The 144,179-nt window shown below is 40.0% G+C and overlaps 23 non-coding genes and 3 pseudogenes across 23 annotated transcripts; 16 read left to right on the top strand and 10 right to left on the bottom strand.

Moving 5' to 3' along the window:
• Positions 1-24,185: 24,185 nt before the first annotated feature.
• On the top strand, positions 24,186-24,349 carry LOC135034601 (U1 spliceosomal RNA). The gene has a single exon (XR_010229762.1). It is a non-coding gene; the product is annotated as a U1 spliceosomal RNA (small nuclear RNA).
• Positions 24,350-24,501: 152 nt separating this feature from the next.
• On the top strand, positions 24,502-24,664 carry LOC135034536 (U1 spliceosomal RNA). The gene has a single exon (XR_010229713.1). It is a non-coding gene; the product is annotated as a U1 spliceosomal RNA (small nuclear RNA).
• A 20,214-nt stretch (positions 24,665-44,878) lies between these two features.
• Positions 44,879-45,057, top strand: LOC135034554 (U1 spliceosomal RNA; annotated as a pseudogene).
• Positions 45,058-48,309: 3,252 nt separating this feature from the next.
• On the bottom strand, positions 48,310-48,472 carry LOC135034540 (U1 spliceosomal RNA). The gene has a single exon (XR_010229715.1). It is a non-coding gene; the product is annotated as a U1 spliceosomal RNA (small nuclear RNA).
• A 35,515-nt stretch (positions 48,473-83,987) lies between these two features.
• On the top strand, positions 83,988-84,151 carry LOC135034620 (U1 spliceosomal RNA). The gene has a single exon (XR_010229781.1). It is a non-coding gene; the product is annotated as a U1 spliceosomal RNA (small nuclear RNA).
• Positions 84,152-84,303: 152 nt separating this feature from the next.
• On the top strand, positions 84,304-84,466 carry LOC135034510 (U1 spliceosomal RNA). The gene has a single exon (XR_010229689.1). It is a non-coding gene; the product is annotated as a U1 spliceosomal RNA (small nuclear RNA).
• Positions 84,467-85,121: 655 nt separating this feature from the next.
• LOC135034605 (U1 spliceosomal RNA) lies at positions 85,122-85,285 on the top strand. The gene has a single exon (XR_010229766.1). It is a non-coding gene; the product is annotated as a U1 spliceosomal RNA (small nuclear RNA).
• Positions 85,286-92,017: 6,732 nt separating this feature from the next.
• LOC135034613 (U1 spliceosomal RNA) lies at positions 92,018-92,181 on the top strand. The gene has a single exon (XR_010229774.1). It is a non-coding gene; the product is annotated as a U1 spliceosomal RNA (small nuclear RNA).
• A 152-nt stretch (positions 92,182-92,333) lies between these two features.
• LOC135034548 (U1 spliceosomal RNA) lies at positions 92,334-92,468 on the top strand (annotated as a pseudogene).
• Positions 92,469-93,170: 702 nt separating this feature from the next.
• Positions 93,171-93,334, top strand: LOC135034599 (U1 spliceosomal RNA). The gene has a single exon (XR_010229760.1). It is a non-coding gene; the product is annotated as a U1 spliceosomal RNA (small nuclear RNA).
• Positions 93,335-93,486: 152 nt separating this feature from the next.
• On the top strand, positions 93,487-93,649 carry LOC135034515 (U1 spliceosomal RNA). The gene has a single exon (XR_010229693.1). It is a non-coding gene; the product is annotated as a U1 spliceosomal RNA (small nuclear RNA).
• Positions 93,650-94,320: 671 nt separating this feature from the next.
• Positions 94,321-94,484, top strand: LOC135034602 (U1 spliceosomal RNA). The gene has a single exon (XR_010229763.1). It is a non-coding gene; the product is annotated as a U1 spliceosomal RNA (small nuclear RNA).
• Positions 94,485-94,636: 152 nt separating this feature from the next.
• Positions 94,637-94,799, top strand: LOC135034551 (U1 spliceosomal RNA). The gene has a single exon (XR_010229720.1). It is a non-coding gene; the product is annotated as a U1 spliceosomal RNA (small nuclear RNA).
• Positions 94,800-95,470: 671 nt separating this feature from the next.
• LOC135034502 (U1 spliceosomal RNA) lies at positions 95,471-95,634 on the top strand. Its single transcript, XR_010229681.1, has one exon. It is a non-coding gene; the product is annotated as a U1 spliceosomal RNA (small nuclear RNA).
• A 6,633-nt stretch (positions 95,635-102,267) lies between these two features.
• LOC135034564 (U5 spliceosomal RNA) lies at positions 102,268-102,383 on the bottom strand. Its single transcript, XR_010229727.1, has one exon. It is a non-coding gene; the product is annotated as a U5 spliceosomal RNA (small nuclear RNA).
• Positions 102,384-102,669: 286 nt separating this feature from the next.
• LOC135034587 (U5 spliceosomal RNA) lies at positions 102,670-102,786 on the bottom strand. The gene has a single exon (XR_010229749.1). It is a non-coding gene; the product is annotated as a U5 spliceosomal RNA (small nuclear RNA).
• Positions 102,787-103,056: 270 nt separating this feature from the next.
• LOC135034560 (U5 spliceosomal RNA) lies at positions 103,057-103,172 on the bottom strand. Its single transcript, XR_010229724.1, has one exon. It is a non-coding gene; the product is annotated as a U5 spliceosomal RNA (small nuclear RNA).
• A 144-nt stretch (positions 103,173-103,316) lies between these two features.
• LOC135034532 (U1 spliceosomal RNA) lies at positions 103,317-103,480 on the top strand. The gene has a single exon (XR_010229709.1). It is a non-coding gene; the product is annotated as a U1 spliceosomal RNA (small nuclear RNA).
• Positions 103,481-107,321: 3,841 nt separating this feature from the next.
• LOC135034589 (U5 spliceosomal RNA) lies at positions 107,322-107,434 on the bottom strand. Its single transcript, XR_010229751.1, has one exon. It is a non-coding gene; the product is annotated as a U5 spliceosomal RNA (small nuclear RNA).
• Positions 107,435-107,709: 275 nt separating this feature from the next.
• LOC135034575 (U5 spliceosomal RNA) lies at positions 107,710-107,825 on the bottom strand. Its single transcript, XR_010229738.1, has one exon. It is a non-coding gene; the product is annotated as a U5 spliceosomal RNA (small nuclear RNA).
• Positions 107,826-108,100: 275 nt separating this feature from the next.
• LOC135034578 (U5 spliceosomal RNA) lies at positions 108,101-108,216 on the bottom strand. Its single transcript, XR_010229740.1, has one exon. It is a non-coding gene; the product is annotated as a U5 spliceosomal RNA (small nuclear RNA).
• A 2,437-nt stretch (positions 108,217-110,653) lies between these two features.
• Positions 110,654-110,769, bottom strand: LOC135034585 (U5 spliceosomal RNA). The gene has a single exon (XR_010229747.1). It is a non-coding gene; the product is annotated as a U5 spliceosomal RNA (small nuclear RNA).
• A 270-nt stretch (positions 110,770-111,039) lies between these two features.
• On the bottom strand, positions 111,040-111,155 carry LOC135034559 (U5 spliceosomal RNA). The gene has a single exon (XR_010229723.1). It is a non-coding gene; the product is annotated as a U5 spliceosomal RNA (small nuclear RNA).
• Positions 111,156-111,299: 144 nt separating this feature from the next.
• LOC135034520 (U1 spliceosomal RNA) lies at positions 111,300-111,463 on the top strand. Its single transcript, XR_010229698.1, has one exon. It is a non-coding gene; the product is annotated as a U1 spliceosomal RNA (small nuclear RNA).
• Positions 111,464-136,470: 25,007 nt separating this feature from the next.
• LOC135034512 (U1 spliceosomal RNA) lies at positions 136,471-136,631 on the top strand. The gene has a single exon (XR_010229691.1). It is a non-coding gene; the product is annotated as a U1 spliceosomal RNA (small nuclear RNA).
• A 3,252-nt stretch (positions 136,632-139,883) lies between these two features.
• LOC135034553 (U1 spliceosomal RNA) lies at positions 139,884-140,062 on the bottom strand (annotated as a pseudogene).
• Positions 140,063-144,179: the final 4,117 nt, after the last annotated feature.

Genomic DNA, 144,179 nt, shown 5'->3' with positions numbered 1-144,179 from the left:
CCGATTGCGCCACAGAGACACTTTGCAAAAAGAATATACTGACAAAGACTAATAAGCATTCATCTAGAACGTTTCCTAGAAAAACTTTAAAAAGTCAATAATCTGGAGAGTTTTTGTAAGATGTTTTTTCTAGCAACCAATGAAGAAACACATTGGTACTTTCGCATGATGAGTGAGGGCTTCAGGATCTCTTGCACTTACATGTGCAGCAGAGTACTGCAATGGAAGCATGCTGGGCCCATAACCCAGAGGTAGGCAGATTGAAACTATCCTTTGCTATATGCATTTTTTTTTTGTTCATTAAAGTAATCCAAAACTGGGATTGATATTTTAGCTTTTATTTTTACTTAAAGTACAATAACTTTTACCATTTTAATTTGTTTTAATAGTATATTGACAGTATTGTTTTCTTTCAAAAATCCAATTAATTTTCTTTACCCTATTATTAAAATGGTAATTGACAAAAACAAACTACATTGTCACCAGAAGAGCAATACAAAATGTACAAGTGATATATTAAAATCATCTTTCCAGCTTGAATTTCAATGATGCATTGGGGCAATGATTTTGTGAGAAACATCTTCACCCTTAAATAAAGATTTTCTTAATTCCTTACCTGTGTGCTAATTAGATATCACCTTGTTTTCACATTAAACAGACTTCCACATGAGAAAGCAGCAAGGATGCAGTGGCGTTAATGTTTCCTGGTGTCAACCTGTATTATTTCAGTAGATATTGAAATGAGGATGCATCTTGCTGCCTTTCCAATGAAGCAAGTTTAATTTAGTAATAGGTGAAAAACCATCCCTACAAATATGTTAATCAGATACTTGGCTTTGTGGACACTTTTCAGAGAACAAATTAGTTAGCATAAAAATAAAGCCAGAAAATGAAGAGCTGTTTAATCACTCAATTGGATTTTTCTGCCAGCATATTTCTTTTTCTCTGCAACCCACTGCTAAATTGTGCTTCCTAGCTGTTTTTATAAAATCACTGAATCAAATCTAACTCTGATTACATCAGAGAAGGCCAGGTACCCTACACCATAACAGGGGGTTTGAAATTTTGACTTGTCTGCTTAAAGATCACCAAAATCTGATAACAAGGTCAATTAAGTCCCTGGGTGGGATTGAACCACCAACCTTTTGGTTAATAGCCTTACACACTAACTGATTGCGCCACAGCGACACTTTGCAAAAGTACTTACTGACAAAGGCTAATAAGCATTCATCTAGAACGATTCCTAGAAACATTTTAAAAAGTCAATAATGTGGAGAGTTTTTGTAAGATGTTTCTTCCATCAACCAATGAAGAAACACATTGGTACTTTCCCATGATGAGTGAGTGCTTCAGGATCTCTTGCACTTACATGTGCAGCAGAGTACTGTAATGGAAGCATGCTGGGTCCATAACCCAGAGGTAGGCAGATTGAAACTATCCTCTGCTATATGCATTTTTTTTTGTTCATTAAAGTAATCCAAAACTGGGATTGATATTTTAGCTTTTATTTTTACTTAAAGTACAATAACTTTTACCATTTTAATTTGTTTTAATAGTATATTGACAGTATTGTTTTCTTTCAAAAATCCAATTAATTTTCTTTACCCGATTATTAAAATGGTAACTGACAAAAACAAACTACATTGTCACCAGAAGAGCAATACAAAATGTACAAGTGATATATTAAAATCATCTTTCCAGCTTGAATTTCAATGATGCATTGGGGCAACGATTTTGTGAGAAACATCTTCACCCTTAAATAAATATTTTCTTAATTCCTTACCTGTGTGCTAATTAGATATCACCTTGTTTTCACATTAAACAGACTTCCACATGAGAAAGCAGCAAGGATGCAGTGGCGTTAATGTTTCCTGGTGTCAACCTTTATTATTTCAGTAGATATTGAAATGAGGATGCATCTTGCTGCCTTTCCAATGAAGCAAGTTTAATTTAGTAATAGGTGAAAAACCATCCCTACAAAGGTGTTAATCAGAGACTTGGCTTTGTGGACACTTTTCAGAGAACAAATTTGTTAGCATAAAAATAAAGCCAGAAAATGAAGAGCTGTTTAATCACTCAATTGGATTTTTTTGATAGCATATTTCTTTTTCTCTGCAACCCACTGCTAAATTGTGCTTCCTAGCTGTTTTTATAAAATCACTGAATCAAATCTAACTCTGATTACATCAGAGAAGGCCAGGTACCCTACACCATAACAGGGGTTTTCGAAATTTTGACTTGTCTACTTAAAGATCAACAAAATCTGATAACAAGGTCAATTATGTCCCTGGGTGGGATTGAACCACCAACCTTTTGGTTAATAGCTGTACACACTAACTGATTGCGCCACAGCGACACTTTGCAAAAGTGCATACTGACAAAGGCTAATAAGCATTCATCTAGAACGTTTCCTATAAAAACTTTAAATAGTCAATAATCTGGAGAGTTTTTGTAAGATGTTTCTTCCATCAACCAATGAAGAAACACATTGGTACTTTCCCATGATGAGTGAGTGCTTCAGGATCTCTTTCACTTACATGTGCAGCAGAGTACTGTTATGAAAGCATGCTGGGTCCATAACCCAGAGGTAGGCAGATTGAAACTATCCTCTGCTATATGCATTTTTTTTTGTTAATTAAAGTAATCCAAAACTGGGATTGATATTTTTGCTCTTTTATTTTTACTTAAAGTACAATAACTTTTACCATTTTAATTTGTTTTAATAGTATATTGACAGTATTGTTTTCTTTCAAAAATCCAATTACTTTTCTTTACCCGATTATTAAAATGGTAATTGACAAAAACAAACTACATTGTCACCAGAAGAGCAATACAAAATGTACAAGTGATATATTAAAATCATCTTTCCAGCTTGAATTTCAATGATGCATTGGGGCAACGATTTTGTGAGAAACATCTTCACCCTTAAATAAAGATTTTCTTAATTCCTTACCTGTGTGCTAATTAGATATCACTTTGTTTTCACATTAAACAGACTTCCACATGAGAAAACAGCAAAGATGCAGTGGCGTTAATGTTTCCTGGTGTCAACCTGTATTATTTCCGTAGATATTGAAATGAGGATGCATCTTGCTGCCTTTCCAATGAAGCAAGTTTAATTTAGTAATAGGTGAAAAACCATCCCTACAAAGATGTTAATCAGATACTTGGCTTTGTGGACACTTTTCAGAGAACAAATTTGTTATCATAAAAATAAAGCCAGAAAATGAAGAGCTGTTTAATCACTCAATTGGATTTTTCTGCCAGCATTTTTCTTTTTCTCTGCAACCCACTGCTAAATTGTGCTTCCTAGCTGTTTTTTTTATAAAATCACTTAATCAAATCTAACTCTGATTACATCAGAGAAGGCCAGGTACCCTACACCATAAGAGGGGTTTTGCAATTTTGACTTGTCTACTTAAATATTACCAAAATCTGATCACAAGGTCAATTACGTCCCTGGGTGGGATTGAACCACCAACCTTCTGATTAATAGCTGAACACACTAACCGATTGCGCCACAGAGACACTTTGCAAAAAGTACATACTGACAAAGACTAATAAGCATTCATCTAGAACGTTTCCTAGAAAAACTTTAAAAAGTCAATAATCTGGAGAGTTTTTGTAAGATGTTTCTTCCAGCAACCAATGAAGAAACACATTGGTACTTTCGCATGATGAGTGAGTGCTTCAGGATCTCTTGCACTTACATGTGCAGCAGAGTACTGCACTGGAAGCATGCTGGGCCCATAACCCAGAGGTAGGCAGATTGAAACTATCCTTTGCTATATGCATTTTTTTTTTGTTCATTAAAGTAATCCAAAACTGGGATTGATATTTTAGCTTTTATTTTTACTTAAAGTACAATAACTTTTACCATTTTAATTTGTTTTAATAGTATATTGACAGTATTGTTTTCTTTCAAAAATCCAATTAATTTTCTTTACCCGATTTTTAAAATGGTAATTGACAAAAACAAACTACATTGTCACCAGAAGAGCAATACAAAATGTACAAGTGATATATTAAAATCATCTTTCCAGCTTGAATTTCAATGATGCATTGGGGCAACGATTTTGTGAGAAACATCTTCACCCTTAAATAAAGATTTTCTTAATTCCTTACCTGTGTGCTAATTAGATATCACCTTGTTTTCACATTAAACAGACTTCCACATGAGAAAGCAGCAAGGATGCAGTGGCGTTAATGTTTCCTGGTGTCAACCTGTATTATTTCAGTAGATATTGAAATGAGGATGCATCTTGCTGCCTTTCCAATGAAGCAAGTTTAATTTAGTAATAGGTGAAAAACCATCCCTACAAATATGTTAATCAGATACTTGGCTTTGTGGACACTTTTCAGAGAACAAATTAGTTAGCATAAAAATAAAGCCAGAAAATGAAGAGCTGTTTAATCACTCAATTGGATTTTTCTGCCAGCATATTTCTTTTTCTCTGCAACCCACTGCTAAATTGTGCTTCCTAGCTGTTTTTATAAAATCACTGAATCAAATCTAACTCTGATTACATCAGAGAAGGCCAGGTACCCTACACCATAACAGGGGGTTTGAAATTTTGACTTGTCTGCTTAAAGATCACCAAAATCTGATAACAAGGTCAATTAAGTCCCTGGGTGGGATTGAACCACCAACCTTTTGGTTAATAGCCTTACACACTAACTGATTGCGCCACAGCGACACTTTGCAAAAGTACTTACTGACAAAGGCTAATAAGCATTCATCTAGAACGATTCCTAGAAACATTTTAAAAAGTCAATAATGTGGAGAGTTTTTGTAAGATGTTTCTTCCATCAACCAATGAAGAAACACATTGGTACTTTCCCATGATGAGTGAGTGCTTCAGGATCTCTTGCACTTACATGTGCAGCAGAGTACTGTAATGGAAGCATGCTGGGTCCATAACCCAGAGGTAGGCAGATTGAAACTATCCTCTGCTATATGCATTTTTTTTTGTTCATTAAAGTAATCCAAAACTGGGATTGATATTTTAGCTTTTATTTTTACTTAAAGTACAATAACTTTTACCATTTTAATTTGTTTTAATAGTATATTGACAGTATTGTTTTCTTTCAAAAATCCAATTAATTTTCTTTACCCGATTATTAAAATGGTAACTGACAAAAACAAACTACATTGTCACCAGAAGAGCAATACAAAATGTACAAGTGATATATTAAAATCATCTTTCCAGCTTGAATTTCAATGATGCATTGGGGCAACGATTTTGTGAGAAACATCTTCACCCTTAAATAAATATTTTCTTAATTCCTTACCTGTGTGCTAATTAGATATCACCTTGTTTTCACATTAAACAGACTTCCACATGAGAAAGCAGCAAGGATGCAGTGGCGTTAATGTTTCCTGGTGTCAACCTTTATTATTTCAGTAGATATTGAAATGAGGATGCATCTTGCTGCCTTTCCAATGAAGCAAGTTTAATTTAGTAATAGGTGAAAAACCATCCCTACAAAGGTGTTAATCAGAGACTTGGCTTTGTGGACACTTTTCAGAGAACAAATTTGTTAGCATAAAAATAAAGCCAGAAAATGAAGAGCTGTTTAATCACTCAATTGGATTTTTTTGATAGCATATTTCTTTTTCTCTGCAACCCACTGCTAAATTGTGCTTCCTAGCTGTTTTTATAAAATCACTGAATCAAATCTAACTCTGATTACATCAGAGAAGGCCAGGTACCCTACACCATAACAGGGGTTTTCGAAATTTTGACTTGTCTACTTAAAGATCAACAAAATCTGATAACAAGGTCAATTATGTCCCTGGGTGGGATTGAACCACCAACCTTTTGGTTAATAGCTGTACACACTAACTGATTGCGCCACAGCGACACTTTGCAAAAGTGCATACTGACAAAGGCTAATAAGCATTCATCTAGAACGTTTCCTATAAAAACTTTAAATAGTCAATAATCTGGAGAGTTTTTGTAAGATGTTTCTTCCATCAACCAATGAAGAAACACATTGGTACTTTCCCATGATGAGTGAGTGCTTCAGGATCTCTTTCACTTACATGTGCAGCAGAGTACTGTTATGAAAGCATGCTGGGTCCATAACCCAGAGGTAGGCAGATTGAAACTATCCTCTGCTATATGCATTTTTTTTTGTTAATTAAAGTAATCCAAAACTGGGATTGATATTTTTGCTCTTTTATTTTTACTTAAAGTACAATAACTTTTACCATTTTAATTTGTTTTAATAGTATATTGACAGTATTGTTTTCTTTCAAAAATCCAATTACTTTTCTTTACCCGATTATTAAAATGGTAATTGACAAAAACAAACTACATTGTCACCAGAAGAGCAATACAAAATGTACAAGTGATATATTAAAATCATCTTTCCAGCTTGAATTTCAATGATGCATTGGGGCAACGATTTTGTGAGAAACATCTTCACCCTTAAATAAAGATTTTCTTAATTCCTTACCTGTGTGCTAATTAGATATCACTTTGTTTTCACATTAAACAGACTTCCACATGAGAAAACAGCAAAGATGCAGTGGCGTTAATGTTTCCTGGTGTCAACCTGTATTATTTCCGTAGATATTGAAATGAGGATGCATCTTGCTGCCTTTCCAATGAAGCAAGTTTAATTTAGTAATAGGTGAAAAACCATCCCTACAAAGATGTTAATCAGATACTTGGCTTTGTGGACACTTTTCAGAGAACAAATTTGTTATCATAAAAATAAAGCCAGAAAATGAAGAGCTGTTTAATCACTCAATTGGATTTTTCTGCCAGCATTTTTCTTTTTCTCTGCAACCCACTGCTAAATTGTGCTTCCTAGCTGTTTTTTTTATAAAATCACTTAATCAAATCTAACTCTGATTACATCAGAGAAGGCCAGGTACCCTACACCATAAGAGGGGTTTTGCAATTTTGACTTGTCTACTTAAATATTACCAAAATCTGATCACAAGGTCAATTACGTCCCTGGGTGGGATTGAACCACCAACCTTCTGATTAATAGCTGAACACACTAACCGATTGCGCCACAGAGACACTTTGCAAAAAGTACATACTGACAAAGACTAATAAGCATTCATCTAGAACGTTTCCTAGAAAAACTTTAAAAAGTCAATAATCTGGAGAGTTTTTGTAAGATGTTTCTTCCAGCAACCAATGAAGAAACACATTGGTACTTTCGCATGATGAGTGAGTGCTTCAGGATCTCTTGCACTTACATGTGCAGCAGAGTACTGCACTGGAAGCATGCTGGGCCCATAACCCAGAGGTAGGCAGATTGAAACTATCCTTTGCTATATGCATTTTTTTTTTGTTCATTAAAGTAATCCAAAACTGGGATTGATATTTTAGCTTTTATTTTTACTTAAAGTACAATAACTTTTACCATTTTAATTTGTTTTAATAGTATATTGACAGTATTGTTTTCTTTCAAAAATCCAATTAATTTTCTTTACCCGATTTTTAAAATGGTAATTGACAAAAACAAACTACATTGTCACCAGAAGAGCAATACAAAATGTACAAGTGATATATTAAAATCATCTTTCCAGCTTGAATTTCAATGATGCATTGGGGCAACGATTTTGTGAGAAACATCTTCACCCTTAAATAAAGATTTTCTTAATTCCTTACCTGTGTGCTAATTAGATATCACCTTGTTTTCACATTAAACAGACTTCCACATGAGAAAACAGCAAAGATGCAGTGGCGTTAATGTTTCCTGGTGTCAACCTGTATTATTTCCGTAGATATTGAAATGAGGATGCATCTTGCTGCCTTTCCAATGAAGCAAGTTTAATTTAGTAATAGGTGAAAAACCATCCCTACAAAAATGTTAATCAGATACTTGGCTTTGTGGACACTTTTCAGAGAACAAATTTGTTATCATAAAAATAAAGCCAGAAAATGAAGAGCTGTTTAATCACTCAATTGGATTTTTCTGCCAGCATTTTTCTTTTTCTCTGCAACCCACTGCTAAATTGTGCTTCCTAGCTGTTTTTTTTATAAAATCACTTAATCAAATCTAACTCTGATTACATCAGAGAAGGCCAGGTACCCTACACCATAAGAGGGGGTTTGCAATTTTGACTTGTCTACTTAAATATCACCAAAATCTGATCACAAGGTCAATTATGTCCCTGGGTGGGATTGAACCACCAACTTTTTGATTAATAGCTGAACACACTAACCAATTGCGCCACAGAGACACTTTGCAAAAAGTACATACTGACAAAGACTAATAAGCATTCATCTAGAACGTTTCCTAAAAAAACTTTAAAAAGTCAATAATCTGGAGAGTTTTTGTAAGATGTTTCTTCCAGCAACCAACGAAGAAACACATTGGTACTTTCGCATGATGAGTGAGTGCTTCAGGATCTCTTGCACTTACATGTGCAGCAGAGTACTGCAATGGAAGCATGCTGGGCCCATAACCCAGAGGTAGGCAGATTGAAACTATCCTTTGCTATATGCATTTTTTTTTGTTCATAAAAGTAATCCAAAACTGGGATTGATATTTTAGCTTTTATTTTTACTTAAAGTACAATAACTTTTACCATTTTAATTTGTTTTAATAGTATATTGACAGTATTGTTTTCTTTAAAAAATCCAATTAATTTTCTTTACCCGATTATTAAAATGGTAATTGACAAAAACAAACTACATTGTCACCAGAAGAGCAATACAAAATGTACAAGTGATACATTAAAATCATCTTTCCAGCTTGAATTTCAATGATGCATTGGGGCAACGATTATGTGAGAAACATCTTCACCCTTAAATAAAGATTTTCTTAATTCCTTACCTGTGTGCTAATTAGATATCACCTTGTTTTCACATTAAACAGACTTCCACAAGAGAAAGCAGCAAGGATGCAGTGGCGTTAATGTTTCCTGGTGTCAACCTGTACTATTTCAGTAGATATTGAAATGAGGATGCATCTTGCTGCCTTTCCAATGAAGCAAGTTTAATTTAGTAATAGGTGAAAAACCATCCCTACAAATATGTTAATCAGATACTTGGCTTTGTGGACACTTTTCAGAGAACAAATTAGTTAGCATAAAAATAAAGCCAGAAAATGAAGAGCTGTTTAATCACTCAATTGGATTTTTTTGCCAGCATATTTCTTTTTCTCTGCAACCCACTGCTAAATTGTGCTTCCTAGCTGTTTTTATAAAATCACTGAATCAAATCTAACTCTGATTACATCAGAGAAGGCCAGGTACCCTACACCATAACAGGGGTTTTCGAAATTTTGACTTGTCTACTTAAAGATCAACAAAATCTGATAACAAGGTCAATTACGTCCCTGGGTGGGATTGAACCACCAACCTTTTGGTTAATAGCCGTACACACTAACTGATTGCGCCACAGCGACACTTTGCAAAAGTCCTTACTGACAAAGGCTAATAAGCATTCATCTAGAATGTTTCCTAGAAAAACTTTAAAAAGTCAATAATCTGGAGAGTTTTTGTAAGATGTTTCTTCCATCAACCAACGAAGAAACACATTGGTACTTTCCCATGATGAGTGAGTGCTTCAGGATCTCTTGCACTTACATGTGCAGCAGAGTACTGCATTGGAAACATGCTGGGCCCATAACCCAGAGGTAGGCAGAATGAAACTATCCTCTGCTATATGCATTTTTTATTGTTAATTAAAGTAATCCAAAACTGGGATTGATATTTTTGCTCTTTTATTTTTACTTAAAGTACAATAACTTTTACCATTTTAATTTGTTTTAATAGTATATTGACAGTATTGTTTTCTTTCAAAAATCCACTTAATTTTCTTTACCCTATTATTATAATGGTAATTGACAAAAACAAACTACATTGTCACCAGAAGAGCAATACAAAATGTACAAGTGATATATTAAAATCATCTTTCCAGCTTGAATTTCAATGATGCATTGGGGCAACGATTTTGTGAGAAACATCTTCACCCTTAAATAAAGATTTTCTTAATTCCTTACCTGTGTGCTAATTAGATATCACCTTGTTTTCACATTAAACAGACTTCCACATGAGAAAACAGCAAAGATGCAGTGGCGTTAATGTTTCCTGGTGTCAACCTGTATTATTTCCGTAGATATTGAAATGAGGATGCATCTTGCTGCCTTTCCAATGAAGCAAGTTTAATTTAGTAATAGGTTAAAAACCATCCCTACAAAGATGTTAATCAGACACTTGGCTTTGTGGACACTTTTCAGAGAACAAATTAGTTAGCATAAAAATAAAGCCAGAAAATGAAGAGCTGTTTAATCACTCAATTGGATTTTTCTGCCAGCATATTTCTTTTTCTCTGCAACCCACTGCTAAATTGTGCTTCCTAGCTGTTTTTTTATAAAATCACTTAATCAAATCTAACTCTGATTACATCAGAGAAGGCCAGGTACCCTACACCATAAGAGGGGGTTTGAAATTTTGACTTGTCTACTTAAAGATCACCAAAATCTGATAACAAGGTCAATTACATCCCTGGGTGGTATTGAACCACCAACCCTTTGATTAATAACCAAACACACTAACCGATTGCGCCACAGAGACACTTTGCAAACTTACATACTGACAAAGGCTAATAAGCATTCATCTAGAACGTTTCCTAGAAAAACTTTAAAAAGTCAATAATCTGGAGAGTTTTTGTAAGATGTTTCTTCCATCAACCAACGAAGAAACACATTGGTACTTTCCCATGATGAGTGAGTGCTTCAGGATCTCTTGCACTTACATGTTCAGCAGAGTACTGCATTGGAAACATGCTGGGCCCATAACCCAGAGGTAGGCAGATTGAAACTATCCTCTGCTATATGCATTTTTTATTGTTAATTAAAGTAATCCAAAACTGGGATTGATATTTTTGCTCTTTTATTTTTACTTAAAGTACAATAACTTTTACCATTTTAATTTGTTTTAATAGTATATTGACAGTATTGTTTTCTTTCAAAAATCCACTTAATTTTCTTTACCCTATTATTATAATGGTAATTGACAAAAACAAACTACATTGTCACCAGAAGAGCAATACAAAATGTACAAGTGATATATTAAAATCATCTTTCCAGCTTGAATTTCAATGATGCATTGGGGCAACGATTTTGTGAGAAACACCTTCACCCTTAAATAAAGATTTTCTTAATTCCTTACCTGTGTGCTAATTAGATATCACCTTGTTTTCACATTAAACAGACTTCCACATGCGAAAGCAGCAAGGATGCAGTGGCGTTAATGTTTCCTGGTGTCAACCTGTATTATTTCAGTAGACATTGAAATGAGGATGCATCTTGCTGCCTTTCCAATGAAGCAAGTTTAATTTAGTAATAGGTGAAAAACCATCCCTACAAAGATGTTAATCAGAGACTTGGCTTTGTGGACACTTTTCAGAGAACAAATTTGTTAGCATAAAAATAAAGCCAGAAAATGAAGAGCTGTTTAATCACTCAATTGGATTTTTTTGCCAGCATATTTCTTTTTCTCTGCAACTCACTGCTAAATTGTGCTTCCTAGCTGTTTTTATAAAATCACTAAATCAAATCTAACTCTGATTACATCAGAGAAGGCCAGGTACCCTACACCATAACAGGGGGTTTGAAATTTTGACTTGTCTACTTAAAGATCACCAAAATCTGATAACAAGGTCAATTAAGTCCCTGGGTGGGATTGAACCACCAACCTTTTGGTTAATAGCCTCACACACTAACTGATTGCGCCACAGCGACACTTTGCAAAAGTACTTACTGACAAAGACTAATACGCATTCATCTAGAACGATTTCTAGAAACATTTTAAAAAGTCAATAATGTGGAGAGTTTTTGTAAGATGTTTCTTCCATCAACCAATGAAGAAACACATTGGTACTTTCCCATGATGAGTGAGTGCTTCAGGATCTCTTGCACTTACATGTGCAGCAGAGTACTGTAATGGAAGCATGCTGGGTCCATAACCCAGAGGTAGGCAGATTGAAACTATCCTCTGCTATATGCATTTTTTTTGTTAATTAAAGTAATCCAAAACTGGGATTGATATTTTTGCTCTTTTATTTTTACTTAAAGTACAATAACTTTTACCATTTTAATTTGTTTTAATAGTATATTGACAGTATTGTTTTCTTTCAAAAATCCAATTAATTTTCTTTTCCCGATTATTAAAATGGTAATTGACAAAAGCAAACTACATTGTCACCAGAAGAGCAATACAAAATGTACAAGTGATATATTAAAATCATCTTTCCAGCTTGAATTTCAATGATGCATTGGGGCAACGATTTTGTGAGAAAAATCTTCACCCTTAAATAAAGATTTTCTTAATTCCTTACCTGTGTGCTAATTAGATATCACCTTGTTTTCACATTAAACAGACTTCCACATGAGATCGCAGCAAGGATGCAGTGGCGTTAATGTTTCCTGGTGTCAACCTGTATTATTTCAGTAGATATTGAAATGAGGATGCATCTTGCTGCCTTTCCAATGAAGCAAGTTTAATTTAGTAATAGGTGAAAAACCATCCCTACAAAGATGTTAATCAGATACTTGGCTTTGTGGACACTTTTCAGAGAACAAATTTGTTAGCATAAAAATAAAGCCAGAAAATGAAGAGCTGTTTAATCACTCAATTGGATTTTTTTGCCAGCATATTTCTTTTTCTCTGCAACCCACTGCTAAATTGTGCTTCCTAGCTGTTTTTATAAAATCACTGAATCAAATCTAACTCTGATTACATCAGAGAAGGCCAGGTACCCTACACCATAACAGGGGTTTTCGAAATTTTGACTTGTCTACTTAAAGATCAACAAAATCTGATAACAAGGTCAATTATGTCCCTGGGTGGGGTTGAACCACCAACCTTTTGGTTAATAGCCATACACACTAACTGATTGAGCCACAGCGACACTTTGCAAAAGTACTTACTGACAAAGGCTAATAAGCATTCATCTAGAACGTTTCCTATAAAAACTTTAAATAGTCAATAATCTGGAGAGTTTTTGTAAGATGTTTCTTCCATCAACCAATGAAGAAACACATTGGTACTTTCCCATGATGAGTGAGTGCTTCAGGATCTCTTGCACTTACATGTGCAGCAGAGTACTGTAATGGAAGCATGCTGGGTCCATAACCCAGAGGTAGGCAGATTGAAACTATCCTCTGCTATATGCATTTTTTTTGTTAATTAAAGTAATCCAAAACTGGGATTGATATTTGTGCTCTTTTATTTTTACTTAAAGTACAATAACTTTTACCATTTTAATTTGTTTTAATAGTATATTGACAGTATTGTTTTCTTTCAAAAATCCAATTAATTTTCTTTACCCGATTATTAAAATGGTAATTGACAAAAACAAACTACATTGTCACCAGAAGAGCAATACAAAATGTACAAGTGATATATTAAAATCATCTTTCCAGCTTGAATTTCAATGATGCATTGGGGCAACGATTTTGTGAGAAACATCTTCACCCTTAAATAAAGATTTTCTTAATTCCTTACCTGTGTGCTAATTAGATATCACCTTGTTTTCACATTAAACAGACTTCCACATGAGAAAACAGCAAAGATGCAGTGGCGTTAATGTTTCCTGGTGTCAACCTGTATTATTTCCGTAGATATTGAAATGAGGATGCATCTTGCTGCCTTTCCAATGAAGCAAGTTTAATTTAGTAATAGGTGAAAAACCATCCCTACAAAGATGTTAATCAGACACTTGGCTTTGTGGACACTTTTCAGAGAACAAATTAGTTAGCATAAAAATAAAGCCAGAAAATGAAGAGCAGTTTAATCACTCAATTGGATTTTTCTGCCAGCATATTTCTTTTTCTCTGCAACCCACTGCTAAATTGTGCTTCCTAGCTGTTTTTTTATAAAATCACTTAATCAAATCTAACTCTGATTACATCAGAGAAGGCCAGGTACCCTACACCATAAGAGGGGGTTTGAAATTTTGACTAGTCTACTTAAAGATCACCAAAATCTGATAACAAGGTCAATTACATCCCTGGGTGGGATTGAACCACCAACCCTTTGATTAATAACCAAACACACTAACCGATTGCGCCACAGAGACACTTTGCAAAAGTACATACTGACAAAGGTTAATAAGCATTCATCTAGAACGTTTCCTAGAAAAACTTTAAAAAGTCAATAATCTGGAGAGTTTTTGTAAGATGTTTCTTCCATCAACCAATGAAGAAACGCATTGGTACTTTCCCATGATGAGTGAGTGCTTCAGGATCTCTTGCACTTACATGTGCAGCAGAGTACTGCAATGGAAGCATGCTGGGCCCCTTAACCCAGAGGTAGGCAGATTGAAACTATCCTCTGCTATATGCATTTTTTTTTGTTAATTAAAGTAATCCAAAACTGGGATTGATATTTTTGCTCTTTTATTTTTACTTAAAGTACAATAACTTTTACCATTTTAATTTGTTTTAATAGTATATTGACAGTATTGTTTTCTTTCAAAAATCCACTTAATTTTCTTTACCCTATTTTTAAAATGGTAATTGACAAAAACAAACTACATTGTCACCAGAAGAGCAATACAAAATGTACAAGTGATATATTAAAATCATCTTTCCAGCTTGAATTTCAATGATGCATTGGGGCAACGATTTTGTGAGAAACATCTTCACCCTTAAATAAAGATTTTCTTAATTCCTTACCTGTGTGCTAATTAGATATCACCTTGTTTTCACATTAAACAGACTTCCACATGAGAAAGCAGCAAGGATGCAGTGGCGTTAATGTTTCCTGGTGTCAACCTGTATTATTTCAGTAGATATTGAAATGAGGATGCATCTTGCTGCCTTTCCAATGAAGCAAGTTTAATTTAGTAATAGGTGAAAAACCATCCCTACAAAGATGTTAATCAGATACTTGGCTTTGTGGACACTTTTCAGAGAACAAATTTGTTAGCATAAAAATAAAGCCAGAAAATGAAGAGCTGTTTAATCACTCAATTTGATTTTTTTGCCAGCATATTTCTTTTTCTCTGCAAACCACTGCTAAATTGTGCTTCCTAGCTGTTTTTATAAAATCACTGAATCAAATCTAACTCTGATTACATCAGAGAAGGCCAGGTACCCTACACCATAACAGGGGTTTTTGAAATTTTGACTTGTCTACTTAAAGATCACCAAAATCTGATAACAAGGTCAATTACATCCCTGGGTGGGATTGAACCACCAACCTTTTGGTTAATAGCTGTACACACTAACTGATTGCGCCACAGCGACACTTTGCAAAAGTACATACTGACAAAGGCTAATAAGCATTCATCTAGAACGTTTCCTAGAAAAACTTTAAATAGTCAATAATCTGGAGAGTTTTTGTAAGATGTTTCTTCCATCAACCAATGAAGAAACACATTGGTACTTTCCCATGATGAGTGAGTGCTTCAGGATCTCTTGCAATTACATGTGCAGCAGAGTACTGTAATGGAAGCATGCTGGGTCCATAGCCCAGAGGTAGGCAGATTGAAACTATCCTCTGCTATATGCGTTTTTTTTTTGTTAATTAAAGTAATCCAAAACTGGGATTGATATTTTTGCTCTTTTATTTTTACTTAAAGTACAATAACTTTTACCATTTTCATTTGTTTTAATAGTATATTGACAGTATTGTTTTCTTTCAAAAATCCACTTAATTTTCTTTACCCGATTATTAAAATGGTAATTGACAAAAACAAACTACATTGTCACCAGAAGAGCAATACAAAATGTACAAGTGATATATTAAAATCATCTTTCCAGCTTGAATTTCAATGATGCATTGGGGCAACGATTTTGTGAGAAACATCTTCACCCTTAAATAAAGATTTTCTTAATTCCTTACCTGTGTGCTAATTAGATATCACCTTGTTTTCACATTAAACAGACTTCCACATGAGAAAGCACAAAGGATGCAGTGGCGTTAATGTTTCCTGGTGTCAACCTGTATTATTTCAGTAGATATTGAAATGAGGATGCATCTTGCTGCCTTTCCAATGAAGCAAGTTTAATTTAGTAATAGGTTAAAAACCATCCCTACAAATGTGTTAATCAGAAACTTGGCTTTGTGGACACTTTTCAGAGAACAAATTTGTTAGCATAAAAATAAAGCCAGAAAATGAAAAGCTGTTTAATCACTCAATTGGATTTTTTTGCCAGCATATTTCTTTTTCTCTGCAACCCACTGCTAAATTGTGCTTCCTAGCTGTTTTTATAAAATCACTGAATCAAATCTAACTCTGATTACATCAGAGAAGGCCAGGTACCCTACACCATAAGAGGGGGTTTGAAATTTTCACTTGTCTACATAAAGATCACCAAAATCTGATAACAAGGTCAATTACGTCCCTGGGTGGGATTGAACCACCAACCTTTTGGTTAATAGCCTTACACAGTAACTGATTGCGCCACAGCAACACTTTGTAAAAGTCCATACTGACAAAGGCTAATAAGCATTCATCTAGAACGATTCCTAGAAACATTTTAAAAAGTCAATAATGTGGAGAGTTTTTGTAAGATGTTTCTTCCATCAACCAATGAAGAAACACATTGGTACTTTCCCATGATGAGTGAGTGCTTCAGGATCTCTTGCACTTACATGTGCAGCAGAGTACTGTAATGGAAGCATGCTGGGTCCATAACCCAGAGGTAGGCAGATTGAAACTATCCTTTGCTATATGCATTTTTTTTTTGTTCATTAAAGTAATCCAAAACTGGGATTGATATTTTAGCTTTTATTTTTACTTAAAGTACAATAACTTTTACCATTTTAATTTGTTTTAGTGCAAATGGCATATCAGCAGTCAGCACTAACTGGTGACATGCCATTTGTACAAGTAAGCCATGTGTGACTAATATATAAACATACTTTATTAAATAACACCTCAAACTATCATACCCAGGATTCAAACCTATAACCTGTTGAATTCTAATCAAACACCCTACCCATGGAGCTACTTGATCCTGCATCTTTTCTAACCTCCAAAAACAGATTCAGTTGCATTTTCCAGCGTGTTTTGTTTGCGCCTTTGCAAATGTCTTACATCGACAAACTTATTTAGTACTATTTTGCAAATAGGGTTACATTGTCGCAACATTGTGTTCCCTAATTGCTTGATTTTTTAAATGCAACAATTGATAAAGACACCTGATAATTGCTCTGTGGAGTCTTATTTTGTGTTTTGTGTTTAGTCTTTAGATCTGAATTTGAATGTACTTGTGAACTAACTTAATTTCCTACTTCTAAATTCATTCCTAAATTCACTACTTACATGAATCCTGTAGTTGGGCATTTTGGGACTTCGATTGTGGGCATTGTTTTGTGTCCAGACCAGCAGCAGGTGGTGTGCATTTGCTGGAAAGGCATCGAAGACCTCCGATATGCTGCATCTCCTGATGTGTGTCTCCCTCAAGTGGCTGTCAGCAAATGCCTGCTAGACACCCCATTCCAAGCTGATTGTGACATCATGGAACATGCATCATAGAACAGGCATGCTAAAACATGGGTCTTCAACCTGCGACCCTCCAGCTGCTGTGGAACTACACATCCCAGCATGCCCTGCCTCAGTTTTAGCATACCTTAATAGCAAAACTGTGGCAGGGCATGCTGGGATGTGTAGTTTCACAGCAGCTGGAGGGCCACAGGATGAAGACCCATGTGCTAGAGCCAAGCCGCAGGTACATTGAATGCTAGCAAGCTGAATATTTAAATCCTTTTTGTTCCGCAGCATTCCAATGCGGAAGATTCCATGGAACCAGAGATCCTTCCATTGAGAAGGACATGCTGCCTGGATGACTACACTGTGCAAATTAAATCACGGAGCCAGTTGGCTTGTGGGTGGCTCTGGTGACTGGGTGGTTGGGTGGGTGGTGTGTCGGAAGTGGAGCGCATGCAAATGATTGTGTATCATCCAGCTAGTGAGAGAGAAAACTCATGCAGGAGTGTTCCTGCTTGTCAGTGGGTTATGCACCTTGCCAGACGTTAAATCTACATAGAGCAGCTGGAGGGGACAAGAGCAGGTTTGCAAAATATAGATAGAAGAGCATATATGCTGGCGCATTCTCCATGATTGTGTCAGCTTATGTTTTGGTGCACTGCACTTTCCTCCACTAAGTTTTAGCCATTTTTGTTAAGCTCAAGTGTAGTTGCTTCTCGGCCTTTTGGCTGTGATCTTGTATCGTGGTTGAAGGGTCTGCTGGAGGGAGGGATTGTTTTCTTCATTGGCGAAAGACCAAAGATATTCCAGGATGGAAGGCTTGGGAACACTATCTGTTTTTCAGTTGTGGAAGAGCACAGAGGTCGGATTGGACTACATTCTATAGTAAAGGATATCTTTCTATTTATTGACCCTCCCCTTATATGTGTCTGTGTTACAATAAAGCTTCGGTTTTGTGAATCCCTCACCCTCTTACACTCCACACCCATAGCCTTATTAACTGTTGTATTATTGTATACTTTAAATGTATAGTGCAGTTCATGATTTATAGTGTAGACTGGCCTGTGCTGTAGTTCTTGAACTGTACTATACCGTCAGCATTTGTATTGTGTTTTGGCTGTGCTGCAACACTGTATTTATGTGTGCAATGTTTATGTATGTTTTTTTTTAATGTCAATAAAGACTGCTTTTTCAAGCCAATATCTGAAAACAATCAATGTTTATCTTTGATGGCAATAAAAGTGGTATGATATTTGATGCTTTTGAAATCCAATATCTGATATGTCCCCTATCTGGGAACCATATATTAAATGGCTTTTCAGAAAAGGGAGATGGGAGAAGAGCTTTCATTACTTGTAGGACCGATGCACATAAAGAAGCAAAAAAACATACATAAACATTACACACATAAGTACCGCGTTGCGGCACAGCCAAAACACAATAGAAATGCTGATGGTATAGTACAGTTCAAGAACTACAGCACAGGCCAGCCTACACTATAAATCATGAACTGCACTATACATTTAAACTGTACAATAATACAACAGTTAATAAGGCTATGGGTGTGGAGTGTAAGAGGGTGAGGGAATCACAAGCCCGAAGCTTTATTGAAAGACTGACACATATAAGGGGAGGTTTAATAAATAGAAAGACATCCTTTACTATAGAATGTAGTCCAATCCGACCTCTGTGCTCTTCCACAACTGAAAAACAGATAGTGTTCCCAAGCCTTCCATCCTGGAATATCTTTGGTCTTTCGCCAATGAAGAAAGCAATCCCTCCCTCCAGCAGACCCTTCAACCACAATACAAGATCACAGCCAAAAGGCCGAGAAGCAACTACACTTGAGCTTAACAAAAATGGCTAAAACTTAGTGGAGGAAAGTGCAGTGCACCAAAACATAAGCTGACACAATCATGGAGAATGCGCCAGCATATATGCTCTTCTATCTATATTTTGCAAACATGCTCTTGTCCCCTCCAGCTGCTCTATGTAGATTTAACGTCTGGCAAGGTGCATAACCCACTGACAAGCAGGCACACTCCTGCATGAGTTTTCACTCTCACTAGCTGGATGATACACAATCATTTGCATGTGCTCCACCTCCGACACACCACCCACCCAACCACCCAGTCACCAGAGCCACCCACAAACCAACTGGCTCCGTGATTTAATTTGCACAGTGTAGTCATCCAGGCAGCATGTCCTTCTCAATGGAAGGATCTCTGGTTCCATGGAATCTTCCGCATTGGAATGCTGCGGAACAAAAAGGATTTAAATATTCAGCTTGCTAGCATTCAATGTACCTGCGGCTTGGCTCTAGCACATGGGTCTTCATCCTGTGGCCCTCCAGCTGCTGTGAAACTACACATCCCAGCACGCCCTGCCACAGTTTTGCTATAAGGTATGCTAAAACTGAGGCAGGGCATGCTGGGATGTGTAGTTCCACAGCAGCTGGAGGGTCGCAGGTTGAAGACCCATGTTTTAGCATGCCTGTTCTATGATGCATGTTCCGTGATGTCACAATCAGCTTGGAATGGGGTGTCTAGCAGGCATTTGCTGACAGCCACTTGAGGGAGACACACATCAGGAGATGCAGCATATCGGAGGTCTTCGATGCCTTTCCAGCAAATGCACACCACCTGCTGCTGGTCTGGACACAAAACAATGCCCACAATCGAAGTCCCAAAATGCCCAACTACAGGATTCATGTAAGTAGTGAATTTAGGAATGAATTTAGAAGTAGGAAATTAAGTTAGTTCACAAGTACATTCAAATTCAGATCTAAAGTCTAGATAGGCCTCACGTCCTGGCAGCCGCCAGCATTTAAAAATGCCTTGATTAGAGGTACGGAATTAAATGTAGATAAGAAGTAGACACAAAATAAGACTCCGCAGAGCAGTTATCAGGTGTTTTTATCAATTGTTGCATTTAAAAAATCAAGCAATTAGGGAACACAATGTTGCAACAATGTAACCCTATTTGCAAAATAGTACTAAATAAGTTTGTCGATGTAAGACATTTGCAAAGGCGCATCCAAAACACGCTGGAAAATGCAACTGAATCTGTTTTTGGAGGCTAGAATAGGAAATGTGCATCGGTCCTACAAGTACTGAAAGCTCTTCTCCCATCTCCCTTTTCTGAAAAGCCATTTAATATATGGTTCCCAGATAGGGGACATATCAGATATTGCCTTTCAAAAGCAGCAAATATCATACCACTTCTATTGCCATCAAAGATAAACATTGATTGTTTTCAGATATTGGATTGAAAAAGCAGTCTTTATTGACATAAAGAAGCAAAAAAACATACATAAACATTACACACATAAGTACTGTGTTGCAGCACAGCCAAAACACAATACAAATGCTGTCGGTATAGTACAGTTCAAGAACTACAGTACAGGTCAGCCTACACTATAAATCATGAACTGCACTATACATTTAAACAATACAATAGTTAATAAGGCTATGGGTGTGGAGTGTAAGAGGGTGACGGAATCACAAGCCCAAAGCTTTATTGAAAGACAGACACATATAAAGGGAGGATTAATAAATACAAAGATACCCTTTACTATAGAATGTAGTCCAATCCGGTCTTTCAACTCTTCCACAACTGAAAAACGGATAGTGTTCCCAAGCCTTCCATCCTGGAATATCTTCAGTCTCTCGCCAATGAAGAAACAATCCCTCCAGCAGACTCTTCAACCACAATACAATATCACAGCCAAAAAAGCGAGAAGCAACTACACTTGCGTTTAAACAAAATGGCTAAAACTTAGTGGAGGAAAGTGCAGTGCACCAAAACATAAGCTGACACAATCATGGAGAATGCGCCAGCATATATGCTCTTCTGTGTATATTTTCCAAACCTGCTCTTGTCCCCTCCAGTTGCTCCATGTAGATTTGACGTCTGGCAAGGTGCATAACTCACTGACAAGCAGGCACACTCCTGCATGAGTTTTCTCTCTCACTAGCTGGATGATACACATTCATTTGCATGTGCTCCACCTCCGACACACCGCCCACCCAACCACCCAGTCACCAGAGCCACCCACAAGCCAACTGGCTCCGTGATTTAATTTGCACAGTGCAGTCATCCAGGCAGCATGTCCTTCTCAATGGAATAATCTCTGGTTCCATGGAATCTTCCGCATTGGAATGCTGCGGAACAAAAAGGATTTAAACATTCAGCTTGCTAGCATTCAATGTACCTGCGGTTTGGTTCTAGCACATGGGTCTTCATCCTGTGGCCCTCCAGCTGCTGTGAAACTACACATCCCAGCATGCCCTGCCACAGTTTTGCTATTAAGGTATGCTAAAACTGAGGCAGGGCATGCTGGGATATGTAGTTCCACAGCAGCTGGAGGGTCGCAGGTTGAAGACCCATGTTCTAGCATGCCTGTTCTATGATGCATGTTCCGTGATGTCACAATCAGCTTGGAATGGGGTGTCTAGCATGCATTTGCTGACAGCCACTTGAGGCAGACACACATCAGGAGATGCAGCATATCGGAGGTCTTCGATGCCTTTCCAGCAAATGCACACCACCAGCTGCTGGTCTGGACACAAAACAATGCCCACAATTGAAGGCTCAAAATGCCCAACTACAGGATTAATGTAAGTAGTGAATTTAGGAATGAGTTTAGAAGTAGGAAATTAAGTTAGTTCACAAGTACATTCAAATTCAGATCTAAAGACTAGGTAGGCCTCACGTCCTGGCAGCACCCAGCATTTAAAAATGCCTTGATTATAGGTAGGGAATTAAATGTAGATAAGAAGTAGACACAAAAGAAGACTCCACAGAGCAATTATCAGGTGTCTTTATCAATTTTTGCATTTAAAAAATCAAACAATTAGGGAACACAATGTTGCGACAATGTAACCCTATTTGCAAAATAGTACTAAATAAGTTTGTCGATGTAAGACATTTGCAAAGGCGCAAACAAAACACGCTGGAAAATGCAACTGAATCTGTTTTTGGAGGTTAGAATAGATGCAGGATCAAGTAGCTCAATGGGTAGGGTGTTTGATTAGAATTTAACAGGTTATAGGTTTGAATCCTGGGTATGATAGTTTGAGGTGTTATTTAATAAAGTATGTTTATATATTAGTCACACATGGCTTACTTGTACAAATGGCATGTCACCAGTTAGTGCTGACTGCTGATATGCCATTTACACAAACATGCCATGTGTGACTGTATATGCATTTAAGGAGGGCACCCCTGCAATACCACAAACCATTGAGTGTCAAGTATACTAGATATATCTTCATATCTCATGTGCTTTCTCTGAGACCAATCTTGTTATGCCCCTTCCCCACAAGGCATGCGCCTTTTGTCCATATTGCAAAAATGGGGGGGAGGGCATATAATTCTCTGTCACAGGGCACCAAAAAGTCTAGTTATGGCTCTGGTATGCATTATGTAATCTGGCAGACCATCTCTCCAACACTGGCTGGTTGGAATAGAAATCCGGTTATCTATGTGAGCAAATGACCATCAACGATTTACTCTCAAACACTAAAAAATTGACAAAAATGGTCCCCTAAACAAATTGGTTAAATTTTGGGTTTAACCAATTTGTGTAATGACCATTTTTGACCACTTTTCTAGTGTTTGGGAGCAAATGGTTAATTGACATTTGCTCCTATACATTACCAGATTTTCATTCCATCCATCCAGACTGGATAGATAGCCTGACAGATAATTGTGTAGTGTACGCCCAGGATAACTGTTAGTCATGCTTTATTTTATGGCGGCACATAAATGGGTGGACAGATCCAGGGCAAGCACTGCCCACTCATGCATAGTTGTCAACTGATGTGAAGTTCCAGGGGGCAATCTCAGTTATAAAGAGAAGTATCTGGAAATTGTCCCTAGTTAAAAAAAAAATAATAATTTTTATCAACTCCATTTATTTAGTATGATATCCCAGGTGATAGGATGCCGGCAGTCAGAACAACATACTTTATTAAATAACACATCTCAAACTACCATACCCAGGATTCAAACCTATAACCTGTTGAATTCTAATCAAACACCCTACCTATTGAGCTATTTGATCCTGCATAAAAATTGTGAACATTATATGAAGCTATTGGTACTTTGCAAAAAAAAAGAATCAGCATTACAACGCAGCAGATCCATGCAGTTTGCAGCCACACACTACATGTATCTGCTCAGCCACAATGCTGATTATTTCTTCACAAAGTACAAGGTGAGCTCCAAACAGAATTCTCAAGCTTAGAATTATACCTTTCTTTGCCAAACCTTGAAGTCGGGCCCCCCACCCTGGGATCCCCCAGAGGGAGGCCTGCACCGTCATGCGGCAGGCTTGTCCGTTTTGGAAGCAGGCTGATGGGCAGCCCAGGATTGCTTCAGTCTGGGCTTGGCAGGTCTGGAAACATGAGCTTGCTTTGGGTATGCCTGACCTTGGGTACGCTTTACCTGGAGGATGAAAGGGCCAAGAAAAGTACTTTTAGCCTTCTGCGTGGTAGGAGTCATACTAGGTAGGCAAGCTGTTTTAGCAGTAGCCAGATCAGCTACAATCTTATTGAGGTCTTCTCCAAAAGGAGATTCAACTGAGGCAGCACAAGGGAACTCTCATCTGGGGACAACAACTGCAGGGAGAACACATATTTTCAGATGAACATGGTAGGGCAGAAGGCTGCCTAATACTGAAGCACCCCCAAACAACAAATCAAATGCAACTTACTTGACAGAGATGTGCCTGAGCAACGGCCCTCCCCAGCCCTATCCCAAATCATACTTATTTTGCATAGGAGATACCATGGTCATGAAGATTGTTCTCCCAGGGTTAGGTTCATTCATTGCATTCTGGGTATGCTGACCCCTGTGATTTCCCCAAATGTGGGAAACTCGACTGCATTATTTGTGGTAGTGGGGGACTGTGTTTGTGCTTTCCTCTGGTCAGCTCTGGTAAAAGTCAGATTTCTTTGTCTCAGATCTTCCTCTAGCCTTGTTCTTCTTTCGAGAGTTCCCTTGTGCTGCCTCAGTTGGATCTCCTTCACTTGACAGGGGGGTGCCCGAGCAGCGACCCTCCCCAGCTCTAGCCCAACTCCTACTTACCTGCCAGGTGAGATACTATGATCATGAAGTTGCTTCTCCCAGGGCAAGGCTCACCCATTGCACTCTGGGTGTGCTGCCCCTGCGATTTCCCCAAATGTGGGAAACTTGACTGCATAATTTGAGTTTTCCCTGGTCGGCTCTCATGTAATTCAGATCTCTTTGTCTCAGGTCTCTCTCCAGCCTAGTTTGCTGTCTGGTTCCACTTCTTTTTTCTTGAGCCCCTCCCTTCTATACCCTTGTGCACTATCCTGACTTCTCCTCCCGTCTGCTTACTTTGTGCCTCCCAATGCACAATGCAAACTACGGGTAGTGCTGCAGGGCCCACACCCTTTTACTTGCTTTACAGAGCAGCTCTGGAGCTGTTACAGTGCCCAGCTGCTGCAAGAAATCAGCTTGAATGCTTCAGGGGCTGGGGAATGGCCAACATGAGCCCCACACCGAAGGAGGGTGGGGGTGCTTAATGCGAACTAGGGGTCATCCAAGCACCACAAAAGGCTTCCATGCCCTGCACGCTCCTTTTCTCTTTTCATATGCAGACGAGGGTTGAAGCCAACTTTGACCCACTGCTTGGATGACATCACCATATTCAAATCCATCTGCTGCAGGCCATCCCCCAGGAATGCTTGCACTAGTTGTTGCATTTGGTTTGTTGTTTGGGGGTGCTTCAGTATTAGGCAGCCTTCTGCCACCCCATGTTCATCTGAAAATATGTGTTCTCCCTGCAGTTGTTGTCCCCAGATGAGAGTTCCCTTGTGCTGCCTCAGTTGAATCTCCTTTACTTGACAGAAATGTGCCTGAGCAGCGGCCCTCCCCAGCCCTATCCCAAATCATACTTATTTTGCATAGGAGATACTATTGTCATGAAGATTGTTCTCCCAGATTTTATTAAGTGATTTTATAAAAAACAGCTAGGAAGCACAATTTAGCAGTGGGTTGCAGAGAAAAAAATAACATTTTAAACCTACCGGTAAATTTTTTTTCTCGTAGTCCGTAGAGGATGATGGGGACTCCGTAAGGACCATGGGGGATAGACGGGCTCCGCAGCAGACATGGGCACTTTAAGAAAGACTTTAGATCTGGGTGTGCACTGGCTCCTCCCTCTATGCCCCTCCTCCATACCTCAGTTAGAGAAACTGTGCCCAGAGGAGACGGACAGTACGAGGAAAGGATTTTTGTTAATCCAAGGTCAAGATTCATACCAGCCACACCAATCACACCGTATAACTTGTGATATACTACCCAGTTAACAGTATGAAAACAACATAGCATCAGTCCAAGACCGATGAAAACTAACATATAACCCTTATGTAAGCAATAACTATATACAAGTCTTGCAGAAGTAGTCCGCACTTGGGACGGGCACCCAGCATCCTCTACGGACTACGAGAAAAAGATTTACCGGTAGGTTTAAAATCTTATTTTCTCTTACGTCCTAAAAGATGCTGGGGACTCCGTAAGGACCATGGGGATTATACCAAAGCTCCCAAACGGGCTCCTGCGGATGACTCTGCAGCACCGATTGAGCAAACAGGAGGTCCTCCTCAGCCAGGGTATCAAACTTATAGAACTTTGCAAAGGTGTTTGAACCCGACCAAGTAGCAGCTCGGCACAGCTGTAGTGCCGAGACCCCCGGGCAGCTGCCCAAGAAGAGCCCACCTTCCTAGTGGAATGGGCCTTGACTGAATTAGGCAACGGCAATCCCGCCATAGAATGCGCCTGCTGAATCGTGTTACAGATCCAGAGAGCAATAGTCTGATTTGAAGCAGGGGTGCCAATCTTGTTGGCTGCATACAGGACAAACAGTGCTTCTGTTTTTCTGACTCTAGCCGTTCTGGCCACGTAAATTTTCAAAGCCCTGACCACATCAAGGGACTCGGAATCCTCCAAGTCACGCGTAGCCACAGGCACCACAATAGGTTGGTTCATATGAAAGGATGAGTCCACTTTTAGCAGGAATTGAGGACGGGTCTGCAATTCCGCTCTATCCATATGGAAAACCAGATAGGGGATTTTATGTGATAAAGCTGCTAATTCCGACACTCGCCTAGCGGAAGCCAAGGCTAATAACATGACCACCTTCCAAGTGAGATATTTAAACTCCACCATTTTAAGTGGTTCAAACCATAACCTTAACACCACGTTAAGGTCCCAAGGGACCACCAGAGGTACAAAAGGAGGCTGAATATGCAGTACTCCCTTCACAAAAGTTTGTACTTACTTCAGGAAGAGAGGCCAATTCCTTTTGAAAGAAAATGGATAAGGCCAAAATCTGAACCCTAATAGAGCCTAATTTTAGGCCCAAATTCACTCCAGTTTGTAGGAAGTGAAGGAAGTGGCCCAGGTGGAATTCTTACGTATGAGCATTCCTGGCCTCACACAAAGAAACATATTTTCGCCATATACAGTGATAATGTTTAGATGTCACGTCCTTCCTAGCCTTTATTAGCGTAGGAATGACCTCATCTGGAATACCCTTTTCCGCTAGGATCCGGCGTTCAACCGCCATGCCGTCAAACGCAGCCGCGGTAAGTCTTGGAACAGACAGGGCCCCTGTTGCAACAGGTCCTGTCTTAGAGGAAGTGGCCACGGATCTTCTGTGAGCATTTCCTGCAGATCTGGATACCAGGTCCTTCGCGGCCAATCTGGAACAATGAGAATTGTTCTTACTCCTCTTTTTCTTACTATTATCAACACCTTGGGTATGAGAGGTAAAGGAGGAAATACATAGACCGACCGGAACACCCACGGTGTCACTAGGGCGTCTACAGCTACTGCCCGAGGGTCTCTTGACCTGTTGCAATACCTCTGTAGCTTTTTGTTGAGGCGGGACGCCATCATGTCTATCTGGAACAGTCCCCACCGACTTGCAATCTGTGCGAAGACTTCCTGATGGAGTCCCCACTCTCCTGGATGTAGGTCGTGTCTGCTGAGGAAGTCTGCATCCCAGTTGTCCACTCCCAGAATGAACACTGCTGACAGTGCGCTTTGATAAAGCTAAATATTTATCTTATTTAAAACCCTTTGTGAGGTCTAAGAACACAGTACGCTATTTGCGTATGGAGTACCGTAAGGGTACGCTCGTTGCGTAACAATCGCTTAGCCGTGGTCGAGACGCTCAAGCGTCACGTTCGCTCACGGCCAAGAGATCACAGGCAGGCATGCTATTGGCTGCTGACTAACGTAATGGTTCGCTATAGCGTAACGGACGCTGTATCGGGAGCGGGCTGCTCGAGCGATACAGACGCTCACGAGAATACGCTGTTGGTATCGGGCACACTTATAGGTGAGCGACTACCGTAATGCTACGCTATCAGCGTAGCGGACGCTCGAGACCACGAGGAGATCACGAGCGGCGCCGACGCTCACAATGTTAAACCTTTATGTCTAAACCACAAACAATGTAATTTGCTGTAAAACCTTAGTGTAGAGATAGGGTGTAAATGCAACACTGTATAACCTTATTAACTCAAAAGCTGTTCGAGCGTCACCGACGCTCTGAGAATACTTAACACTATAAGAAATACACAAATACCGTGCTTAGGGTCCAACGCCTAATATATATATTATGAATGTTATACTTGCAAAAGAATTAATACAATACAAGTCATACACTACAATATAACATAGACTAACTAACCAGGTAACTACACAGTAAATACAATACAAGTACGTTTAAGAGAAAATGAGAGAAAGAGAAGAGAGAGAGAGAAAGATATGGCCCATAATAACAAGAAAAGACAATATGATTACGGAGAAAACTTACGCACAAAGGAAACGATCGCATGCGCCTCTGGACATCCAGCTCCCGATTTTCAGCAATGATAACCGATGAAGAGTGAGTGCTGGATGTGATCGGCCTGTCTATTTATGCCCCACACACAATACAATTCAATGGTCCCTACAATCTCATTGTTCATTGGACACAGGAATTTGTCTTCGCATTATAACAAAAGGTCATAGGTTGATTCATACAGGTGGGCTGTGACTATTTCCAACAGCTCAGGTGGGAGGGAAACTGGGTTTCCCGCCGCATGGATAAGTAAGTGCAAATACAGTAAATGTTCATAAACTTCTTATGTCCATAACTATTCGCACGAGCGATTGATCCGCTTCAAACCAACACCGGAATATTGCTAATTAAATACTCTTCCGATGGATACTAAACACCACTGTATTACTCCTGTCTGACCCTTCGTATCAAACAATGAGGGATCTCTCTGTCCAGGAACATACTACATTAACTAAACTTTCAGAATCTATCAAAGGGACCATAATCTACAAAATGCATCATATGGTGAAAATATGTAACGAAAGAGTCGCCCGCTAGACGCACACAATCTCTACCGTAAATGTGCATACCGTGCGCCTGCGGGTGCCCGCAACAGCGAGTATGCGCACGCACGGTAGAGCGCACGCATGCGCAGCAGGGACACATATGAGGTGCAAATATGGCAGTGTGCATCGTGATATTTTTCTGACTTTGACAGTCCACCCTTTGGCAGTCAACAATAACTGCCACTTCCTAAAACATTTCAAAAAGAGAAAAATATATGTCAGGGGTTAATACATTTACATGGTTGGGTAGGGGAGGAGAGGAGAAGGTAGGAAAAGGGTATGACCTAGTGAGATAGCAGAAGCATGTGTGTATGAATCCATGTTTGGGGGGTCATGTATCATCGTGCCGTACGTGTTTTAAATCAAGCTTTGAGGTATTGCGAAGTATACATTTGAATTCCTTCTTATCCCGTGGTACGGGTCTGTGGATGGGCTGTCAAACTTTACCGAGCTTTTTTCGGATTTTGGTTGTAACAAAAATGGGGAGCACATTTTAGTTGATGATACATGAATGGGGGAATATGTGATTGCTGATATCTGTGCCTGTATTCCCTATACTATGTGTGTAATTACCTGAAGGTTGTAGAGATGAAGAAAATACATAGTTACGGTAAATGCAGTGGTATTCTATGTCAGGTTAATGAACATTCGTCGATTGAGGTCTTGTTTGGTGTCTGTTGAATGCAGTCTTCTTTGTGCTTTTGCCCATAAGGTGCGAGCAAAAAGCTTTGTCAATGTCCATAGATTTACAAAAGTGTTGGGCTAGAGTAATTTTAAAATTTCTAGGGAAACTGGGGATCTATGGCATAGTTCATCAAAAATCTGTGTATAAGGTTGTCAAAACTTCTTCTTTAATCCATCTGTTGTCTGTATATCGGCTCATCAAATTCCTCGTCCAAGTGGGTCTTTTTACCTCAGAGGAAAACGGAAAAACAGGTGAAAGAAACGGACCGTAGAAATCGCATTACAATTTCCTCACTCCTTAAACTCATCACCCTGGTACTTCGTTTGCACTTCGTTAAAGCCTGACCGCATCTAAATATCAAGCCAATCGTTATGATAACACCTAAGATACATAGGAGAAACTTCCCTACATCCATTATAACTCCTTGAGCCCATTCTCCTAAACCGGAGAACCAATTTCGCGGGTTCAACCATGACACCCAACTAGTCAGCTCATTACTCACAGCAGCAAGGGTGAGATTGTGTCTCCTGCGAAATTCCCACTTCAATTGGAGAATATCGTCCATCTTTTGGTCTATGACCTCGACCGGGTCCTCGGTACTATTCGTTATATATGTGCAGCATTTCACGCCGTACTGCGTTGCCAGTGTGACACAATATCCACCTGTTACTGCTGTGAGATAATTGAGAATCATTCTATGCTGAACTAGTTCTGTTTTATAAGCTTGAAGTTCTCTTCCAGTATACCTAAACGTGTCATCATACATTTCTGTGATATTGTCTAACAAATTTGCGAGCGCAGATATGTATTTATAATTCAACACTCCTCTGGCGGTGCGAGTGAGGTCTAACGCAAGTAGAAACTGAATCCCGGTGGATTCATGGATCATGTCAGAGGCCGGGTGCTCTGTTCTTTCTATCAGGTGCCGTTTAACTACGTGCTCGTAATGGGTGTGAGTATAAGGAGTTTGGGCAACACGGTGTATGTCTTTCATTTTGGCATGTGATACAGTCATTACCTCAGGCAATACTTTTCCAATATAACACAATCCTTCAGAGTTTGGGGCAAGCCACTTATACGCCTTCCTCCCGCATATGAAATATGCATCATCGGGGAGAACATATGGGACGGAGTAGGACATAACCATATTACACATTTTCCATGTGAAATCTCCTAACCCTAATTCTCCCATCTGTCTAGTACACGTATCAGCTTGTACGATATGTGCACAGTATCCTGGTGATACCTCTCCAACTCTCGTAATCCTACTTCCTAGGGTATACCTATACCGGAAAGATTTTCCTCTACTGGCTATGTGGCGTATAAGCTCTGTATCTGTCGGCATTCTATCTGCTCTATATGAAAAGGTCATGGTTTGGTTACTCCATGACACTTCCCAATTTCCCGGCTTTCGGGGATTGGAAATGTTAAAACATATGAGGGATCTATCCACATGATATTGGTGGAGCTTCAAACTAGGAGGACTGGAGATATTAAACCTCCTGTCCACCGGTCTCCCACCACTTAGCTCAAGTACCTCCCCTATCGTTAAAGGAAATGGTACTAGTCCTGATTTGCTATGACCTTGAGGTACTTGAGAGCATACCCAACAATCTGTTTGATTTAACACGCTACCCACTAAGGAGTGATAGTCACTCAAGGGATGCCGGTCCATGTGGATATTAAAACTGGATTGGCATTTCTTAATGCACCCATCCTCGACTACGTTGTCACAGAGCCTACAGATACAGTTTTCTTCAGCTAACAATCCTTCACAATTCCTTCTATTGTCAATGCTATCGGATTGTTTTCTGATACTCGCCTTTGCTTGTTGATTATGTTGTTCTCGGAAAACTACGCCTCCATCTCTGTCATCAGAACCCATTCCAGAACCTCTCTCGACCTCCATGGTACTCTCGCCGGAACAGACTGCTCTGGTCAACATCATGGTCAACAGGAAAATCCGGATCACAGTCTCTTGGGGCAAGTCCATCTTATAGGAGGAAACGAAGAAGAATGAGAAGGGGGGGAAAATAATTTGAGGGAGAGGGGATGGGAAGTTGGAGAAAAAGAATAAAAGGGAACAGGGAATCGACAACTGCTTTTGATCTTGTGATTTTCAATGCTCAGGTGCCGCCTCAGTCCTCCTGGAACAGACACTCCAGTGATACAACGTCCTCTACCGTCTGTTCCTTATCACGGGACCTCTCTGGATCAGCAACCTTCTTACAATGGGACGAATGAACCCAAGTCTCTCTCTCGGCAACTTTCAATGCTGTAGTGCTAGTCAATAAGACTTGGTATGGTCCTTCCCATCTGTCAATAAGGCAACCTGAGCGTAGAAAATTTCGTATCATTACATACTCCCCAGGTTCAATGTCATGACAATTACTATCTGGTAAATCAGGAATCACCAACTTCAAATTATTATTTTGATTCCTTAGCTGTTTACTCATATTAACCAGGTACTTTACAGTCACTTCATTGTTACACTTCAAATCATCCTGAGGGTTAATCATAACATGCGGTTGTCGACCAAACAAGATTTCAAAAGGGGACAGATTAAGAGGGGACCTGGGAGTGGTTCTGATGCTGTACAGTACAATGGGTAAAGCTTCTGGCCATGTCAATCCTGTTTCTGCCATAACTTTGCTCAAATTATTTTTAATAGTGCTATTCACTCTTTCCACCTTCGCACTCGCCTGTGGACGGTATGGAGTGTGCAGCTTGCTATCAATTCCCATCAACTTACACATTCCTTGAAAGACATCACCTGTAAAATGGGTACCCCTATCACTTTCGATAATTCTAGGGATACCATATCTACATACAAATTCCTGCACAATTTTCTTAGCAGTAAACATAGCGGTATTTGTGGCCGCCGGGAATGCTTCAACCCAATTTGAGAACACATCTATACAAACAAGTACATATTTCAAATTTCGACAAGGGGGTAATTGAATGAAGTCAATCTGTATTGCCTGGAAAGGACCGCCTGCAGGTGGGATATGAGATGGTTCTGTTGGTATTGCCTTTCCGATATTCTTTCTCAAACAGGTAAGGCATGACATTGCTCTCTTACTTGCATGAGATGAAAATCCTGGGGCGCACCAATATGCTCTTACCAACTTGCACATTCCTTCCTTGCCCAGATGAGTCAGCCCGTGAGCTGCCTCAGCTAAACATGGAAGATATGCTCTGGGGGCCACCGGTTTACCTTGTCCATCCGTCCAGAGTCCTGAGGACTCCTGGCCATATCCCTTCGCCTTCCAGACTGCCTTTTCCTGTGTGGAACACAAATTTTGCATTTCACACAACTTCTGTGTGTTGATGGTATTAAATACCATCAGTTGTGTGGTGTCTGTCTGTCTGGGGGTACCAGCTGCTAACTTAGCTGCTTCGTCTGCTCGGCTGTTACCAAGTGATACTGGGTCCTGGCTATATGTGTGTGCTTTACACTTGATAACAGCCACTCTGTCGGGTTCCTGTATCGCTGTTAGAAGCCTTTTGATGTGAGCTGCATGCGCTACCGGTGTACCAGCTGCCGTCATGAAATTTCTGAGGCGCCATAGGGCTCCGAAATCATGGACTACCCCGAATGCGTATCTAGAGTCGGTGTAGATATTGGCTGATTTGCCCTTAGCCAATTCACATGCTCTGGTTAGGGCGACCAGTTCAGCAACCTGGGCTGAGTGAGGTGGGCCTAGCGGTTCCGCTTCTATGGTGCCTTGGTCATCTACGACTGCGTATCCAGTACACAAGTCTCCCGAGTCTGACTGTCTGTGACAACTACCGTCCGTGTAGAAAGTTAGATCTACATTTTCCAGCGGGTTGTCACTGATGTCAGGCCTTGCGGTAAAATTTTGGGTCAAATATTCCATACAATCATGTGTGTCCTCCTGTGTGTTAAATTCTCCTTCCCCACCACTCTCATCCTCCACCCTTTGTGCCTGTCCAGGCACACCTGGGAGATATGTTGCAGGATTTAATGCACTGCATCTCCTTATGGTGATGTTTACGGGGGCCATTAGTGCCAATTCCCATCTTGTAAACCGCGCTGATGAGACGTGCCTGGTTTGGGCAGAATTTAGCAAGGCTGACACTGCATGTGGTGTATGAATTGTGAGGTTGTGACCTAGCACTACATCTTCGCTTTTCGTTACTAGCAATGCTATCGCAGCGACGCTTCGCAAGCATGTGGGGAGGGATCGCGCTACCGTGTCTAGCTGAGCGCTGTAGTATGCTACTGGCCTGCTGGCATCACCGTGCTTTTGGGTTAAGACGCCTGCCGCGCAACCAGCACTTTCTGTTCCGTACAGCTCAAAGGGTTTCCCATAGTCTGGCATACCTAATGCTGGTGCCTGCGTTAGGCACTGTTTAAGTCTCTCAAATGCCATCTCGGACTCGTCTGTATGCGAAATCCGATCAGGTTTGTTTGAGGAGACCATCTCCTGCAGAGGTAACGCTAGAATGGAAAACCCTGGGATCCAGTTACGGCAATACCCACACATTCCTAAAAATGTTCTGATCTGTTGCTGGGTTTTTGGCAGAGTCATGTCTCTAATTGCTTGAATTCTATCAGTGGTCAGGTGTCTCAGTCCTTGTGTTAGACAGTGTCCCAAATATTTTACCTTAGTTTGGCATAATTGCAACTTGTCTTTGGAAACCTTGTGTCCTGTGTCTGAAAGATGAAACAGGAGCTGTTTCGTATCCTTCAGGGATGCTTCCAATGAATCAGAACACAGTAGTAGATCATCCACGTACTGTATTAATACTGATCCACTCTCTGGTTGGAAAGACTGTAAACAATCATGCAAAGCCTGGGAAAATATACTTGGACTGTCTATGAAACCTTGTGGTAATCGAGTCCATGTGTATTGGACTCCTCTGTATGTGAATGCAAACAAATATTGGCTGTCAGGGTGCAGAGGTACCGAAAAGAAAGCGGAGCAGAGGTCAATAACAGTGAAAAATTTCGCAGTGGGAGGGATTTGCATAAGGATGACAGCTGGATTTGGCACTACGGGGAACTGACTCTCAACTATTTTGTTGATCCCCCTTAGATCCTGCACTAGCCGGTAACCCCTCCCCCCACTCTTTTTCACAGGGAAGATGGGACTATTGGCAGTGCTGGACGTTCTTACCAGAATACCCTGTTGTAGCAAGCGCTCTATTACGGGATACACTCCTAACTCCACCTCTGGCTTCAGAGGGTACTGTGGGATTTTTGGAGCTATCCTACCATCTTTTACTTGTACAACTACTGGAGCTACGTTTGCCATTAATCCAGTGTCCTGTCCATCTTTAGTCCAAAGTGACTCTGGTATCTGGGATGTCATTTCTTCTACTTTGGATGGAGTCCTATTTGTCATAATGGTATGTGACATTAATTTTGATGGGGAGTCTAACATGTCTCGCACTTCCTGAGCGTGATTCTCAGGTATGTCCAAGAATACACCTTCAGGAGTACAATAAATGACGCACCCCATTTTACACAATAAGTCTCTTCCCAGGAGATTAGTCGGTGCCGATGCAGCCAGCAAAAAGGAATGCTTGGTATGTAAAGGCCCTACTGTAATCTCGGCTGGTTTGCTAACAGGGTAGTGCTGGACTACTCCCGTTACCCCTATGGCTGGAATTGTCTTACCAGTGGTTCTCATGCCCACTGTCGAATTTATCACTGATTTGGCCGCCCCTGTGTCTACAAGAAAGTTTAATGATTTACCAGCTACATTGATTGCAATTTCAGGTTCACTCCCAAGGCTTGCAATCAATTTTACTGGCTGCAGATTACAGGTATGGCTACACCCCTATTGGGTATGGTGACCTCCCTGAATCCCGCTGGCAGCAACTACTTGTGAAGGGGTTAAATGGGAACTGCCAGGAGTTTGCCAGTCTCTGTTCGGGGGGTATCTTTTTGTTTCTCCTGCATGTGGCTCATAACTCCGTCTCTGCGGACCTTGCTCCCAATGTCGTGTGTCGTGTCGTTGTCTAGGGGGTTGGTAAGATCTTTGCGAATTTTTCGCTCTACAGTCTCGTGCTATGTGTCCCTGTTTATGACAAAAATAACATGTTACCACATTTGACTTACCCACAGGGTTTGGTGATATAAACACAGGCTGTTTTGTGGTCAGGGCCTGTATACTTACTGACATTAACTTATCACCTTGCGACTCCCTGTGTCTGGTGATATTCCGGTCGTGATCAATAGCAGCCTCTCTCAAAGTAGCCACTGACAGACCTCGCCAACATGGTTGCGTGGTCTGTACCCTTGTCTTTAATGCTTCTTTTAAACCATCCATTAGCACAGATACTGCTACTTCTTGATGGTTTGCATTGGTCCTAATGTCCTCTATGCCAGTGTACTTTGCCATTTCTAATAATGCCCGGTGAAAATAATCAGCAGCTGTTTCTGTCTCTTTTTGTTTAATGGAAAAAATTCTATTCCATTTGGCTACAGCTGGGAAATACTCCTTTAACTGTAAATTTATTCTTTTTACGTTATCTTTGTTGTACACATCTGTAAGAGGTACATCCAGATCCAATCCACAGTCAGCTAAAAATTGAGCTGAGTCGACATTGGAGGGTAAACATGCCCTCAGCAATATCTGCCAGTCTTTGTTATTGGGCTCTAAAGTGTTTCCTAGGTCTCTGATGTATTTTTGGCTAGCAACTAAGTATTTTCTGGGGTCAGGGAATTCAGACACTATGGTCCTTAATTCCATTCTGGAAAATGGGATATACATGGCAATGTTCCTGATAGGAGTGACTCCTGATGTGTCAGTTTTCCCATTTGGAACAGCTATTACCCTAACAGGATTAAGTCTACTAACATCATTCTGTGTAGATTCTACAGCCTGTGGTGAAATGGTTTCAGCATAGTGTAAGGTGCCGTACTTACCCGTTGATACGACCTCACCTGTCCCTCCGCTAGGGGGCTTTGTTACTAATCTTATGGGTTGGGCCGTGCCTACTGTCGTTTCTGATATAGTGGCTGCTAGAGAGAGCGCCGATATTGTTGCCGATTCGTCCTCTTGATCACACTCCTGGGGAAAGTTCAAAACAGGGTACAACTTGCACGGGTTAATGCTTGCATTGGTTAACTTATTAACATTATCCTTAACATTTATACAGTTGCTAAGTGCCTGTTTGTTACCCCCTGATGCGTCATTCTCCGCAACCAATTTCTCTCCTGATATGTATGGTGGCGGCGGGGCCGTGGCTATCAGTTTCCTGATAGGGCCAGATCCCGCCGCCAGAGCCAATCCTCTCTGTATTTCACCCTCCTGTTGCCATAGCTGCAAATAATCATAATGTTGGATTCGTCTCTTTGTTGATTTAATGAGACATATCCTCCTCCTTAAATTCATTAACACTTCTGGGCTGAAGCTACCTACTCTTGGGAATTTCTCCCCGTCATGTACTGTCATTCTCTCCCATTCATCACATAAAATTTCTGTATGTAAACCATATTTTTCACACATTACATACCTTGCCGACCCGACTGGTCGGTTTACTGAATCAACCCGAACCGAGGTTGATCGCCCCCTTCCTGAACAACTGGCCCCCATAATTTGCAGGTGTTGCTTGCTCTACCTCTGACCTTTATCTCAGGGTCTTCTGCGAACCCTTACAAAAAACCAAAATATTAAAAGATAGGTTGACGGTGAAGTTTACCGAGCACCTCACTCACTCGCCCACGCCGACCAATACGCCCACACACTGATATAGCGCTGGCGTACTCGACCCAGGGCCCCTATGAACCTCTATTTACTGGAACATGCGAGAGATATCCGAAGAACACTTACTCTTTCCAGTAACTATTGGTTGTTGGACAATTCCTGAGTGACCAGCGAACTTCCCTTCAGAAAATAAAAAATTACACAAATAACGTCAGAATGTACAAATAGTTTTATGACCGGGTTTGTACACAAATGGTACTGGTCAGACTAACTTAATGCACACAATTACGTGCGGTACAATCGTTCAGCACATAAGCAACTAATCTTATGTACGGAGCGACCAGTGGAATCGACATTCAGCAGCTGCGAATTCCTTCAGCCTGAGCTTTTTATGGCCTATATGGGTGTCGCACCAACCCTTCTTGGTGTTGTGCCTTGTCTCTATAGCGGACTTCCTTGTCTGCTGTACTTGGACCTCCTGGTCTGTTATGCGACCTCCTGGTCTGACCTCCTGGTCTGTTACAGTATGACCTCCTGGTCTGCTACACTCTAATGCTCAAATTTTATGTTTAACCAGAGATGCCTCCCTAGCCACCACGTATGTCACTTACACGTATGTACTTCACGAGAACTCGATGATTTCTGTGGTTCAATCCCCAAAATTGTAAAAACAAACACTCACTCACCACATACACACTTTTGTTTCTATTTCTATTTCTGCGCAGAAATTTTTCTTTAGACCAGATGTGTTGTAAATTTGGAGAAGGATCTGTTAATTTAAATTTCGGATTTAAAATAGATTTGCGCTATTTATCGCCTGTTGCGCTATTTATCGCTTGTTGCGCTATTTATCGCCTGTTGCGATATTTATCGCTTATTGCGCTATTTATCGCTTATTGTGCTATTTAAAAATCAACACTATCGTGTGATTTATGTTACGAGGGCGTACCCAGACGCTCCGTTGCATAATTTACGCTGCGTGCGTCGGCCTTTGCGTACGCGAGTCTCAGCCTTTTGTTAGAGACACGTGTATACAAAACCAATGTCCACCGTAACACAACTAACACGTTTTATCAATGTAGATGATCCTCAGTCGTCTACCGTGCAACACACCAATCTCTCCTTTTACCTTTAGGTAGAGCTGCGTGTGTGCTTTACACTTTATCCCTTAACGCATTACTTTTACACTTTAACTATGAAATAGCGACAAATCTCTCTTAGCACGTTTTATCAATTATAAAATGGCAAACAGGAGAGTGATATATGAAAATACATGAATGAAAAAGAAATGCAGATATGCGTGTGTGCGTACGCAAGATAGAAATAAACAGTTTTAAAAGACACTAGTGTGTTGTTCTTACCTCCGGTTCCCGGATTCCTTCAGCACCCTTTACTAAGCGAAACAGACGCTTATCCCGTCAGCACTGCGAAGAATATGATCTCCCGCCCTTTGCTGATGGATAATGTCTGCTGAAATTACCTAGCAGAGATATGTGAAGGACAGGACGAGCCGCCAATTGATAAAGCTAAATATTTATCTTATTTAAAACCCTTTGTGAGGTCTAAGAACACTGTACGCTATTTGCGTATGGAGTACCGTAAGGGTACGCTCGTTGCGTAACAATCGCTTAGCCGTGGTCGAGACGCTCAAGCGTCACGTTCGCTCACGGCCAAGAGATCACAGGCAGGCACGCTATTGGCTGCTGACTAACGTAATGGTTCGCTATAGCGTAACGGACGCTGTATCGGGAGCGGGCTGCTCAAGCGATACAGACGCTCACGAGAATACGCTGTTGGTATCGGGCACACTTATAGGTGAGCGACTACCGTAATGCTACGCTATCAGCGTAGCGGACGCTCGAGACCACGAGGAGATCACGAGCGGCGCCGACGCTCACAATGTTAAACCTTTATGTCTAAACCACAAACAATGTAATTTGCTGTAAAACCTTAGTGTAGAGATAGGGTGTAAATGCAACACTGTATAACCTTATTAACTCAAAAGCTGTTCGAGCGTCACCGACGCTCTGAGAATACTTAACACTATAAGAAATACACAAATACCGTGCTTAGGGTCCAACGCCTAATATATATATTATGAATGTTATACTTGCAAAAGAATTAATACAATACAAGTCATACACTACAATATAACATAGACTAACTAACCAGGTAACTACACAGTAAATACAATACAAGTACGTTTAAGAGAAAATGAGAGAAAGAGAAGAGAGAGAGAGAAAGATATGGCCCATAATAACAAGAAAAGACAATATGATTACGGAGAAAACTTACGCACAAAGGAAACGATCGCATGCGCCTCTGGACATCCAGCTCCCGATTTTCAGCAATGATAACCGATGAAGAGTGAGTGCTGGATGTGATCGGCCTGTCTATTTATGCCCCACACACAATACAATTCAATGGTCCCTACAATCTCATTGTTCATTGGACACAGGAATTCGTCTTCGCATTATAACAAAAGGTCATAGGTTGATTCATACAGGTGGGCTGTGACTATTTCCAACAGCTCAGGTGGGAGGGAAACTGGGTTTCCCGCCGCATGGATAAGTAAGTGCAAATACAGTAAATGTTCATAAACTTCTTATGTCCATAACTATTCGCACGAGCGATTGATCCGCTTCAAACCAACACCGGAATATTGCTAATTAAATACTCTTCCGATGGATACTAAACACCACTGTATTACTCCTGTCTGACCCTTCGTATCAAACAATGAGGGATCTCTCTGTCCAGGAACATACTACATTAACTAAACTTTCAGAATCTATCAAAGGGACCATAATCTACAAAATGCATTATATGGTGAAAATATGTAACGAAAGAGTCGCCCGCTAGACGCACACAATCTCTACCGTAAATGCGCATACCGTGCGCCTGCGGGTGCCCGCAACAGCGAGTATGCGCACGCACGGGAGAGCGCACGCATGCGCAGCAGGGACACATATGAGGTGCAAATATGGCAGTGTGCATCGTGATATTTTTCTGACTTTGACAGCTTACATGATTCTCCGCCCAGCGAAGAATTCTGGTGGCTTCCGCCATCGCCACTCTGCTCCTTGTGCCGCCTTGGCGGTTTACATGAACTAGTGCGGTGACGTTGTCTGACTGGATCAGAACTGGTTGGTCGCGAAGTAAGGTCTCCGCTTGACATAGGGCGTTGTATATGGCCCTTAGCTCCAGGATGTTGATGTGAAGACAAGTCTCCTGACTTGACCAAAGACCTTGGAAATTTCTTCCCTGTGTGGCTGCTCCCCAACCTCGGAGGCTCGCGTTCGTGGTCACCAGGATCCAGTCCTGAATGCCGAACCTGCGGCCCTCTAGAAGGTGAGCACTCTGCAGCCACCACAGGAGAGATACCCTGGCCCTGGGGGACAGGGTGATCAACTGATGAATCTGTAGATGTGACCCGGACCACTTGTCCAGTAGGTCCCATTGCAAGATCCTCGCATGGAACCTGCCGAAGGGAATGGCCTCGTATGATGCCACCATCATTCCCAGGACTCGAGTGCAGTGATGCACTGACACCTGTTTTGGTTTCAATAGGTTCCTGACCAGAGTCATTAGTTCCTGGGCCTTTTCTATCGGAAGATAAACCCTTTTCTGGTCCGTATCCAGAATAATGCCCAAGCAAAGTCAGACGAGTCGTAGGAACCAACTGCGACTTCGGGATATTGAGAATCCAGCCGTGTTGCTGTAACACCTTCAGTGAAAGTTATACGCTGTTCAGCAACTGCTCTCTTGATCTCGCTTTTATGAGGAGATCGTTCAAGTACGGGATAATTGTGACACCTTGCTTTCGCAGGAGCACCATAATTTCCGTCATTACCTTGGTGAAAATTCTCGGAGAAAATTCTGGAGAGACCAAACGGCAACGTCTGAAATTGGTAATGACAATACTGTACCGCAAATCTTAGGTACGCCTGATGAGGTGGATAAATGAGTACATGAAGGTATGCATCCTTTATGTCCAGAGATATCATAAAATCCCCCCCTTCTAGGCTGGCGATGACCGCTCTTAGCGATTCCATCTTGAACTTGAACCTTTTCAAGTATAGGTTCAGGGATTTTAAATTTAATATGGGTCTGACCAAACCGTCCGGTTTTGGGACTACAAACAGGGTCGAATAATTTCCATTTCCTTGTTGAAGCAGGGGAACCTTGACCACCACCTGTTGAAGATACAATTTGTGAATTGCATTTAACACTATCTCCCTTTCCTGGGGAGAAGATGGTAGGGCCGATTTGAAAAACCGGCGAGGAGGCACCTCTTCGAATTTCAGCTTGTAACCCTGAGAAACAATTTCTATTGCCTAGGGATCCACCTGCGAATGAACCCAGATGTGGCTGAAAACTCGAAGACGTGCCCCCAACTGGGCGGACTCCTTTAGCGGAGCCCCAGCGTCATGCGGTGGATTTTGTAGAGGCCGGGGAGGACTTCTGTTCCTGGGAACTAGCTGTGTTGTGCAGCTTCTTCCCTCTGCCCTTACCTCTGGCAAGAAAGGACACACCTCGTACTTTCTTGTTTCTCTGTGATCGAAAGGACTGCATTTGATAATGTGGTGCTTTCTTAGGCTGTGAGGGAATATAAGGCAAAAAATTTGATTTACCAGCTGTAGCTGTGGAGACTAGGTCCGAGAGACCTTCCCCAAACAATTCCTCACCCCTGTAAGGTAAAACCTCCATATACCTTTTTGAGTCGGCATCACCTGTCCATTGCCGGGTCCATAGGACTCGTCTAGCAGAAATTGACATAGCGTTTATTCTAGAACCCAGTAGACTAATGTCACTTTGAGCATCTCTTATATATAGGACAGCATCTTTTATATGCCCTATGGTCAATAACATAGCATCCTTATCTAGGGTCTCAATCTCTGCTGATAAGGTATCTGTCCATGCTGCCACCGCGCTACAACCCCGGCCGACGCAATTGCCGGTCTGAGTAAGGTACCAGAATGTGTGTAAATGGACTTTAGGGTAACCTCCTGCTTGCGGTCAGCATGGTCCCTGATGGTAGCCGTATCCTGGGATGGCAGCGCTACCTTTTTGGATAAGCGTGTCAATGCTTTATCCACTCTAGGGGAGGATTCCCACCGTATCCTGTCCATTGGCGGGAAAGGATACGCCATAAGAATCCTTTTGGGAATCTGCAGCTTTTTGTCTGGAGATTCCCAAGCTTTTTCACATAATTCGTTCAACTCATGTGAGGGGGGAAAGGTTATCTCAGGTTTCTTTCCCTTATAGATGTGTACCCTCGTGTCAGGGACAGGGGACTCTGTGATGTGCAAAACATCTTTTATTGCAATAATCATATATCGAATACATTTAGCCAATTTTGGCTGTAACTTTGCATCATCGTAGTCGACACTGGAGTCAGAATCCGTGTCGGTATCTGTGTCAACTATTTGGGATAGTGGGCGCTTTTGAGACCCCGAAGGTCCCTGCGACATAGGGACAGGCATGGGTTGACTCCCTGACTGTTCCCTAGCTTCAGCTTTGTCTAATCTCTTGTGTAATAAGTTTACATTAGCACTTAAAACATTTCACATATCCATTCAGTCAGGTGTCGGCGTTGTCGATGGAGACACCACATTAATTTGCTCCTGCTCCTCTCTAGGAGAGCCTTCTACCTCAGACATGTCGACACACGTGTACCGACACACCATACACTCAGGGAATCCTCTTATCTGAGGACAGTTCCCCAACAAGGCCCTTTGGAGAGACAGAGAGAGAGAGTATGCCAGCACACACCCCAGCGCTATATGACCCAGGAAAAAAACACAATAATTTTATGTTTACCCAGTAGCGCTGTATTTCCATATATATATGCGCCTAATTATGTGCCCCCCTCTTCTTTAAGACCCTCTTTCTACCGTGGTATAAGCAGGGGAGAGTCCGTGGAGCTTCCCCTCAGCGGTGCTGTGGAGAAAATGGTGCTGGTGAGTGCTGAGGGAGAAGCACCACCCCCTCAGCGACGGGCTTCTGTCCCGCTCAAATATAGTAAAAAAATGGCGGGGGCTCTTATATATATATATACAGTGCCTAGCTGCATATATATTTATTTTGCCAAAGAGAGGTCTATATTGCTGCCCAGGGCGTCCCCCCTGAGCCCTTCACCCTTACACTGACTGCCGTGTGTGAGGTGTATGGGAGCAATGGAGCACAGCTTTACTGCTGTGCGTTACCTCAGTGAAGATCATGAAGTCTTCCGCCGCCTCTGAAGTCTTCTTTTCTTCTCATACTCACCCGGCTTCTATCTTCCGGCTCTGCGAGGGGGACGGCGGCGCGGCTCTGGGACGGACGGCGAGGGTGAGACCTGCGTACCGATCCCTCTGGAGCTAATGCTGTACAGTAGCCTAAGAAGCAGAGCCTATCAACTCACAGAAGTAGGTGTGCATCTCTCCCCTCCGCCCCTCGATGCAGGGAGTCTGTTGCCAGCAGGCTCCCTGAAAATAAAAAAATCTAACAAATATACTTTCTGTCAGGAAACTCAGGAGAGCTCCCTGAAAAGCACCCAGTCTCCTCTGGGCACAGTAGTAAACTGAGGTCTGGAGGAGGGGCATAGAGGGAGGAGCCAGTGCACACCCAGATCTAAAGTCTTTCTTTAAGTGCCCATGTCTCCTGCGGAGCCCGTCTATCCCCCATGGTCCTTACGGAGTCCCCAGCATCCTCTAGGACGTAAGAGAAAAATTATGCTGGCAGAAAAATCCAATTGAGTGATTAAACAGCTCCAGAGCTGCTCTGTAAGGCAAGTAAAAGGGTGTGGGCCCTGCAGCACTACCTGTAGTTTGCATTGTGCATTGGAAGCCTAGTTTGCTGTCTGTTTCCACTTCTTTTTTCTTGAGCCCCTCCCGTCTATACCCTTGTGCACTATCCTGACTTCTCCTCCCGTCTGCTTACTTTGTGCCTTCCAATGCACAATGCAAACTACAGGTAGTGCTGCAGGGCCCACACCCTTTTACTTGCCTTACAGAGCAGCTCTTGAGCTGTTACAGTGCCCAGCTGCTGCAAGAAATCAGCGTGAATGCTTCAGGGGCTGGGGCATGGCCAACATGAGCCCCACACCGAAGGAGGGTGGGGGTGTTTAATGCGAACTAGGGGTCTCGCACAATGCGAACTACAGGTAGTGCTGCAGGGCCCACACCCTTTTACTTGCCTTACAGAGCAGCTCTGGAGCTGTTACAGTGCCCAGCTGCTGCAAGAAATCAGCTTGAATGCTTCAGGGGCTGGGGCATAGCCAACATGAGCCCCACACCGACGGAGGGTGGAGGTGTTTAATGCAAACTAGGGGTCATCCAAGTGCCGCAAAAGGCCGCCATGCCCTGCACGCCCCTTTTCTCTTTTCATATGCAGACGAGGGTTGAAGCCAACTTTGACCCACTGCTTGGATGACATCGCCATATGCAAATCCATCTGCTGCAGGCCTTCCCCCAGGAATGCTTGCACTAGTTGTTGCATTTGGTTTGTTGTTTGGGGGTGCTTCAGTATTAGGCAGCCTTCTGCCCTCCCATGTTCATCTGAAAATATGTGTTCTCCCTGCAGTTGTTGTCCCCAGATGAGAGTTCCCTTGTGCTGCCTCAGTTGAATCTCCTTTACTTGACAGAGATGTGCCTGAGCAGCGGCCCTCCCCAGCCCTATCCCAAATCATACTTATTTTGCATAGGAGATACCATGGTCATGAAGACTGTTCTCCCAGGGTGCGGTTCATTCATTGCATTCTGGGTATGCTGACCCCTGTGATTTCCCCAAATGTGGGAAACTCGACTGCATTATCTAATGCGAACTAGGGGTCATCCAAGCACCGCAAAAGGCCGCCATGCCCTGCATACCCCTTTTCTCTTTTCATAAGCAGACGAGGTTTGAAGCCAACTTTGACCCACTGCTTGGATGACATCACTTGCTGCCTTTCCAATGAAGCAAGTTTAATTTAATAATAGGTGAAAAACCATCCCTACAAAGGTGTTAATCAGATACTTGGCTTTGTGGACACTTTTCAGAGCACAAATTTGTTAGCATAAAAATAAAGCCAGATAATGAAGAGCTGTTTAATCACTCAATTGGATTTTTCTGCCAGCATATTTCTTTTTCTCTGCAACCCACTGCTAAATTGTGCTTCGTGGCTGTTTTTTTTATAAAATCACTTAATCAAATCTAACTCTGATTACATCAGAGAAGGCCAGGTACCCTACACCATAAGAGGTGGTTTGAAATTTTTACTTGTCTACTTAAAGATCACCAAAATCTGATAACGAGGTCAATTACGTCCCTAGGTGGGATTGAACCACCAACCTTTTGGTTAACAACTGAACACGCTAACTGTTTGCGCCTCAGAGACACTTTGCAAAAGTACATACTGACAAAGGTTAATAAGCATTCATCTAGAACGTTTCCTAGAAAAACTTTAAAAAGTCAATAATCTGGAGAGTTTTTGTAAGATGTTCCTTCCATCAACCAATGAAGAAACACATTGGTACTTTCCCATGATGAGTGAGTGCTTCAGGATCTCTTGCACTTACATGTGCAGCAAAGGACTACAATGGAAGCATGCTGGGCCTATAACCCAGAGGTAGGCAGATTGCAACTGTCCTCTGCTATATGCATTTTTTTTGTTAATTAAAGTAATCCAAAACTGGGATTGATATTTTGGCTCTTTTATTTTTACTTAAAGTACAATAACTTTTACTGTTTTAATTTGTTTTAATAATATATTGACAGTATTGTTTTCTTTCAAAAATCCACTTAATTTTCTTTACCCTATTATTAAAATGGTAATTGACAAAAACAAACTACATTGTCACCAGAAGAGCAATACAAAATGTACAAGTGATATATTAAAATCATCTTTTCAGCTTGAATTTCAATGATGCATTGAGGTAACGATTTTGTGAGAAACATCTTCACCCTTAAATAAAGATTTTCTTAATTCCCTACCTGTGTGCTAATTAGATATCACCTTGTTTTCACATTAAACAGACTTTCACATGAGAAAGCAGCAAGGATGCAGTGGCGTTAATGTTTCCTGGTGTCAACCTGTATTATTTCAGTAGACATTGAAATGAGGATGCATCTTGCTGCCTTTCCAATGAAGCAAGTTTAATTTAGTAATAGGTTAAAAACCATCCCTACAAAGGTGTTAATCAGAGACTTGGCTTTGTGGACACTTTTCAGAGAACAAATTTGTTAGCATAAAAATAAAGCCAGAAAATGAAGAGCTGTTTAATCACTCAATTGGATTTTTCTGCCAGCATTTTTCTTTTTCTCTGCAACCCACTGCTAAATTGTGCTTCCTAGCTGTTTTTTTTATAAAATCACTTAATCAAATCTAACTCTGATTACATCAGAGAAGGCCAGGTACCCTACACCATAAGAGGGGGTTTGAAATTTTGACTTGTCTACTTAAAGATCACCGAAATCTGATAACAAGGTCAATTACGTCCCTGGGTGGGATTGAACCACCAACCTTTTGGTTAATAGCCTTATACACTAACTGATTGCGCCACAGCGACACTTTTCAAAAGTACATACTGACAAAGGCTAATAAGCATTCATCTAGAACGTTTCCTAGAAACATTTTAAAAAGTCAATAATGTGGAGAGTTTTTGTAAGATGTTTCTTCCATCAACCAATGAAGAAACACATTGGTACTTTCCTATGATATGTGAGTGCTTCAGGATCTCTTGCACTTACATGTGCAGCAGAGTACTGTAATGGAAGCATGCTGGGTCCATAACCCAGAGGTAGGCAGATTGAAACTATCCTCTGCTATATGCATTGTTTTTATTAATTAAAGTAATCCAAAACTGGGATTGATATTTTTGCTCTTTTATTTTTACTTAAAGTACAATAACTTTTACCATTTTAATTTGTTTTAATAGTATATTGACAGTATTGTTTTCTTTCAAAAATCCAATTAATTTTCTTTACCCGATTATTAAAATGGTAATTGACAAAAACAATCTACATTGTCACCAGAAGAGCAGTACAAAATGTACAAGTGATATATTAAAATCATCTTTCCAGCTTGAATTTCAATGATGCCTTGGTGCAACAATTTTGTGAGAAACATCTTCACCCATAAAGAAAGATTTTCTTAATTCCTTACCTGTGTGCTGATTAGATATCACCTTGTTTTCACATTAAACAGACTTCCCCATGAGGAAGCAGCAAGGATGCAGTGACGTTTATGTTTCCTGGTGTCAACCTGTATTATTTCAGTAGACATTGAAATGAGGATGCATCTTGCTGCCTTTCCAATGAAGCAAGTTTAATTCAGTAATAGGTGAAAAACCATTCCTACAAAGGTGTTAATCAGAGACTTGGCTTTGTGGACACTTTTCAGAGAGCAAATTTGTTAGCATAAACATAAAATCAGAAAATGAAGAGCTGTTTAATCACTCAATTGGACTTTTCTGCCAGCATAATTTTTTTTCTCTGCAACCCACTGCTAAATTGTGCTTCCTAGCTGTTTTTTATAAAATCACTTAATCAAATCTAATTCTGATTACATCAGAGAAGGCCGGGTACCCTACACCATAAGAGGGGGTTTGAAATTTTGACTTGTCTACTTAAAGATCACCAAAATCTGATAACAAGGTCTATTACGTCCCTGGGTGGGATTGAATCACCAACCTTTAGGTTAATAGCCATACACACTAACTGATTGCGCCACAGCGACACTTCGCAAAAGTACATACTGACAAAGGCTAATAAGCATTCATCTAGAACGTTTCCTAGAAAAACTTTAAAAAGTCAATAATCTGGAGAATTTTTGTAAGAAACACATTGGTACATTCCCATGATGAGTGAGTGCTTCAGGATCTCTTGCACTTACATGGGCTATTAACCAAAAGGTTCCCACCCAGTGATGTAATTGACCTTGTGATCAGATTTTGGTGATCTTTAAGTAGACAAGTCAAAATTTCAAACCCCCTCTTATGGTGTAGGGTACCTGGCCTTCTCTGACGTAATCAGAGTTAGATTTAATTAAGGTGCACAAGGGCATAGAAGGGAGCGGTTTAAGAAAAGAGAAGTGGAAACAGACAGCAAACTAGGCTGGAGAGAGACCTGAGACAAAGAGATCTGAATTATACGAGAGCCGACCAGGGGAAACACAAATTATGCAGTCAAGTTTCCCACATTTGGGGAAATCGCAGGAGCAGCACACCCAGATTGCAATGGGTGAGCCTTTCCCTGGGAGAAGCACCTTCCTGATCATAGTATCTCACCTGGCAGGTAAGTAGGAGTTGGGCTAGTGCTGGGGAGGGTCGCTGCTCGGGTACCCCCCTGTCAAGTGAAGGAGATCCAACTGAGGCAGCACAAGGGAACTCTCGAAAGAAGAACAAGGCTAGAGGAAGATCTGAGACAAAGAAATCTGACTTTTACCAGAGCTGACCAGAGGAAAGCACAAACACAGTACCCCACTACCACCAGGAAACATTAACGCCACTGCATCCTTGCTGCTTTCTCATGTGGAAGTCTATTTAATGTGAAAACAAGGTGATATCTAATTAGCACACAGAAAAGAAAATTAAGTGAATTTTTGAAAGAAAACAATACTGTCAATATACTATTAAAACAAATTAAAATGGTAAAAGTTATTGTACTTTAAGTAAAAATAAAAGAGCAAAAATATCAATCCCAGTTTTGGATTACTTTAATTAACAAAAAAAATGCATATAGCAGAGGATAGTTTCAATCTTTCTACCTCTGGGTTATGGGCCCAGCATGCTTCCATTGCAGTACTCTGCTGCACATGTAAGTGCAAGAGATCCTGAAGCACTCACTCATCATGGGAAAGTACCAATGTGTTTCTTCATTGGTTGATGGCAGAAACATCTTACAAAAACACTCCAGATTATTGACTTTTTAAAGTTTTTCTAGGAAACGTTCTAGATGATTGTTTATTAGCCTTTGTCAGTATGTAATTTTGCAAAGTGTCGCTGTGGCGCAATCAGTTAGTGTGTATGGCTATTAACCAAAAGGTTGGTGGTTCAATCCCACCCAGGGATGTAATTGACTTTGTTATCAGATTTTGGTGATCTTTAAGTAGACAAGTCAAAATTTCAAACCCCCTGTTATGGTGTTAGGTATTTAGACTTCTCTGATGTAATCAGAGTTAGATTTGATTCAGTGATTTTATAAAAACAGCTAGGAAGCACAATTTAGCAGTGGGTTGCAAAGAAAAAGAAATATGCTGGCAAAAAAAATCCAATTGAGTGATTAAACAGCTCTTGGATGGTTTTTCACCTATTACTAAATTAAACTTGCTTCATTGGAAAGGCAGCAAGATGCATCCTCATTTCAATATCTACTGAAATAATACAGGTTGACACCAGGAAACATTAACGCCACTGCATCCTTGCTGCTTTCTCATGTGGAAGTCTGTTTAATGTGAAAACAAGGTGATATCTAATTAGCACACAGGTAAGGAATTAAGAAAATCTTTATTAAAGGGTGAAGATGTTTCTCACAAAATCGTTGCCCCAATGCATCATTGAAATTCAAGCTGGAAAGATGATTTTAATATATCACTTGTACATTTTGTATTGCTCTTCTGGTGACAATGTAGTTTGTTTTTGTCAATTACCATTTTAATAATCGGGTAAAGAAAATTAATTGGATTTTTGAAAGAAAACAATACTGTCAATATACTATTAAAACAAATTAAAATGGTAAAAGTTATTGTACTTTAAGTAAAAATAAAAGAGCAAAAATATCAATCCCAGTTTTGGATTACTTTAATTAACAAAAAAAAATGCATATAGCAGAGGATAGTTTCAATCTGCCTACCTCTGGGTTATGGACCCAGCATGCTTCCATTACAGTACTCTGCTGCACATGTAAGTGCAAGAGGTCCTGAAGCACTCACTTATCATGGGAAAGTTCCAATGTGTTTCTTTATTGGTTGATGGAAGAAACATCTTACAAAAACTCTCCACATTATTGACTTTTTAAAATGTTTCTAGGAAACGTTCTAGATGAATGCTTATTAGCATTTGTCAGTATGTACTTTTGCAAAGTGTCGCTGTGGCGCAATCAGTCTGTGTGTATGGTTATTAACTAAAAGGTTGGTGGTTCAATCCCACCCAGGGACGTAATTGACCTTGTTATCAGATTTTGGTGATCTTTAAGTAGACAAGTCAAAATTTCAAACCCCCTTTTATGGTGTAGGGTACCTGGCCTTCTCTGATGTAATCAGAGTTAGATTTGATTCAGTGATTTTATAAAAACAGCTAGGAAGCACAATTTAGCAGTGAGTTGCAGAGAAAAAGAAATATGCTGGCAAAAAAATCCAATTGAGTGATTAAACAGCTCTTCATTTTCTGGCTTTATTTTTATGCTAACAAATTTGTTCTCTGAAAAGTGTCCACAAAGCCAAGTCTCTGATTAACACCTTTGTAGGGATGGTTTTTCACCTATTACTAAATTAAACTTGCTTCATTGGAAAGGCAGCAAGATGCATCCTCATTTCAATGTCTACTGAAATAATACAGGTTGACACCAGGAAACATTAACGCCACTGCATCCTTGCTGCTTTCGCATGTGGAAGTCTGTTTAATGTGAAAACAAGGTGATATCTAATTAGCACACAGGTAAGGAATTAAGAAAATCTTTATTTAAGGGTGAAGATGTTTCTCACAAAATCGTTGCCCCAATGCATCATTGAAATTCAAGCTGGAAAGATGATTTTAATATATCACTTGTACATTTTGTATTGCTCTTCTGGTGACAATGTAGTTTGTTTTTGTCAATTACCATTATAAAAATAGGGTAAAGAAAATTAAGTGGATTTTTGAAAGAAAACAATACTGTCAATATACTATTAAAACAAATTAAAATGGTAAAAGTTATTGTACTTTAAAGTAAAAATAAAAGAGCAAAAATATCAATCCCAGTTTTGGATTACTTTAATTAACAATAAAAAATGCATATAGCAGAGGATAGTTTCAATCTGCCTACCTCTGGGTTATGGGCCCAGCATGTTTCCAATGCAGTACTCTGCTGCACATGTAAGTGCAAGAGATCCTGACGCACTCACTCATCATGGGAAAGTACCAATGTGTTTCTTCGTTGGTTGATGGAAGAAACATCTTACAAAAACTCTCCAGATTATTGACTTTTTAAAGTTTTTCTAGGAATCGTTCTAGATGAATGCTTATTAGCCTTTGTCAGTATGAAAGTTTGCAAAGTGTCTCTGTGGCGCAATCGGTTAGTGTGTTTGGTTATTAATCAAAGGGTTGGTGGTTCAATCCCACCCAGGGATGTAATTGACCTTATTATCAGATTTTGGTGATCTTTAAGTAGACTAGTCAAAATTTCAAACCCCCTCTTATGGTGTAGGGTACCTGGCCTTCTCTGATGTAATCAGAGTTAGATTTGATTAAGTGATTTTATAAAAAAACAGCTAGGAAGCACAATTTAGCAGTGGGTTGCAGAGAAAAAGAAATATGCTGGCAGAAAAATCCAATTGAGTGATTAAACTGCTCTTCATTTTCTGGCTTTATTTTTATGCTAACTAATTTGTTCTCTGAAAAGTGTCCACAAAGCCAAGTGTCTGATTAACATCTTTGTAGGGATGGTTTTTCACCTATTACTAAATTAAACTTGCTTCATTGGAAAGGCAGCAAGATGCATCCTCATTTCAATATCTACGGAAATAATACAGGTTGACACCAGGAAACATTAACGCCACTGCATCTTTGCTGTTTTCTCATGTGGAAGTCTGTTTAATGTGAAAACAAGGTGATATCTAATTAGCACACAGGTAAGGAATTAAGAAAATCTTTATTTAAGGGTGAAGATGTTTCTCACAAAATCGTTGCCCCAATGCATCATTGAAATTCAAGCTGGTAAGATGATTTTAATATATCACTTGTACATTTTGTATTGCTCTTCTGGTGACAATGTAGTTTGTTTTTGTCAATTACCATTTTAATAATCGGGTAAAGAAAATTAATTGGATTTTTGAAAGAAAACAATACTGTCAATATACTATTAAAACAAATTAAAATGGTAAAAGTTATTGTACTTTAAGTAAAAATAAAAGAGCACAAATATCAATCCCAGTTTTGGATTACTTTAATTAACAAAAAAAATGCATATAGCAGAGGATAGTTTCAATCTGCCTACCTCTGGGTTATGGACCCAGCATGCTTCCATTACAGTACTCTGCTGCACATGTAAGTGCAAGAGATCCTGAAGCACTCACTCATCATGGGAAAGTACCAATGTGTTTCTTCATTGGTTGATGGAAGAAACATCTTACAAAAACTCTCCAGATTATTGACTATTTAAAGTTTTTATAGGAAACGTTCTAGATGAATGCTTATTAGCCTTTGTCAGTAAGTACTTTTGCAAAGTGTCGCTGTGGCGCAATCAGTTAGTGTGTATGGCTATTAACCAAAAGGTTGGTGGTTCAACCCCACCCAGGGACGTAATTGACCTTGTTATCAGATTTTGTTGATCTTTAAGTAGACAAGTCAAAATTTCGAAAACCCCTGTTATGGTGTAGGGCAGGCATTCCCAACCGCGGTCCTCAAGGCACACCAACAGTGCAGGTTTTAGTGATATCCAGGCTTCAGCACAGATGGTTAAATCAAAATAACTGAGGTACTAATTAAGTCACCTGTGTTCAAGCCTGGATTTCACTAAAACCAGGACTGTTAGTGTGCCTTGAGGACCGTGGTTGGGAAACACTGGTGTAGGGTACCTGGCCTTCTCTGATGTAATCAGAGTTAGATTTGATTCGGTGATTTTATAAAAACAGCTAGGAAGCACAATTTAGCAGTGGGTTGCAGAGAAAAAGAAATATGCTGGCAAAAAAATCCAATTGAGTGATTAAACAGCTCTTCATTTTCTGGCTTTATTTTTATGCTAACAAATTTGTTCTCTGAAAAGTGTCCACAAAGCCAAGTATCTGATTAACATCTTTGTAGGGATGGTTTTTCACCTATTACTAAATTAAACTTGCTTCATTGGAAAGGCAGCAAGATGCATCCTCATTTCAATATCTACTGAAATAATACAGGTTGACACCAGGAAACATTAACGCCACTGCATCCTTGCTGCTTTCTCATGTGGAAGTCTGTTTAATGTGAAAACAAGGTGATATCTAATTAGCACACAGGTAAGGAATTAAGAAAATCTTTATTTAAGGGTGAAGATTTTTCTCACAAAATCGTTGCCCCAATGCATCATTGAAATTCAAGCTGGAAAGATGATTTTAATATATCACTTGTACATTTTGTATTGCTCTTCTGGTGACAATGTAGTTTGCTTTTGTCAATTACCATTTTAATAATCGGGTAAAGAAAATTAATTGGATTTTTGAAAGAAAACAATACTGTCAATATACTATTAAAACAAATTAAAATGGTAAAAGTTATTGTACTTTAAGTAAAAATAAAAGAGCAAAAATATCAATCCCAGTTTTGGATTACTTTAATTAACAAAAAAAATGCATATAGCAGAGGATAGTTTCAATCTGCCTACCTCTGGGTTATGGACCCAGCATGCTTCCATTACAGTACTCTGCTGCACATGTAAGTGCAAGAGATCCTGAAGCACTCACTCATCATGGGAAAGTACCAATGTGTTTCTTCATTGGTTGATGGAAGAAACATCTTACAAAAACTCTCCACATTATTGACTTTTTAAAATGTTTCTAGGAATCGTTCTAGATGAATGCTTATTAGTCTTTGTCAGTATGTACTTTTGCAAAGTGTCGCTGTGGCGCAATCAGTTAGTGTGTAAGGCTATTAACCAAAAGGTTGGTGGTTCAATCCCACCCAGGGACTTAATTGACCTTGTTATCAGATTTTGGTGATCTTTAAGTAGACAAGTCAAAATTTCAAACCCCCTGTTATGGTGTAGGGTACCTGGCCTTCTCTGATGTAATCAGAGTTAGATTTGATTTAGTGATTTTATAAAAACAGCTAGGAAGCACAATTTAGCAGTGAGTTGCAGAGAAAAAGAAATATGCTGGCAAAAAAATCCAATTGAGTGATTAAACAGCTCTTCATTTTCTGGCTTTATTTTTATGCTAACAAATTTGTTCTCTGAAAAGTGTCCACAAAGCCAAGTCTCTGATTAACATCTTTGTAGGGATGGTTTTTCACCTATTACTAAATTAAACTTGCTTCATTGGAAAGGCAGCAAGATGCATCCTCATTTCAATGTCTACTGAAATAATACAGGTTGACACCAGGAAACATTAACGCCACTGCATCCTTGCTGCTTTCGCATGTGGAAGTCTGTTTAATGTGAAAACAAGGTGATATCTAATTAGCACACAGGTAAGGAATTAAGAAAATCTTTATTTAAGGGTGAAGGTGTTTCTCACAAAATCGTTGCCCCAATGCATCATTGAAATTCAAGCTGGAAAGATGATTTTAATATATCACTTGTACATTTTGTATTGCTCTTCTGGTGACAATGTAGTTTGTTTTTGTCAATTACCATTATAATAATAGGGTAAAGAAAATTAAGTGGATTTTTGAAAGAAAACAATACTGTCAATATACTATTAAAACAAATTAAAATGGTAAAAGTTATTGTACTTTAAGTAAAAATAAAAGAGCAAAAATATCAATCCCAGTTTTGGATTACTTTAATTAACAATAAAAAATGCATATAGCAGAGGATAGTTTCAATCTGCCTACCTCTGGGTTATGGGCCCAGCATGCTTTCATTGCAGTACTCTGCTGCACATGTAAGTGCAAGAGATCCTGAAGCACTCACTCATCATGCGAAAGTACCAATGTGTTTCTTCATTGGTTGCTGGAAGAAACATCTTACAAAAACTCTCCAGATTATTGATTTTTTAAAGTTTTTCTAGGAAACGTTCTAGATGAATGCTTATTAGTCTTTGTCAGTATGTACTTTTTGCAAAGTGTCTCTGTGGCGCAATCGGTTAGTGTGTTCAGCTATTAATCAAAAGGTTGGTGGTTCAATCCCTCCCAGGTACATAATTGACCTTGTGATCAGATTTTGGTGATATTTAAGTAGACAAGTCAAAATTGCAAACCCCCTGTTATGGTGTAGGGTACCTGGCCTTCTCTGATGTAATCAGGGTTAGATTTGATTAAGTGATTTTATTAAAAAACAGCTAGGAAGCACAATTTAGCAGTGGGTTGCAGAGAAAAAGAATAATGCTGGCAGAAAAATCCAATTGAGTGATTAAACAGCTCTTCATATTCTGGCTTTATTTTTATGATAACAAATTTGTTCTCTGAAAAGTGTCCACAAAGCCAAATATCTGATTAACATCTTTGTAGGGATGGTTTTTCACCTATTACTAAATTAAACTTGCTTCATTGGAAAGGCAGCAAGATGCATCCTCATTTCAATATCTACGGAAATAATACAGGTTGACACCAGGAAACATTAACGCCACTGCATCTTTACTGTTTTCTCATGTGGAAGTCTGTTTAATGTGAAAACAAGGTGATATCTAATTAGCACACAGGTAAGGAATTAAGAAAATCTTTATTTAAGGGTGAAGATGTTTCTCACAAAATCGTTGCCCCAATGCATCATTGAAATTCAAGCTGGAAAGATGATTTTAATATATCACTTGTACATTTTGTATTGCTCTTCTGGTGACAATGTAGTTTGTTTTTGTCAATTACCATTTTAATAATCGGGTAAAGAAAATTAAGTGGATTTTTGAAAGAAAACAATACTGTCAATATACTATTAAAACAAATTAAAATGGTAAAAGTTATTGTACTTTAAGTAAAAATAAAAGAGCAAAAATATCAATCCCAGTTTTGGATTACGTTAATTAACAAAAAAAAAATGCATATAGCAGAGGATAGTTTCAATCTGCCTACCTCTGGGTTATGGACCCAGCATGCTTCCATTACAGTACTCTGCTGCACATGTAAGTGCAGAAGATCCTGAAGCACTCACTCATCATGGGAAAGTACCAATGTGTTTCTTCATTGGTTGATGGAAGAAACATCTTACAAAAACTCTCCACATTATTGACTTTTTAAAATGTTTCTAGGAATCGTTCTAGATGAATGCTTATTAGCCTTTGTCAGTATGTACTTTTGCAAAGTGTCGCTGTGGCGCAATCAGTTAGTGTGTAAGGCTATTAACCAAAAGGTTGGTGGTTCAATCCCACCCAGGGACTTAATTGACCTTGTTATCAGATTTTGGTGATCTTTAAGTAGACAAGTCAAAATTTCAAACCCCCTGTTATGGTGTAGGCTACCTGGCCTTCTCTGATGTAGTTAGATTTGATTCAGTGATTTTATAAAAACAGCTAGGAAGCACAATTTAGCAGTGGGTTGCAGAGAAAAAGAAATATGCTGGCAGAAAAATCCAATTGAGTGATTAAACAGCTCTTCATTTTCTGGCTTTATTTTTATGCTAACTAATTTGTTCTCTGAAAAGTGTCCACAAAGCCAAGTATCTGATTAACATATTTGTAGGGATGGTTTTTCATCTATTACTAAATTAAACTTGCTTCATTGGAAAGGCAGCAAGATGCATCCTCATTTCAATATCTACTGAAATAATACAGGTTGACACCAGGAAACATTAACGCCACTGCATCCTTGCTGCTTTCTCATGTGGAAGTCTGTTTAATGTGAAAACAAGGTGATATCTAATTAGCACACAGGTAAGGAATTAAGAAAATCTTTATTTAAGGGTGAAGATGTTTCTCACATAATCGTTGCCCCAATGCATCATTGAAATTCAAGCTGGAAAGATGATTTTAATGTATCACTTGTACATTTTGTATTGCTCTTCTGGTGACAATGTAGTTTGTTTTTGTCAATTACCATTTTAATAATAGGGTAAAGAAAATTAAGTGGATTTTTGAAAGAAAACAATACTGTCAATATACTATTAAAACAAATTAAAATGGTAAAAGTTATTGTACTTTAAGTAAAAATAAAAGCTAAAATATCAATCCCAGTTTTGGATTACTTTAATGAACAAAAAAAAATGCATATAGCAAAGGATAGTTTCAATCTGCCTACCTCTGGGTTATGGGCCCAGCATGCTTCCATTGCAGTACTCTGCTGCACATTTAAGTGCAAGAGATCCTGAAGCACTCACTCATCATGCGAAAGTACCAATGTGTTTCTTCATTGGTTGCTGGAAGAAACATCTTACAAAAACTCTCCAGATTATTGACTTTTTAAAGTTTTTCTAGGACACGTTCTAGATGAATGCTTATTAGTCTTTGTCAGTATGGACTTTTTGCAAAGTGTCTCTGTGGCGCAATCTGTTAGTGTGTTCAGCTATTAATCAAAAGGTTGGTGGTTCAATCCCACCCAGGGACGTAATTGACCTTGTGATCAGATTTTGGTGATATTTAAGTAGACAAGTCAAAATTGCAAACCCTCTCTTATGGTGTAGGGTACCTGGCCTTCTCTGATGTAATCAGAGTTAGATTTGATTAAGTGATTTTATAAAAAAAACAGCTAGGAAGCACAATTTAGCAGTGGGTTGCAGAGAAAAAGAAAAATGCTGACAGAAAAATCCAATTGAGTGATTAAACAGCTCTTCATTTTCTGGCTTTATTTTTATGATAACAAATTTGTTCTCTGAAAAGTGTCCACAAAGCCAAGTATCTGATTAACATCTTTGTAGGGATGGTTTTTCACCTATTACTAAATTAAACTTGCTTCATTGGAAAGGCAGCAAGATGCATCCTCATTTCAATATCTACGGAAATAATACAGGTTGACACCAGGAAACATTAACGCCACTGCATCTTTGCTGTTTTCTCATGTGGAAGTCTGTTTAATGTGAAAACAAGGTGATATCTAATTAGCACACAGGTAAGGAATTAAGAAAATCTTTATTTAAGGGTGAAGATGTTTCTCACAAAATCGTTGCCCCAATGCATCATTGAAATTCAAGCTGGAAAGATGATTTTAATATATCACTTGTACATTTTGTATTGCTCTTCTGGTGACAATGTAGTTTGTTTTTGTCAATTACCATTTTAAAAATCGGGTAAAGAAAATTAATTGGATTTTTGAAAGAAAACAATACTGTCAATATACTATTAAAACAAATTAAAATGGTAAAAGTTATTGTACTTTAAGTAAAAATAAAAGCTAAAATATCAATCCCAGTTTTGGATTACTTTAATGAACAAAAAAAAAATGCATATAGCAAAGGATAGTTTCAATCTGCCTACCTCTGGGTTATGGGCCCAGCATGCTTCCAGTGCAGTACTCTGCTGCACATGTAAGTGCAAGAGATCCTGAAGCACTCACTCATCATGCGAAAGTACCAATGTGTTTCTTCATTGGTTGCTGGAAGAAACATCTTACAAAAACTCTCCAGATTATTGACTTTTTAAAGTTTTTCTAGGAAACGTTCTAGATGAATGCTTATTAGTCTTTGTCAGTATGTACTTTTTGCAAAGTGTCTCTGTGGCGCAATCGGTTAGTGTGTTCAGCTATTAATCAGAAGGTTGGTGGTTCAATCCCACCCAGGGACGTAATTGACATTGTGATCAGATTTTGGTAATATTTAAGTAGACAAGTCAAAATTGCAAAACCCCTCTTATGGTGTAGGGTACCTGGCCTTCTCTGATGTAATCAGAGTTAGATTTGATTAAGTGATTTTATAAAAAAAACAGCTAGGAAGCACAATTTAGCAGTGGGTTGCAGAGAAAAAGAAAAATGCTGGCAGAAAAATCCAATTGAGTGATTAAACAGCTCTTCATTTTCTGGCTTTATTTTTATGATAACAAATTTGTTCTCTGAAAAGTGTCCACAAAGCCAAGTATCTGATTAACATCTTTGTAGGGATGGTTTTTCACCTATTACTAAATTAAACTTGCTTCATTGGAAAGGCAGCAAGATGCATCCTCATTTCAATATCTACGGAAATAATACAGGTTGACACCAGGAAACATTAACGCCACTGCATCTTTGCTGTTTTCTCATGTGGAAGTCTGTTTAATGTGAAAACAAAGTGATATCTAATTAGCACACAGGTAAGGAATTAAGAAAATCTTTATTTAAGGGTGAAGATGTTTCTCACAAAATCGTTGCCCCAATGCATCATTGAAATTCAAGCTGGAAAGATGATTTTAATATATCACTTGTACATTTTGTATTGCTCTTCTGGTGACAATGTAGTTTGTTTTTGTCAATTACCATTTTAATAATCGGGTAAAGAAAATTAATTGGATTTTTGAAAGAAAACAATACTGTCAATATACTATTAAAACAAATTAAAATGGTAAAAGTTATTGTACTTTAAGTAAAAATAAAAGAGCAAAAATATCAATCCCAGTTTTGGATTACTTTAATTAACGAAAAAAAAATGCATATAGCAGAGGATAGTTTCAATCTGCCTACCTCTGGGTTATGGACCCAGCATGCTTTCATAACAGTACTCTGCTGCACATGTAAATGCAAGAGATCCTGAAGCACTCACTCATCATGGGAAAGTACCAATGTGTTTCTTCATTGGTTGATGGAAGAAACATCTTACAAAAACTCTCCAGATTATTGACTATTTAAAGTTTTTATAGGAAACGTTCTAGATGAATGCTTATTAGCCTTTGTCAGTATGTACTTTTGCAAAGTGTCGCTGTGGCGCAATCAGTTAGTGTGTACAGCTATTAACCAAAAGGTTGGTGGTTCAATCCCACCCAGGGACATTATTGACCTTGTTATCAGATTTTGTTGATCTTTAAGTAGACAAGTCAAAATTTCGAAAACCCCTGTTATGGTGTAGGGTACCTGGCCTTCTCTGATGTAATCAGAGTTAGATTTGATTCAGTGATTTTATAAAAACAGCTAGGAAGCACAATTTAGCAGTGGGTTGCAGAGAAAAAGAAATATGCTATCAAAAAAATCCAATTGAGTGATTAAACAGCTCTTCATTTTCTGGCTTTATTTTTATGCTAACAAATTTGTTCTCTGAAAAGTGTCCACAAAGCCAAGTCTCTGATTAACACCTTTGTAGGGATGGTTTTTCACCTATTACTAAATTAAACTTGCTTCATTGGAAAGGCAGCAAGATGCATCCTCATTTCAATATCTACTGAAATAATACAGGTTGACACCAGGAAACATTAACGCCACTGCATCCTTGCTGCTTTCTCATGTGGAAGTCTGTTTAATGTGAAAACAAGGTGATATCTAATTAGCAAACAGGTAAGGAATTAAGAAAATCTTTATTTAAGGGTGAAGATGTTTCTCACAAAATCGTTGCCCCAATGCATCATTGAAATTCAAGCTGGAAAGATGATTTTAATATATCACTTGTACATTTTGTATTGCTCTTCTGGTGACAATGTAGTTTGTTTTTGTCAGTTACCATTTTAATAATCGGGTAAAGAAAATTAATTGGATTTTTGAAAGAAAACAATACTGTCAATATACTATTAAAACAAATTAAAATGGTAAAAGTTATTGTACTTTAAGTAAAAATAAAAGCTAAAATATCAATCCCAGTTTTGGATTACTTTAATGAACAAAAAAAAATGCATATAGCAGAGGATAGTTTCAATCTGCCTACCTCTGGGTTATGGACCCAGCATGCTTCCATTACAGTACTCTGCTGCACATGTAAGTGCAAGAGATCCTGAAGCACTCACTCATCATGGGAAAGTACCAATGTGTTTCTTCATTGGTTGATGGAAGAAACATCTTACAAAAACTCTCCACATTATTGACTTTTTAAAATGTTTCTAGGAATCGTTCTAGATGAATGCTTATTAGCCTTTGTCAGTAAGTACTTTTGCAAAGTGTCGCTGTGGCGCAATCAGTTAGTGTGTAAGGCTATTAACCAAAAGGTTGGTGGTTCAATCCCACCCAGGGACTTAATTGACCTTGTTATCAGATTTTGGTGATCTTTAAGCAGACAAGTCAAAATTTCAAACCCCCTGTTATGGTGTAGGGTACCTGGCCTTCTCTGATGTAATCAGAGTTAGATTTGATTCAGTGATTTTATAAAAACAGCTAGGAAGCACAATTTAGCAGTGGGTTGCAGAGAAAAAGAAATATGCTGGCAGAAAAATCCAATTGAGTGATTAAACAGCTCTTCATTTTCTGGCTTTATTTTTATGCTAACTAATTTGTTCTCTGAAAAGTGTCCACAAAGCCAAGTATCTGATTAACATCTTTGTAGGGATGGTTTTTCACCTATTACTAAATTAAACTTGCTTCATTGGAAAGGCAGCAAGATGCATCCTCATTTCAATATCTACTGAAATAATACAGGTTGACACCAGGAAACATTAACGCCACTGCATCCTTGCTGCTTTCTCATGTGGAAGTCTGTTTAATGTGAAAACAAGGTGATATCTAATTAGCACACAGGTAAGGAATTAAGAAAATCTTTATTTAAGGGTGAAGATGTTTCTCACATAATCGTTGCCCCAATGCATCATTGAAATTCAAGCTGGAAAGATGATTTTAATGTATCACTTGTACATTTTGTATTGCTCTTCTGGTGACAATGTAGTTTGTTTTTGTCAATTACCATTTTAATAATAGGGTAAAGAAAATTAAGTGGATTTTTGAAAGAAAACAATACTGTCAATATACTATTAAAACAAATTAAAATGGTAAAAGTTATTGTACTTTAAGTAAAAATAAAAGCTAAAATATCAATCCCAGTTTTGGATTACTTTAATGAACAAAAAAAAATGCATATAGCAAAGGATAGTTTCAATCTGCCTACCTCTGGGTTATGGGCCCAGCATGCTTCCATTGCAGTACTCTGCTGCACATTTAAGTGCAAGAGATCCTGAAGCACTCACTCATCATGCGAAAGTACCAATGTGTTTCTTCATTGGTTGCTGGAAGAAACATCTTACAAAAACTCTCCAGATTATTGACTTTTTAAAGTTTTTCTAGGAAACGTTCTAGATGAATGCTTATTAGTCTTTGTCAGTATGGACTTTTTGCAAAGTGTCTCTGTGGCGCAATCTGTTAGTGTGTTCAGCTATTAATCAAAAGGTTGGTGGTTCAATCCCACCCAGGGACGTAATTGACCTTGTGATCAGATTTTGGTGATATTTAAGTAGACAAGTCAAAATTGCAAACCCTCTCTTATGGTGTAGGGTACCTGGCCTTCTCTGATGTAATCAGAGTTAGATTTGATTAAGTGATTTTATAAAAAAAACAGCTAGGAAGCACAATTTAGCAGTGGGTTGCAGAGAAAAAGAAAAATGCTGGCAGAAAAATCCAATTGAGTGATTAAACAGCTCTTCATTTTCTGGCTTTATTTTTATGATAACAAATTTGTTCTCTGAAAAGTGTCCACAAAGCCAAGTATCTGATTAACATCTTTGTAGGGATGGTTTTTCACCTATTACTAAATTAAACTTGCTTCATTGGAAAGGCAGCAAGATGCATCCTCATTTCAATATCTACGGAAATAATACAGGTTTACACCAGGAAACATTAACGCCACTGCATCTTTGCTGTTTTCTCATGTGGAAGTCTGTTTAATGTGAAAACAAGGTGATATCTAATTAGCACACAGGTAAGGAATTAAGAAAATCTTTATTTAAGGGTGAAGATGTTTCTCACAAAATCGTTGCCCCAATGCATCATTGAAATTCAAGCTGGAAAGATGATTTTAATATATCACTTGTACATGTTGTATTGCTCTTCTGGTGACAATGTAGTTTGTTTTTGTCAATTACCATTTTAAAAATCGGGTAAAGAAAATTAATTGGATTTTTGAAAGAAAACAATACTGTCAATATACTATTAAAACAAATTAAAATGGTAAAAGTTATTGTACTTTAAGTAAAAATAAAAGCTAAAATATCAATCCCAGTTTTGGATTACTTTAATGAACAAAAAAAAATGCATATAGCAAAGGATAGTTTCAATCTGCCTACCTCTGGGTTATGGGCCCAGCATGCTTCCAGTGCAGTACTCTGCTGCACATGTAAGTGCAAGAGATCCTGAAGCACTCACTCATCATGCGAAAGTACCAATGTGTTTCTTCATTGGTTGCTGGAAGAAACATCTTACAAAAACTCTCCAGATTATTGACTTTTTAAAGTTTTTCTAGGAAACGTTCTAGATGAATGCTTATTAGTCTTTGTCAGTATGGACTTTTTGCAAAGTGTCTCTGTGGCGCAATCGGTTAGTGTGTTCAGCTATTAATCAGAAGGTTGGTGGTTCAATCCCACCCAGGGACGTAATTGACATTGTGATCAGATTTTGGTAATATTTAAGTAGACAAGTCAAAATTGCAAAACCCCTCTTATGGTGTAGGGTACCTGGCCTTCTCTGATGTAATCAGAGTTAGATTTGATTAAGTGATTTTATAAAAAAAACAGCTAGGAAGCACAATTTAGCAGTGGGTTGCAGAGAAAAAGAAAAATGCTGGCAGAAAAATCCAATTGAGTGATTAAACAGCTCTTCATTTTCTGGCTTTATTTTTATGATAACAAATTTGTTCTCTGAAAAGTGTCCACAAAGCCAAGTATCTGATTAACATCTTTGTAGGGATGGTTTTTCACCTATTACTAAATTAAACTTGCTTCATTGGAAAGGCAGCAAGATGCATCCTCATTTCAATATCTACGGAAATAATACAGGTTGACACCAGGAAACATTAACGCCACTGCATCTTTGCTGTTTTCTCATGTGGAAGTCTGTTTAATGTGAAAACAAAGTGATATCTAATTAGCACACAGGTAAGGAATTAAGAAAATCTTTATTTAAGGGTGAAGATGTTTCTCACAAAATCGTTGCCCCAATGCATCATTGAAATTCAAGCTGGAAAGATGATTTTAATATATCACTTGTACATTTTGTATTGCTCTTCTGGTGACAATGTAGTTTGTTTTTGTCAATTACCATTTTAATAATCGGGTAAAGAAAATTAATTGGATTTTTGAAAGAAAACAATACTGTCAATATACTATTAAAACAAATTAAAATGGTAAAAGTTATTGTACTTTAAGTAAAAATAAAAGAGCAAAAATATCAATCCCAGTTTTGGATTACTTTAATTAACAAAAAAAAAATGCATATAGCAGAGGATAGTTTCAATCTGCCTACCTCTGGGTTATGGACCCAGCATGCTTTCATAACAGTACTCTGCTGCACATGTAAATGCAAGAGATCCTGAAGCACTCACTCATCATGGGAAAGTACCAATGTGTTTCTTCATTGGTTGATGGAAGAAACATCTTACAAAAACTCTCCAGATTATTGACTATTTAAAGTTTTTATAGGAAACGTTCTAGATGAATGCTTATTAGCCTTTGTCAGTATGTACTTTTGCAAAGTGTCGCTGTGGCGCAATCAGTTAGTGTGTACAGCTATTAACCAAAAGGTTGGTGGTTCAATCCCACCCAGGGACATTATTGACCTTGTTATCAGATTTTGTTGATCTTTAAGTAGACAAGTCAAAATTTCGAAAACCCCTGTTATGGTGTAGGGTACCTGGCCTTCTCTGATGTAATCAGAGTTAGATTTGATTCAGTGATTTTATAAAAACAGCTAGGAAGCACAATTTAGCAGTGGGTTGCAGAGAAAAAGAAATATGCTATCAAAAAAATCCAATTGAGTGATTAAACAGCTCTTCATTTTCTGGCTTTATTTTTATGCTAACAAATTTGTTCTCTGAAAAGTGTCCACAAAGCCAAGTCTCTGATTAACACCTTTGTAGGGATGGTTTTTCACCTATTACTAAATTAAACTTGCTTCATTGGAAAGGCAGCAAGATGCATCCTCATTTCAATATCTACTGAAATAATACAGGTTGACACCAGGAAACATTAACGCCACTGCATCCTTGCTGCTTTCTCATGTGGAAGTCTGTTTAATGTGAAAACAAGGTGATATCTAATTAGCAAACAGGTAAGGAATTAAGAAAATCTTTATTTAAGGGTGAAGATGTTTCTCACAAAATCGTTGCCCCAATGCATCATTGAAATTCAAGCTGGAAAGATGATTTTAATATATCACTTGTACATTTTGTATTGCTCTTCTGGTGACAATGTAGTTTGTTTTTGTCAGTTACCATTTTAATAATCGGGTAAAGAAAATTAATTGGATTTTTGAAAGAAAACAATACTGTCAATATACTATTAAAACAAATTAAAATGGTAAAAGTTATTGTACTTTAAGTAAAAATAAAAGCTAAAATATCAATCCCAGTTTTGGATTACTTTAATGAACAAAAAAAAATGCATATAGCAGAGGATAGTTTCAATCTGCCTACCTCTGGGTTATGGACCCAGCATGCTTCCATTACAGTACTCTGCTGCACATGTAAGTGCAAGAGATCCTGAAGCACTCACTCATCATGGGAAAGTACCAATGTGTTTCTTCATTGGTTGATGGAAGAAACATCTTACAAAAACTCTCCACATTATTGACTTTTTAAAATGTTTCTAGGAATCGTTCTAGATGAATGCTTATTAGCCTTTGTCAGTAAGTACTTTTGCAAAGTGTCGCTGTGGCGCAATCAGTTAGTGTGTACAGCTATTAACCAAAAGGTTGGTGGTTCAATCCCACCCAGGGACATTATTGACCTTGTTATCAGATTTTGTTGATCTTTAAGTAGACAAGTCAAAATTTCGAAAACCCCTGTTATGGTGTAGGGTACCTGGCCTTCTCTGATGTAATCAGAGTTAGATTTGATTCAGTGATTTTATAAAAACAGCTAGGAAGCACAATTTAGCAGTGGGTTGCAGAGAAAAAGAAATATGCTGGCAGAAAAATCCAATTGAGTGATTAAACAGCTCTTCATTTTCTGGCTTTATTTTTATGCTAACTAATTTGTTCTCTGAAAAGTGTCCACAAAGCCAAGTATCTGATTAACATATTTGTAGGGATGGTTTTTCACCTATTACTAAATTAAACTTGCTTCATTGGAAAGGCAGCAAGATGCATCCTCATTTCAATATCTACTGAAATAATACAGGTTGACACCAGGAAACATTAACGCCACTGCATCCTTGCTGCTTTCTCATGTGGAAGTCTGTTTAATGTGAAAACAAGGTGATATCTAATTAGCACACAGGTAAGGAATTAAGAAAATCTTTATTTAAGGGTAAAGATGTTTCTCACAAAATCATTGCCCCAATGCATCATTGAAATTCAAGCTGGAAAGATGATTTTAATATATCACTTGTACATTTTGTATTGCTCTTCTGGTGACAATGTAGTTTGTTTTTGTCAATTACCATTTTAATAATAGGGTAAAGAAAATTAAGTGGATTTTTGAAAGAAAACAATACTGTCAATATACTATTAAAACAAATTAAAATGGTAAAAGTTATTGTACTTTAAGTAAAAATAAAAGCTAAAATATCAATCCCAGTTTTGGATTACTTTAATGAACAAAAAAAAAATGCATATAGCAAAGGATAGTTTCAATCTGCCTACCTCTGGGTTATGGGCCCAGCATGCTTCCATTGCAGTACTCTGCTGCACATGTAAGTGCAAGAGATCCTGAAGCACTCACTCATCATGCGAAAGTACCAATGTGTTTCTTCATTGGTTGCTGGAAGAAACATCTTACAAAAACTCTCCAGATTATTGACTTTTTAAAGTTTTTCTAGGAAACGTTCTAGATGAATGCTTATTAGTCTTTGTCAGTATATTCTTTTTGCAAAGTGTCTCTGTGGCGCAATCGGTTAGTGTGTTCAGCTATTAATCAAAAGGTTGGTGGTTCAATCCCACCCAGGGACGTAATTGACCTTGTGATCAGATTTTGGTGATATTTAAGTAGACAAGTCAAAATTGCAAACCCCCTCTTATGGTGTAGGGTACCTGGCCTTCTCTGATGTAATCAGAGTTAGATTTGATTAAGTGATTTTATAAAAAAACAGCTAGGAAGCACAATTTAGCAGTGGGTTGCAGAGAAAAAGAAAAATGCTGGCAGAAAAATACAATTGAGTGATTAAACAGCTCTTCATTTTTTGGCTTTATTTTTATGATCACAAATTTGTTCTCTGAAAAGTGTCCACAAAGCCAAGTCTCTGATTAACACCTTTGTAGGGATGGTTTTTCACCTATTACTAAATTAAACTTGCTTCATTGGAAAGGCAGCAAGATGCATCCTCATTTCAATATCTACTGAAATAATACAGGTTGACACCAGGAAACATTAACGCCACTGCATCCTTGCTGCTTTCTCATGTGGAAGTCTGTTTAATGTGAAAACAAGGTGATATCTAATTAGCACACAGGTAAGGAATTAAGAAAATCTTTATTTAAGGGTGAAGATGTTTCTCACAAAATCGTTGCCCCAATGCATCATTGAAATTCAAGCTGGAAAGATGATTTTAATATATCACTTGTACATTTTGTATTGCTCTTCTGGTGACAATGTAGTTTGTTTTTGTCAGTTACCATTTTAATAATCGGGTAAAGAAAATTAATTGGATTTTTGAAAGAAAACAATACTGTCAATATACTATTAAAACAAATTAAAATGGTAAAAGTTATTGTACTTTAAGTAAAAATAAAAGCTAAAATATCAATACCAGTTTTGGATTACTTTAATGAACAAAAAAAAAATGCATATAGCAGAGGATAGTTTCAATCTGCCTACCTCTGGGTTATGGACCCAGCATGCTTCCATTACAGTACTCTGCTGCACATGTAAGTGCAAGAGATCCTGAAGCACTCACTCATCATGGGAAAGTACCAATGTGTTTCTTCATTGGTTGATGGAAGAAACATCTTACAAAAACTCTCCACATTATTGACTTTTTAAAATGTTTCTAGGAATCGTTCTAGATGAATGCTTATTAGCCTTTGTCAGTAAGTACTTTTGCAAAGTGTCGCTGTGGCGCAATCAGTTAGTGTGTAAGGCTATTAACCAAAAGGTTGGTGGTTCAATCCCACCCAGGGACTTAATTGACCTTGTTATCAGATTTTGGTGATCTTTAAGCAGACAAGTCAAAATTTCAAACCCCCTGTTATGGTGTAGGGTACCTGGCCTTCTCTGATGTAATCAGAGTTAGATTTGATTCAGTGATTTTATAAAAACAGCTAGGAAGCACAATTTAGCAGTGGGTTGCAGAGAAAAAGAAATATGCTGGCAGAAAAATCCAATTGAGTGATTAAACAGCTCTTCATTTTCTGGCTTTATTTTTATGCTAACTAATTTGTTCTCTGAAAAGTGTCCACAAAGCCAAGTATCTGATTAACATATTTGTAGGGATGGTTTTTCACCTATTACTAAATTAAACTTGCTTCATTGGAATGGCAGCAAGATGCATCCTCATTTCAATATCTACTGAAATAATACAGGTTGACACCAGGAAACATTAACGCCACTGCATCCTTGCTGCTTTCTCATGTGGAAGTCTGTTTAATGTGAAAACAAGGTGATATCTAATTAGCACACAGGTAAGGAATTAAGAAAATCTTTATTTAAGGGTAAAGATGTTTCTCACAAAATCATTGCCCCAATGCATCATTGAAATTCAAGCTGGAAAGATGATTTTAATATATCACTTGTACATTTTGTATTGCTCTTCTGGTGACAATGTAGTTTGTTTTTGTCAATTACCATTTTAATAATAGGGTAAAGAAAATTAAGTGGATTTTTGAAAGAAAACAATACTGTCAATATACTATTAAAACAAATTAAAATGGTAAAAGTTATTGTACTTTAAGTAAAAATAAAAGCTAAAATATCAATCCCAGTTTTGGATTACTTTAATGAACAAAAAAAAAATGCATATAGCAAAGGATAGTTTCAATCTGCCTACCTCTGGGTTATGGGCCCAGCATGCTTCCATTGCAGTACTCTGCTGCACATGTAAGTGCAAGAGATCCTGAAGCACTCACTCATCATGCGAAAGTACCAATGTGTTTCTTCATTGGTTGCTGGAAGAAACATCTTACAAAAACTCTCCAGATTATTGACTTTTTAAAGTTTTTCTAGGAAACGTTCTAGATGAATGCTTATTAGTCTTTGTCAGTATATTCTTTTTGCAAAGTGTCTCTGTGGCGCAATCGGTTAGTGTGTTCAGCTATTAATCAAAAGGTTGGTGGTTCAATCCCACCCAGGGATGTAATTGACCTTGTGATCAGATTTTGGTGATATTTAAGTAGACAAGTCAAAATTGCAAACCCCCTCTTATGGTGTAGGGTACCTGGCCTTCTCTGATGTAATCAGAGTTAGATTTGATTAAGTGATTTTATAAAAAAACAGCTAGGAAGCACAATTTAGCAGTGGGTTGCAGAGAAAAAGAAAAATGCTGGCAGAAAAATACAATTGAGTGATTAAACAGCTCTTCATTTTCTGGCTTTATTTTTATGATAACAAATTTGTTCTCTGAAAAGTGTCCACAAAGCCAAGTATCTGATTAACATATTTGTAGGGATGGTTTTTCACCTATTACTAAATTAAACTTGCTTCATTGGAAAGGCAGCAAGATGCATCCTCATTTCAATATCTACTGAAATAATACAGGTTGACACCAGGAAACATTAACGCCACTGCATCCTTGCTGCTTTCTCATGTGGAAGTCTGTTTAATGTGAAAACAAGGTGATATCTAATTAGCACACAGGTAAGGAATTAAGAAAATCTTTATTTAAGGGTAAAGATGTTTCTCACAAAATCATTGCCCCAATGCATCATTGAAATTCAAGCTGGAAAGATGATTTTAATATATCACTTGTACATTTTGTATTGCTCTTCTGGTGACAATGTAGTTTATTTTTGTCAATTACCATTTTAATAATAGGGTAAAGAAAATTAAGTGGATTTTTGAAAGAAAACAATACTGTCAATATACTATTAAAACAAATTAAAATGGTAAAAGTTATTGTACTTTAAGTAAAAATAAAAGCTAAAATATCAATCCCAGTTTTGGATTACTTTAATGAACAAAAAAAAAATGCATATAGCAAAGGATAGTTTCAATCTGCCTACCTCTGGGTTATGGGCCCAGCATGCTTCCATTGCAGTACTCTGCTGCACATGTAAGTGCAAGAGATCCTGAAGCACTCACTCATCATGCGGAAGTACCAATGTGTTTCTTCATTGGTTGCTGGAAGAAACATCTTACAAAAACTCTCCAGATTATTGACTTTTTAAAGTTTTTCTAGGAAACGTTCTAGATGAATGCTTATTAGTCTTTGTCAGTATATTCTTTTTGCAAAGTGTCTCTGTGGCGCAATCGGTTAGTGTGTTCAGCTATTAATCAAAAGGTTGGTGGTTCAATCCCACCCAGGGATGTAATTGACCTTGTGATCAGATTTTGGTGATATTTAAGTAGACAAGTCAAAATTGCAAACCCCCTCTTATGGTGTAGGGTACCTGGCCTTCTCTGATGTAATCAGAGTTAGATTTGATTAAGTGATTTTATAAAAAAACAGCTAGGAAGCACAATTTAGCAGTGGGTTGCAGAGAAAAAGAAAAATGCTGGCAGAAAAATACAATTGAGTGATTAAACAGCTCTTCATTTTCTGGCTTTATTTTTATGATAACAAATTTGTTCTCTGAAAAGTGTCCACAAAGCCAAGTATCTGATTAACATATTTGTAGGGATGGTTTTTCACCTATTACTAAATTAAACTTGCTTCATTGGAAAGGCAGCAAGATGCATCCTCATTTCAATATCTACTGAAATAATACAGGTTGACACCAGGAAACATTAACGCCACTGCATCCTTGCTGCTTTCTCATGTGGAAGTCTGTTTAATGTGAAAACAAGGTGATATCTAATTAGCACACAGGTAAGGAATTAAGAAAATCTTTATTTAAGGGTAAAGATGTTTCTCACAAAATCATTGCCCCAATGCATCATTGAAATTCAAGCTGGAAAGATGATTTTAATATATCACTTGTACATTTTGTATTGCTCTTCTGGTGACAATGTAGTTTATTTTTGTCAATTACCATTTTAATAATAGGGTAAAGAAAATTAAGTGGATTTTTGAAAGAAAACAATACTGTCAATATACTATTAAAACAAATTAAAATGGTAAAAGTTATTGTACTTTAAGTAAAAATAAAAGCTAAAATATCAATCCCAGTTTTGGATTACTTTAATGAACAAAAAAAAAATGCATATAGCAAAGGATAGTTTCAATCTGCCTACCTCTGGGTTATGGGCCCAGCATGCTTCCATTGCAGTACTCTGCTGCACATGTAAGTGCAAGAGATCCTGAAGCACTCACTCATCATGCGGAAGTACCAATGTGTTTCTTCATTGGTTGCTGGAAGAAACATCTTACAAAAACTCTCCAGATTATTGACTTTTTAAAGTTTTTCTAGGAAACGTTCTAGATGAATGCTTATTAGTCTTTGTCAGTATATTCTTTTTGCAAAGTGTCTCTGTGGCGCAATCGGTTAGTGTGTTCAGCTATTAATCAAAAGGTTGGTGGTTCAATCCCACCCAGGGACGTAATTGACCTTGTGATCAGATTTTGGTGATATTTAAGTAGACAAGTCAAAATTGCAAACCCCCTCTTATGGTGTAGGGTACCTGGCCTTCTCTGATGTAATCAGAGTTAGATTTGATTAAGTGATTTTATAAAAAAACAGCTAGGAAGCACAATTTAGCAGTGGGTTGCAGAGAAAAAGAAAAATGCTGGCAGAAAAATACAATTGAGTGATTAAACAGCTCTTCATTTTCTGGCTTTATTTTTATGATAACAAATTTGTTCTCTGAAAAGTGTCCACAAAGCCAAGTATCTGATTAACATCTTTGTAGGGATGGTTTTTCACCTATTACTAAATTAAACTTGCTTCATTGGAAAGGCAGCAAGATGCATCCTCATTTCAATATCTACGGAAATAATACAGGTTGACACCATGAAACATTAACGCCACTGCATCTTTGCTGTTTTCTCATGTGGAAGTCTGTTTAATGTGAAAACAAGGTGATATCTAATTAGCACACATGTAAGGAATTAAGAAAATATTTATTTAAGGGTGAAGATGTTTCTCACAAAATCGTTGCCCCAATGCATCATTGAAATCCAAGCTGGAAAGATGATTTTAATATATCACTTGTACATTTTGTATTGCTCTTCTGGTGACAATGTAGTTTGTTTTTGTCAATTACCATTTTAATAATCGGGTAAAGAAAATTAAGTGGATTTTTGAAAGAAAACAATACTGTCAATATACTATTAAAACAAATTAAAATGGTAAAAGTTATTGTACTTTAAGTAAAAATAAAAGAGCAAAAATATCAATCCCAGTTTTGGTTTACTTTAATTAACAAAAAAAAATGCATATAGCAGAGGATAGTTTCAATCTGCCTACCTCTGGGTTATGGACCCAGCGAGCTTCCATTACAGTACTCTGCTGCACATGTAATTGCAAGAGATCCTGAAGCACTCACTCATCATGGGAAAGTACCAATGTGTTTCTTCATTGGTTGATGGAAGAAACATCTTACAAAAACTCTCCAGATTATTGACTATTTAAAGTTTTTCTAGGAAACGTTCTAGATGAATGCTTATTAGCCTTTGTCAGTATGTACTTTTGCAAAGTGTCGCTGTGGCGCAATCAGTTAGTGTGTATGGCTATTAACCAAAAGGTTGGTGGTTCAATCCCACCCAGGGACGTAATTGACCTTGTTATCAGATTTTGGTGATCTTTAAGTAGACAAGTAAAAATTTCAAAAACCCCTGTTATGGTGTAGGGTACCTGGCCTTCTCTGATGTAATCAGAGTTAGATTTGATTCAGTGATTTTATAAAAACAGCTAGGAAGCACAATTTAGCAGTGGTTTGCAGAGAAAAAGAAATATGCTGGCAAAAAAATCCAATTGAGTGATTAAACAGCTCTTCATTTTCTGGCTTTATTTTTATGCTAACAAATTTGTTCTCTGAAAAGTGTCCACAAAGCCAAGTATCTGATTAACATCTTTGTAGGGATGGTTTTTCACCTATTACTAAATTAAACTTGCTTCATTGGAAAGGCAGCAAGATGCATCCTCATTACAATATCTACTGAAATAATACAGGTTGACACCAGGAAACATTAACGCCACTGCATCCTTGCTGCTTTCTCATGTGGAAGTCTGTTTAATGTGAAAACAAGGTGATATCTAATTAGCACACAGGTAAGGAATTAAGAAAATCTTTATTTAAGGGTGAAGATGTTTCTCACAAAATCGTTGCCCCAATGCATCATTGAAATTCAAGCTGGAAAGATGATTTTAATATATCACTTGTACATTTTGTATTGCTCTTCTGGTGACAATGTAGTTTGTTTTTGTCAATTACCATTTTAATAATAGGGTAAAGAAAATTAAGTGGATTTTTGAAAGAAAACAATACTGTCAATATACTATTAAAACAAATTAAAATGGTAAAAGTTATTGTACTTTAAGTAAAAATAAAAGAGCAAAAATATCAATCCCAGTTTTGGATTACTTTAATTAACAAAAAAAAATGCATATAGCAGAGGATAGTTTCAATCTGCCTACCTCTGGGTTATGGGCCCAGCATGCTTCCATTGCAGTACTCTGCTGCACATGTAAGTGCAAGAGATCCTGAAGCACTCACTCATCATGGGAAAGTACCAATGCGTTTCTTCATTGGTTGATGGAAGAAACATCTTACAAAATCTCTCCAGATTATTGACTTTTTAAAGTTTTCTAGGAAACGTTCTAGATGAATGCTTATTAGCCTTTGTCAGTAAGTACTTTTGCAAAGTGTCGCTGTGGCGCAATCAGTTAGTGTGTAAGGCTATTAACCAAAAGGTTGGTGGTTCAATCCCACCCAGGGACTTAATTGAACTTGTTATCAGATTTTGGTGATCTTTAAGCAGACAAGTCAAAATTTCAAACCCCCTGTTATGGTGTAGGGTACCTGGCCTTCTCTGATGTAATCAGAGTTAGATTTGATTCAGTGATTTTATAAAAACAGCTAGGAAGCACAATTTAGCAGTGGGTTGCAGAGAAAAAGAAATATGCTGGCAGAAAAATCCAATTGAGTGATTAAACAGCTCTTCATTTTCTGGCTTTATTTTTATGCTAACTAATTTGTTCTCTGAAAAGTGTCCACAAAGCCAAGTATCTGATTAACATATTTGTAGGGATGGTTTTTCACCTATTACTAAATTAAACTTGCTTCATTGGAAAGGCAGCAAGATGCATCCTCATTTCAATATCTACTGAAATAATACAGGTTGACACCAGGAAACATTAACGCCACTGCATCCTTGCTGCTTTCTCATGTGGAAGTCTGTTTAATGTGAAAACAAGGTGATATCTAATTAGCACACAGGTAAGGAATTAAGAAAATCTTTATTTAAGGGTAAAGATGTTTCTCACAAAATCATTGCCCCAATGCATCATTGAAATTCAAGCTGGAAAGATGATTTTAATATATCACTTGTACATTTTGTATTGCTCTTCTGGTGACAATGTAGTTTGTTTTTGTCAATTACCATTTTAATAATAGGGTAAAGAAAATTAAGTGGATTTTTGAAAGAAAACAATACTGTCAATATACTATTAAAACAAATTAAAATGGTAAAAGTTATTGTACTTTAAGTAAAAATAAAAGCTAAAATATCAATCCCAGTTTTGGATTACTTTAATGAACAAAAAAAAAATGCATATAGCAAAGGATAGTTTCAATCTGCCTACCTCTGGGTTATGGGCCCAGCATGCTTCCATTGCAGTACTCTGCTGCACATGTAAGTGCAAGAGATCCTGAAGCACTCACTCATCATGCGAAAGTACCAATGTGTTTCTTCATTGGTTGCTGGAAGAAACATCTTACAAAAACTCTCCAGATTATTGACTTTTTAAAGTTTTTCTAGGAAACGTTCTAGATGAATGCTTATTAGTCTTTGTCAGTATATTCTTTTTGCAAAGTGTCTCTGTGGCGCAATCGGTTAGTGTGTTCAGCTATTAATCAAAAGGTTGGTGGTTCAATCCCACCCAGGGACGTAATTGACCTTGTGATCAGATTTTGGTGATATTTAAGTAGACAAGTCAAAATTGCAAACCCCCTCTTATGGTGTAGGGTACCTGGCCTTCTCTGATGTAATCAGAGTTAGATTTGATTAAGTGATTTTATAAAAAAACAGCTAGGAAGCACAATTTAGCAGTGGGTTGCAGAGAAAAAGAAAAATGCTGGCAGAAAAATACAATTGAGTGATTAAACAGCTCTTCATTTTCTGGCTTTATTTTTATGATCACAAATTTGTTCTCTGAAAAGTGTCCACAAAGCCAAGTCTCTGATTAACACCTTTGTAGGGATGGTTTTTCACCTATTACTAAATTAAACTTGCTTCATTGGAAAGGCAGCAAGATGCATCCTCATTTCAATATCTACTGAAATAATACAGGTTGACACCAGGAAACATTAACGCCACTGCATCCTTGCTGCTTTCTCATGTGGAAGTCTGTTTAATGTGAAAACAAGGTGATATCTAATTAGCACACAGGTAAGGAATTAAGAAAATCTTTATTTAAGGGTGAAGATGTTTCTCACAAAATCGTTGCCCCAATGCATCATTGAAATTCAAGCTGGAAAGATGATTTTAATATATCACTTGTACATTTTGTATTGCTCTTCTGGTGACAATGTAGTTTGTTTTTGTCAGTTACCATTTTAATAATCGGGTAAAGAAAATTAATTGGATTTTTGAAAGAAAACAATACTGTCAATATACTATTAAAACAAATTAAAATGGTAAAAGTTATTGTACTTTAAGTAAAAATAAAAGCTAAAATATCAATACCAGTTTTGGATTACTTTAATGAACAAAAAAAAAATGCATATAGCAGAGGATAGTTTCAATCTGCCTACCTCTGGGTTATGGACCCAGCATGCTTCCATTACAGTACTCTGCTGCACATGTAAGTGCAAGAGATCCTGAAGCACTCACTCATCATGGGAAAGTACCAATGTGTTTCTTCATTGGTTGATGGAAGAAACATCTTACAAAAACTCTCCACATTATTGACTTTTTAAAATGTTTCTAGGAATCGTTCTAGATGAATGCTTATTAGCCTTTGTCAGTAAGTACTTTTGCAAAGTGTCGCTGTGGCGCAATCAGTTAGTGTGTAAGGCTATTAACCAAAAGGTTGGTGGTTCAATCCCACCCAGGGACTTAATTGACCTTGTTATCAGATTTTGGTGATCTTTAAGCAGACAAGTCAAAATTTCAAACCCCCTGTTATGGTGTAGGGTACCTGGCCTTCTCTGATGTAATCAGAGTTAGATTTGATTCAGTGATTTTATAAAAACAGCTAGGAAGCACAATTTAGCAGTGGGTTGCAGAGAAAAAGAAATATGCTGGCAGAAAAATCCAATTGAGTGATTAAACAGCTCTTCATTTTCTGGCTTTATTTTTATGCTAACTAATTTGTTCTCTGAAAAGTGTCCACAAAGCCAAGTATCTGATTAACATATTTGTAGGGATGGTTTTTCACCTATTACTAAATTAAACTTGCTTCATTGGAATGGCAGCAAGATGCATCCTCATTTCAATATCTACTGAAATAATACAGGTTGACACCAGGAAACATTAACGCCACTGCATCCTTGCTGCTTTCTCATGTGGAAGTCTGTTTAATGTGAAAACAAGGTGATATCTAATTAGCACACAGGTAAGGAATTAAGAAAATCTTTATTTAAGGGTAAAGATGTTTCTCACAAAATCATTGCCCCAATGCATCATTGAAATTCAAGCTGGAAAGATGATTTTAATATATCACTTGTACATTTTGTATTGCTCTTCTGGTGACAATGTAGTTTGTTTTTGTCAATTACCATTTTAATAATAGGGTAAAGAAAATTAAGTGGATTTTTGAAAGAAAACAATACTGTCAATATACTATTAAAACAAATTAAAATGGTAAAAGTTATTGTACTTTAAGTAAAAATAAAAGCTAAAATATCAATCCCAGTTTTGGATTACTTTAATGAACAAAAAAAAAATGCATATAGCAAAGGATAGTTTCAATCTGCCTACCTCTGGGTTATGGGCCCAGCATGCTTCCATTGCAGTACTCTGCTGCACATGTAAGTGCAAGAGATCCTGAAGCACTCACTCATCATGCGAAAGTACCAATGTGTTTCTTCATTGGTTGCTGGAAGAAACATCTTACAAAAACTCTCCAGATTATTGACTTTTTAAAGTTTTTCTAGGAAACGTTCTAGATGAATGCTTATTAGTCTTTGTCAGTATATTCTTTTTGCAAAGTGTCTCTGTGGCGCAATCGGTTAGTGTGTTCAGCTATTAATCAAAAGGTTGGTGGTTCAATCCCACCCAGGGATGTAATTGACCTTGTGATCAGATTTTGGTGATATTTAAGTAGACAAGTCAAAATTGCAAACCCCCTCTTATGGTGTAGGGTACCTGGCCTTCTCTGATGTAATCAGAGTTAGATTTGATTAAGTGATTTTATAAAAAAACAGCTAGGAAGCACAATTTAGCAGTGGGTTGCAGAGAAAAAGAAAAATGCTGGCAGAAAAATACAATTGAGTGATTAAACAGCTCTTCATTTTCTGGCTTTATTTTTATGATAACAAATTTGTTCTCTGAAAAGTGTCCACAAAGCCAAGTATCTGATTAACATATTTGTAGGGATGGTTTTTCACCTATTACTAAATTAAACTTGCTTCATTGGAAAGGCAGCAAGATGCATCCTCATTTCAATATCTACTGAAATAATACAGGTTGACACCAGGAAACATTAACGCCACTGCATCCTTGCTGCTTTCTCATGTGGAAGTCTGTTTAATGTGAAAACAAGGTGATATCTAATTAGCACACAGGTAAGGAATTAAGAAAATCTTTATTTAAGGGTAAAGATGTTTCTCACAAAATCATTGCCCCAATGCATCATTGAAATTCAAGCTGGAAAGATGATTTTAATATATCACTTGTACATTTTGTATTGCTCTTCTGGTGACAATGTAGTTTATTTTTGTCAATTACCATTTTAATAATAGGGTAAAGAAAATTAAGTGGATTTTTGAAAGAAAACAATACTGTCAATATACTATTAAAACAAATTAAAATGGTAAAAGTTATTGTACTTTAAGTAAAAATAAAAGCTAAAATATCAATCCCAGTTTTGGATTACTTTAATGAACAAAAAAAAAATGCATATAGCAAAGGATAGTTTCAATCTGCCTACCTCTGGGTTATGGGCCCAGCATGCTTCCATTGCAGTACTCTGCTGCACATGTAAGTGCAAGAGATCCTGAAGCACTCACTCATCATGCGGAAGTACCAATGTGTTTCTTCATTGGTTGCTGGAAGAAACATCTTACAAAAACTCTCCAGATTATTGACTTTTTAAAGTTTTTCTAGGAAACGTTCTAGATGAATGCTTATTAGTCTTTGTCAGTATATTCTTTTTGCAAAGTGTCTCTGTGGCGCAATCGGTTAGTGTGTTCAGCTATTAATCAAAAGGTTGGTGGTTCAATCCCACCCAGGGATGTAATTGACCTTGTGATCAGATTTTGGTGATATTTAAGTAGACAAGTCAAAATTGCAAACCCCCTCTTATGGTGTAGGGTACCTGGCCTTCTCTGATGTAATCAGAGTTAGATTTGATTAAGTGATTTTATAAAAAAACAGCTAGGAAGCACAATTTAGCAGTGGGTTGCAGAGAAAAAGAAAAATGCTGGCAGAAAAATACAATTGAGTGATTAAACAGCTCTTCATTTTCTGGCTTTATTTTTATGATAACAAATTTGTTCTCTGAAAAGTGTCCACAAAGCCAAGTATCTGATTAACATATTTGTAGGGATGGTTTTTCACCTATTACTAAATTAAACTTGCTTCATTGGAAAGGCAGCAAGATGCATCCTCATTTCAATATCTACTGAAATAATACAGGTTGACACCAGGAAACATTAACGCCACTGCATCCTTGCTGCTTTCTCATGTGGAAGTCTGTTTAATGTGAAAACAAGGTGATATCTAATTAGCACACAGGTAAGGAATTAAGAAAATCTTTATTTAAGGGTAAAGATGTTTCTCACAAAATCATTGCCCCAATGCATCATTGAAATTCAAGCTGGAAAGATGATTTTAATATATCACTTGTACATTTTGTATTGCTCTTCTGGTGACAATGTAGTTTATTTTTGTCAATTACCATTTTAATAATAGGGTAAAGAAAATTAAGTGGATTTTTGAAAGAAAACAATACTGTCAATATACTATTAAAACAAATTAAAATGGTAAAAGTTATTGTACTTTAAGTAAAAATAAAAGCTAAAATATCAATCCCAGTTTTGGATTACTTTAATGAACAAAAAAAAAATGCATATAGCAAAGGATAGTTTCAATCTGCCTACCTCTGGGTTATGGGCCCAGCATGCTTCCATTGCAGTACTCTGCTGCACATGTAAGTGCAAGAGATCCTGAAGCACTCACTCATCATGCGGAAGTACCAATGTGTTTCTTCATTGGTTGCTGGAAGAAACATCTTACAAAAACTCTCCAGATTATTGACTTTTTAAAGTTTTTCTAGGAAACGTTCTAGATGAATGCTTATTAGTCTTTGTCAGTATATTCTTTTTGCAAAGTGTCTCTGTGGCGCAATCGGTTAGTGTGTTCAGCTATTAATCAAAAGGTTGGTGGTTCAATCCCACCCAGGGACGTAATTGACCTTGTGATCAGATTTTGGTGATATTTAAGTAGACAAGTCAAAATTGCAAACCCCCTCTTATGGTGTAGGGTACCTGGCCTTCTCTGATGTAATCAGAGTTAGATTTGATTAAGTGATTTTATAAAAAAACAGCTAGGAAGCACAATTTAGCAGTGGGTTGCAGAGAAAAAGAAAAATGCTGGCAGAAAAATACAATTGAGTGATTAAACAGCTCTTCATTTTCTGGCTTTATTTTTATGATAACAAATTTGTTCTCTGAAAAGTGTCCACAAAGCCAAGTATCTGATTAACATCTTTGTAGGGATGGTTTTTCACCTATTACTAAATTAAACTTGCTTCATTGGAAAGGCAGCAAGATGCATCCTCATTTCAATATCTACGGAAATAATACAGGTTGACACCATGAAACATTAACGCCACTGCATCTTTGCTGTTTTCTCATGTGGAAGTCTGTTTAATGTGAAAACAAGGTGATATCTAATTAGCACACATGTAAGGAATTAAGAAAATCTTTATTTAAGGGTGAAGATGTTTCTCACAAAATCGTTGCCCCAATGCATCATTGAAATCCAAGCTGGAAAGATGATTTTAATATATCACTTGTACATTTTGTATTGCTCTTCTGGTGACAATGTAGTTTGTTTTTGTCAGTTACCATTTTAATAATCGGGTAAAGAAAATTAATTGGATTTTTGAAAGAAAACAATACTGTCAATATACTATTAAAACAAATTAAAATGGTAAAAGTTATTGTACTTTAAGTAAAAATAAAAGAGCAAAAATATCAATCCCAGTTTTGGTTTACTTTAATTAACAAAAAAAAATGCATATAGCAGAGGATAGTTTCAATCTGCCTACCTCTGGGTTATGGACCCAGCGAGCTTCCATTACAGTACTCTGCTGCACATGTAATTGCAAGAGATCCTGAAGCACTCACTCATCATGGGAAAGTACCAATGTGTTTCTTCATTGGTTGATGGAAGAAACATCTTACAAAAACTCTCCAGATTATTGACTATTTAAAGTTTTTCTAGGAAACGTTCTAGATGAATGCTTATTAGCCTTTGTCAGTATGTACTTTTGCAAAGTGTCGCTGTGGCGCAATCAGTTAGTGTGTACGGCTATTAACCAAAAGGTTGGTGGTTCAATCCCACCCAGGGACGTAATTGACCTTGTTATCAGATTTTGGTGATCTTTAAGTAGACAAGTAAAAATTTCAAAAACCCCTGTTATGGTGTAGGGTACCTGGCCTTCTCTGATGTAATCAGAGTTAGATTTGATTCAGTGATTTTATAAAAACAGCTAGGAAGCACAATTTAGCAGTGGTTTGCAGAGAAAAAGAAATATGCTGGCAAAAAAATCCAATTGAGTGATTAAACAGCTCTTCATTTTCTGGCTTTATTTTTATGCTAACAAATTTGTTCTCTGAAAAGTGTCCACAAAGCCAAGTATCTGATTAACATCTTTGTAGGGATGGTTTTTCACCTATTACTAAATTAAACTTGCTTCATTGGAAAGGCAGCAAGATGCATCCTCATTTCAATATCTACTGAAATAATACAGGTTGACACCAGGAAACATTAACGCCACTGCATCCTTGCTGCTTTCTCATGTGGAAGTCTGTTTAATGTGAAAACAAGGTGATATCTAATTAGCACACAGGTAAGGAATTAAGAAAATCTTTATTTAAGGGTGAAGATGTTTCTCACAAAATCGTTGCCCCAATGCATCATTGAAATTCAAGCTGGAAAGATGATTTTAATATATCACTTGTACATTTTGTATTGCTCTTCTGGTGACAATGTAGTTTGTTTTTGTCAATTACCATTTTAATAATAGGGTAAAGAAAATTAAGTAGATTTTTGAAAGAAAACAATACTGTCAATATACTATTAAAACAAATTAAAATGGTAAAAGTTATTGTACTTTAAGTAAAAATAAAAGAGCAAAAATATCAATCCCAGTTTTGGATTACTTTAATTAACAAAAAAAAATGCATATAGCAGAGGATAGTTTCAATCTGCCTACCTCTGGGTTATGGGCCCAGCATGCTTCCATTGCAGTACTCTGCTGCACATGTAAGTGCAAGAGATCCTGAAGCACTCACTCATCATGGGAAAGTACCAATGCGTTTCTTCATTGGTTGATGGAAGAAACATCTTACAAAATCTCTCCAGATTATTGACTTTTTAAAGTTTTCTAGGAAACGTTCTAGATGAATGCTTATTAGCCTTTGTCAGTATGTACTTTTGCAAAGTGTCTCTGTGGTGCAATCGGTTAGTGTGTTTGGTTATTAACCAAAGGGTTGGTGGTTCAATCCCACCCAGGGATGTTATTGACCTTGTCATCAGATTTTGGTGATCTTTAAGTAGACAAGTCAAAATTTCAAACCCCCTCTTATGGTGTAGGGTACCTGGCCTACTCTGATGTAATCAGAGTTAGATTTGATTAAGTGATTTTATCAAAAAACAGCTAGGAAGCACAATTTAGCAGTGGGTTGCAGAGAAAATGAAATATGCTGGCAGAAAAATCCAATTGAGTGATTAAACAGCTCTTCATTTTCTGGCTTTATTTTTATGCTAACAAATTTGTTCTCTGAAAAGTGTCCACAAAGCCAAGTATCGGATTAACATCTTTGTAGGGATGGTTTTTCACCTATTACTAAATTAAACTTGCTTCATTGGAAAGGCAGCAAGATGCATCCTCATTTCAATATCTACTGAAATAATACAGGTTGACACCAGGAAACATTAACGCCACTGCATCCTTGCTGCTTTCTCATGTGGAAGTCTGTTTAATGTGAAAACAAGGTGATATCTAATTAGCACACAGGTAAGGAATTAAGAAAATCTTTATTTAAGGGTGAAGATGTTTCTCACAAAATCGTTGCCCCAATGCATCATTGAAATTCAAGCTGGAAAGATGATTTTAATATATCACTTGTACATTTTGTATTGCTCTTCTGGTGACAATGTAGTTTGTTTTTGTCAATTACCATTTTAATAATCGGGTAAAGAAAATTAAGTGGATTTTTGAAAGAAAACAATACTGTCAATATACTATTAAAACATATTAAAATGGTAAAAGTTATTGTACTTTAAGTAAAAATAAAAGAGAAAAAATATCAATCCCAGTTTTGGATTACTTTAATTAACAAAAAAAAAATGCATATAGCAGAGGATAGTTTCAATCTGCCTACCTCTGGGTTATGAACCCAGCATGCTTTCATTACAGTACTCTGCTGCACATGTAAGTGCAAGAGATCTTGAAGCACTCACTCATCATGGGAAAGTAACAATGTGTTTCTTCGTTGGTTGATGGAAGAAACATCTTACAAAAACTCTCCAGATTATTGACTTTTTAAAGTTTTTCTAGGAAACGTTCTAGATGAATGCTTATTAGCCTTTGTCAGTATGGACTTTTGCAAAGTGTCTCTGTGGCGCAATTGGTTAGTGTGATTGGTTATTAACCAAAGGGTTGGTGGTTTAATCCCACCCAGGGATGTAATTGACCTTGTTATCAGATTTTGGTGATCTTTAAGTAGACAAGTCAAAATTTCAAAAACCCCTGTTATGGTGTAGGGTACCTGGCCTTCTCTGATGTAATCAGAGTTAGATTTGATTCAGTGATTTTATAAAAACAGCTAGGAAGCACAATTTAGCAGTGGTTTGCAGAGAAAAAGAAATATGCTGGCAAAAAAATCCAATTGAGTGATTAAACAGCTCTTCATTTTCTGGCTTTATTTTTATGCTAACAAATTTGTTCTCTGAAAAGTGTCCACAAAGCCAAGTATCTGATTAACATCTTTGTAGGGATGGTTTTTCACCTATTACTAAATTAAACTTGCTTCATTGGAAAGGCAGCAAGATGCATCCTCATTTCAATATCTACTGAAATAATACAGGTTGACACCAGGAAACATTAACGCCACTGCATCCTTGCCGATGATAACCTCAAGTTGGGTCATTCGGTGCTGCAGAGTCGTACGCACTCTTCCACCCGTTCAAGAGCTTTGGTATAACCCCATGGTTCTTAATGTGACCCCAGCATCCTCTAGGTCGTATGAGAAAATAGGATTTTAATACCTACCGGTAAATCCTTTTCTCTTAGTCTGTAGAGGATGCTGGAGTTCCCTTGTGCTGCCTCAGTTGAATCTCCTTTACTTGACAGAGATGTGCCTGAGCAGCGGCCCTCCCCAGCCCTATCCCAAATCATACTTATTTTGCATAGGAGATACCATGGTCATGAAGATTATTCTCCCAGGGTGAGGTTCATTCATTGCATTCTGGGTATGCTGACCCCTGTGATTTCCCCAAATGTGGGTAACTCGACTGCATTATTTGTGGTAGTGGGGGACTGTGTTTGTGTTTTCCTCTGGTCAGCTCTGGTAAAAGTCAGATTTCTTTGTTTCAGATCTTCCTCTAGCCTTGTTCTTCTTTCGAGAGTTCCCTTGTGCTGCCTCAGTTGGATCTCCTTCACTTGACAGGGGGGTGCCCGAGCAGCGACCCTCCCCAGCTCAAGCCCAACTCCTACTTACCTGCCAGGTGAGATACTATGATCATGAAGGTGCTTCTCCCAGGGCAAGGCTCACCCATTGCACTCTGGGTGTGCTGCCCCTGCGATTTCCCCAAATGTGGGAAACTTGACTGCATAATTTGTGTTTCCCCTGGTCGGCTCTCGTATAATTCAGATCTCTTTGTCTCAGGTCTCTCTCCAGCCTAGTTTGCTGTCTGTTTCCACTTCTTTTTTCTTGAGCCCCTCCCTTTTATACCCTTGTGCACTATCCTGACTTCTCCTCCTGTCTGCTTACTTTGTGCCTTCCAATGCACAATGCAAACTACACACCCTTTTACTTGCCTTACAGAGCAGCTCTGGAGCTGTTACAGTGCCAAGCTGCTGTAAGAAATCAGCTTGAATGCTTCAGGGGCTGGGGCATTGTCAACATGAGCCCCACACCGAAGGAGGGTGGGGGTGTTTAATGCGAACTAAGGGTCATCCAAGCGCCGCAAAAGGCCGCCATGCCCTGCATACCCCTTTTCTCTTTTCATATGCAGATGAGGGTTCCAGCCAACTTTGGCCCACTGCTTGGATGACATCACCGTATGCAAATCCATCTTCTGCAGAACTTCCCCCAGGAATGCTTGTACTAGTTGTTGCATTTGGTTTGTTGTTTGGGGGTGCTTCAGTATTAGGCAGCCTTCTGCCCTCCCATGTTCATCTGAAAATATGTGTTCTCCCTGCAGTTGTTGTCTCCAGATGAGAGTTCCCTTGTGCTGCCTCAGTTGAATCTCCTTTACTTGACAGAGATGTGCCTGAGCAGCGGCCCTCCCCAGCCCTATCCCAAATCATACTTATTTTGCATAGGCGATACCATGGTCATGAAGATTGTTCTCCCAGGGTGAGGTTCATTCATTGCATTCTGGGTATGCTGACCCCTGTGATTTCCCCAAATGTGGGAAACTCGACTGCATTATTTGTGGTAGTGGGGGACTGTGTTTGTGCTTTCCTCTGGTCAGCTCTGGTAAAAGTCAGATTTCTTTGTCTCAGATCTTCCTCTAGCCTTGTTCTTCTTTCGAGAGTTCCCTTGTGCTGCCTCAGTTGGATCTCCTTCACTTGACAGGGGGTGCCCGAGCAGCAATCCTCCACAGCTCTGGCCCAACTCCTACTTACCTGCCAGGAGAGATACTATGATCTTCACTGTTAGGGCAATCAGGATGTGGAATTCCCTGCCAGGGAAGGTGGTAATGGCGGACTCTGTAATTGGATTTAAAAAAGGAATGGATACATTTCTGAATGAAAAAGCTATCCAAGGTTATAATACTTAAAATATCAACATGGTTAATCCGGGGGTAACATGAGTTGTAGTAGCTAACTAGTCATAAAACATTATTCAGCAAGTATGTAGAATCATCACAACTTAAAACAGGTTGAACACGATGGGCAATTTGCCTCTATTCAACCTCAAAAACTATGTTACTATATGTTACTATATTACTATGTTACTGTAGTATACAGAACACCACAATGCAATGAGCAGTGATAGTGAGCACTGATGAGGATACTAGAACTGACACTGAGCAGCAAGATGCAGCACTGGACTATTAGTAATGTACTGTAGTATGCTGAGCACAACAATGCAGCACAAGACAATGAGCAGTGATACTGAGCACTGATGAGGATACTACTGAGAACTGACACTGAGCAGGAGAGACACACTACTAGTATTACTGAGCAGCAATAAGTATCCACTGATACTGAGCACTGATATTGAGATTTCCACTGAGAGAACATAGCCACGTCCTCTCCGCTCTCTCTTCAATGCACGAGTAAAAATGGCGGCAACGCGCAGCTCTTTATATGGAATCCGAATCTCGCGAGAATCCGACAGCGGGATGATGACATTTTCCCTTGTTCAGGTTTTCCGAGTCAGGCGGGAACAACCGAGCCTGCCTCATACCAGTGTAAACCACGTGGAGTTCGTGGGGAATTCGGTTCTCGGAGAACCGAACCCGCTCCTCTCTACCTTATACCCATCAATTTTTTTTATTTTCAATCTAAGCCCCTGCAGTTTTCTGTAAGCATCTGCTTTGCTATGATGATCAACAAGTCACAAGGGCAAACACTCAGGGCTTGAGGCGTAGATCTTAGGACCAGCTGCTACAAGCATGGCAGAGGTGTCACTATCACTGGTGACACCCAGAGAGGTGGCGAGGGAGATTGTAATGCAGTGCGCGCAGATAAGCAGCGCAATGGTAAAAAGGAGGCATGGTTTCATAGGTAGGGGCGTGGCCTGGTGGCCTGAATCTACATTTTGTTGCTCCGGGTGTCCCGGGGGTTGGGGGCTGCACCGGGGACTAGTGTGTGAGCGGTGCTGGCTCCTGCACAGTGACATGGCATGGCCACTAGAGATGTGCACCGGAAATTTTTCGGGTTTTGTGTTTTGGTTTTGGGTTCGGTTCCGCGGCCGTGTTTTGGGTTCGAACGCGTTTTGGCTAAACCTCACCGAATTTTTTTTGTCGGATTCGGGTGTGTTTTGGATTCGGGTGTTTTTTTCAAAAAACCCTAAAAAACAGCTTAAATCATAGAATTTGGGAGTCATTTTGATCCCAAAGTATTATTAACCTCAATAACCATAATTTCCACTCATTTTCAGTCTATTCTTAACACCTCACACCTCACAATATTATTTTTAGTCCTAAAATTTGCACCGAGGTCGCTGGATGACTAAGCTCAGTGACCCAAGTGGCCGACACAAACACCTGGCCCATCTAGGAGTGGCACTGCAGTGTCACGCATGATGGCCCTTCCAAAAAACACTCCCCAAACAGCACATGACGCAAAGAAAAAAAGAGGCGCAATGAGGTAGCTGTGTGACTAAGCTCAGCGACCCAAGTGGCCGACACAAACACCTGGCCCATCTAGGAGTGTCACTGCAGTGTCACGCAGGATGGCCCTTCCAAAAAACACTCCCCAAACAGCACATGACGCAAAGAAAAAAAGAGGCGCAATGAGGTAGCTGTGTGACTAAGCTCAGCGACCCAAGTGGACGACACAAACACCTGGCCCATCTAGGAGTGTCACTGCAGTGTCACGCAGGATGGCCCTTCCAAAAAACACTCCCCAAACAGCACATGACGCAAAGAAAAAAAGAGGCGCAATGAGGTAGCTGTGTGACTAAGCTCAGCGACCCAAGTGGCCGACACAAACACCTGGCCCATCTAGGAGTGGCACTGCAGTGTCACGCAGGATGGCCCTTCCAAAAAACACTCCCCAAACAGCACATGACGCAAAGAAAAATAAAAGAAAAAAGAGGTGCAAGGTGGAATTGCCTTGGGCCCTCCCACCCACCCTTATGTTGTATAAACAGGACATGCACACTTTAACCAACCCATCATTTCAGTGACAGGGTCTGCCACACGACTGTGACTGAAATGACGGGTTGGTTTGGACCCCCACCAAAAAAGAAGCAATTAATCTCTCCTTGCACAAACTGGCTCTATAGAGGCAAGATGTCCACCTCATCATCCTCCGATTCATCACCGTGTACATCCCCCTCCTTACAGATTATCAATTCGTCCCCACTGGAATCCACCATCTCAGCTCCCTGTATACTTTGTGGAGGCAATTGCTGCTGGTCAATGTCTCCACGGAGAAATTGATTATAATTCATTTTAATGAACATCATCTTCTCCACATTTTCTGGAAGTAACCTCGTACGCCGATTGCTGACAAGGTGAGCGGCGGCACTAAACACTCTTTCGGAGTACACACTTGTGGGAGGGCAACTTAGGTAGAATAAAGCCAGTTTGTGCAAGGGCCTCCAAATTGCCTCTTTTTCCTGCCAGTATACGTACGGACTGTCTGACGTGCCTACTTGGATGCGGTCACTCATATAATCCTCCACCATTCTTTCAATGGTGAGAGAATCATATGCAGTGACAGTAGACGACATGTCCGTAATCGTTGGCAGGTCCTTCAGTCCGGACCAGATGTCAGCATCAGCAGTCGCTCCAGACTGCCCTGCATCACCGCCAGCGGGTGGGCTCGGAATTCTGAGCCTTTTCCTCGCACCCCCAATTGCGGGAGAATGTGAAGGAGGAGCTGTTGACCGATCAAGTTCCGCTTGACTTGATAATTTTCTCACCAGCAGGTCTTTGAACCCCTGCAGACTTGTGTCTGCCGGAAAGAGAGATACAACGTAGGTTTTAAATCTAGGATCGAGCACGGTGGCCAAAATGTAGTGCTCTGATTTCAACAGATTGACCACCCGTGAATCCTGGTTAAGCGAATGAAGGGCTCCATCCACAAGTCCCACATGCCTAGCGGAATCGCTCTGTCTTAGCTCCTCCTTCAATGTCTCCAGCTTCTTCTGCAAAAGCCTGATGACGGGAATGACCTGACTCAGGCTGGCAGTGTCTGAACTGACTTCACGTGTGGCAAGTTCAAAAGGTTGCAGAACCTTGCACAACGTTGAAATCATTCTCCACTGCGCTTGAGACAGGTGCATTCCACCTCCTATATCGTGGTCAGATGTATAGGCTTGAATGGCCTTTTGCTGCTCCTCCATCCTCTGAAGCATATAGAGGGTTGAATTCCACCTCGTTACCACTTCTTGCTTCAGATGATGGCAGGGCAGGTTCAGGCGTTTTTGGTGTTGCTCCAGTCTTCTGTACGTGGTGCCTGTACGCCGAAAGTGTCCCGCAATTCTTGTGGCCACCGACAGCATCTCTTGCACGCCCCTGTCGTTTTTTAAATAATTCTGCACCACCAAATTCAAGGTATGTGCAAAACATGGGACGTGCTGGAATTTGCCCAGATATAATGCACGCACAATATTGCTGGCGTTGTCCGATGCCACAAATCCACAGGAGAGTCCAATTGGGGTAAGCCATTCTGTGATGATCTTCCTTAGTTGCCGTAAGAGGTTTTCAGCTGTGTGCGTATTCTGGAAAGCGGTGATACAAAGCGTAGCCTGCCTAGGAAAGAGTTGGCGTTTGCGAGATGCTGCTACTGGTGCCGCCGCTGCTGTTCTTGCGGCGGGAGTCAATACATCTACCCAGTGGGCTGTCACAGTCATATAGTCCTGAGTCTGCCCTGCTCCACTTGTCCACATGTCCGTGGTTAAGTGGACATTGGGTACAACTGCATTTTTTAGGACACTGGTGAGTCTTTTTCTGAGGTCTGTGTACATTTTCGGTATCGCCTGCCTAGAGAAATGGAACCTAGATGGTATTTGGTACCGGGGACACAGTACCTCAATCAAGTCTATAGTTGGCTCTGAAGTAATGATGGATACCGGAACCACGTTTCTCACTGCCCAGGATGCCAAGGCCTCAGTTATCCGCTTTGCAGCAGGATGACTGCTGTGATATTTCATCTTCCTTGCAAAAGACTGTTGGACAGTCAATTGCTTGGTGGAAGTAGTAAAAGTGGTCTTACGACTTCCCCTCTGGGATGACCATCGACTCCCAGCAGCAACAACAGCAGCGCCAGCAGCAGTAGGCGTTACACTCAAGGATGCATCGGAGGAATCCCAGGCAGGAGAGAACTCGTCAGAATTGTCAGTGACATGGCCTGCAGGACTATTGGCATTCCTGGGGAAGGAGGAAATTGACACTGAGGGAGTTGGTGGGGTGGTTTGCGTGAGCTTGGTTACAAGAGGAAGGGATTTACTGGTCAGTGGACTGCTTCCGCTGTCGCCCAAAGTTTTTGAACTTGTCACTGACTTATGATGAATGCGCTGCAGGTGACGTATAAGGGAGGATGTTCCGAGGTGGTTAACGTCCTTACCCCTACTTATTACAGCTTGACAAAGGCAACACACGGCTTGACACCTGTTGTCCGCATTTCTGTTGAAATACTTCCACACCGAAGAGCTGATTTTTTTGGTATTTTCACCAGGCATGTCAATGGCCATATTCCTCCCACGGACAACAGGTGTCTCGCCGGGTGCCTGACTTAAACAAACCACCTCACCATCAGAATCCTCCTTGTCAATTTCCTCCCCAGCGCCAGCAACACCCATATCCTCCTCATCCTGGTGTACTTCAACACTGACATCTTCAATCTGACTATCAGGAACTGGACTGCGGGTGCTCCTTCCAGCACTTGCAGGGGGCGTGCAAATGGTGGAAGGTGCATGCTCTTCACGTCCAGTGTTGGGAAGGTCAGGCATCGCAACCGACACAATTGGACTCTCCTTGTGGATTTGTGATTTTGAAGAACGCACAGTTCTTTGCTGTGCTTTTGCCAGCTTAAGTCTTTTCATTTTTCTAGCGAGAGGCTGAGTGCTTCCATCCTCATGTGAAGCTGAACCACTAGCCATGAACATAGGCCAGGGCCTCAGCCGTTCCTTGCCACTCCGTGTGGTAAATGGCATATTGGCAAGTTTACGCTTCTCCTCTGACGATTTTTATTTAGATTTTTGAGTCCTTTTTTTACTGATCTTTTGTGTTTTGGATTTTACATGCTCTGTACTATGACATTGGGCATCGGCCTTGGCAGACGACGTTGATGGAATTTCATCGTCTCGGCCATGACTAGTGGCAGCAGCTTCAGCACGAGGTGGAAGTGGATCTTGATCTTTCCCTATTTTTGGAACCTCAACATTTTTGTTCTCCATATTTTAATAGGCACAACTAAAAGGCACCTCAGGTAAACAATGGAGATGGATGGATACTAGTATACTTATGGATGACGAGTGACTGACGACACAGAGGTAGCTACAGCCGTGGACTACCGTACTGCGTCTGCTAGTATAGAGATGATAATTAATGATATAAAAAAAAAATATATATAACTACTGTAGGTATATATAATATAATGACGGACCTGGTGGACACTGTCAGCAGACTGCTAAACTACTAGTATGAAGAAGATAGAAAAAAACTTCCACCACAGGTAGGTAGGTATACAATTATGGACGAGCACTGACGACACAGAGATAGCCACAGCCGTGGACTACCGTACTGCGTCTGCTAGTATAGAGATGATAATTAATGATATAAAAAAAAATATATATAACTACTGTTGGTATATATAATATAATGACGGACCTGGTGTAATTCAGATCTCTTTGTCTCAGGTCTCTCTCCAGCCTAGTTTGCTGTCTGTTTCCACTTCTCTTTTCTTGAGCCGCTGCCTTCTATGCCCTTGTGCACTCTCCTGACTTCTCCTGTCTGCTTACTTTGTGCCTTCCAACGCACAATGCAAACTACAGGTAGTGCTGCAGGGCCCACACCCTTTTACCTTGCCTTACAGAGCAGCTCTGGAGCTGTTACAGTGCCCAGCTGCAGCAAGAAATCAGCTTGAATGCTTCAGGTGCTGGGGCATAGCCAACAAGAGCCCCACACCGACGGAGGGTGGAGGTGTTTAATGCAAACTAGGGGTCAGCCAAGCGCCGCAAAAGGCCGCCATGCCCTGCATGCCCCTTTTCTCTTTTCATATGCAGACGAGGGTTGAAGCCAACTTTGACCCACTGCTTGGATGACATCACCATATGCAAATCCATCTGCGGCAGGCCTTCCCCCAGGAATGCTTGCACTAGTTGTTGCATTTGGTTTGTTGTTTGGGGGTGCTTCAGTATTAGGCAGCCTTCTGCCCTCCCATGTTCATCTGAAAATATGTGTTCTCCCTGCAGTTGTTGTCCCCAGATGAGAGTTCCCTTGTGCTGCCTCAGTTGAATCTCCTTTACTTGACAGAGATGTGCCTGAGCAGCGGCCCTCCCCAGCCCTATCCCAAATCATACTTATTTTGCATAGGAGATAACATGGTCATGAAGATTGTTCTCCCAGGGTTAGGTTCATTCATTGCATTCTGGGTATGCTGACCTCTGTGATTTCCCCAAATGTGGGAAACTCAACTGCATTATTTGTGGTAGTGGGGGACTGTGTTTGTGCTTTCCTCTGGTCAGCTCTGGTAAAAGTCAGATTTCTTTGTCTCAGATCTTCCTCTAGCCTTGTTCTTCTTTCAAGAGTTCCCTTGTGCTGCCTCAGTTGGATCTCCTTCACTTGACAGGGGGGTGCCCGAGCAGCGACCCTCCCCAGCTCTAGCCCAACTCCTACTTACCTGCCAGGTTAGATACTATGATCATGAAGTTGCTTCTCCCAGGGCAAGGCTCACCCATTGCACTCTGGGTGTGCTGCCCCTGCGATTTCCCCAAATGTGGGAAACTTGACTGCATAATTTGTGTTTCCCCTAGTCGGCTCTCATATAATTCAGATCTCTTTGTCTCAGGTCTCTCTCCAGCCTAGTTTGCTGTCTGTTTCCACTTCTTTTTTCTTGAGCCCCTCCCTTCTACACCCTTGTGCACTATCCTGACTTCTCCTCCTGTCTGCTTACTTTGTGCCTTCCGATGCACAATGCAAACTACAGGTAGTGCTGCAGGGCCCACACCCTTTTACTTGCCTTACAGAGCAGCTCTGGAGCTGTTACAGTGCCAAGCTGCTGAAAGAAATCAGCTTGAATGCTTCAGGGGCTGGGGCATGGCCAACATGAGCCCCACACCGAAGGAGGGTGGGGGTGTTTAATGCGAACTAAGGGTCATCCAAGCGCCGCAAAAGGCCGCCCTGCCCTGCATACCCCTTTTCTCTTTTCATATGCAGATGAGGGTTCCAGCCAACTTTGGCCCACTGCTTGGATGACATCACTGTATGCAAATCCGTCTTCTGCAGACCTTCCCCCAGGAATGCTTGAACTAGTTGTTGCATTTGGTTTGTTGTTTGGGGGTGCTTCAGTATTAGGCAGCCTTCTGCCCTCCCATGTTCATCTGAAAATATGTGTTCTCCCGGCAGTTGTTGTCCCCAGATGAGAGTTCCTTTGTGCTGCCTCAGTTGAATCTCCTTTACTTGACAGAGATGTGCCTGAGCAGCGGCCCTCCCCAGCCCTTTCCCAAATCATACTTATTTTGCATAGGAGATACCATGGTCATAAAGATTGTTCTCCCAGGGTGAGGTTCATTCATTGCATTCTGGGTATGCTGACCCCTGTGATTTCCCCAAATGTGGGAAACTCAACTGCATTATTTGTGGTAGTGGGGGACTGTGTTTGTGTTTTCCTCTGGTCAGCTCTGGTAAAAGTCAGATTTCTTTGTCTCAGATCTTCCTCTAGCCTTGTTCTTCTTTCGAGAGTTCCCTTGTGCTGCCTCAGTTGGATCTCTTTCACTTGACAGGGGGGTGCCCGAACAGCGACTTTCCCCAGCTCTAGCCCAACTCCTACTTACCTGCCAGGTGAGATACTATGATCATGAAGGTGCTTCTCCCAGGGCAAGGCTCACCCATTGCACTCTGGGTGTGCTGCTCCTGCGATTTCCCCAAATGTGGGAAACTTGACTGCATAATTTGTGTTTCCCCTGGTCGGCTCTCGTATAATTCAGATCTCTTTGTCTCAGGTCTCTCTCCAGCCTAGTTTGCTGTCTGTTTCCACTTCTCTTTTCTTGAGCCGCTGCCTTCTATGCCCTTGTGCACTCTCCTGACTTCTCCTGTCTGCTTACTTTGTGCCTTCCAACGCACAATGCATACTACAGGTAGTGCTGCAGGGCCCACACCCTTTTACTTGCCTTTCAGAGCAGCTCTGGAGCTGTTACAGTGCCCAGCTGCTGCAAGAAATCAGCTTGAATGCTTCAGGGGCTGGGGCATAGCCAACATGAGCCCCACACCGACGGAGGGTGGAGGTGTTTAATGCGAACTAAGGGTCATCCAAGCGCCGCAAAAGGCCGCCATGCCCTGCATACCCCTTTTCTCTTTTCATATGCAGATGAGGGTTCCAGCCAACTTTGGCCCACTGCTTGGATGACATCACCGTATGCAAATCCGTCTTCTGCAGACCTTTTCCCAGGAATGCTTGTACTAGTTGTTGCATTTGGTTTGTTGTTTGGGGGTGCTTCAGTATTAGGCAGCCTTCTGCTCTCCCATGTTCATCTGAAAATATGTGTTCTCCCTGCAGTTGTTGTCCCCAGATGAGAGTTCCCTTGTGCTGCCTCAGTTGAATCTCCTTTACTTGACAGAGATGTGCCTGAGCAGCGGCCCTCCCCAGCCCTATCCCAAATCATACTTATTTTGCATAGGAGATACCATTGTCATGAAGATTGTTCTCCCAGGGTGAGGTTCATTCATTGCATTCTGGGTATGCTGACCCCTGTGATTTCCCCAAATGTGGGAAACTCGACTGCATTATTTGTGGTAGTGGGGGACTGTGTTTGTGCTTTCCTCTGGTCAGCTCTGGTAAAAGTCAGATTTCTTTGTCTCAGATCTTCCTCTAGCCTTGTTCTTTTTTCGAGAGTTTCCTTGTGCTGCCTCAGTTGGAGCTCCTTCACTTGACAGGGGGGTGCCCGAACAGCGACCCTCCCCAGCTCTAGCCCAACTCCTACTTACCTGCCAGGTGAGATACTATGATCAGGAAGGTGCTTCTCCCAGGGCAAGGCTCACCCAATGCACTCTGGGTGTGCTGCTCCTACGATTTCCCCAAATGTGGGACACTTGATTACATAATTTGTGTTTCCTCTGGTCGGCTCTCGTATAATTCAGATCTCTTTGTCTCAGGTCTCTCTCCAGCCTAGTTTGCTGTCTGTTTCCACTTCTCTTTTCTTGAGCCGCTCCCTTCTATGCCCTTGTGCACTATCCTGACTTCTCCCGTCTGCTTACTTTGTGCCTTCCAAAGCACAATGCAAACTACAGGTAGTGCTGCAGGGCCCACACCCTTTTACTTGCTTTACAGAGCAGCTCTGGAGCTGTTACAGTGCCCAGCTGCTGCAAGAAATCAGCTTGAATGCTTCAGGGGCTGGGGCATAGCCAACATGAGCCCCACACCGAAGGAAGGTGGAGGTGTTTAATGCGAACTAGGGGTCATCCAAGCGCCGCAAAAGGCCGCCATGCCCTGCACACCCCATTTTTATTTTCATATGCAGACGAGGGTTGAAGCCAACTTTGACCCACTGCTTGGATGACATCACCATATGCAAATCCATCTGCTGCAGGCCTTCCCCCAGGAATGCTTGCACTAGTAGTTGCATTTGGTTTGTTGTTTGGGGGTGCTTCAGTATTAGGCAGCCTTCTGCCCTCCCATGTTCATCTGAAAATATGTGTTCTCCCTGCAGTTGTTGTCCCCAGATGAGAGTTCCCTTGTGTTGCCTCAGTTGAATCTCCTTTACTTGACAGAGATGTGCCTGAGCAGCGGCCCTCCCCAGCCCTATCCCAAATCATACTTATTTTGCATAGGAGATACCATGGTCATGAAGATTGTTCTCCCAGGGTGAGGTTCATTCATTGCACTCTGGGTATGCTGACCCCTGTGATTTCCCCAAATGTGGGAAACTCGACTGCATTATTTGTGGTAGTGGGGGACTGTGTTTGTGCTTTCCTCTGGTCAGCTCTGGTAAAAGTCAGATTTCTTTGTCTCAGATCTTCCTCTAGCCTTGTTCTTCTTTCGAGAGTTCCCTTGTGCTGCCTCAGTTGGATCTCCTTCACTTGACAGGGGGTGCCCGAGCAGCAATCCTCCACAGCTCTAGCCCAACTCCTACTTACTTGCCAGGTGAGATACTATGATCTTCACTGTTAGGGCAATCAGGATGTGGAATTCCCTGCCAGGGAAGGTGGTAATGGCGGACTCTGTAATTGGATTTAAAAAAGGAATGGATACATTTCTGAATGAAAAAGCTATCCAAGGTTATAATACTTAAAATATCAACATGGTTATTCCGGGGGTAACATGAGTTATAGTAGTTAACTAGTCATAAAACATTATTCAGCAAGTATGTAGAATCATCACAACTTAAAACAGGTTGAACACGATGGGCAATTTGCCTCTATTCAACCTCAAAAACTATGTTACTATATGTTACTATATTACTATGTTACTGTAGTATACAGAACACCACAATGTAATGAGCAGTGATAGTGAGCACTGATGAGGATACTAGAACTGACACTGAGCAGCAAGATGCAGCACTGGACTATTAGTAATGTACTGTAGTATGCTGAGCACCACAATGCAGCACAAGACAATGAGCAGTGATACTGAGCACTGATGAGGATACTACTGAGAACTGACACTGAGCAGGAGAGACACACTACTAGTATTACTGAGCAGCAATAAGTAACCACTGATACTGAGCACTGATATTGAGATTTCCACTGAGAGAACATAGCCACGTCCTCTCCGCTCTCTCTTCAATGCACGAGTAAAAATGGCGGCAACGCGCAGCTCTTTATATGGAATCCGAATCTCGCGAGAATCCGACAGCGGGATGATGACATTTTCCCTTGTTCAGGTTTTCCGAGTCAGGCGGGAACAACCGAGCCTGCCTCGGACCAGTGTAAACCACGTGGAGTTCGTCGGGAATTCGGTTCTCGGAGAACCGAACCCGCTCCTCTCTACCTTATACCCATCAATTTTTTTATTTTCAATCTAAGCCCCTGCAGTTTTCTGTAAGCATCTGCTTCGCTATGATGATCAACAAGTCACAAGGGCAAACACTCAGGGCTTGAGGCGTAGATCTTAGGACCAGCTGCTACAAGCATGGCAGAGGTGTCACTATCACTGGTGACACCCAGAGAGGTGGCGAGGGAGATTGTAATGCAGTGCGCGCAGATAAGCAGTGCAATGGTAAAAAGGAGGCATGGTTTCATAGGTAGGGACGTGGCCTGGTGGCCTGAATCTACATTTTGTTGCTCCGGGTGTCCCGGGGGTTGGGGGCTGCACCCGGGGACTAGTGTGTGTGCGGTGCTGGCTCCTGCACAGTGACAGTGCATGGCCACCGAGCATGACGCCTCCATTCTTGACCATGCTGTAATTGCAGTCGCACTGCAGTTCAGCGTGATCATATAAAATGGTGTAGCCTCCTGCTGGTGCAGACTGTATGTGCGCGCAGGAAGCCGCCACCATTTTTGTGATCACAGCGGCTGAATGTGATGTCATACAGCCGCTGTGACCACGCCCCCTGTGTCTCCTCCGTTGCAGACCCCATTTTGAAGCCTTGCCCCCGCACCGCTCCATCCCTGACTTGGAAATGGAGTGTTGCTGACCCCCCTCTCCCCCCCCCCCCCGCCCCGATTGACAGGCAGAGGCGATCGCATTCTCTGCGGGGTGCCGCAGAAAATGTAGGCACATGCGTATGCTCTTAGCAATTTTTGCAGTTGGATCGCTTATTGTGATTGCAATCCAACCTGAATCAGGCCCTATTACCTATCACAATGCGCTGCGGGCAGTACAAAATTGGGTTAATATAGGAGTAAAACTCCCAGACCTGTGCTCCTTAACTGTACCTGGTGGCTAGTGGAGCGGCTGCCCAGTAATCAGTGTCCACGCCAGTGCGCACACGGTCCACCCCCTACGGCCACGCTCCCCTTCATCAGCGGCCTCGTGATCCGGAAGGGCGGTGTGTGTGTGACTGACCTTAGGAAGAAACTGGAGCCTCCGCTGCAGTGACCCAGCAACCAGGGCACGGGAGTATACAGCGCCGCTGGGAGTGATGAAGCTGCAGTAAAGATGTCTATTAGACCTAGCCTGCTGCAGCCCTTGTAGATTCTCATAAAACAAGTTCTTCTTTTCTTGTCAAAATTAATAGCTAAGAATAGGCTGCTTGAGGCAGGCCCCTGTTAAGAGGCCTGCTACTGAAGGCACCAACTACAAACTGAGCTCCCTGTTCATGGAAGCGGGGTTATAGAGGAGAATGCACTGAGCATCTTGGGAACAGTCAAAAGCTTTGAGCCGGTTGGTGCCTCAGATCAAGATCCTACTCTACACCCCAATGTGAATCCTTGTGGAGTCCAGTGTACCCCACAGAAGAAATTAATGTGTCACACCCATTGGCAGCAACCTTAGAATAGCTGCTGACGGGCACAATTGAGAAAGGAAGGGGGGGGGGGGGGACATTTGAATCCAGCACATAGATGCAATTCAAATATGTAATTTGTACCTTCCTATTTTAAAATATAATGGATGAACCTCACCCTGTGAGAACAATCTTCATGATCAAGAGATCTCATATGCAAAATAAGTATGAGTTGGGATAGGGCTGGGGAGGGTGGCTGCTCGGGCAGCCCCTCCCCCGTCAAGTTAAGGAGATTCAACTGAGGACGCACAAGGGAACTCTCGTCTGGGGACAACAACTGCAGGGAGACCACATCTGTTCAGATGAACATGGGAGGGTGGAAGGCTGCCTAATATTGAAGCACCATCAAATATCAAACCATATGCAACAACTAGTACAAGCATTCCAGGGGGAAGGTCTGCAGAAGACGGATTTGCATACGGTGATGTCATCCAAGCAGTGGACCAAAGTTGGCTGGAACCCTCATCTGCATATGAAAAGAGAAAAGGGGCATGCAGGGCATGGCGGCCTTTTGCGGTGCTTGGATGACCCCTAGTTCGCATTAAACACCCCCACCCTCCTTTGGTGTGGGGCTCATGTTGGCCATGCCCCATCCCCTGAAGCATTCAAGCTGATTTCTTGCAGCAGCTGGGCACTGTAACAGCTCCAGAGCTGTTCTGTAAGGCAAGTAAAAGGGTGTGGGCCCTGCAGCACCACCTGTAGTTCGCATTGTGCGTTGGAAGGCACAAAGTAAGCAGACGGGAGGAGAAGTCAGGATAGTGCGCAAGGGCATCCTTTTCTCTTAGTCCGTAGAGGATGCTGGGGTCACATTAAGAACCATGGGGTATAGACGGGATCCGCAAGAGACATGGGCACTTTAAGACTTTCAAAGGGTGTGAACTGGCTCCTCCCTCTATGCCCCTCCTCCAGACTCCAGTTATAGGAACTGAGCCCAGGGAGACGGACATTTCGAGGAAAGGATTTATTGTTAAACTAAGGTGAGCATCTTACCAGCTCACACCTTAAGCATGCCGCAGAATGTGGCATTCAACAGAACACAAGCCAACGGCATGAACAATTGCAGCAAAAAGCTGACCAGAACCATAACACAACATGTGTATAACCACAAGTAATAACTGCAGACACAGTATGGACTGGGACGGGTGCCCAGCATCCTCTACGGACTAAGAGAAAAGGATTTACCGGTAGGTATTAAAATCCTATTTTCTCATACGACCTAGAGGATGCTGGGGTCACATTAAGAACCATGGGGTTATACCAAAGCTCTTGAACGGGTGGGAGAGTGCGTACGACTCTGCAGCACCGAATGACCCAACTTGAGGTTATCATCAGCCAAGGTATCAAACTTGTAAAACTTAGCAAAAGTGTTTACTAAATAGCTGCTCGGCAAAATTGCAATGCCGAGACTCCCCGACCAGCTGCCCAGGATGAACCCACCTTTCTAGTAGAATGGGTCTTCACCTATTTCAGTAACGGCAATCCTGCCGTGGAATGAGCATGCTGAATCTTACCACAGATCCAGCGCATAATGGTCTACATGGAAGCAGGACACCCAATCCTGTTGGGAGCATACAGGACAAACAGAGCCTCTGTTTTCCTAATCTGAACCGTTCTGGTGACATAAATTTTCAAAGTTCTGACCACAGCCAGAGACTTTGACTCAACGAAGGTGTCAGTGGCCAAAGGCACCATGTGGAAAGATGAACCACCTTCGGCAGAAATTGTTGACGTGTCCTCAATTCTGCTCTATCTTCATGAAAGATCAAATAAAGGATCTTGTGATACTGCATGGTTTGTACTGTTTTCCATGTGCTCCCAGATCTTTCAAGCAAGTAGCATGGTCAAGAAAGTTCTGTTTGAAAAGTAACAACATTTACTGTCATTGTTATAGAATTTGGGAGAAAAAACAAGAAGAAATCTGCACTGTTGACGCACTGGACAGAATGAATGAATCATAAAATATAACCTTTATTAAGTATGTATTAAAATTGGATAAATATTAATATTATTATCCCAAACTGCAGTGAAACATAAAGGTTAAAATCACAGAACTAACATACATGTGCATAAGAAGAATAAAGAGATGTGAAAAAAAGGTTTAAAAAGCGTGTCCGTGTGTGATTATTTTTGAAGGCACAACCCTGGCGGGGTTGTTTATATAGATATATATGTTGCTAATAATCACTTTCTAGCGTAATGTTATTAAATAGCTGTTAGTATCTATGTCGTCAGGTACCACTGGGTCGTATCCTATATACTCCCTTCACTCAATAGGGGTTACCTCCCGGGAAGCCATCCCCATTGGCGAATTTGTGGGGGTGATTGAGTATAACCGGTAAGCTAACCTCCAATTTGTGGGGTGCTTAGGTAGATGGGGATCACTTATTTCTCTGTGTCCCCTAAGACTATATTCCTAAATTCAATACCATAGGGGGATAGCTTTCTATATCGGATAAGGAATCACTTGATAGGGAAATCTCTATGCATCATGGAAAGATCATATTTATTAATATCCAAACTAAAAAAATGATGAATAGCTTTAATTTAGCTGTTTAGATATAGTTAATTGGCGAGATATACCAACAGGTGCGGTTGCCTTAAGGAATATGGCAATTCCAATATAAATAGCAGCCCTCCTTCATATAATCAGCCAGATCTTATTAAATCTGGTCCAGATATAGCCGTTCAGATATACTTAATTGACAACATATATCAATCGGTGGGGTTGCCTTAAGGAATATAGCAATTCCAATTCTCATATAAATAGCAACCTTCCTTCATATATTCAGCCAGATCTTATTTAATCTGATCTAGGCGTAGGCAATAATGCTTTCCTTAGAGGTATAGCCACCTCAATTCTTATTAGGAAGCAAAGTGTCTGTCATAATGGTTTATCCAATTCATCTAAGAAATAATATATTCCATGTGTCAGAGATTCATTACTCTCTATTTACACTGTTAAAGAGTTAATTCTTATTATGTTACAGTGTAATGAAATTATCATATAGGGAGATGTGGCAATTCCATGTGCTATATATATAATAACCCTTAGTGGTCCAGATTCCACAATGAGGAATTTTCTTATAAACCGCTGAAACACACAGCTGTTTGACTGACTTCCAAATATATCTATCTCACTTTGTAACAGTCTTATGATAGAGAAACTGTTACATATTCGGTCACTTAGTTATCTAAAGGTAAACAGACTCAGTGTGAGGGTAATATAATATATCAAATGCGCTGTCAATAATCGTGGTAACTGGTGTAATAATGTGGTATATTGAGTATGCTAGTAAGGCATATAACTGCTCTCCAGCCTTTAAGTGTTACCAATCAATTTGTTACACTGTAAAGGATTTATGGTGTCCTGTTAGGACATGCAGCTGCTAGGCTGACTCAAAGATTTATCCATTTGTAACAATTATGTAACAGTTATATACATGTTACTGGTATTACATAGAAATAGTATGACACAGGCCAGCAGTCCCATGTGTCTAGATTCCACAATAGGAGATTTTCTTTGTCTTATAAACTGCTGGAACACACAGCTGCTAGACTGACTTCAAATATATATATTACTTTGTAACAGTCTTATAGTAAAGAGACTGTTACACACTGTCATTTAGTTATCTCAAGGTTAGCAGATTCTGTGTGAGGATAGTGTTCTGTTAGAACATGCAGCTGCTAGGCTGACTCATAGAAAATGTATCCATTTGTAACAAATGACACATACAGCATTAAATTAATATCTATAGCAGCCCATGTGACATCTCTACTCTTATCATAATTGTCTGGTTATTGCCAATCTGGACAGCAGGAGTGATATATATTCACTAGTCCCAATATCCCATCATATAAATATACCCACACTGATATACTTTCTTATCAAGAGTTATTAGTAGCTATCTGTATGCACTTTAGACATTGTAATTGCTAAGTGACATCATATCTAGTGTATTCCTTTCTTATAGCTCAGCTTCTATTCCCTATTAGTGGAGACTAACAGCTAACATCATAATCATATATTTTTGTTTTATAACATTTCACATGAGTCAAATACACGAGGACACGCCGTGCCCTACACGCGTGTTTCACTGCATCTATGGCAACTTACATTAAAGCTAACAAGAAAGCACACTCGTTCTGTCTTTAAACAGATAAAAGAAACCCCAATAATATGGGGCATGCAAAAATTTAGATAAAACTCAGTTTTGCTCCTCTCCACGGAAATCTTTAGTAAAAGGCGAAAGATTTGTTCGTTCTGAAGAGAAACCAGAGCATGACCAAGATTCCACCTGTCGCCTGAGTGCCATGCCAGCAGTCCTCATTCAGCTCAAAGTGAGCACCCAATATGAAAGAAAGAAAGCAGATTTCTCACCAGGCTTCCCCTTGCTATAAGCATGGTTTGTACTCTTTTCCATGTGCTCCCAGATCTTTCAAGCAATTAGTATGGTCAAGAAAGTTCTGCTTGAAAAGAAACAGACATTTACTGTCATTGTTATACAAATAAACTTACATTAAAGCCAACAAGAAAGCTCACTCGTTCTGTCTTTAAACTGATAAAAGAAACCCCAATAATATGGGGCATGCAAAAATTGAGATAAAACTCAGTTTTGCTCCTCTCCACGGATAATCTTTAATAAAAGGCGAAAGATTTGTTCATTCTGAAGAGAAACCAGAGCATGACCAAGATTCCACCTGTCGCCTGAGTGCCATGCCAGCAGTCCTCATTCAGATCAAAGTGAGCGCCCAATTTGAAAGAAAGCAGATTTCTCACCTGGCTTCTCCTTGCTATAAGCATGGTTTGTACTGTATTCCATGTGCTCCCAGATCTTTCAAGTAAGTAGCATGGTCAAGAAAGTTCTGTTTGAAAAGAAACAAACATTTACTGTAATTTCTATGCAAATGAGCTTTCATTAAAGCACACTCATTCTATCTTTAAACCGATAAAAGAAACCCCAAAAAGATGGGGCATGCAAAAATTGAGGTAAAACTCAGTTTTGCTCCTCTCCACGGAAATCTTTAGTAAAAGGCGAAAGATTTGTTCGTTCTGAAGAGAAACCAGAGCATGACCAAGATTTTCATCTGAAAATATGTGTTCTCCCTGCAGTTGTTGTCCCCAGATGAGAGTTCCCTTGTGCTGCCTCAGTTGAATCTCCTTTACTTGACAGAGATGTGCCTGAGCAGCGGCCCTCCCCAGCCCTATCCCAAATCATACTTATTTTGCATAGGAGATACCATGGTCATGAAGATTGTTCTCCCAGGGTGAGGTTCATTCATTGCATTCTGGGTATGCTGACCCCTGTGATTTCCCCAAATGTGGGAAACTCGACTGCATTATTTGTGGTAGTGGGGGACTGTGTTTGTGCTTTCCTCTGGTCAGCTCTGGTAAAAGTCAGATTTCTTTGTCTCAGATCTTCCTCTAGCCTTGTTCTTCTTTCGAGAGTTCCCTTGTGCTGCCTCAGTTGGATCTCCTTCACTTGACAGGGGGTGCCCGAGCAGCAATCCTCCACAGCTCTAGCCCAACTCCTACTTACCTGCCAGGTGAGATACTATGATCTTCACTGTTAGGGCAATCAGGATGTGGAATTCCCTGCCAGGGAAGGTGGTAATGGCGGACTCTGTAATTGGATTTAAAAAAGGAATGGATACATTTCTGAATGAAAAAGCTATCCAAGGTTATAATACTTAAAATATCAACATGGTTAATCCGGGGGTAACATGAGTAATAGTAGCTAACTAGTCATAAAACATTATTCAGCAAGTATGTAGAATCATCACAACTTAAAACAGGTTGAACACGATGGGCAATTTGCCTCTATTCAACCTCAAAAACTATGTTACTATATGTTACTATATTACTATGTTACTGTAGTATACAGAAAACCAAAATGCAATGAACAGTGATAGTGAGCACTGATGAGGATACTAGAACTGACACTGAGCAGCAAGATGCAGCACTGGACTATTAGTAATGTACTGTAGTATGCTGAGCACCACAATGCAGCACAAGACAATGAGCAGTGATCTGAGCACTGATGAGGATACTACTGAGAACTGACACTGAGCAGGAGAGACACACTACTAGTATTACTGAGCAGCAATAAGTAACCACTGATACTGAGCACTGCTATTGAGATTTCCACTGAGAGAACATAGCCACGTCCATTCCGCTCTCTCTTCAATGCACGAGTAAAAATGGCGGCAACGCGCAGCTCTTTATATGGAATCCGAATCTCGCGAGAATCCGACAGCGGGATGATGACATTTTCCCTTGTTCAGGTTTTCCGAGTCAGGCGGGAACAACCGAGCCTGCCTCGGACCAGTGTAAACCACGTGGAGTTCGTGGGGAATTCGGTTCTCGGAGAACCGAACCCGCTCCTCTCTACCTTATACCCATCAATTTTTTTATTTTCAATCTAAGCCCCTGCAGTTTTCTGTAAGCATCTGCTTCGCTATGATGATCAACAAGTCACAAGGGCAAACACTCAGGGCTTGAGGCGTAGATCTTAGGACCAGCTGCTACAAGCATGGCAGAGGTGTCACTATTACTGGTGACACCCAGAGAGGTGGCGAGGGAGATTGTAATGCAGTGCGCGCAGATAAGCAGCGCAATGGTAAAAAGGAGGCATGGTTTCATAGGTAGGGACGTGGCCTGGTGGCCTGAATCTACATTTTGTTGCTCCGGGTGTCCCGGGGGTTGGGGACTGCACCCGGGGACTAGTGTGTGAGCGGTGCTGGCTCCTGCACAGTGAAAAGGCATGGCCACCCAGCATGACGCCTCCCTTCTTGACCATGCTGTAATTGCAGTCGCACTGCAGTTCAGCGTGATCATAAAAAATGGTGTAGCCTCCTGCTGGTGCAGACTGTATGTGCGCGCAGGAAGCCGCCACCATTTTTGTGATCACAGCGGCTGAATGTGATGTCATACAGCCGCTGTGACCACGCCCCCTGTGTCTCCTCCATTGCAGACCCCATTTTGAAGCCTTGCACCCGCACCGCTCCATCCCTCACTTGGAAATGGAGTGTTGCTGACCCACCTATCCCCCCCCCCCCCCGCCCCGATTGACAGGCAGAGGCGATCGCATTCTCTGCGGGGTGCCGCAGAAAATGCAGGCACATGCGTATGCTCTTAGCAATTTTTGCAGTTGGATCGCTTATTGTGATTGCAATCCAACCTGAATCAGGCCCTATTACCTATCACAATGCGCTGCGGGCAGTACAAAATTGGGTTAATATAGGAGAAAAACCCCCAGACCTGTGCTCCTTAACTGTACCTGGTGGCTAGTGGAGCGGCTGCCCAGTAATCAGTGTCCACGCCAGTGCGCACACGGTCCACCCCCTACGGCCACGCTCCCCTTCAACAGCGGCCTCGTGATCCGGAAGGGTGGTGTGTGTGTGACTGACCTTAGGATGAAACCGGAGCCTCCGCTGCAGTGACCCAGCAACCAGGGCACGGGAGTATACAGCGTCGCTGGGAGTGATGAAGCTGCAGTAAAGATGTCTATTAGACCTAGCCTGCTGCAGCCCTTGTAGATTCTCATAAAACAAGTTCTTCTTTTCTTGTCAAAATTTATAGCTAAGAATAGGCTGCCTGAGGCAGGCCCCTGTTAAGTGGCCTGCTACTGAAGGCACCAACTACAAACTGAGCTCCCTGTTCATGGAAGCGGGGTTATAGAGGAGAATGCACTGAGCATCTTGGGAACAGTCAAAAGCTTTGAGCCGGTTGGTGCCTCAGATCAAGATCCTACTCTACACCCCAATGTGAATCCTTGTGGAGTCCAGTGTACCCCACAGAAGAAATTAATGTGTCACACCCATTGGCAGCAACCTTAGAATAGCTGCTGACGGGCACAATTGAGAATGGAAGGGGGGGGGGGACATTTGAATCCAGCACATAAATGCAATTCAAATATGTAATTTGTACCTTCCTATTTTAAAATATAATGGATGAACCTCACCCTGTGAGAACAATCTTCATGATCAAGAAATCTCATATGCAAAATAAGTATGAGTTGGGATAGGGCTGGGGAGGGTGTCTGCTCTGGCAGCCCCTCCCCCGTCAAGTTAAGGAGATTCAACTGAGGAAGCACAAGGGAACTCTCGTCTGGGGACAACAACTGCAGGGAGACCACATCTTTTCAGATGAACATGGGAGGGCGGAAGGCTGCCTAATACTGAAGCACCATCAAATATCAAACCATATGCAACATCTAGTACAAGCATTCCTGGGGGAAGGTCTGCAGCAGACGGATTTGCATACAGTGATGTTATCCAAGCAGTGGGCCAAAGTTGGCTGGAACCCTCATCTGCATATGAAAAGAGAAAAGGGGCGTGCAGGGCATGGCGGCCTTTTGCAGTGCTTGGATGACCCCTAGTTCTCATTAAACACCCCCACCCTCCTTTGGTGTGGGGCTCATGTTGGCCATGCCCCATCCCCTGAAGCATTCAAGCTGATTTCTTGCAGCAGCTGGGCACTGTAACAGCTCCAGAGCTGTTCTGTAAGGCAAGTAAAAGGGTGTGGGCCCTGCAGCACCACCTGTAGTTCGCATTGTGCGTTGGAAGGCACAAAGTAAGCAGACGGGAGGAGAAGTCAGGATAGTGCGCAAGGGCATCCTTTTCTCTTAGTCCGTAGAGGATGCTGGGGTCACATTAAGAACCATGGGGTATAGACGGGATCCGCAAGAGACATGGGCACTTTAAGACTATCAAAGGGTGTGAACTGGCTCCTCCCTCTATGCCCCTCCTCCAGACTCCAGTTATAGGAACTGTGCCCAGGGAGACGGACATTTCGAGGAAAGGATTTATTGTTAAACTAAGGTGAGCATCTTACCAGCTCACACCTTAAGCATGCCGCAGAACGTGGCATTCAACAGAACACAAGCCAACGGCATGAACAATTGCAGCGTGGCCTAAGTTAAAGGGGGTGTGACTTCGCGGGAGGACCCGCGATCGCGAGTCACGCCCCCGTTTTCGGCACTGAGGGGGCATGCCCAGCGCTCTGTGAGCCGCTGGCATGCCACCTCTCCCTCTGACTTCAGTGAATAGACGCTGTGCGCATGCGCACAGCGTCTATTCACCGCTGCTCTGCTAAGCAGGGCAGCGACAGACAGAGCCTCCCAACTGTCCTCCCCACCGCGGGACACTGCGGCCCGCAGGTGGGACAGCGGGACAGTCCCCAAAAAACGGGACTGTCCCGCGAAAATCGGGACAGTTGGGAGGTATGATATGGGGCATGCAAAAATTGAGATAAAACTCAGTTTTGCTCCTCTCCACGGAAATCTTTAATAAAAGGCGAAATATTTGTTAGTTCTGAAGAGAATCCAGAGCATGACCAAGATTCCACCTGTCGCCTGAGTGCCATGCCAGCAGTTCTCATTCAGCTGAAAGTGAGCACCCAATTTGAATGAAAGAAAGCAGATTTCTCACCAGGCTTACCCTTGCTATAAACATGGTTTGTACTCTTTTCCATGTGCTCCCAGATCTTTCAAGCAATTAGTGTGGTCAAGAAAGTTCTGTTTGAAAAGAAACAAACATTTACTGTAATTTCTATGCAAATGAGCTTACATTAAAGCACACTCGTTCTATCTTTAAACAGATAAAATAAAACCCCAATAAGATGGGGCAAGGAAAAAATGAGATAAAACTCAGTTTTGCTCCTCTCCACGGAAATCTTTAGTAAAAGGCGAAAGATTTGTTCGTTCTGAAGAGAAACCAGAGCATGACCAAGATTCCACCTGTCGCCTGAGTGCCATGCCAGCAGTTCTTATTCAGCTCAAAGTGAGCACCCAATTTGAAAGAAAGAAAGCAGATTTCTCACCAGGCTTCCCCTAGCTATAAACATGGTTTGTATTTTTTTCCATGTGTTCCCAGATCTTTCAAGCAATTAGTATAGTCAAGAAAGTTCTGTTTGAAAAGAAACAAACATTTACTGTCATTTCTATGCAAATGAGCTTACATTAAAGCACACTCGTTCTATCTTTAAACCGATAAAATAAAACCCCAATAAGATGGGGCATGCAAAATTTGAGATAAAACTCAGTTTTGCTCCTCTCCATGGAAATCTTTAGTAAAAGGCGAAAGATTTGTTCGTTCTGAAGAGAAACCAGAGCATGACCAAGATTCCACCTGTCGCCTGAGTGCCATGCCAGCCAGGGCCGGCTCCAGGCCTACTAGCACCCTGAGCGAGAAAATGTAAAAGTGCCCCCCCCCCATGCGCGCGCCGAAGGCGCGCGCGCCCTTGGAAAAGTGGGTGTGGCCTCTTGAAAAAGTGGGCGTGGTCTCGTCCCCCAGCAGTGCCAGCTACACATGACATGCCCTCCAGCAGTGCCAGCTACACGTGCTAGTGTTCACTTTTTAGGGCAGGTTGCTGATCACAGGGAGGGCACATTTTTAAGTTAGGTGGGCAAAATGATGTACATACTGTAATGCTTGTTGTTCCCATTTCCACACGCTAAAGCATGGACAGTGCGCGCCGAAGGCGCGCAGCAAAAATTTAGGGGAGTTACTTCGTGGGGAAGGTGCGTAGCCACATTATAGTGGCAATTCACATTACACCACACAGTAGTGCAGCTAATACACATTGCACCAGGTAGAACCTCCTATAAGAGCACGTTAGACACATTGCGCCAGGTAGAGCACTGAGACACACTGCCCAGCCACAGACGCCTAGCGGGAACACTACATGATATGCCCCCCAGCAGTGCCAGCTACACATGACATGCCCCCCAGCAGTGCCAGCTACACGTGACATGCCCCCCAGCAGTGCCAGCTACATAAATGGCCACACAGTTCCAGATGGATAAATGCCCCCACAGCGCAGATATGCCCCCACAGTGCCACATACATTAATGCCCTCACAGTGCAAGATATGCCCCCACAGTGCAAGAAATGTCCCCACAGTGCAAGAAATGCCCCCACAGTGCAAGAAATGCCCCCACGGTGCCAGATACATAAATGCCCCCACGGTGCCAGATACATAAATGCCCCCACGGTGCCAGATACATAAATGCCCCCACGGTGCCTGATACATAAATGCCCCCACGGTGCCAGATACATAAATGCCCCCACGGTGCCAGATACATAAATGCCCCCACGGTGCCAGATACATAAATGTCCCCACGGTGCCTGATACATAAATGCCCCCACGGTGCATGATACATAAATGCCCCCACGGTGCATGATACATAAATGCCCCCACGGTGCCTGATACATAAATGCCCCCACGGTGCCTGATACATAAATGCCCCCACAGAGCCAGATAAATGCCCCCACAGTGCCAGATATGTCCCCACAGTGCCAGATATGCCCCCACAGTGCCAGATATGCCCCCACGGTGCCAGAAATGCCCCCACAGTGCCAGATAAATGCCCCCAGTGCCAGATAAATGCCCCCACAGTGCCAGATAAATGCCCCCACAGAGCCAGATAAATGCCCCCACAGTGCCAGAAATGCCCCCACAGTGCCAGAAATGCCCCCACAGTGCCAGATATGCCCCCACAGTGCCAGATATGCCCCCACAGTGCCAGATATGCCCCCACAGTGCCTGATATGTCCCCACAGTGCCAGAAATGCCCCCACAGTGCCAGAAATGCCCCCACAGTGCCAGATAAATGCCCCCACAGAGCCAGATAAATGCCCCCACAGAGCCAGATAAATGCCCCCACAGTGCCAGAAATGCCCCCACAGTGCCAGAAATGCCCACACAGTGCCAGAAATGCCCCCACAGTGCCAGAAATGTCCCCACAGTGCCTGATATGTCCCCACAGTGCCAAATATGCCCCCACAGAGCCAGATATGCAATGCCCCCACAGTGCCAGAAATGCCCCCACAGTGCCAGAAATGCCCCCCACAGAGCCAGAAATGCCCCCACAATGCCAGAAATGCCCCCACATAACCAAAAATGCCCCCTGTGTGCCAGAAATGCCCCCACAGTGCGGATCTCCCCCCCCCAAAAAAAAAAAAATACCTGCGGCGCTGGGGAGGAGTACTGCTGTCCGCCTGTGTGGGAGCGCTGGCGGGCGGGCGGGAGGCCGGGCGAGTGAGCCTGAGCCTGGGTCCGGGCTGGCAGGCGGGTGGGCGGCCACTTGTGCAGGCGGGCTATGCGCGGCGCCGGCGTCTGACGTTAGATACCGGCGCCGCGCAGCGCGCATACACAGCGCGACCGCCAAATGCTGCAGCAGCACACACACAGGGCCGGCTCCAGCATCGAATATGGCGGCGCCAGCGCGTGGCGCCCATTAAGGGTGGCGCCCTGCGCGGCCGCTCTATTCGAACATGCCTAGAGCCGGCCCTGATGCCAGCAGTCCTCATTCAGCTCAAAGTGAGCACCCAATTTGAAAGAAAGAAAGCAGATTTCTCACCAGGCTTCCCCTTGCTATAAGCATGGTTTGTACTCTTTTCCATGTGCTCCCAGATCTTTCAAGCAATTAGTATGGTCAAGAAAGTTCTGCTTGAAAAGAAACAGACATTTACTGTCATTGTTATACAAATAAACTTACATTAAAGCTAACAAGAAAGCACACTCGTTCTGTCTTTAAACTGATAAAAGAAACCCCAATAATATGGGGCATGCAAAAATTGAGATAAAACTCAGTTTTGCTCCTCTCCACGGAAATCTTTAATAAAAGGCGAAATATTTGTTAGTTCTGAAGAGAAACCAGAGCATGACCAAGATTCCACCTGTCGCCTGAGTGCCATGCCAGCAGTCCTCATTCAGATCAAAGTGAGCGCCCAATTTGAAAGAAAGCAGATTTCTCACCTGGCTTCTCCTTGCTATAAGCATGGTTTGTACTGTATTCCATGTGCTCCCAGATCTTTCAAGCAAGTAGCATGGTCAAGAAAGTTCTGTTTGAAAAGAAACAAACATTTACTGTCATTTCTATGCAAATGAGCTTTCATTAAAGCACACTCATTCTATCTTTAAACCGATAAAAGAAACCCCAAAAAGATGGGGCATGCAAAAATTGAGGTAAAACTCAGTTTTGCTCCTCTCCACGGAAATCTTTAGTAAAAGGCGAAAGATTTGTTCGTTCTGAAGAGAAACCAGAGCATGACCAAGATTTTCATCTGAAAATATGTGTTCTCCCTGCAGTTGTTGTCCCCAGATGAGAGTTCCCTTGTGCTGCCTCAGTTGAATCTCCTTTACTTGACAGAGATGTGCCTGAGCAGCGGCCCTCCCCAGCCCTATCCCAAATCATACTTATTTTGCATAGGAGATACCATGGTCATGAAGATTGTTCTCCCAGGGTGAGGTTCATTCATTGCATTCTGGGTATGCTGACCCCTGTGATTTCCCCAAATGTGGGAAACTCGACTGCATTATTTGTGGTAGTGGGGGACTGTGTTTGTGCTTTCCTCTGGTCAGCTCTGGTAAAAGTCAGATTTCTTTGTCTCAGATCTTCCTCTAGCCTTGTTCTTCTTTCGAGAGTTCCCTTGTGCTGCCTCAGTTGGATCTCCTTCACTTGACAGGGGGTGCCCGAGCAGCAATCCTCCACAGCTCTAGCCCAACTCCTACTTACCTGCCAGGTGAGATACTATGATCTTCACTGTTAGGGCAATCAGGATGTGGAATTCCCTGCCAGGGAAGGTGGTAATGGTGGACTCTGTAATTGGATTTAAAAAAGGAATGGATACATTTCTGAATGAAAAAGCTATCCAAGGTTATAATACTTAAAATATCAACATGGTTAATCCGGGGGTAACATGAGTTATAGTAGCTAACTAGTCATAAAACATTATTCAGCAAGTATGTAGAATCATCACAACTTAAAACAGGTTGAACACGATGGGCAATTTGCCTCTATTCAACCTCAAAAACTATGTTACTATATGTTACTATATTACTATGTTACTGTAGTATACAGAAAACCAAAATGCAATGAACAGTGATAGTGAGCACTGATGAGGATACTAGAACTGACACTGAGCAGCAAGATGCAGCACTGGACTATTAGTAATGTACTGTAGTATGCTGAGCACCACAATGCAGCACAAGACAATGAGCAGTGATACTGAGCACTGATGAGGATACTACTGAGAACTGACACTGAGCAGGAGAGACACACTACTAGTATTACTGAGCAGCAATAAGTAACCACTGATACTGAGCACTGATATTGAGATTTCCACTGAGAGAACATAGCCACGTCCATTCCGCTCTATCTTCAATGCACGAGTAAAAATGGCGGCAACGCGCAGCTCTTTATATGGAATCCGAATCTCGCGAGAATCCGACAGCGGGATGATGACATTTTCCCTTTTTCAGGTTTTCCGAGTCAGGCGGGAACAACCGAGCCTGCCTCGGACCAGTGTAAACAACGTGGAGTTCGTGGGGAATTCGGTTCTCGGAGAACCGAACCCGCTCCTCTCTACCTTATACCTATCAATTTTTTTATTTTCAATCTAAGCCCCTGCAGTTTTCTGTAAGCATCTGCTTCGCTATGATGATCAACAAGTCACAAGGGCAAACACTCAGGGCTTGAGGCGTAGATCTTAGGACCAGCTGCTACAAGCATGGCAGAGGTGTCACTATCACTGGTGACACCCAGAGAGGTGGCGAGGGAGATTGTAATGCAGTGCGCGCAGATAAGCAGCGCAATGGTAAAAAGGAGGCATGGTTTCATAGGTAGGGGCGTGGCCTGGTGGCCTGAATCTACATTTTGTTGCTCCGGGTGTCCCGGGGGTTGGGGGCTGCACCCGGGGACTAGTGTGTGAGCGGTGCTGGCTCCTGCACAGTGAAAGGGCATGGCCACCCAGCATGACGCCTCCCTTCTTGTCCATGCTGTAATTGCAGTCGCACTGCAGTTCAGCGTGATCATAAAAAATGATGTAGCCTCCTGCTGGTGCAGACTGTATGTGCGCGCAGGAAGCCGCCACCATTTTTGTGATCACAGCGGCTGAATGTGATGTCATACAGCCGCTGTGACCACGCCCCCTGTGTCTCCTCCGTTGCAGACCCCATTTTGAAGCCTTGCCCCCGCACCGCTCCATCCCTGACTTGGAAATGGAGTGTTGCTGACCCACCTATCCCCCCCCCCGCCCCGATTGACAGGCAGAGGCGATCGCATTCTCTGCGGGGTGCCACAGAAAATGCAGGCACATGCGTATGCTCTTAGCAATTTTTGCAGTTGGATCGCTTATTGTGATTGCAATCCAACCTGAATCAGGCCCTATTACCTATCACAATGCGCTGCGGGCAGTACAAAATTGGGTTAATATAGGAGAAAAACCCCCAGACCTGTGCTCCTTAACTGTACCTGGTGGCTAGTGGAGCGGCTGCCCAGTAATTAGTGTCCACGCCAGTGCGCACACGGTCCACCCCCTACGGCCACGCTCGCCTTCATCAGCGGCCTCGTGATCCGGAAGGGTGGTGTGTGTGTGACTGACCTTAGGATGAAACCGGAGCCTCCGCTGCAGTGACCCAGCAACCAGGGCATGGGAGTATACAGCGCCGCTGGGAGTGATGAAGCTGCAGTAAAGATGTCTATTAGACCTAGCCTGCTGCAGCCCTTGTAGATTCTCAAAAAACAAGTTCTTCTTTTCTTGTCAAAATTTATAGCTAAGAATAGGCTGCCTGAGGCAGGCCCCTGTTAAGTGGCCTGCTACTGAAGGCACCAACTACAAACTGAGCTCCCTGTTCATGGAAGCGGGGTTATAGAGGAGAATGCACTGAGCATCTTGGGAACAGTCAAAAGCTTTGAGCCGGTTGGTGCCTCAGATCAAGATCCTACTCTACACCCCAATGTGAATCCTTGTGGAGTCCAGTGTACCCCACAGAAGAAATTAATGTGTCACACCCATTGGCAGCAATCTTAGAATAGCTGCTGACGGGCACAATTGAGAATGGAAGGGGGGGGGGACATTTGAATCAAGCACATAAATGCAATTCAAATATGTAATTTGTACCTTCCTATTTTAAAATATAATGGATGAACCTCACCCTGTGAGAACAATCTTCATGATCAAGAGATCTCATATGCAAAATAAGTATGAGTTGGGATAGGGCTGGGGAGGGTGGCTGCTCGGGCAGCCCCTCCCCCGTCAAGTTAAGGAGATTCAACTGAGGAAGCACAAGGGAACTCTCGTCTGGGGACAACAACTGCAGGGAGACCACATCTTTTCAGATGAACATGGGAGGGCGGAAGGCTGCCTAATACTGAAGCACCATCAAATATCAAACCATATGCAACATCAAGTACAAGCATTCCTGGGGGAAGGTCTGCAGCAGACGGATTTGCATACAGTGATGTTATCCAAGCAGTGGGCCAAAGTTGGCTGGAACCCTCATCTGCATATGAAAAGAGAAAAGGGGCGTGCAGGGCATGGCGGCCTTTTGCAGTGCTTGGATGACCCCTAGTTCTCATTAAACACCCACACCCTCCTTTGGTGTGGGGCTCATGTTGGCCATGCCCCATCCCCTGAAGCATTCAAGCTGATTTCTTGCAGCAGCTGGGCACTGTAACAGCTCCAGAGCTGTTCTGTAAGGCAAGTAAAAGGGTGTGGGCCCTGCAGCACCACCTGTAGTTCGCATTGTGCGTTGGAAGGCACAAAGTAAGCAGACGGGAGGAGAAGTCAGGATAGTGCGCAAGGGCATCCTTTTCTCTTAGTCCGTAGAGGATGCTGGGGTCACATTAAGAACCATGGGGTATAGACGGGATCCGCAAGAGACATGGGCACTTTAAGACTATCAAAGGGTGTGAACTGGCTCCTCCCTCTATGCCCCTCCTCCAGACTCCAGTTATAGGAACTGTGCCCAGGGAGACGGACATTTCGAGGAAAGGATTTATTGTTAAACTAAGGTGAGCATCTTACCAGCTCACACCTTAAGCATGCCGCAGAACGTGGCATTCAACAGAACACAAGCCAACGGCATGAACAATTGCAGCAAAAAGCTGACCAGAACCATAACACAACATGTGTATAACCACAAGTAATAACTGCAGACACAGTATGGACTGGGACGGGTGCCCAGCATCCTCTACAGACTAAGAGAAAAGGATTTACCGGTAGGTATTAAAATCCTATTTTCTCATACGACCTAGAGGATGCTGGGGTCACATTAAGAACCATGGGGTTATACCAAAGCTCTTGAACGGGTGGAAGAGTGCGTACGACTCTGCAGCACCGAATGACCCAACTTGAGGTTATCATCGGCAAGGATGCAGTGGCGTTAATGTTTCCTGGTGTCAACCTGTATTATTTCAGTAGATATTGAAATGAGGATGCATCTTGCTGCCTTTCCAATGAAGCAAGTTTAATTTAGTAATAGGTGAAAAACCATCCCTACAAAGATGTTAATCAGATACTTGGCTTTGTGGACACTTTTCAGAGAACAAATTTGTTAGCATAAAAATAAAGCCAGAAAATGAAGAGCTGTTTAATCACTCAATTGGATTTTTTTGCCAGCATATTTCTTTTTCTCTGCAAACCACTGCTAAATTGTGCTTCCTAGCTGTTTTTATAAAATCACTGAATCAAATCTAACTCTGATTACATCAGAGAAGGCCAGGTACCCTACACCATAACAGGGGTTTTTGAAATTTTGACTTGTCTACTTAAAGATCACCAAAATCTGATAACAAGGTCAATTACATCCCTGGGTGGGATTGAACCACCAACCCTTTGGTTAATAACCAATCACACTAACCAATTGCGCCACAGAGACACTTTGCAAAAGTCCATACTGACAAAGGCTAATAAGCATTCATCTAGAACGTTTCCTAGAAAAACTTTTAAAAGTCAATAATCTGGAGAGTTTTTGTAAGATGTTTCTTCCATCAACCAACGAAGAAACACATTGTTACTTTCCCATGATGAGTGAGTGCTTCAAGATCTCTTGCACTTACATGTGCAGCAGAGTACTGTAATGAAAGCATGCTGGGTTCATAACCCAGAGGTAGGCAGATTGAAACTATCCTCTGCTATATGCATTTTTTTTTGTTAATTAAAGTAATCCAAAACTGGGATTGATATTTTTTCTCTTTTATTTTTACTTAAAGTACAATAACTTTTACCATTTTAATATGTTTTAATAGTATATTGACAGTATTGTTTTCTTTCAAAAATCCACTTAATTTTCTTTACCCGATTATTAAAATGGTAATTGACAAAAACAAACTACATTGTCACCAGAAGAGCAATACAAAATGTACAAGTGATATATTAAAATCATCTTTCCAGCTTGAATTTCAATGATGCATTGGGGCAACGATTTTGTGAGAAACATCTTCACCCTTAAATAAAGATTTTCTTAATTCCTTACCTGTGTGCTAATTAGATATCACCTTGTTTTCACATTAAACAGACTTCCACATGAGAAAGCAGCAAGGATGCAGTGGCGTTAATGTTTCCTGGTGTCAACCTGTATTATTTCAGTAGATATTGAAATGAGGATGCATCTTGCTGCCTTTCCAATGAAGCAAGTTTAATTTAGTAATAGGTGAAAAACCATCCCTACAAAGATGTTAATCCGATACTTGGCTTTGTGGACACTTTTCAGAGAACAAATTTGTTAGCATAAAAATAAAGCCAGAAAATGAAGAGCTGTTTAATCACTCAATTGGATTTTTCTGCCAGCATATTTCATTTTCTCTGCAACCCACTGCTAAATTGTGCTTCCTAGCTGTTTTTTGATAAAATCACTTAATCAAATCTAACTCTGATTACATCAGAGTAGGCCAGGTACCCTACACCATAAGACGGGGTTTGAAATTTTGACTTGTCTACTTAAAGATCACCAAAATCTGATGACAAGGTCAATAACATCCCTGGGTGGGATTGAACCACCAACCCTTTGGTTAATAACCAAACACACTAACCGATTGCACCACAGAGACACTTTGCAAACGTACATACTGACAAAGGCTAATAAGCATTCATCTAGAACAATTCCTAGAAAACTTTAAAAAGTCAATAATCTGGAGAGATTTTGTAAGATGTTTCTTCCATCAACCAATGAAGAAACGCATTGGTACTTTCCCATGATGAGTGAGTGCTTCAGGATCTCTTGCACTTACATGTGCAGCAGAGTACTGCAATGGAAGCATGCTGGGCCCATAACCCAGAGGTAGGCAGATTGAAACTATCCTCTGCTATATGCATTTTTTTTTGTTAATTAAAGTAATCCAAAACTGGGATTGATATTTTTGCTCTTTTATTTTTACTTAAAGTACAATAACTTTTACCATTTTAATTTGTTTTAATAGTATATTGACAGTATTGTTTTCTTTCAAAAATCCACTTAATTTTCTTTACCCTATTATTAAAATGGTAATTGACAAAAACAAACTACATTGTCACCAGAAGAGCAATACAAAATGTACAAGTGATATATTAAAATCATCTTTCCAGCTTGAATTTCAATGATGCATTGGGGCAACGATTTTGTGAGAAACATCTTCACCCTTAAATAAAGATTTTCTTAATTCCTTACCTGTGTGCTAATTAGATATCACCTTGTTTTCACATTAAACAGACTTCCACATGAGAAAGCAGCAAGGATGCAGTGGCGTTAATGTTTCCTGGTGTCAACCTGTATTATTTCAGTAGATATTGAAATGAGGATGCATCTTGCTGCCTTTCCAATGAAGCAAGTTTAATTTAGTAATAGGTGAAAAACCATCCCTACAAAGATGTTAATCAGATACTTGGCTTTGTGGACACTTTTCAGAGAACAAATTTGTTAGCATAAAAATAAAGCCAGAAAATGAAGAGCTGTTTAATCACTCAATTGGATTTTTTTGCCAGCATATTTCTTTTTCTTTGCAAACCACTGCTAAATTGTGCTTCCTAGCTGTTTTTATAAAATCACTGAATCAAATCTAACTCTGATTACATCAGAGAAGGCCAGGTACCCTACACCATAACAGGGGTTTTTGAAATTTTGACTTGTCTACTTAAATATCACCAAAATCTGATCACAAGGTCAATTACGTCCCTGGGTGGGATTGAACCACCAACCTTTTGATTAATAGCTGAACACACTAACCGATTGCGCCACAGAGACACTTTGCAAAAAGAATATACTGACAAAGACTAATAAGCATTCATCTAGAACGTTTCCTAGAAAAACTTTAAAAAGTCAATAATCTGGAGAGTTTTTGTAAGATGTTTCTTCCAGCAACCAATGAAGAAACACATTGGTACTTTCGCATGATGAGTGAGTGCTTCAGGATCTCTTGCACTTACATGTGCAGCAGAGTACTGCAATGGAAGCATGCTGGGCCCATAACCCAGAGGTAGGCAGATTGAAACTATCCTTTGCTATATGCATTTTTTTTTTGTTCATTAAAGTAATCCAAAACTGGGATTGATATTTTAGCTTTTATTTTTACTTAAAGTACAATAACTTTTACCATTTTAATTTGTTTTAATAGTATATTGACAGTATTGTTTTCTTTCAAAAATCCACTTAATTTTCTTTACCCTATTATTAAAATGGTAATTGACAAAAACAAACTACATTGTCACCAGAAGAGCAATACAAAATGTACAAGTGATATATTAAAATCATCTTTCCAGCTTGAATTTCAATGATGCATTGGGGCAATGATTTTGTGAGAAACATCTTTACCCTTAAATAAAGATTTTCTTAATTCCTTACCTGTGTGCTAATTAGATATCACCTTGTTTTCACATTAAACAGACTTCCACATGAGAAAGCAGCAAGGATGCAGTGGCGTTAATGTTTCCTGGTGTCAACCTGTATTATTTTAGTAGATATTGAAATGAGGATGCATCTTGCTGCCTTTCCAATGAAGCAAGTTTAATTTAGTAATAGGTGAAAAACCATCCCTACAAATATGTTAATCAGATACTTGGCTTTGTGGACACTTTTCAGAGAACAAATTTGTTATCATAAAAATAAAGCCAGAAAATGAAGAGCTGTTTAATCACTCAATTGTATTTTTCTGCCAGCATTTTTCTTTTTCTCTGCAACCCACTGCTAAATTGTGCTTCCTAGCTGTTTTTTTATAAAATCACTTAATCAAATCTAACTCTGATTACATCAGAGAAGGCCAGGTACCCTACACTATAAGAGGGGGTTTGCAATTTTGACTTGTCTACTTAAATATCACCAAAATCTGATCACAAGGTCAATTACGTCCCTGGGTGGGATTGAACCACCAACCTTTTGATTAATAGCTGAACACACTAACCGATTGCGCCACAGAGACACTTTGCAAAAAGAATATACTGACAAAGACTAATAAGCTTTCATCTAGAACGTTTCCTAGAAAAACTTTAAAAAGTCAATAATCTGGAGAGTTTTTGTAAGATGTTTCTTCCAGCAACCAATGAAGAAACACATTGGTACTTTCGCATGATGAGTGAGTGCTTCAGGATCTCTTGCACTTACATGTGCAGCAGAGTACTGCAATGGAAGCATGCTGGGCCCATAACCCAGAGGTAGGCAGATTGAAACTATCCTTTGCTATATGCATTTTTTTTTTGTTCATTAAAGTAATCCAAAACTGGGATTGATATTTTAGCTTTTATTTTTACTTAAAGTACAATAACTTTTACCATTTTAATTTGTTTTAATAGTATATTGACAGTATTGTTTTCTTTCAAAAATCCACTTAATTTTCTTTACCCTATTATTAAAATGGTAATTGACAAAAACAAACTACATTGTCACCAGAAGAGCAATACAAAATGTACAAGTGATATATTAAAATCATCTTTCCAGCTTGAATTTCAATGATGCATTGGGGCAATGATTTTGTGAGAAACATCTTTACCCTTAAATAAAGATTTTCTTAATTCCTTACCTGTGTGCTAATTAGATATCACCTTGTTTTCACATTAAACAGACTTCCACATGAGAAAGCAGCAAGGATGCAGTGGCGTTAATGTTTCCTGGTGTCAACCTGTATTATTTCAGTAGATATTGAAATGAGGATGCATCTTGCTGCCTTTCCAATGAAGCAAGTTTAATTTAGTAATAGGTGAAAAACCATCCCTACAAATATGTTAATCAGATACTTGGCTTTGTGGACACTTTTCAGAGAACAAATTAGTTAGCATAAAAATAAAGCCAGAAAATGAAGAGCTGTTTAATCACTCAATTGGATTTTTCTGCCAGCATATTTCTTTTTCTCTGCAACCCACTGCTAAATTGTGCTTCCTAGCTGTTTTTATAAAATCACTGAATCAAATCTAACTCTGATTACATCAGAGAAGGCCAGGTACCCTACACCATAACAGGGGGTTTGAAATTTTGACTTGTCTGCTTAGAGATCACCAAAATCTGATAACAAGGTCAATTATGTCCCTGGGTGGGATTGAACCACCAACCTTTTGGTTAATAGCCTTACACACTAACTGATTGCGCCACAGCGACACTTTGCAAAAGTACTTACTGACAAAGGCTAATAAGCATTCATCTAGAACGATTCCTAGAAACATTTTAAAAAGTCAATAATGTGGAGAGTTTTTGTAAGATGTTTCTTCCATCAACCAATGAAGAAACACATTGGTACTTTCCCATGATGAGTGAGTGCTTCAGGATCTCTTGCACTTACATGTGCAGCAGAGTACTGTAATGGAAGCATGCTGGGTCCATAACCCAGAGGTAGGCAGATTGAAACTATCCTCTGCTATATGCATTTTTTTTTGTTCATTAAAGTAATCCAAAACTGGGATTGATATTTTAGCTTTTATTTTTACTTAAAGTACAATAACTTTTACCATTTTAATTTGTTTTAATAGTATATTGACAGTATTGTTTTCTTTCAAAAATCCAATTAATTTTCTTTACCCGATTATTAAAATGGTAACTGACAAAAACAAACTACATTGTCACCAGAAGAGCAATACAAAATGTACAAGTGATATATTAAAATCATCTTTCCAGCTTGAATTTCAATGATGCATTGGGGCAACAATTTTGTGAGAAACATCTTCACCCTTAAATAAAGATTTTCTTAATTCCTTACCTGTGTGCTAATTAGATATCACCTTGTTTTCACATTAAACAGACTTCCACATGAGAAAGCAGCAAGGATGCAGTGGCGTTAATGTTTCCTGGTGTCAACCTGTATTATTTCAGTAGATATTGAAATGAGGATGCATCTTGCTGCCTTTCCAATGAAGCAAGTTTAATTTAGTAATAGGTGAAAAACCATCCCTACAAAGGTGTTAATCAGAGACTTGGCTTTGTGGACACTTTTCAGAGAACAAATTTGTTATCATAAAAATAAAGCCAGAAAATGAAGAGCTGTTTAATCACTCAATTGTATTTTTCTGCCAGCATTTTTCTTTTTCTCTGCAACCCACTGCTAAATTGTGCTTCCTAGCTGTTTTTTTATAAAATCACTTAATCAAATCTAACTCTGATTACATCAGAGAAGGCCAGGTACCCTACACCACAGGTTCTCAAACTCGGTCCTCAGGACCCCACACAGTGCATGTTTTGTAGATTACCCAGCAGGTGCACAGGTGTATTAATTACTCACTGACACATTTTAAAAGGTCCACAGGTGGAGCTAATTATTCCACTTGTGATTCTGTGAGGGGACCTGCAAAACATGCACTGTGTGGGGTCCTGAGGACCGAGTTTGAGAACCTATGCCCTACACCATAAGAGGGGGTTTGCAATTTTGACTTGTCTACTTAAATATCACCAAAATCTGATCACAAGGTCAATTACGTCCCTGGGTGGGATTGAACCACCAACCTTTTGATTAATAGCTGAACACACTAACCGATTGCGCCACAGAGACACTTTGCAAAAAGAATATACTGACAAAGACTAATAAGCATTCATCTAGAACGTTTCCTAGAAAAACTTTAAAAAGTCAATAATCTGGAGAGTTTTTGTAAGATGTTTTTTCTAGCAACCAATGAAGAAACACATTGGTACTTTCGCATGATGAGTGAGGGCTTCAGGATCTCTTGCACTTACATGTGCAGCAGAGTACTGCAATGGAAGCATGCTGGGCCCATAACCCAGAGGTAGGCAGATTGAAACTATCCTTTGCTATATGCATTTTTTTTTTGTTCATTAAAGTAATCCAAAACTGGGATTGATATTTTAGCTTTTATTTTTACTTAAAGTACAATAACTTTTACCATTTTAATTTGTTTTAATAGTATATTGACAGTATTGTTTTCTTTCAAAAATCCACTTAATTTTCTTTACCCTATTATTAAAATGGTAATTGACAAAAACAAACTACATTGTCACCAGAAGAGCAATACAAAATGTACAAGTGATATATTAAAATCATCTTTCCAGCTTGAATTTCAATGATGCATTGGGGCAATGATTTTGTGAGAAACATCTTCACCCTTAAATAAAGATTTTCTTAATTCCTTACCTGTGTGCTAATTAGATATCACCTTGTTTTCACATTAAACAGACTTCCACATGAGAAAGCAGCAAGGATGCAGTGGCGTTAATGTTTCCTGGTGTCAACCTGTATTATTTCAGTAGATATTGAAATGAGGATGCATCTTGCTGCCTTTCCAATGAAGCAAGTTTAATTTAGTAATAGGTGAAAAACCATCCCTACAAATATGTTAATCAGATACTTGGCTTTGTGGACACTTTTCAGAGAACAAATTAGTTAGCATAAAAATAAAGCCAGAAAATGAAGAGCTGTTTAATCACTCAATTGGATTTTTCTGCCAGCATATTTCTTTTTCTCTGCAACCCACTGCTAAATTGTGCTTCCTAGCTGTTTTTATAAAATCACTGAATCAAATCTAACTCTGATTACATCAGAGAAGGCCAGGTACCCTACACCATAACAGGGGGTTTGAAATTTTGACTTGTCTGCTTAAAGATCACCAAAATCTGATAACAAGGTCAATTAAGTCCCTGGGTGGGATTGAACCACCAACCTTTTGGTTAATAGCCTTACACACTAACTGATTGCGCCACAGCGACACTTTGCAAAAGTACTTACTGACAAAGGCTAATAAGCATTCATCTAGAACGATTCCTAGAAACATTTTAAAAAGTCAATAATGTGGAGAGTTTTTGTAAGATGTTTCTTCCATCAACCAATGAAGAAACACATTGGTACTTTCCCATGATGAGTGAGTGCTTCAGGATCTCTTGCACTTACATGTGCAGCAGAGTACTGTAATGGAAGCATGCTGGGTCCATAACCCAGAGGTAGGCAGATTGAAACTATCCTCTGCTATATGCATTTTTTTTTGTTCATTAAAGTAATCCAAAACTGGGATTGATATTTTAGCTTTTATTTTTACTTAAAGTACAATAACTTTTACCATTTTAATTTGTTTTAATAGTATATTGACAGTATTGTTTTCTTTCAAAAATCCAATTAATTTTCTTTACCCGATTATTAAAATGGTAACTGACAAAAACAAACTACATTGTCACCAGAAGAGCAATACAAAATGTACAAGTGATATATTAAAATCATCTTTCCAGCTTGAATTTCAATGATGCATTGGGGCAACGATTTTGTGAGAAACATCTTCACCCTTAAATAAATATTTTCTTAATTCCTTACCTGTGTGCTAATTAGATATCACCTTGTTTTCACATTAAACAGACTTCCACATGAGAAAGCAGCAAGGATGCAGTGGCGTTAATGTTTCCTGGTGTCAACCTTTATTATTTCAGTAGATATTGAAATGAGGATGCATCTTGCTGCCTTTCCAATGAAGCAAGTTTAATTTAGTAATAGGTGAAAAACCATCCCTACAAAGGTGTTAATCAGAGACTTGGCTTTGTGGACACTTTTCAGAGAACAAATTTGTTAGCATAAAAATAAAGCCAGAAAATGAAGAGCTGTTTAATCACTCAATTGGATTTTTTTTGATAGCATATTTCTTTTTCTCTGCAACCCACTGCTAAATTGTGCTTCCTAGCTGTTTTTATAAAATCACTGAATCAAATCTAACTCTGATTACATCAGAGAAGGCCAGGTACCCTACACCATAACAGGGGTTTTCGAAATTTTGACTTGTCTACTTAAAGATCAACAAAATCTGATAACAAGGTCAATTATGTCCCTGGGTGGGATTGAACCACCAACCTTTTGGTTAATAGCTGTACACACTAACTGATTGCGCCACAGCGACACTTTGCGAAAGTGCATACTGACAAAGGCTAATAAGCATTCATCTAGAACGTTTCCTATAAAAACTTTAAATAGTCAATAATCTGGAGAGTTTTTGTAAGATGTTTCTTCCATCAACCAATGAAGAAACACATTGGTACTTTCCCATGATGAGTGAGTGCTTCAGGATCTCTTGCACTTACATGTGCAGCAGAGTACTGTTATGAAAGCATGCTGGGTCCATAACCCAGAGGTAGGCAGATTGAAACTATCCTCTGCTATATGCATTTTTTTTTGTTAATTAAAGTAATCCAAAACTGGGATTGATATTTTTGCTCTTTTATTTTTACTTAAAGTACAATAACTTTTACCATTTTAATTTGTTTTAATAGTATATTGACAGTATTGTTTTCTTTCAAAAATCCAATTACTTTTCTTTACCCGATTATTAAAATGGTAATTGACAAAAACAAACTACATTGTCACCAGAAGAGCAATACAAAATGTACAAGTGATATATTAAAATCATCTTTCCAGCTTGAATTTCAATGATGCATTGGGGCAACGATTTTGTGAGAAACATCTTCACCCTTAAATAAAGATTTTCTTAATTCCTTACCTGTGTGCTAATTAGATATCACTTTGTTTTCACATTAAACAGACTTCCACATGAGAAAACAGCAAAGATGCAGTGGCGTTAATGTTTCCTGGTGTCAACCTGTATTATTTCCGTAGATATTGAAATGAGGATGCATCTTGCTGCCTTTCCAATGAAGCAAGTTTAATTTAGTAATAGGTGAAAAACCATCCCTACAAAGATGTTAATCAGATACTTGGCTTTGTGGACACTTTTCAGAGAACAAATTTGTTATCATAAAAATAAAGCCAGAAAATGAAGAGCTGTTTAATCACTCAATTGGATTTTTCTGCCAGCATTTTTCTTTTTCTCTGCAACCCACTGCTAAATTGTGCTTCCTAGCTGTTTTTTTTATAAAATCACTTAATCAAATCTAACTCTGATTACATCAGAGAAGGCCAGGTACCCTACACCATAAGAGGGGTTTTGCAATTTTGACTTGTCTACTTAAATATTACCAAAATCTGATCACAAGGTCAATTACGTCCCTGGGTGGGATTGAACCACCAACCTTCTGATTAATAGCTGAACACACTAACCGATTGCGCCACAGAGACACTTTGCAAAAAGTACATACTGACAAAGACTAATAAGCATTCATCTAGAACGTTTCCTAGAAAAACTTTAAAAAGTCAATAATCTGGAGAGTTTTTGTAAGATGTTTCTTCCAGCAACCAATGAAGAAACACATTGGTACTTTCGCATGATGAGTGAGTGCTTCAGGATCTCTTGCACTTACATGTGCAGCAGAGTACTGCACTGGAAGCATGCTGGGCCCATAACCCAGAGGTAGGCAGATTGAAACTATCCTTTGCTATATGCATTTTTTTTTTGTTCATTAAAGTAATCCAAAACTGGGATTGATATTTTAGCTTTTATTTTTACTTAAAGTACAATAACTTTTACCATTTTAATTTGTTTTAATAGTATATTGACAGTATTGTTTTCTTTCAAAAATCCAATTAATTTTCTTTACCCGATTTTTAAAATGGTAATTGACAAAAACAAACTACATTGTCACCAGAAGAGCAATACAAAATGTACAAGTGATATATTAAAATCATCTTTCCAGCTTGAATTTCAATGATGCATTGGGGCAACGATTTTGTGAGAAACATCTTCACCCTTAAATAAAGATTTTCTTAATTCCTTACCTGTGTGCTAATTAGATATCACCTTGTTTTCACATTAAACAGACTTCCACATGAGAAAACAGCAAAGATGCAGTGGCGTTAATGTTTCCTGGTGTCAACCTGTATTATTTCCGTAGATATTGAAATGAGGATGCATCTTGCTGCCTTTCCAATGAAGCAAGTTTAATTTAGTAATAGGTGAAAAACCATCCCTACAAAAATGTTAATCAGATACTTGGCTTTGTGGACACTTTTCAGAGAACAAATTTGTTATCATAAAAATAAAGCCAGAAAATGAAGAGCTGTTTAATCACTCAATTGGATTTTTCTGCCAGCATTTTTCTTTTTCTCTGCAACCCACTGCTAAATTGTGCTTCCTAGCTGTTTTTTTTATAAAATCACTTAATCAAATCTAACTCTGATTACATCAGAGAAGGCCAGGTACCCTACACCATAAGAGGGGGTTTGCAATTTTGACTTGTCTACTTAAATATCACCAAAATCTGATCACAAGGTCAATTATGTCCCTGGGTGGGATTGAACCACCAACTTTTTGATTAATAGCTGAACACACTAACCAATTGCGCCACAGAGACACTTTGCAAAAAGTACATACTGACAAAGACTAATAAGCATTCATCTAGAACGTTTCCTAAAAAAACTTTAAAAAGTCAATAATCTGGAGAGTTTTTGTAAGATGTTTCTTCCAGCAACCAACGAAGAAACACATTGGTACTTTCGCATGATGAGTGAGTGCTTCAGGATCTCTTGCACTTACATGTGCAGCAGAGTACTGCAATGGAAGCATGCTGGGCCCATAACCCAGAGGTAGGCAGATTGAAACTATCCTTTGCTATATGCATTTTTTTTTGTTCATAAAAGTAATCCAAAACTGGGATTGATATTTTAGCTTTTATTTTTACTTAAAGTACAATAACTTTTACCATTTTAATTTGTTTTAATAGTATATTGACAGTATTGTTTTCTTTAAAAAATCCAATTAATTTTCTTTACCCGATTATTAAAATGGTAATTGACAAAAACAAACTACATTGTCACCAGAAGAGCAATACAAAATGTACAAGTGATACATTAAAATCATCTTTCCAGCTTGAATTTCAATGATGCATTGGGGCAACGATTATGTGAGAAACATCTTCACCCTTAAATAAAGATTTTCTTAATTCCTTACCTGTGTGCTAATTAGATATCACCTTGTTTTCACATTAAACAGACTTCCACATGAGAAAGCAGCAAGGATGCAGTGGCGTTAATGTTTCCTGGTGTCAACCTGTACTATTTCAGTAGATATTGAAATGAGGATGCATCTTGCTGCCTTTCCAATGAAGCAAGTTTAATTTAGTAATAGATGAAAAACCATCCCTACAAATATGTTAATCAGATACTTGGCTTTGTGGACACTTTTCAGAGAACAAATTAGTTAGCATAAAAATAAAGCCAGAAAATGAAGAGCTGTTTAATCACTCAATTGGATTTTTCTGCCAGCATATTTCTTTTTCTCTGCAACCCACTGCTAAATTGCGCTTCCTAGCTGTTTTTATAAAATCACTGAATCAAATCTAACTACATCAGAGAAGGCCAGGTACCCTACACCATAACAGGGGGTTTGAAATTTTGACTTGTCTACTTAAAGATCACCAAAATCTGATAACAAGGTCAATTAAGTCCCTGGGTGGGATTGAACCACCAACCTTTTGGTTAATAGCCTTACACACTAAATGATTGCGCCACAGTGACACTTTGCAAAAGTACTTACTGACAAAGGCTAATAAGCATTCATCTAGAACGATTCCTAGAAACATTTTAAAAAGTCAATAATGTGGAGAGTTTTTGTAAGATGTTTCTTCCATCAACCAATGAAGAAACACATTGGTACTTTCCCATGATGAGTGAGTGCTTCAGGATCTCTTGCACTTACATGTGCAGCAGAGTACTGTAATGGAAGCATGCTGGGTCCATAACCCAGAGGTAGGCAGATTGAAACTATCCTCTGCTATATGCATTTTTTTTTGTTAATTAAAGTAATCCAAAACTGGGATTGATATTTTTGCTCTTTTATTTTTACTTAAAGTACATTAACTTTTACCATTTTAATTTGTTTTAATAGTATATTGACAGTATTGTTTTCTTTCAAAAATCCAATTAATTTTCTTTACCCGATTATTAAAATGGTAATTGACAAAAGCAAACTACATTGTCACCAGAAGAGCAATACAAAATGTACAAGTGATATATTAAAATCATCTTTCCAGCTTGAATTTCAATGATGCATTGGGGCAACGATTTTGTGAGAAACATCTTCACCCTTAAATAAAGATTTTCTTAATTCCTTACCTGTGTGCTAATTAGATATCACCTTGTTTTCACATTAAACAGACTTCCACATGAGAAAGCAGCAAGGATGCAGTGGCGTTAATGTTTCCTGGTGTCAACCTGTATTATTTCAGTAGATATTGAAATGAGGATGCATCTTGCTGCCTTTCCAATGAAGCAAGTTTAATTTAGTAATAGGTGAAAAACCATCCCTACAAAGATGTTAATTAGATACTTGGCTTTGTGGACACTTTTCAGAGAACAAATTTGTTAGCATAAAAATAAAGCCAGAAAATGAAGAGCTGTTTAATCACTCAATTGGATTTTTTTGCCAGCATATTTCTTTTTCTCTGCAACCCACTGCTAAATTGTGCTTCCTAGCTGTTTTTATAAAATCACTGAATCAAATCTAACTCTGATTACATCAGAGAAGGCCAGGTACCCTACACCATAACAGGGGTTTTCGAAATTTTGACTTGTCTACTTAAAGATCAACAAAATCTGATAACAAGGTCAATTACGTCCCTGGGTGGGATTGAACCACCAACCTTTTGGTTAATAGGCGTACACACTAACTGATTGCGCCACAGCGACACTTTGCAAAAGTACTTACTGACAAAGGCTAATAAGCATTCATCTAGAATGTTTCCTAGAAAAACTTTAAAAAGTCAATAATCTGGAGAGTTTTTGTAAGATGTTTCTTCCATCAACCAACGAAGAAACACATTGGTACTTTCCCATGATGAGTGAGTGCTTCAGGATCTCTTGCACTTACATGTGCAGCAGAGTACTGCATTGGAAACATGCTGGGCCCATAACCCAGAGGTAGGCAGAATGAAACTATCCTCTGCTATATGCATTTTTTATTGTTAATTAAAGTAATCCAAAACTGGGATTGATATTTTTGCTCTTTTATTTTTACTTAAAGTACAATAACTTTTACCATTTTAATTTGTTTTAATAGTATATTGACAGTATTGTTTTCTTTCAAAAATCCACTTAATTTTCTTTACCCTATTATTATAATGGTAATTGACAAAAACAAACTACATTGTCACCAGAAGAGCAATACAAAATGTACAAGTGATATATTAAAATCATCTTTCCAGCTTGAATTTCAATGATGCATTGGGGCAACGATTTTGTGAGAAACATCTTCACCCTTAAATAAAGATTTTCTTAATTCCTTACCGGTGTGCTAATTAGATATCACCTTGTTTTCACATTAAACAGACTTCCACATGAGAAAACAGCAAAGATGCAGTGGCGTTAATGTTTCCTGGTGTCAACCTGTATTATTTCCGTAGATATTGAAATGAGGATGCATCTTGCTGCCTTTCCAATGAAGCAAGTTTAATTTAGTAATAGGTTAAAAACCATCCCTACAAAGATGTTAATCAGACACTTGGCTTTGTGGACACTTTTCAGAGAACAAATTAGTTAGCATAAAAATAAAGCCAGAAAATGAAGAGCTGTTTAATCACTCAATTGGATTTTTCTGCCAGCATATTTCTTTTTCTCTGCAACCCACTGCTAAATTGTGCTTCCTAGCTGTTTTTTTATAAAATCACTTAATCAAATCTAACTCTGATTACATCAGAGAAGGCCAGGTACCCTACACCATAAGAGGGGGTTTGAAATTTTGACTTGTCTACTTAAAGATCACCAAAATCTGATAACAAGGTCAATTACATCCCTGGGTGGTATTGAACCACCAACCCTTTGATTAATAACCAAACACACTAACCGATTGCGCCACAGAGACACTTTGCAAACTTACATACTGACAAAGGCTAATAAGCATTCATCTAGAACGTTTCCTAGAAAAACTTTAAAAAGTCAATAATCTGGAGAGTTTTTGTAAGATGTTTCTTCCATCAACCAACGAAGAAACACATTGGTACTTTCCCATGATGAGTGAGTGCTTCAGGATCTCTTGCACTTACATGTTCAGCAGAGTACTGCATTGGAAACATGCTGGGCCCATAACCCAGAGGTAGGCAGATTGAAACTATCCTCTGCTATATGCATTTTTTATTGTTAATTAAAGTAATCCAAAACTGGGATTGATATTTTTGCTCTTTTATTTTTACTTAAAGTACAATAACTTTTACCATTTTAATTTGTTTTAATAGTATATTGACAGTATTGTTTTCTTTCAAAAATCCACTTAATTTTCTTTACCCTATTATTATAATGGTAATTGACAAAAACAAACTACATTGTCACCAGAAGAGCAATACAAAATGTACAAGTGATATATTAAAATCATCTTTCCAGCTTGAATTTCAATGATGCATTGGGGCAACGATTTTGTGAGAAACACCTTCACCCTTAAATAAAGATTTTCTTAATTCCTTACCTGTGTGCTAATTAGATATCACCTTGTTTTCACATTAAACAGACTTCCACATGCGAAAGCAGCAAGGATGCAGTGGCGTTAATGTTTCCTGGTGTCAACCTGTATTATTTCAGTAGACATTGAAATGAGGATGCATCTTGCTGCCTTTCCAATGAAGCAAGTTTAATTTAGTAATAGGTGAAAAACCATCCCTACAAAGATGTTAATCAGAGACTTGGCTTTGTGGACACTTTTCAGAGAACAAATTTGTTAGCATAAAAATAAAGCCAGAAAATGAAGAGCTGTTTAATCACTCAATTGGATTTTTTTGCCAGCATATTTCTTTTTCTCTGCAACTCACTGCTAAATTGTGCTTCCTAGCTGTTTTTATAAAATCACTAAATCAAATCTAACTCTGATTACATCAGAGAAGGCCAGGTACCCTACACCATAACAGGGGGTTTGAAATTTTGACTTGTCTACTTAAAGATCACCAAAATCTGATAACAAGGTCAATTAAGTCCCTGGGTGGGATTGAACCACCAACCTTTTGGTTAATAGCCTCACACACTAACTGATTGCGCCACAGCGACACTTTGCAAAAGTACTTACTGACAAAGACTAATACGCATTCATCTAGAACGATTTCTAGAAACATTTTAAAAAGTCAATAATGTGGAGAGTTTTTGTAAGATGTTTCTTCCATCAACCAATGAAGAAACACATTGGTACTTTCCCATGATGAGTGAGTGCTTCAGGATCTCTTGCACTTACATGTGCAGCAGAGTACTGTAATGGAAGCATGCTGGGTCCATAACCCAGAGGTAGGCAGATTGAAACTATCCTCTGCTATATGCATTTTTTTTGTTAATTAAAGTAATCCAAAACTGGGATTGATATTTTTGCTCTTTTATTTTTACTTAAAGTACAATAACTTTTACCATTTTAATTTGTTTTAATAGTATATTGACAGTATTGTTTTCTTTCAAAAATCCAATTAATTTTCTTTACCCGATTATTAAAATGGTAATTGACAAAAGCAAACTACATTGTCACCAGAAGAGCAATACAAAATGTACAAGTGATATATTAAAATCATCTTTCCAGCTTGAATTTCAATGATGCATTGGGGCAACGATTTTGTGAGAAAAATCTTCACCCTTAAATAAAGATTTTCTTAATTCCTTACCTGTGTGCTAATTAGATATCACCTTGTTTTCACATTAAACAGACTTCCACATGAGAAAGCAGCAAGGATGCAGTGGCGTTAATGTTTCCTGGTGTCAACCTGTATTATTTCAGTAGATATTGAAATGAGGATGCATCTTGCTGCCTTTCCAATGAAGCAAGTTTAATTTAGTAATAGGTGAAAAACCATCCCTACAAAGATGTTAATCAGATACTTGGCTTTGTGGACACTTTTCAGAGAACAAATTTGTTAGCATAAAAATAAAGCCAGAAAATGAAGAGCTGTTTAATCACTCAATTGGATTTTTTTGCCAGCATATTTCTTTTTCTCTGCAACCCACTGCTAAATTGTGCTTCCTAGCTGTTTTTATAAAATCACTGAATCAAATCTAACTCTGATTACATCAGAGAAGGCCAGGTACCCTACACCATAACAGGGGTTTTCGAAATTTTGACTTGTCTACTTAAAGATCAACAAAATCTGATAACAAGGTCAATTATGTCCCTGGGTGGGGTTGAACCACCAACCTTTTGGTTAATAGCCATACACACTAACTGATTGAGCCACAGCGACACTTTGCAAAAGTACTTACTGACAAAGGCTAATAAGCATTCATCTAGAACGTTTCCTATAAAAACTTTAAATAGTCAATAATCTGGAGAGTTTTTGTAAGATGTTTCTTCCATCAACCAATGAAGAAACACATTGGTACTTTCCCATGATGAGTGAGTGCTTCAGGATCTCTTGCACTTACATGTGCAGCAGAGTACTGTAATGGAAGCATGCTGGGTCCATAACCCAGAGGTAGGCAGATTGAAACTATCCTCTGCTATATGCATTTTTTTTGTTAATTAAAGTAATCCAAAACTGGGATTGATATTTGTGCTCTTTTATTTTTACTTAAAGTACAATAACTTTTACCATTTTAATTTGTTTTAATAGTATATTGACAGTATTGTTTTCTTTCAAAAATCCAATTAATTTTCTTTACCCGATTATTAAAATGGTAATTGACAAAAACAAACTACATTGTCACCAGAAGAGCAATACAAAATGTACAAGTGATATATTAAAATCATCTTTCCAGCTTGAATTTCAATGATGCATTGGGGCAACGATTTTGTGAGAAACATCTTCACCCTTAAATAAAGATTTTCTTAATTCCTTACCTGTGTGCTAATTAGATATCACCTTGTTTTCACATTAAACAGACTTCCACATGAGAAAACAGCAAAGATGCAGTGGCGTTAATGTTTCCTGGTGTCAACCTGTATTATTTCCGTAGATATTGAAATGAGGATGCATCTTGCTGCCTTTCCAATGAAGCAAGTTTAATTTAGTAATAGGTGAAAAACCATCCCTACAAAGATGTTAATCAGACACTTGGCTTTGTGGACACTTTTCAGAGAACAAATTAGTTAGCATAAAAATAAAGCCAGAAAATGAAGAGCAGTTTAATCACTCAATTGGATTTTTCTGCCAGCATATTTCTTTTTCTCCGCAACCCACTGCTAAATTGTGCTTCCTAGCTGTTTTTTTATAAAATCACTTAATCAAATCTAACTCTGATTACATCAGAGAAGGCCAGGTACCCTACACCATAAGAGGGGGTTTGAAATTTTGACTAGTCTACTTAAAGATCACCAAAATCTGATAACAAGGTCAATTACATCCCTGGGTGGGATTGAACCACCAACCCTTTGATTAATAACCAAACACACTAACCGATTGCGCCACAGAGACACTTTGCAAACTTACATACTGACAAAGGCTAATAAGCATTCATCTAGAACGTTTCCTAGAAAAACTTTAAAAAGTCAATAATCTGGAGAGTTTTTGTAAGATGTTTCTTCCATCAACCAACGAAGAAACACATTGGTACTTTCCCATGATGAGTGAGTGCTTCAGGATCTCTTGCACTTACATGTGCAGCAGAGTACTGCATTGGAAACATGCTGGGCCCATAACCCAGAGGTAGGCAGATTGAAACTATCCTCTGCTATATGCATTTTTTATTGTTAATTAAAGTAATCCAAAACTGGGATTGATATTTTTGCTCTTTTATTTTTACTTTAAAGTACAATAACTTTTACCATTTTAATTTGTTTTAATAGTATATTGACAGTATTGTTTTCTTTCAAAAATCCACTTAATTTTCTTTACCCTATTTTTATAATGGTAATTGACAAAAACAAACTACATTGTCACCAGAAGAGCAATACAAAATGTACAAGTGATATATTAAAATCATCTTTCCAGCTTGAATTTCAATGATGCATTGGGGCAACGATTTTGTGAGAAACATCTTCACCCTTAAATAAAGATTTTCTTAATTCCTTACCTGTGTGCTAATTAGATATCACCTTGTTTTCACATTAAACAGACTTCCACATGCGAAAGCAGCAAGGATGCAGTGGCGTTAATGTTTCCTGGTGTCAACCTGTATTATTTCAGTAGACATTGAAATGAGGATGCATCTTGCTGCCTTTCCAATGAAGCAAGTTTAATTTAGTAATAGGTGAAAAACCATCCCTACAAAGGTGTTAATCAGAGACTTGGCTTTGTGGACACTTTTCAGAGAACAAATTTGTTAGCATAAAAATAAAGCCAGAAAATGAAGAGCTGTTTAATCACTCAATTGGATTTTTTTGCCAGCATATTTCTTTTTCTCTGCAACTCACTGCTAAATTGTGCTTCCTAGCTGTTTTTATAAAATCACTGAATCAAATCTAACTCTGATTACATCAGAGAAGGCCAGGTACCCTACACCATAACAGGGGGTTTGAAATTTTGACTTGTCTACTTAAAGATCACCAAAATCTGATAACAAGGTCAATTACGTCCCTGGGTGGGATTGAACCACCAACCTTTTGGTTAATAACCATACACACAGACTGATTGCGCCACAGCGACACTTTGCAAAAGTACATACTGACAAATGCTAATAAGCATTCATCTAGAACGTTTCCTAGAAACATTTTAAAAAGTCAATAAAGTGGAGAGTTTTTGTAAGATGTTTCTTCCATCAACCAATGAAGAAACACATTGGAACTTTCCCATGATAAGTGAGTGCTTCAGGACCTCTTGCACTTACATGTGCAGCAGAGTACTGTAATGGAAGCATGCTGGGTCCATAACCCAGAGGTAGGCAGATTGAAACTATCCTCTGCTATATGCATTTTTTTTTGTTAATTAAAGTAATCCAAAACTGGGATTGATATTTTTGCTCTTTTATTTTTACTTAAAGTACAATAACTTTTACCATTTTAATTTGTTTTAATAGTATATTGACAGTATTGTTTTCTTTCAAAAATCCAATTAATTTTCTTTACCCGATTATTAAAATGGTAATTGACAAAAACAAACTACATTGTCACCAGAAGAGCAATACAAAATGTACAAGTGATATATTAAAATCATCTTTCCAGCTTGAATTTCAATGATGCATTGGGGCAACGATTTTGTGAGAAACATCTTCACCCTTTAATAAAGATTTTCTTAATTCCTTACCTGTGTGCTAATTAGATATCACCTTGTTTTCACATTAAACAGACTTCCACATGAGAAAGCAGCAAGGATGCAGTGGCGTTAATGTTTCCTGGTGTCAACCTGTATTATTTCAGTAGATATTGAAATGAGGATGCATCTTGCTGCCTTTCCAATGAAGCAAGTTTAATTTAGTAATAGGTGAAAAACCATCCAAGAGCTGTTTAATCACTCAATTGGATTTTTTTGCCAGCATATTTCTTTTTCTCTGCAACCCACTGCTAAATTGTGCTTCCTAGCTGTTTTTATAAAATCACTGAATCAAATCTAACTCTGATTACATCAGAGAAGTCTAAATACCTAACACCATAACAGGGGGTTTGAAATTTTGACTTGTCTACTTAAAGATCACCAAAATCTGATAACAAAGTCAATTACATCCCTGGGTGGGATTGAACCACCAACCTTTTGGTTAATAGCCATACACACTAACTGATTGCGCCACAGCGACACTTTGCAAAATTACATACTGACAAAGGCTAATAAACAATCATCTAGAACGTTTCCTAGAAAAACTTTAAAAAGTCAATAATCTGGAGTGTTTTTGTAAGATGTTTCTGCCATCAACCAATGAAGAAACACATTGGTACTTTCCCATGATGAGTGAGTGCTTCAGGATCTCTTGCACTTACATGTGCAGCAGAGTACTGCAATGGAAGCATGCTGGGCCCATAACCCAGAGGTAGAAAGATTGAAACTATCCTCTGCTATATGCATTTTTTTTGTTAATTAAAGTAATCCAAAACTGGGATTGATATTTTTGCTCTTTTATTTTTACTTAAAGTACAATAACTTTTACCATTTTAATTTGTTTTAATAGTATATTGACAGTATTGTTTTCTTTCAAAAATTCACTTAATTTTATTTTCTGTGTGCTAATTAGATATCACCTTGTTTTCACATTAAATAGACTTCCACATGAGAAAGCAGCAAGGATGCAGTGGCGTTAATGTTTCCTGGTGGTAGTGGGGTACTGTGTTTGTGCTTTCCTCTGGTCAGCTCTGGTAAAAGTCAGATTTCTTTGTCTCAGATCTTCCTCTAGCCTTGTTCTTCTTTCGAGAGTTCCCTTGTGCTGCCTCAGTTGGATCTCCTTCACTTGACAGGGGGGTACCCGAGCAGCGACCCTCCCCAGCACTAGCCCAACTCCTACTTACCTGCCAGGTGAGATACTATGATCAGGAAGGTGCTTCTCCCAGGGAAAGGCTCACCCATTGCACTCTGGGTGTGCTGCTCCTGCGATTTCCCCAAATGTGGGAAACTTGACTGCATAATTTGTGTTTCCCCTGGTCGGCTCTCGTATATCAGATCTCTTTGTCTCAGGTCTCTCTCCAGCCTAGTTTGCTGTCTGTTTCCACTTCTCTTTTCTTAAACCGCTCCCTTCTATTCCCTTGTGCACCTTAATTAAATCTAACTCTGATTACGTCAGAGAAGGCCAGGTACCCTACACCATAAGAGGGGGTTTGAAATTTTGACTTGTCTACTTAAAGATCACCAAAATCTGATCACAAGGTCAATTACATCACTGGGTGGGAACCTTTTGGTTAATAGCCCATGTAAGTGCAAGAGATCCTGAAGCACTCACTCATCATGGGAATGTACCAATGTGTTTCTTACAAAAATTCTCCAGATTATTGACTTTTTAAAGTTTTTCTAGGAAACGTTCTAGATGAATGCTTATTAGCCTTTGTCAGTATGTACTTTTGCAAAGTGTCGCTGTGGCGCAATCAGTTAGTGTGTATGGCTATTAACCTAAAGGTTGGTGATTCAATCCCACCCAGGGACGTAATAGACCTTGTTATCAGATTTTGGTGATCTTTAAGTAGACAAGTCAAAATTTCAAACCCCCTCTTATGGTGTAGGGTACCCGGCCTTCTCTGATGTAATCAGAATTAGATTTGATTAAGTGATTTTATAAAAAACAGCTAGGAAGCACAATTTAGCAGTGGGTTGCAGAGAAAAAAAATTATGCTGGCAGAAAAGTCCAATTGAGTGATTAAACAGCTCTTCATTTTCTGATTTTATGTTTATGCTAACAAATTTGCTCTCTGAAAAGTGTCCACAAAGCCAAGTCTCTGATTAACACCTTTGTAGGAATGGTTTTTCACCTATTACTGAATTAAACTTGCTTCATTGGAAAGGCAGCAAGATGCATCCTCATTTCAATGTCTACTGAAATAATACAGGTTGACACCAGGAAACATAAACGTCACTGCATCCTTGCTGCTTCCTCATGGGGAAGTCTGTTTAATGTGAAAACAAGGTGATATCTAATCAGCACACAGGTAAGGAATTAAGAAAATCTTTCTTTATGGGTGAAGATGTTTCTCACAAAATTGTTGCACCAAGGCATCATTGAAATTCAAGCTGGAAAGATGATTTTAATATATCACTTGTACATTTTGTACTGCTCTTCTGGTGACAATGTAGATTGTTTTTGTCAATTACCATTTTAATAATCGGGTAAAGAAAATTAATTGGATTTTTGAAAGAAAACAATACTGTCAATATACTATTAAAACAAATTAAAATGGTAAAAGTTATTGTACTTTAAGTAAAAATAAAAGAGCAAAAATATCAATCCCAGTTTTGGATTACTTTAATTAATAAAAACAATGCATATAGCAGAGGATAGTTTCAATCTGCCTACCTCTGGGTTATGGACCCAGCATGCTTCCATTACAGTACTCTGCTGCACATGTAAGTGCAAGAGATCCTGAAGCACTCACTCATCATAGGAAAGTACCAATGTGTTTCTTCATTGGTTGATGGAAGAAACATCTTACAAAAACTCTCCACATTATTGACTTTTTAAAATGTTTCTAGGAAACGTTCTAGATGAATGCTTATTAGCCTTTGTCAGTATGTACTTTTGAAAAGTGTCGCTGTGGCGCAATCAGTTAGTGTATAAGGCTATTAACCAAAAGGTTGGTGGTTCAATCCCACCCAGGGACGTAATTGACCTTGTTATCAGATTTCGGTGATCTTTAAGTAGACAAGTCAAAATTTCAAACCCCCTCTTATGGTGTAGGGTACCTGGCCTTCTCTGATGTAATCAGAGTTAGATTTGATTAAGTGATTTTATAAAAAAAACAGCTAGGAAGCACAATTTAGCAGTGGGTTGCAGAGAAAAAGAAAAATGCTGGCAGAAAAATCCAATTGAGTGATTAAACAGCTCTTCATTTTCTGGCTTTATTTTTATGCTAACAAATTTGTTCTCTGAAAAGTGTCCACAAAGCCAAGTCTCTGATTAACACCTTTGTAGGGATGGTTTTTAACCTATTACTAAATTAAACTTGCTTCATTGGAAAGGCAGCAAGATGCATCCTCATTTCAATGTCTACTGAAATAATACAGGTTGACACCAGGAAACATTAACGCCACTGCATCCTTGCTGCTTTCTCATGTGAAAGTCTGTTTAATGTGAAAACAAGGTGATATCTAATTAGCACACAGGTAGGGAATTAAGAAAATCTTTATTTAAGGGTGAAGATGTTTCTCACAAAATCGTTACCTCAATGCATCATTGAAATTCAAGCTGAAAAGATGATTTTAATATATCACTTGTACATTTTGTATTGCTCTTCTGGTGACAATGTAGTTTGTTTTTGTCAATTACCATTTTAATAATAGGGTAAAGAAAATTAAGTGGATTTTTGAAAGAAAACAATACTGTCAATATACTATTAAAACAAATTAAAACAGTAAAAGTTATTGTACTTTAAGTAAAAATAAAAGAGCCAAAATATCAATCCCAGTTTTGGATTACTTTAATTAACAAAAAAAATGCATATAGCAGAGGACAGTTGCAATCTGCCTACCTCTGGGTTATAGGCCCAGCATGCTTCCATTGTAGTCCTTTGCTGCACATGTAAGTGCAAGAGATCCTGAAGCACTCACTCATCATGGGAAAGTACCAATGTGTTTCTTCATTGGTTGATGGAAGGAACATCTTACAAAAACTCTCCAGATTATTGACTTTTTAAAGTTTTTCTAGGAAACGTTCTAGATGAATGCTTATTAACCTTTGTCAGTATGTACTTTTGCAAAGTGTCTCTGAGGCGCAAACAGTTAGCGTGTTCAGTTGTTAACCAAAAGGTTGGTGGTTCAATCCCACCTAGGGACGTAATTGACCTCGTTATCAGATTTTGGTGATCTTTAAGTAGACAAGTAAAAATTTCAAACCACCTCTTATGGTGTAGGGTACCTGGCCTTCTCTGATGTAATCAGAGTTAGATTTGATTAAGTGATTTTATAAAAAAAACAGCCACGAAGCACAATTTAGCAGTGGGTTGCAGAGAAAAAGAAATATGCTGGCAGAAAAATCCAATTGAGTGATTAAACAGCTCTTCATTTTCTGGCTTTATTTTTATGCTAACAAATTTGTGCTCTGAAAAGTGTCCACAAAGCCAAGTATCTGATTAACACCTTTGTAGGGATGGTTTTTCACCTATTATTAAATTAAACTTGCTTCATTGGAAAGGCAGCAAGTGATGTCATCCAAGCAGTGGGTCAAAGTTGGCTTCAAACCTCGTCTGCTTATGAAAAGAGAAAAGGGGTATGCAGGGCATGGCGGCCTTTTGCGGTGCTTGGATGACCCCTAGTTCGCATTAAATAATGCAGTCGAGTTTCCCACATTTGGGGAAATCACAGGGGTCAGCATACCCAGAATGCAATGAATGAACCGCACCCTGGGAGAACAGTCTTCATGACCATGGTATCTCCTATGCAAAATAAGTATGATTTGGGATAGGGCTGGGGAGGGCCGCTGCTCAGGCACATCTCTGTCAAGTAAAGGAGATTCAACTGAGGCAGCACAAGGGAACTCTCATCTGGGGACAACAACTGCAGGGAGAACACATATTTTCAGATGAACATGGGAGGGCAGAAGGCTGCCTAATACTGAAGCACCCCCAAACAACAAACCAAATGCAACAACTAGTGCAAGCATTCCTGGGGGAAGGCCTGCAGCAGATGGATTTGCATATGGCGATGTCATCCAAGCAGTGGGTCAAAGTTGGCTTCAACCCTCGTCTGCATATGAAAAGAGAAAAGGGGCGTGCAGGGCATGGCGGCCTTTTGCGGCACTTGGATGACCCCTAGTTTGCATTAAACACCTCCACCCTCCGTCGGTGTGGGGCTCATGTTGGCTATGCCCCAGCCCCTGAAGCATTCAAGCTGATTTCTTGCAGCAGCTGGGCACTGTAACAGCTCCAGAGCTGCTCTGTAAGGCAAGTAAAAGGGTGTGGGCCCTGCAGCACTACCTGTAGTTCGCATTGTGCGAGACCCCTAGTTCGCATTAAACACCCCCACCCTCCTTCGGTGTGGGGCTCATGTTGGCCATGCCCCAGCCCCTGAAGCATTCACGCTGATTTCTTGCAGCAGCTGGGCACTGTAACAGCTCAAGAGCTGCTCTGTAAGGCAAGTAAAAGGGTGTGGGCCCTGCAGCACTACCTGTAGTTTGCATTGTGCATTGGAAGGCACAAAGTAAGCAGACGGGAGGAGAAGTCAGGATAGTGCACAAGGGTATAGACGGGAGGGGCTCAAGAAAAAAGAAGTGGAAACAGACAGCAAACTAGGCTTCCAATGCACAATGCAAACTACAGGTAGTGCTGCAGGGCCCACACCCTTTTACTTGCCTTACAGAGCAGCTCTGGAGCTGTTTAATCACTCAATTGGATTTTTCTGCCAGCATAATTTTTCTCTTACGTCCTAGAGGATGCTGGGGACTCCGTAAGGACCATGGGGGATAGACGGGCTCCGCAGGAGACATGGGCACTTAAAGAAAGACTTTAGATCTGGGTGTGCACTGGCTCCTCCCTCTATGCCCCTCCTCCAGACCTCAGTTTACTACTGTGCCCAGAGGAGACTGGGTGCTTTTCAGGGAGCTCTCCTGAGTTTCCTGACAGAAAGTATATTTGTTAGATTTTTTTATTTTCAGGGAGCCTGCTGGCAACAGACTCCCTGCATCGAGGGGCGGAGGGGAGAGATGCACACCTACTTCTGTGAGTTGATAGGCTCTGCTTCTTAGGCTACTGTACAGCATTAGCTCCAGAGGGATCGGTACGCAGGTCTCACCCTCGCCGTCCGTCCCAGAGCCGCGCCGCCGTCCCCCTCGCAGAGCCGGAAGATAGAAGCCGGGTGAGTATGAGAAGAAAAGAAGACTTCAGAGGCGGCGGAAGACTTCATGATCTTCACTGAGGTAACGCACAGCAGTAAAGCTGTGCTCCATTGCTCCCATACACCTCACACACGGCAGTCAGTGTAAGGGTGAAGGGCTCAGGGGGGACGCCCTGGGCAGCAATATAGACCTCTCTTTGGCAAAATAAATATATATGCAGCTAGGCACTGTATATATATATATAAGAGCCCCCGCCATTTTTTTACTATATTTGAGCGGGACAGAAGCCCGTCGCTGAGGGGGTGGTGCTTCTCCCTCAGCACTCACCAGCACCATTTTCTCCACAGCACCGCTGAGGGGAAGCTCCACGGACTCTCCCCTGCTTATACCACGGTAGAAAGAGGGTCTTAAAGAAGAGGGGGGCACATAATTAGGCGCATATATATATGGAAATACAGCGCTACTGGGTAAACATAAAATTATTGTGTTTTTTTCCTGGGTCATATAGCGCTGGGGTGTGTGCTGGCATACTCTCTCTCTCTGTCTCTCCAAAGGGCCTTGTTGGGGAACTGTCCTCAGATAAGAGGATTCCCTGAGTGTATGGTGTGTCGGTACACGTGTGTCGACATGTCTGAGGTAGAAGGCTCTCCTAGAGAGGAGCAGGAGCAAATTAATGTGGTGTCTCCATCGACAACGCCGACACCTGACTGAATGGATATGTGAAATGTTTTAAGTGCTAATGTAAACTTATTACACAAGAGATTAGACAAAGCTGAAGCTAGGGAACAGTCAGGGAGTCAACCCATGCCTGTCCCTATGTCGCAGGGACCTTCGGGGTCTCAAAAGCGCCCACTATCCCAAATAGTTGACACAGATACCGACACGGATTCTGACTCCAGTGTCGACTACGATGATGCAAAGTTACAGCCAAAATTGGCTAAATGTATTCGATATATGATTATTGCAATAAAAGATGTTTTGCACATCACAGAGTCCCCTGTCCCTGACACGAGGGTACACATCTATAAGGGAAAGAAACCTGAGATAACCTTTCCCCCCTCACATGAGTTGAACGAATTATGTGAAAAAGCTTGGGAATCTCCAGACAAAAAGCTGCAGATTCCCAAAAGGATTCTTATGGCGTATCCTTTCCCGCCAATGGACAGGATACGGTGGGAATCCTCCCCTAGGGTGGATAAAGCATTGACACGCTTATCCAAAAAGGTAGCGCTGCCATCCCAGGATACGGCTACCATCAGGGACCATGCTGACCGCAAGCAGGAGGTTACCCTAAAGTCCATTTACACACATTCTGGTACCTTACTCAGACCGGCAATTGCGTCGGCCGGGGTTGTAGCGCGGTGGCAGCATGGACAGATACCTTATCAGCAGAGATTGAGACCCTAGATAAGGATGCTATGTTATTGACCATAGGGCATATAAAAGATGCTGTCCTATATATAAGAGATGCTCAAAGTGACATTAGTCTACTGGGTTCTAGAATAAACGCTATGTCAATTTCTGCTAGACGAGTCCTATGGACCCGGCAATGGACAGGTGATGCCGACTCAAAAAGGTATATGGAGGTTTTACCTTACAGGGGTGAGGAATTGTTTGGGGAAGGTCTCTCGGACCTAGTCTCCACAGCTACAGCTGGTAAATCAAATTTTTTGCCTTATATTCCCTCACAGCCTAAGAAAGCACCACATTATCAAATGCAGTCCTTTCGATCACAGAGAAACAAGAAAGTACGAGGTGTGTCCTTTCTTGCCAGAGGTAAGGGCAGAGGGAAGAAGCTGCACAACACAGCTAGTTCCCAGGAACAGAAGTCCTCCCCGGCCTCTACAAAATCCACCGCATGACGCTGGGGCTCCGCTAAAGGAGTCCGCCCAGTTGGGGGCACGTCTTCGAGTTTTCAGCCACATCTGGGTTCATTCGCAGGTGGATCCCTAGGCAATAGAAATTGTTTCTCAGGGTTACAAGCTGAAATTCGAAGAGGTGCCTCCTCGCCGGTTTTTCAAATCGGCCCTACCATCTTCTCCCCAGGAAAGGGAGATAGTGTTAAATGCAATTCACAAATTGTATCTTCAACAGGTGGTGGTCAAGGTTCCCCTGCTTCAACAAGGAAATGGAAATTATTCGACCCTGTTTGTAGTCCCAAAACCGGACGGTTTGGTCAGACCCATATTAAATTTAAAATCCCTGAACCTATACTTGAAAAGGTTCAAGTTCAAGATGGAATCGCTAAGAGCGGTCATCGCCAGCCTAGAAGGGGGGGATTTTATGATATCTCTGGACATAAAGGATGCATACCTTCATGTACTCATTTATCCACCTCATCAGGCGTACCTAAGATTTGCGGTACAGTATTGTCATTACCAATTTCAGACGTTGCCGTTTGGTCTCTCCAGAATTTTCTCCGAGAATTTTCACCAAGGTAATGACGGAAATTATGGTGCTCCTGCGAAAGCAAGGTGTCACAATTATCCCGTACTTGAACGATCTCCTCATAAAAGCGAGATCAAGAGAGCAGTTGCTGAACAGCGTATAACTTTCACTGAAGGTGTTACAGCAACACGGCTGGATTCTCAATATCCCGAAGTCGCAGTTGGTTCCTACGACTCGTCTGACTTTGCTTGGGCATTATTCTGGATACGGACCAGAAAAGGGTTTATCTTCCGATAGAAAAGGCCCAGGAACTCATGACTCTGGTCAGGAACCTATTGAAACCAAAACA

Source organism: Pseudophryne corroboree, unplaced genomic scaffold (genome assembly GCF_028390025.1).
Source record: "Pseudophryne corroboree isolate aPseCor3 unplaced genomic scaffold, aPseCor3.hap2 scaffold_584, whole genome shotgun sequence".
Classification (NCBI taxonomy): Eukaryota; Metazoa; Chordata; class Amphibia; order Anura; family Myobatrachidae; genus Pseudophryne; species Pseudophryne corroboree.
Note: the sequence above shows the minus strand (reverse complement) of the source record. Positions and strands in the feature narration are given on the sequence as shown.